The following is a 135665-nucleotide window of genomic DNA, read 5'->3' as shown; positions in this document are numbered from 1 at the left end:
CTGCCTTTGTGAGTCAGATTGTACAAGGGCTGGCCCAAGCTCTGGGGGCAAAATGGAAGTTAATATAATCCCCAGAGCTCAGGACAGGTGAGAGAATGAATCGGACCCTAAAAGAAACCTTGACAAAGTTGGCAATGGAGACTGGCGGGGACTGGGTGACCCTCCTTCCCTTCGCGCTCTTTCGGGGGCGTAACACCCCTTATAAGCTGAATCTTACCCCTTTTGAGGTTCTGTATGGAAGACCCCCTCCTGTGTGCCCTAGTTTTGAAGGAAAATGCCTGCCACCCCCTACTTTGGGACAATTCCAACAAACTCTGATGGCATTAAGTAAAGTGCATAACCATGTTTGGAAATTGATTCGAGAGATACAGGAGGGCCAAAATAAGGGAGCCTCCCCTCACATAATATTGGCCCAGGTGATTGGGTTCAGGTAAAATGGTACCAATCTAAAGTATTAGAACCTAGATGGAAAGGCCCTTATGTTGTTCTCCTTACCACTCCTACCGCTGTCAAGGTCGACGGAATTGGACCCTGGGTTCACTGCAGTCACGTGTGGCAAGCCACACCGGAAGAACAGGAAAAAGCACGAGCAGAATGGAAGGCGAGTCCTCACCCGTCAAATCCTTTGAAACTGAAACTCGCCCGCCGGGAGGCCTCCTAATTCTCCTGCTGATGGCAGCTCTCATCGACCCAGGAGCGACCAGTCGCAACCCTCATCAACCTACTAAGATCACCTGGAGACTCAGCGATGGGCAGACTCATGAGCTGCTCAACGAGACCTCAGGAATCCACCCTCCAGACACCTGGTGGCCCGATCTATATTTTGACCTCACCGGACTCTATGGGGAAGATACGCTTTGGGATAAGTACTTTAGAGAGGGGATAAAATCGGGGGGCCTAGGGTTCTATGCTTGCCCGGGTGACATAAGAAATAACTGGAAAACCTGTGGTGGCATGGAAAGCTACTATTGTAGGAGCTGGAGTTGTGTGACCTCTTGTGATGGACCCCAGCGGTGGGATGTCGGAAACAGAGATCTAGTTAAGTTCACCTTCAGTGACCCCAGACACCTGGGGCCTCAGGTACGAGTACAGTTTAACCAGGAACGGGCAGAAGAGGAGAACCGCTGGACCTCGGGACTGACTTGGGGCTTTCAGCTTCACGTAAATTGGCCCGGCCCCTACCCAGGCGAGCTTTTAATCATTAGACAGGTTATTGAGCCAGTGCAGGTACATAGTGTAGGTCCCAGTCTGGTCAAGACATCACAGGGGCGTCAGGCGATCCCCAGGCCAGCCACCCCTAGACCAAGCTCGCCGGAGACATTTAGCAGCTCCCCTACTTCGAGCCCCGGGGGGAACCCAGTGGTAACCCCAGGCCCCCTGGCTATTACCACTAGCTCAACGAGTCAGGACTCCCTATGGGCTTTAGTAAATGCAGCTTTTACAGCTTTAAACTATACCAGCCCTAATGCAACCCGATCCTGCTGGCTCTGTTATAATCTTCACCCCCCCTTCTACGAGGCCATAGGCCTCAATGTCTCTTACAACCTGTCTTCAGGCCAGAACCCACCCCAGTGCCGACGGGAAGAGCGTAAGGTTGGCCTCACAATGAGTGAGGTTTGGGGACAGGGATTCTGTTTGGGCACAGTGCCACGTGACAACACTCCCCTCTGTGCTCAGACTATTGGTAACCTACGCTTACGCGGCACAAGCTGGATTGTGCCAGAGGTTGGGGGTTGGTGGATTTGTTCACACACTGGGCTAACCCCATGTTTAAATGTGAAGGTTTTTAACCAGAATCAACAATTCTGTGTCCTGGTTGCTGTAATGCCAAAAATCTTATACCACTCTGAAGAGGTTATGCACTCACATTGGGACCGGGAATTGCTAAGACAAAAGAGAGAGCCAATCAGTGCGATTACCATGGCAGCCTTGTTCAGTCTTGGGCTGGCAGGAGCAGGGACAGGAATAGCTTCACTGTCTCTGCAAGGCCAAGGGTTTTCCTCCCTACGAGCCGCCATAGATGAAGATATAACTCGCATAGAAAAATCAATCAACCACTTAGAGAAGTCTCTGACTTCCTTGTCTGAGGTGGTCTTGCAGAATAGGAGAGGATTAGACTTGATTTTTCTCCAACAGGGTGGGGTCTGCGCGGCTCTGAGAGAAGAATGTTGTTTCTATGCAGACCATACAGGAGTGGTAAGAGAATCTATGGCAAAAGTGAGAGAAGGGCTGGCGCAACGTAAGAGGGAACGAGAGGCCCAACAGGGATGGTTTGAGTCTTGGTTTCAACGCTCCCCCTGGCTGACCACCTTAGTTTCCACCCTCCTGGGCCCACTTATAGTGCTATTATTAATACTCACGTTTGGCCCTTGTATTTTAAATAGGCTAGTGTCATTTATTAAAGAACGTCTAAACACCATTCAGATTATGGTATTGAGGCAGCAATATCAGATGGTAGCCCAGGATGGAGAGGAAGATTCCTCTACAGAAACAACAAGACAGGGGGTGGTATGTGAGGCTGCCAGGACTAACGCCATGACAGGCGGCCCGGACTGGGAGTAGGCCTAAGTCTCAGTTCCCCGAAATGGTAAGATTCCCTACCCCCATCAGGCCACCTGGAACCAGCCAATCAACATGCACCCAGTAAGAGAAAGGGAACCTATCAGGGGAAGAGCTGAAAAGCCCCCTGAAAAGCCCGCGAACACCCAAGTTTGAAAAAAGCCCACAAAAGTTTGGGCCAATAAGATTGCTTTGCAACCATGTAACCAATCCACTTAAGCCAGCTACCAGTGGCGTGTGCTCACCCTATAAATTTGTGTAACCGCTTGGGCTCGGGGCTCTCTGACCCCGCACCACTGCGTTGGATGCGGCAGGAGCCCTCACTTGAGTCAGCAATAAACTTCCCTTTTTGCGAGTTGCATTGTCTTGAAGGCCTTCTCTCTTCCCGCTCGGGGATTTAGACATCAGGCATCTAATCCCTTGAATCTATTTGTCACTTCCACTGTATAATCATAAGGGATTTGATTTAGGTCATACCTGAATGGTCTAGTGGTTTTCCCTACTAGTTAGAGGCCCATTACACTCAGGAACTCAAGGTGAATGATCATTTGTCTTCAAGGGAGAGGAGGCTTGACAAAACTCCATTTGTTAGTTTATCCTGAATGTGCCTGGAAATTCAGATGATACTAGAGGAGCCACTTGCCTGTATCCGGAGGAATCTTAGAACTTCTCATCCCGGAGCATGACGCCTCTGTTAAATGCCAGGAGCCTGGGAAATGGAGGCCCCATCTTCCTCGATGGTTCCCCTTTCTAAAGAGGTGGCTCCAAATATTAGGGGGAAAAAAACCCTTGGCTGTGAGAACTCTTTGTGACCCCATGGACTGTAGCCCTACAGGCAAGAATACTGGAGTGCATTGCCATTTCCTCCTCCAGGAGATCTTCCCAACCCAAGGCTCCAACGCACATCTACTGCGTCATATGTGGGTTCTTTACCACTGAGCCACCAGTGGGCCGGGGCGCCTCGCTAGTTTCCTGCGAAGAAAACCACCGCACTGAGATCAAACCGCCCCTGCTTCCGCCCGTGCATCAGGGTCCAGGCCCCCAGGCCCTCCCGCTGTCCCAGAACCCAGGGTCTGAGGGTAGAGGAGGCAGAGCCTGGCCTCGGGGTTTCCTGGTTCGCCCACAGGCAGGCTGGGTCGGGCCAGTCTCGGGAGACCCTCTCCCACTCCCTGCAGCAGCTGGTCGATGGACTGGGAGAGAATACTGGAGTAGGTTTGCCATTTCCTTCTTCAGGGGCATCTTCCCCACCCAGGGATCGAACCCACGTTTCTTGTGTATCTGGCATTGGCAGGCAGATTTTTTTTTAACCGCTGAGCCACTAGGGAAGTACTTCAGAAGCTTTACCATGTATCTCAAAGGGACAGAGAAAAAATTTACCACCTGGGGTTTGCTAAGGGAAATGCTCTAAGAGATCGCAGGAGACCCACTGCAGGAAGTTGCAAATACCCAACTGTTCTGAGAGGGTTACAGTGAATCCCGAGAGAAAGATGACACAGTGTGAGCAAACAGCCTGGGCCTACTGACTCCCAGATGGTGGCCTTTCCCAGGCCCAGCCTGTCATGACGCATTTATGCATGCCCTCAGGAGTACAACTTCTTCCCTAGTGCAGGGCTTGGCGAGCTAGCTTCCTGTCTCTTTGTCACGAGAAATAAATGCCTCTGAATTACCCGAATGCACGCCAAAGGAAGGAACCACTGAGCTCGGTGACATGAAGATACACTCAGCACAGCTTGGAGGTCGTGCACAGGCCTCCTAGGGGCACTGTGGTGGGGCCTGCAGGCTGACTCCCCTCTGCAAGCCTGCGCACACACACACATTCCTCCACGTCCACGACAGAAGAGGCGTATGAGAGTTGTGAGACACACATCAGAGGCTCGTGGGAATGGATGGGAGTGTGAGGACTCAAGTGCACACAGGCTCCAGGGAGCAGGCGCGGGAGAGGGAGGCCCCACACACAGGACCACAATCACGCATGTGGATGAGTGTGACCAGGCAGCCTCTACCTGGCTGGGAGACAGCCCCGTCCTTCCCCATCCTAGCACCACCCCTGCAGGTTTGATGGTGTGCTGGTGCTTGGGGCAGTCTGAGCGTGGGTTGGGAAAGAGTTTCCAGATGCAGTATTTTAGAAGAGAGTTTATTGAGAGCAAAAGGAAGAGGTAGTGAGGGGCGCTGAGAAGACAGCAGGCTGACTTCCTGACAGACAGGGAGATTCGACGCTTTTGTGGGGTTTTGGCCAATCTTTATAGGCTTGGGATAAAGAAAGTTCTTACGGACAGGGATGGCACTAAGTCATTGCTCCGGGCTCTTTTGGTGCCCACTTGGCCTAATGTGGAGGTGGGAAGCGGCTGATTAGGGACAGGATGGGTCATGACAGACAAGATGGCCCGTGACAGTGGTTGCCATGGAGATGATCTGATCCTGCCCAGTCACCCCTGCCTGGGGTTCTACCCTGATGGCGCTCGGAACAGGAGCCGGTGCTCACCTTGCATCCCCGGCAGACTCACGTTTGGAGCCCAGTTGCACACAGGAGCAGTGGACCCACGCGCGGGGAGCAGCAAACCTTCCGGGACACGCCTGCTGTGAGGGCCCAGTCTGAAGGGCAGAGAGCTGGCGACAGGGCTGGGGGCGGAGATGGTCCCTACTGGAGGGTCAGCGTGCGCCGAGTGAGTTTCAGTGACAGTGGATTAAGAATGGTTTGGGGAAGGGAAGAACTATTTATTTGGAGTGTTGGCCATTGTTTGGATGGTTTGTTTTACCCAGAGGGGCAGAGATGATCACCTAGCTGTGTGACCGTCTTGGGTGAGTCCTAATTCTTTCTTCCTCCTGGTGTTTCTTCAAGTCTTTCCTCTCGAGGGGACAAGCATTTCTAAGACTACCTGAGAAGTTTGCTATGTATTGAATTGCAGCTACACAAATCCCAGTAAAATACAAACCAAATTAAATTCCAGAAAAAAAAAGTCCAGGTTTCCCAGGTGGCGTTAGTGGTAAAAAAAGAAAGAAAGAAAGAAAGAATAAACGTGGGCCAGTGCAGGAGACATAAGAGACACAGGTTTGATCCTTGGGTGGGGAAGATCCCCTGGAGGAGGGCATGGCAATCCACTCCAGTATTCTTGCCGGGAGAATCTCACGGACGGTGGAGCCTGGAGATCTACAGTCCACAGGATCGCAAAGGGTGTGTGACAAGCGACTAACCACGCATGCAAGGTAAATTCCTGTTAAATTCAGAAAAACAAACACGGAGAAATCTCACGGCTTAATATTACGAAAGCTTCTGGGCGATCCCACAGGTCTGTCTCTAACTCCCACAGTGTTTGGTCGGAACACACCCAGGATGCCCCTCCTTCAGCCTCCGATCCCCCTCCAACCCTTTAGTCAGTCGTAACCTCCAGGATCACCCACTCAACATCCTTGGACTCTGGGACCAGCAAACACCATTTTCTGAGCTGAGCTGCTTATTGCCGGCCAGCGGTGAGCTTCCAGATTCGGTATAATTTCTCCACCCAGATGGAGGCGGCGTCACCTGCCTGGTCAAGGTGCATCTGCGGGCCTCCTACCCTACCTCTGAGGGCTTCTCTTTCCACCCCCGACGAGGAGGTGGCTCTGGAGGGGGTGGGCCACAGTTCCTCAGATTGACGAAGGAGAAGCAGGAGGTCCCCGAGCCTCTTGAAAATGCAGATCCAGCACTGTGGCTGCGCCCTCTTCCAGGACGTGCAGAAGTGGTCTGGGGATGAGGGGGTCAGACCCCGGATGCCATGGGGCCAACCTGCTCACGGAGAAGTACCTGAGCCAGGCCTTCGTGGGTCCCCAGGCCCCAGGTTTTCCCCATGCCGACTCCACCTCCCTGACTTCCTGGAGCCATGTCCTGCACAAGCAGGTGAAACTCAGATGATGATGGTTGCCCACCTGACCAACCTCCGCAGGCTGGCTGGGCCCCAGGCTGGGCTAGACGAGTTTCTCTTCCAAAGGTTCAGCCTCAAGCTGAAACAATCAAAGGGAAACCACAATGCTTTTTGCAGAAAAAAAAGTTTCTGTGAAGTGTTATAAAGAGCCTAGAACTTTACCAGGCAAACCAGGGTGAGCCCGTAGCATGTGTAAGTCCCACAGTCATGCCTGTAGTCTGATGCCCCCAGGACGCTCTTATCAGTCAGGATGTTTTCAAATTCCCTTCTCTGACTGAAAAATCTTTGGGGCTAATTTCAAAACTGGATTAAATAATCAATGTGACCTTTGGTTTAAAAAAAAAAATATTGTCCACAAAGATATAAATATAACAAGTCCTCACTCTGAGCCCTGCTTGGCGCCTTTTATATAATCAAATGCACACTCTGTGTTGCACAAACCCTCCTGTGGTGTTCTATCCTATGTTGTTGGGACACACACAGCTCTCAGTGAGAAAATAATCATTTTCCCCTGCTAAATGTGCAATGTCTGAAGAATAGCTTGTGGTTTCTATATTCTTTGTGAAAGTAGCATTTTGAAGATGTACACTCTTTTAGCTCGCAAGATTGTAGCAGGGTTGTAGCTGTACCTGAATATGCGCCCTGGGATCCATGAGTTGGAGATGGCGGAGAATTCACTCTCAGGAAATGATCCTTGGTTCAAAGCAGAGAGTTGTTCTTTCCATTCCTGGGAGCACTTTGGGACAAGGGGGCCTGTAAAGAGACCGCCCCCCCCCCCCACCCCGAGCCAGAATTAGGAATGAGCTGCTTCTCAGTGGGCAAAGGGCCCACTAGGGTTCATTCTATCATGCAGTTTTCTCTGCATCATCTTCATGGCTGTGGTCACTCAGAGGGGGGCCACCAGTGGCCTGGATGCTCCACACGGCAAGCACCGAGCTCTGAGGGGTGGGATGACATGGACCACAGAGACATGAACAGGGAAGAGGGGCATCATTAAGAATGGTACACATACGTGAGAGCAGATACGAGCAATGGAACATCTCTGTTACCAAGACAGAGCTCATGAGCGAGAAAATGGGGGAATCTTGACGTTGTCAGACAGGTGAGTAGGGTGGTGGTCCCTGTGTCTAGAGAGCTTTGATGCGGGAGAGAGAGGAGTTTCAGACCCTTCTGAGCTCTGCTGATAACCCAGGCCTGGGTGACTTTGAGGGTGGAGAAATCAACCCAACAACTACAAGGCAGTCAGATACACTCACCAAGAAGGGATGTCTCCACGAGCTGCCTGCAGAAGCAGCTAGAGTCATCTGGTCCACAGCTGTATATCACCTCACCCAAAACTGTCTTGAGTGGGCGGAGGGAGACATCCCAAAGTCAGGGGGCTGCTGAGCCCTCCAGGTGAAGGGTGAAAGTGTCACTTTCTACATGTACAGTGATTCACATGCACTGCGTCCATGCCATGTAGTGGAGGAGGGAAGGCTCCATAAGAGATACTGGCAAGGACTCCAGGGAGGTCGGAAAGGACGAGGTTACCGTGAAAGTCTCCAGTGGACTTGGGACTTAAGAGAAGTTCCCTAGGATGTCTGGATGCTTGCACTTCAATTCCTGGCTGATTCCTCCTTCACAAAGACTAACCTCCAGAACTTTGCTGTGTGATTATGTAGGACAAGGAAAGAAGTACATTGCCCACATACCTAACATGTTTCCCTGATTTAAATTTACTAGTGCTGTTTCACACTGTTCATGGGGTTCTCAAGGCAAGAATACTGAAGTGGTTTGCCATTCCCTTCTGCAGTGGACCACGTTTTGTCAGAACTCTCCACCGGGACCTGTCCATCTTGGGTGGCCCTACACGGCATGGCTCATAGTTTGAGTTAGACAAGGCTGTGGTCCATGTGATCAGGTTGGTTAGTTTTCTGTGATTGTGGCTTTTAGTCTGTCCTCTGACGGTGAAGGAGTAGAGGCTTATGGAAACTTCCTGATGGGAGGCACTGACTATGGGGGAAACTGGGTCTTGTTCTGGTGGGCGGGGCCATGCTCAGTAAATCTTTAAACTGCTTTCTGTTGATGGGTGGGGCTGTGTTCTCTCCCTGTTGTTTGACCTGAGACCAAACTATGGTGGAGGTAATGAAGATAATGGCAACTTCCTTCAAAAGGGCCCATGCATGCGCTGCTGCACTCAGCCCCGCGACCCTGCAGCAGGCCACTGCTGACCCACGCCTCTGCCGGAGACTCCCAGACACTCGCAGACAAGCCTGGGTCAGCCTCTTGGGTCACTGCTCCTTTCTCCTGGCACCTGGTGCACACAACGTTTTGTTTGTGCCCTCCAAGAGTCTGTTTTCCCAACCTGTGTAAGTTCTGTAATCAAATCCCACTGCCCTCCAAAGTCAAATTCCCTGGGGGTTCTGACATCTTTCTGATACTGAAAGATTAATTCCCCAGGTCGGCAGGTGCCCAATATGCTATTGGAGAATAAGGGAGAAATAACTCTAGAAAGAATGAAGAGACACCAGCCAATGTGAAAACAATACCCAGTTGTGGATGTGACTGGTGATGGAAGTAAAGTCTGATGCTGTAATGAACAATATTGCATAGGAACCTGGAATGTTAAGTCCATGAATCAATGCAAATTGGAAGTGGTCAAACAGGAGATGGCAAGAGTGGACATCGACATTTTAGGAATCCGTGAGCTAAAACAGAGTGAAATAGGCGAATTTAATTCAGGTGGCCATTATATCTACTACTGTGGGCAAGAATCCCTTAGAAGAAATGGAGTAGCCCTCATAGTCAAAAGAGTCTGAAATGCAGTACTTGGGTGGAATCTCAAAAATGACAGAATGATCTCTGTTCCTTTCCAGGGCAAACCATTCAACATCACAATAATCCAAGTCTATGCCCCAGCCAGTAACACTGAAGAAGCTGAAGTTGGCCGGTTCTGTGAAAACATGCAAGACCTTCTAGAACTGACCCCAAGAAAGATGTCCTTTTCATCACAGGGGACTGGAATGCAGAAGCAGGAAGTCAAGAGATGCCTGGAGTAACAGGCAAGTTCGGCCTTGGAGCACAGAATGGAGCAGGCCAAAGGCGAACAGAGTTTTGTCGAGAGGACGCACTGCTCATAGTAAACACCCTCTTCCAACAACACAGGAGAAGACTCTACACAGGGACGTCACCAGATTGTCAACAGTGAAATCAGATTGATTATATTCTTTGCAGCCAAAGATGGATAAGCTCTATACAGTCAGCAAAAACAAGACCAGGAGCTGACTGTGGCTCAGATCATGAACTCCTCATTACAAAATTCCAGCTTAAATTGAAGAAAGCAGGGAAAGCCACTGGACCATTCATGTATGACGTAAATCAAATCCCTAATGATTATACAGTGGAAGTGAGAAATAGATTCCAGGGACTAGGTCTGACAGACAGCGTGCCTGAAGAACTATGGATGGAGGTTCCTGACATTGTACAGGAGGCAGTGATCAAGACCATCCCCAGAAAACAAGTGCAAAAAGGCAAAATGGTTGTAAGACCTCTGAGGAGGTCTTACGAATAGCTGAGAAAAGAAGAGAAGCTAAAGGTAAAGGAGAAAAGCAAAGATATACCCATCTGAATGCAGAGTTTCAAAGAATAGCAAGGAGAGATGGAGATGGATAAGAAAGCCTTCCTCAGTGACCAATGCAAAGAAATAGAGGAAAACAGTAGAATGGGAAACACTAGAGATCTCTTCAAGAAAATTAAGAGATACCAAGGGAACATTTCATGCAAAGATGGGCACAATAAAGAACAGAAACGTTATGGACCTAACAGAAGAATAATATATTAAAAAGAGGTGGCAAGAATACACAGAATTATACAAAAAAGATCTTCATGACGCAGATAACCACAATGGTGTGATCACTCACCTAGAGCCAGACATCCTGGAATGTGAAGTCAAGTGGGCCTCAGGAAGTGTCACTACAAACAAAGCTAGTGGAGGTGATAGAATTCCAGTTGCACTATTTCAAATCCTAAAAGATGATGCTGTGAAAGTGCTGTACTCAATTTGAGAGCAAATTTGGAAAACTCAGCAGTGGCCACAGGACTTTAAAAGGTCAGTTTTCATTCCAGTCCCGAAGAAAGGCAATGCCAAAGAATGCTCAAACTACACACAAATGCACAACTGCACTCATCTCACACGCTAGTAAAGTAATGCTCAAAATTCTCCAAGCCAGGTTTCAGCAATACGTGAACTGTGAACTTCCCGATGTTCAAGCTGGATTTAAAAAGGCAGAGGAACCAGAGATCAAATTGCCAACATCCATTGGATCTCAAAAAAGAAAGTGAGTTCCAGAAAAACATCTACTTCTGCTTTATTGACTACACCAAAGCCTTTGACTGTGTGGATCACAACAAACTGAGGAAAATTCTTAAAGAGATGGGAATACCAGACCACCTGACCTAACTCTTGAGAGACCTGTATTCAGGTCAAGAAGCAACAGTTAGAACCCGACATGGAACAACAGACTGGTTCCAAATTGGGAAAGGAGCATGTCAAGGCTGTATATTGTCACCCTGCTTATTTAATTTATATGCAGAATACATCATGCAAAATGCCAGGCTGGATGCAGCAGAAGCTGGAATCAAGATTGCCAGGAGAAATATCAACCTTAGATATGCAGATGACATCATCCTTATGGAAGAAAGTGAAGAGAAATTAAAGAGCCTCTTGATGAAAATGAAAGAGAAGAATGAAAAAGCTGGCTTGAGACTCAACATTCAGAAAACTAAGATCATGGCGTCCAGTCCCATCACTTCATGGCAAATAGATGGAGAAACAATGGAAACAGTGAGAGAGTTTATTTTTGGGGGCTCCAAAATCACTGCAGATGGTGACTGCAGCCATGAAATTAAAAGATGCTTGCTCCTTGGAAGAAAAGTTACGACCATCCTTGACAGCATAAAGCAGAGACATTACTTTGCCAACTAAGGTCTGTGTAGCCAAAGCTATGGCTTTTCCAGTCATGTATGGATGTGAGAGTTGGACTGTAAAGTTGAGTGCTGAAGAATTGATGCTTTGGAACTGTGGTGTTGTGAGAAGACTGTTGAGAGGTCCTTGGACTGCAAGGAGATCAAACCAGCCAATTCTAAAGGAAATACGTCCTGAATATTTATTGGAAGGACTGATGGTGAAGCTGAAACTCTGATATTTGGCCACCTGATGCAAATAACTGACCCATTGGAAAAGACCCTGATGTTGGGAAATATTGAAAGCAGCAAGGAGATGGTGACGACAGAGGATGAGATGGTTGGGTGGCATCACCAGCTTGATGGACATGAGTTTGAGCAAGCTCCGGCAATTGGTGATGGACAGGGAAGCCTGGCATGCTGCTGCCCGTTGAGTCACAGAGTGGGACATGACTGAGCAATTGAACTGAGTGCTGTTTCAGTTTAGGCTAATAACTGTTTAGGCTGAATAATTTTCAATGTTCACTGCATTCCTAATACTCTTCTGGGTGTTCAGTCGTTTTGTAAGATTTAAATGTTTTTGATGACACTTGGCTAGATAAAAGGCAGAACTCTGTTCCTTAGCGCTTAGAATTCGATAAGGGCATCAGGTGGGGCACCCAACAGGCTGTACAGAGACATGGTAAGCAACCTGCACTGTAGGAGCACCCTGTATATAGCAAGTGGTGTGTGGCTAGCTAGCATTCCCAGGCTTCCCATGGATGACCTCGCTGGAATAACTTCGAGGAGCAAGGGTACAAAAGCTGTCTCAGTTGCCTGGTATTTTGACCCTGGGACATAAGGGATGGTGTATAGCAGTCCAGAGTGTGAATGTCTGATATGGACAGTGATTGGGTGTGGACTTAACTAGCTGCTTCAAAAGAGGAAATGACCAGCATCAAGCCAGGGAGTTAAAGTGAATGAAGATAGTGTTTTCATAAAATTACATTTCAAGATAACTAGTAATGACCTGTTGTGTCACACAGGGAACTCTACTCAGCACTCTGTAAAAGGAATCTTTAAAAGACTGGATGTATGTCCATGTACAGCTGACTCACTTTGCTGTACACCTGAGACTCAATGTTGTAAATCAAGAAGACTGTGATAACAATTCAAAAGTAATCAAACACTGCGGTGCCGTCATAGAAGCAAACTTTTAGACCACGGAAGCAGAACAGAGTGCCCAGAGCTGGAAGCCAATATATTTGAAGAAATAATCAACAAGAGTGCCAAGACATTTCAACGGGAGGACAGTCTCTCCAACAAATTGTAGGAAAGTGGATATCTGCATTTACATGAATGAGGTTGGACTCTTACACCATGGCCAAAGATGAGTTCAAAATGATCAATGACCTAACAGTAAGAGTAAACTCATAAAACACTTAGGGGAAAATACATAGGGGGAAAGCTTCATGATACTGGATTTGAAATTTTTTTTTTTTTTTTTTTTGGTGTTGGCATGAAAAGCATAGGAAACAAAAGGAAAAATAAAGATACAAAATTCTGTGCAAAGACACAACTAACAGTGAAAAGGCAACCCACTGAATGGAAGAAAATCATTTACAAATTGTATATTTGATAAGTATCTAGAACTGCTACAACTCAAGAATGAGAAAAATAACCTAAAACAAACAAAACACTTAAAGTGGTAAACACAGACACCTTTTAAATTTAAAGCTGTACTGAGTCTGTTGCTGTGCACGGTCTTTTCCCAACTGCAGCGAGTGGGGGTTACTCTTCATGTGTACAGGCTTCTCATTGTAGTGGCTTCTCCTGTTGCAAAACAGAGGCTCTAGGCATGCAGGCTTCAGTGATTGCAGATCACAGACTCTGTTGCCCTGTGGCACATGGAATCTTCCCGGACCAGGAATTTAATCCATGTCCCTTGCATTGGCAGGCAAATTCTTAACCACTGAACCACCAGGAAAGTCCAAACACATTTTAAAAAAATGAATACACACGAATGGCCAAGAAGTATGTGATCGTAAACAAAACCACAATCAGACACTACTTCACATCCATTGGGACACCCACTATGAAACATGAAATGGAAAATAAAATTACGTTGAAGTGGTTGTGGAGATACTGGAACTCTGTGAACCTTTGATGGAAACATAAAATGGTACATCCAATAGAGGAAACAGTTCAAAATATCAAAAACAGAATGAACATAGAACAAGAACAATGAACAAGTGATTCCAATTCTGGCTGTACACCCAAAAGAATTGAAAGCAGTATCACAAGGAGATATCTGTGCAGTCATTCTCACTGCTGCAGTCTTCACAACAGCCAAAACTGCACTTTTTACAGCAGCCAAAATAATGGGAAAAGAAGGGTCCATAGAAGTGCCCAAGTGTCCATCAATGGATGAATGCGCTAACGTGGTACACGCATACTATTGAGTATTATTCAGCCTTAAAAAAGGGACTTCTGAAATATGAAGTGACAGGTGAAATGTGAAATTATGCTAAGTGAAGTGTTCAGAAATACACAACGTGTATGATTTTTCTTACATGAGGCAGTTGGGGCAGTCAAATTCAAGGACACAGAGAGTAGAATAGTGGTTGCCAGGGGATGGAGGAGGAGAGGAGCAGTTGTTATTTAATGGGTAGAGTTGCACTTTTGCAAGAGGAAGAAGAGCTCTGGACATCAGTTGCATGACAGTAAGAATGTACTTGACAATACTTAACCGCACACTAAAATTCTTAAGATGGCAAGTTTTATGTATGTGTGTTTTAACACAAGAAAGAAAAGAAACCCCAAAGTACATAATACGTACTTCGCATCGCCCAATCAGAACTGACTTTTGGCTGAACTTTCCCCATTTGCTTCCTTCCTAAGATCTTCTGGTGTGAATTTTTTGGAGCCGAATGAAGTTTGGCTAGTTTTGGTATATAGGCTTTCCACCCTTCACTGCACTCAGAAGGCATTTCTCCAGGGTAAATTCAACCATGTTTAAGGAGACCGGAGTCGCGTGCAGTGATGTTCCCACGTCCGCTGTTCTCAAAAGGCCTCCTATCAACGTGAACTCGCCAGTTTTGATGGAGCCTGGAGTTTTAACCACAGAACGTTCCCACATTAACGGGACTAGAAAGGCCCTTTCCAGTGGGACTCCTCCCGTGTCTAATGAGTGTGGGGCTGACACTGAGTGACTTTCTGTGTCAATGCACTCGCCACCTACTCGCCGCCTCCCCGCCCGCTTTCCCCGCGGCCGGCGACCTCGGCCAGCGGGGGCGGCTAGGGGCGCAGCGCCGTCGGCTGTGGGCTCCGGGGTGGGGGCTCACAGTCGGCCAGCGCAGCGGGCTAACATCTCTCCTCGCGCGACCACTCTCTTCGGCCCCCACGCAGACTCAATGCCCTAGGAGCGGCGGAAAGAGCACGAAAGCCGGCCAGCTCACGGAGGCCAGAGGCCCCGCTCCTAAACGCGCGCGGACGAAGCCGTAAGCCTGCCGGACCCGGTTGACTCGGTGATAGGCGGCGGCTGGGCCAATGAGCGGCGAGAGGTGGGGCGAGTGGCTGCGTGCGCATCCCGGGGGCGGAACTTCCGGAGTCCTCGCCGGTCTGCCCTCCCCAACATCCTGGCCTGGAGAGTTCCGTGGACGGAAGAGCCTGACGGGCTGCAGTGCGGGGTTAAGCTTCCCTCGTCGGGCACCCGAGTGGTGGGGCGAAAAGCGGGAGGAGAGGCTCAGGGGTGAGGTCGGCCCAGGGGGGTTCTCCGCCTCCCGGGCCCCCACCTGGCCCGACTCCCACTTCCGAGTCTGAGGTCCGGACCGAGGGACGCCCGCTCGGGTCCCTGACGGGCAGCCGTGGAGTCCAGGACTGAGGCCGGCCTTGTGAGCGGCCGCCTTTCAGCCACTGAGCCGGGGTGAGGGGGAGAGTGCCCTCCGGGGCGACGGTGCACGGCTTGCAGATGCTACCGAGTCGGCAGCCTTGGGGAAACCTGGGGTCACTTTTCCTGGGACAGAAGGAAACGAGGTGTCTCACCTGAAATGGCAGCCTGAGCAGGCGGGCGCCGTGGAAGATTGTGCAGGGAATGGGGATTGGAGAACCCTGCCTAGAGTTAGAAGATAAAAATTGGGAGAAAAGGATGCGAATGGAGGCCGGGAGACTGCTGAGGAGCCACCGCGATAGACTCCGGTAGAATTCTGGGAGAGGCTGGACTGGAGAGGTAGCGGGAGATGGGGTGAGACCCTGGGTAGCTGTCGTCAGTAGCGAGTACAGGATTTTCTGATGTGCCATGTGTGACTGTGCGCAGAAGCAGGGAGTGAAGGGCCAACTCAGGGATTTTTTTTTTTTTTTTTTTTTTTTTTTGCCTGAAAATATGTAGATGGGGAAGTCAGCGAGAGAGCAGGTTCCAGGGGGAAGATCATTGTTGTGTTTGGACATGTTGCTCCTGACACATGTCAAGATGGAGATGTCAGCAAATGGAGAGGGCATATGTGGAGGTGAACATAATGTCGAAGCAGAGGGAGGAGGTGGGGCTGGAGATATCAAAGGAGGGGAGGGTGTGGACTGGGCCAGGAGGGATCGGGTGGAGGAGGAGGTGCTCATGGACCCTGTACAGGTGAGTGGAGGGGTTCCACCTCTCACCCGTCCTAATTATCGCCTGGCTGGTTTTATCATCCTGGTATATACACCCCCAGGGAACGGCAGTATCCCAGGATTTCTGTCCCTTTTTTCTGTCTTGTATCTGTAGACCATGTGCTCTCACCAGGTCCAGAACCCTATATTTAGTCCTGGGTAATATGGAATGGTTCCGTTTCTGACAGCTGATGGGGGAAGCTGTGGCAGGGAGTCCTGGACACAGGTTGCAAAATGTCCAGACAGCTGCAGCTGGTACTGAGGTGGGATGTGCAGGGAACTGTTGGTTTTGTCATATCTGGTGGGAATGGGGTGCTGGAGCTGGGGTGCACAGGTATCAGGCCTTGGCTGATAGCATGAGGTTGGTGGTGGTTCATAAACCACACTCTTCAAATTTTGGCAGGATTTTCCAGTTTTAGCACATCAGATGACCTGTGTTGAATCTCTCTGTACTTGTGCTGGGCCTTCCTTTTTCTGTCTTTCACTTGGAGCAGCAGAGAGAACCCTGGGTACCTGATAGTGGGGACATTATTGCATCAATGGCAGGAGACACTTAAAACTACCTGGGCTTGGTGCGACATCCTGGGAAAGGGTGTCATGTCAGAGCTGGGAACCTGTTCTGTGTTCACCATTGACTGATGCTACGACCCCTGGCCATACCTTGCTTCTTCCTTTTCTTCTGCATTTTCCTTTCTGTTGCCACAGTCTAAGCACACCTATGGGGGCCTTCATTTGTCACATGTTCCATTTCATTGAACCCTTTGCAGTGTTCTACATTTGACCTATACATGAGATGTCTTGAGGTCTGCACATATTCATATAGTTCTTGGAATGTAGCATGACTTTTGTTGTCAGGTATTTCTAGGTTCGGGAACAACCTTTGCCACAGTGCCCACTGCCACTAGTAGCCATGCCTGTGCTTACTTGGAGGCCTGCCTTTCCTCTCTGCTATGGTCTGAAGGTTAGTTTTGCCCCCAAATCCATATGTTGAAAACTTTGTGCCCAAGGTGACAGTATTGGGAGATAGGGACTTTAGGGTGACCAGGTCATGCAGGCAGAGCCCTTGTGAATGAGATTCATGCTGTCATAAAAGCTCCTTCCACCATGTGAGGACAATGAGAAGTCTGCACCCTAGAAAAATGCAGACTGATCTGCAGATTCCATTTTCTACAAGTGTGAGAAATAAATTTCTCTTCCTTATAAGCCAGCCAGCCTGTGATATTTTATCATAGCATCTCAAATCAATGCAAACAGTAACTCTTCCTTCAGTCTTTACCTGTTGACAGGACTGTCTCATCATGGGAGCTCCCCAGGTCCATCTCTGCACAGCAGACCTTCCTCTCTCTGGCTTTGGTCTTGGGTGTGTGTGACACACATATTTCTGATGGGGCTGTCCTTTCCATCAAAGTCAACATGCACTTTACCAGCATCTATCTGGTTACAGGTTGTTGGCATGGAGCCCAGGGTGAGGAGCCCTCTTCTGAGCAAGGTGTTTCTGTAGGGATGTCAGAGGTCAGGACTGCAAAGCCAGATCCATCCTCCAGGAAGGCCCAGCCCAGTGACATGTGTGGACCACTCTCCAGAGACCTTTTGCTCCTGCCTGAGCATGACGGAATGTACCCTGATGAAGGACTGTACATTTGTGGAGCAGACCTTTTCCAGCACCAGGAGGAGATTAGAGACAAACTTTGCAGAAGGGCTGAGGGGCGGCCTTCATTTCTGACCAACAGCAGTGTTCACACAGGAGAGAGGACCTTGACCTGCAGTGGAGATGGGAAGCCCTTCCCAGGCAGCACAGGCCTTCTGCAGCAGCTGGGCCCTCGTGGTGAGGGGCAGCCACATGGGGACACTGAATGCCAGGAGGCCTTTGGTCATGAACAGAGTGGTTACAGGTGCGCTCAGTGTGGGAAAGCCTTCAGCCGAAAACAGATTCTTGGTGAGCATCAGAATATACACACGAATACAGCTTTATGAGCACAGCAAATGCGGGAAATGCTTCAAGTACAAAGTCTACTTTATAAAGTATCAGAGAATTCACAATGAAGAAAGCCCTTATGAGTGCAGATAATGTGGGAAATGCTTTAGATACAACTATAGACTGTGAGACATGAGAGACTTCACACCAGAGAAAGGCCTTATGAGTGCAGCAAATGTGGGAAACCTTTCATGTACAGGTCTACATTCATCAGACATCAGAGAGATCACAATGTAAGAAGGCCTTATAAATGTGGTGAATGTGGGAAATTCTTTAAGTCAACACTCATTGAACATGAGAGAATTCATACTGGAGAAAGGCCAAGTGCAGTGAATGTGGAAAATTATTTAGGGACACATCTGTCCTTATTAAACATCAGTGTTCACGGCACAGAAAGGCTTTATGAGTGCAGGAAATGTGGGAAATTCTTTTGGTATATCTCCACACTCACTAGATATCAAAGAACTCATACTGTAGAAAAGCCTTATGAACTTTCTGTTCTTTATAAGCCAGTCTGTGAATGTGAGGAATTCTTTAAGTACAAGTCCAAGCTTATTAAACATTGGCAAAATCACATTGGAGAAAGGCCTTATGAGTGTAGAGAGTGTGGGAAAGTCTTCAGCCACAAGAATGTACTTTTTTAGCATCAGAAAACCTGTGGGAAAGTGTTTAGCCACAAGAATGTACTTTTTCAGCATCAGAAAACCAATACTGCAGAAAGGCCTTATGCATGCAGAAAATGTCAAAAGGCCTTCGTTAGGAAGTCCCACCTCCTACATCACCAGAAAATCCACAGTGAGGACAATATGAGTGCCCTTAACGTGGAGAACTCTTTAGGAGCAACCCCAACGTCATTGTGATCCCCACAGTCGAAGGCTTTGGCATAGTCAATAAAGCAGAAATAGATGTTTTTCTGGAACTCTTGCTTTTTCAATGATCCAACGGATGTTGGCAATTTGATCTCTGGTTCCTCTGCCTTTTCTAAAATCAGCTTGAACATCTGGACATTCACGGTTCATATACTGTTGAAGCCTGGCTTGGAGAATTTTGAGCATTACTTTAGTAGCAGGTGAGCTGAGTGCAATTGTGTGGTAGTTTGAGCATTCTTTGGCATTGCCTTTCTTTAGGGTTGGAATGAAAATTGACCTTTTCCAGTCCTGTGGCCACCGCTGAGTTTTCCAAATTTGCTGGCATGTTGAATGCAGCACTTTCACAGCATCATCTTTTAGGATTTGAAATAGCTCAACTGGAATTCCATCACCTCCACTAACTTTGTTCATAGTGACACTTCCTGAAGCCCACTTGACTTCACATATGAGGATGTCTGGCTCTAGGTGAGTGATCATACCACTGTGATTATCTGGGTTGTGAAGATCTTTTGTATAGGTTTTCTATGTATTCTTGCCACCTCTTCTTAATATCTTCTGCTTCTGTTAGGTTCATACCATTTCTGTCCTTTATTGAGCCCACCTTTACATGAAATATTCCCTTGGTATCTCTAATTAAATTAATTAAATTAATGACTAATTTAATTAATATTAGCCTCTAATTAATTGTTGGGGTCCTTTAATGGACCGGAAGCTAGTGGTATGGAGTCGACATTAAGAAAGTAAAAGAGAGAAAGAGAGAGAGAGACAAAAAAGACCCGGGGACCTAAGCTCTGATGGAGCAAAGGTGCTTTAATGATTTTTCTATGAATATATATAGGCTACAGTACAAGAAACTTCTTTCAGGAATGATAGAGATCAGAAAACCAAATATACAGCAACCGTTACCAAGGGAACAAGGGGTAATGTTAGTCACAAGGTCAGGACACAATCCACATCTCAAGAAAGGGGAAGGAGACTAAGCTGTTTTGTCCTAAGGAGAATGTTTACTAAAGGAGACCCAAGCCTGCCTCACACAATGACCTCAGTCCCTGGGAGCAGCGTGCTGTTCCGCTTGAAGAGGGACAAAGGACTCATGAGAGACAGCACGTAGGAATCCCCCTGTCAAACATTCCCTGACAATTAATATCTCTGATTCCCTTGGTATCTCTTGAGAAATCTATATTCAGGTCAGGAAGCAACAGTTAGAACTGGACATGGAACAACAGACTGGTTCCAAATAGGGAAAGGAGTATGTCAAGGCTGTATGTTGTCACCCTGCTTGCTTAACTTATATGCAGAGTACATCATAAAAAATGCTGGACTGGATGAAGCACAGGCTGGAATCAAGATTGCCGGGTGAAGTTATCAGTGACCTCAGATACACAGATGACACCACCCTTATGGCAGAAAGCGAAGAAGAACTAAAGAGCCTCTTGATGAAAGTGAAAGAGGAGAGTGAAAACGTTGGCTTAAAGCTCAGCATTCAGAAAACTAAGATCATGGCATCTGGTCCCATCACTTCATGGCAAATAGATGGGGAAACAGTTGCTGAGTTTATTTTGGGGGGCTTCAAAATCACTGCAGATGGTGACTTCAGCCATGAAATTACAAGATGCTTGCTCCTTGGAAGAAAAGTTATGATCAACCTAGACAGCGTATTAAAAACCAGAGATATTACTTTGCCAACAAAGGTCCATCTAGTCAAAGCTATGGTTTTTCCAGTAGTAATGTATGGATGTTGGACTATAAAGAGAGGTGGACTATAAAGAAGGCTGAGCGCCAAAGAATTGATGCTTTAGAACTGTGGTGTTGGAGAAGACTCCTGAGAGTCCCTTGGACAGCAAGGAGATCAAACCAGTCCATCCTAAAGGAAATCAGTCGTGAATATTCATTGGAAGGACTGATGTTGAAGCTGAAACTCCAATACTTAGGCCACCTGATGTGAAGAAGTAACTCATTTGTAAAGACACTGATGCTGGGAAAGATTGAAGGCAGGAGGAGAATGGGATGACAGAGGATGAGATGGTTGGATGGCATCGCTAACTCAATGGACATCAGTTTGAGTAAACTCGGAGTTGGTGATGGACAGGGAGGCCTGACATGCTGCAGTCCATGGGGTCACAAAGAGTCGGACATGACTGAGCGATTGAACTGAACTGAACCACCTCGTTGAGAAAGAATTCACAGTGGTGAAAACCCTATGAATTCAGAGAATATGGTAAATTCTTTAGGTATTACTCCAAACTCCTAGTGGTAAAGAACTTGCCTGCCAATGTAGGAGACACAAAAGATGCTGGTTTGATCCCTGGGTGTGGAAAATCCCCTGCAGGAGGGCATGGCAACCCATTCCGGTATTCTTGCATGGAGAATCCCATGGACAAAAGAGCCTGGAAGGCTAATAGGGCTGCACAGATTTGGACACAATTGAAGCAACTTAGCACACAAGAACGCCAAACTCCGTACACTGGAGAAGCACTCTGAGTTGATTCGGAGCAGACATTTGGAGTACAGGAAACATGGGAAATTTGGGGGTACATATCTCAGATATCAAGAGTTCACAGCAAAGGAAGGCCTGAGAGCAATGAATGTGGATAAGTCTTTAGGTGAAACAGCCCTGTTGCACATCAGAGATTTCACAATGGAGAAAGACTTTATTTGTGCAACAATTTAAATTAAGTTCAGCCAAAACTTCCACCTCATTCAGCATCAAAAAGTTCACAGCAGAGTGTTGCAAATGGGGAAAGACTTGAGCAAAATATCTGCTCTAATTTTGACTGTGGTAAAATATATGTAACAAAGTTAACCCTCTGCCTTTTAAATTGTACAGTTTAGTATGTGTAAAAATTCACATATTGCACAACTCTTCTCCAGAATTCTTGTCATCTGGCAAAAATAAAACTCTACACCCATTAAACAACATCTCTTCCTACTCCTTCCCTACCAGATATGTCTCTTTGATTACTCTGGATACTTTATGCAATTATACTCATACATTTTTCATCCCTTTGCAACTGGCTTGTTTAGTTTGGCATAATGTCCCCATGTTGAAGCTTTGAGAAGGAAGCAGAATTGACCCACCTAAGACATAGGGAAGGGTGCCAATGGAGTCAGTACTGCTAATACTTTGCCAGATATTTGTAGACGAAGAAATCCAGATTTTATTGACACATTTACTGAGGTACTGACACATATTAAACCATTCACAGGAAGTGTAAAATGTATTTTCACACGAGTGCATAAGGGAACCATCACCAACATCATAATAATGAACATGTCCATTACTTATAAAATTTCCACTGACCCCTTTGTATTCTCTCTCAGCCCTAGCCAACCTGCCATCTCCAGGGAGCTATTACAGTGTGAATTTTTTTTTTTAGCCACACCATGCAGCTTGTAGGATCTTAGTTCCCCTACCAGGGACTGAACCCAGGACCTCAGGAGTTAAAACTGCAGAGTCCTAACCATTGGACTGCCAGGGGATTCCCAATACAGTTTGTATTTCCTAGAATGTTATTGTTATTCATGGATGGCTGCTTTCAGTAAATGCATTTTTTTTGTATATATCTAAAATGTATTTTTAGTATTATATTTAATATTATTTTGTGTGTGCAAAAGCATGGCATCATATAGGAATAAGCAAGGCCCTGTAATATACTAGAGCTGCATTTTCTGACAGTCACTCTAAGAAAAAGTTGTTTAAAGTGGGTAAGTGAAAAATAAAGTGGGTAAATGAAGTTTAAATTAAGGAAATGTAAATTGTTTCATAGGAAATTAATATCTTAAAAAATTTTGAACCAAGCTTCCATTGGCATATCTTTATATATTTTTCTTATTTGGCTTTTTTCTTGTAGTGTCTTTCAGCTGTGTGTTTGTGTCATAAAAGTTCTTATCCATTTATCATTAATCATTTTGGTGTGGTGAAATATACATAAAATTTGTCATCTATCATCTTTGCTTAGTGATGGATCCTGGCAGGAAATGGCATTTGATAATTTGCTCTCCTTTAGAGCTGGGCTTCAGCTTTTGAAAGAAACTCAGACTAATAAACATTTCAATAAAAGTGTTGTTTGCTAGGCTGGACCACAATCCCTCATGATCAAGGCAGGAAAGAAAGATACCCCCTCTCCAACTCTCCCTCATGCCCTGTCTGGGGTCTTTTGCATGTTGAAGGTGATGAAACAGTCTCTAACGCTTTAGTCTACGTGTATTTTACAGGCAGCAAGATAGGTGACAGCTATAAGTGGACATAGAGTGTCATATGATGTGTCCATTTCGGTGTGTAGATTAGAACTAGATGTGGTTAGTGTGTGCACGCCAAGTCGCTTCAGTCGTGTCCGACTCCTGGCGGCCCCATGGACTGCAGCCCGCCAGGCTCTTCTGTCCATGGGATTCTCCAGGCAAGAAGACTGGAGTGGGTTGCTGTGCCCTCCTCCAGGGGACCTTCCTGACCCAAGGATGGAGCCTGCTTCTGTCTCCTGCATTGACTGGCGGGTTCTTTGCCACTATTACAAATATATTACCATCTCAAAGTACAGGTCCCTAAGCTTTGTGGGCTTTTTCAAGACTCCTCTACAAATTTAGGAGCATCCCATTTAAGAGCAAGCGAAGGCCCTCCCATGGCTGGAGCAGGGAACTCCTTTTCCTGGTGTCCCGAGGTGCTTCTTGGCTTTTACGGGTCCGGTAGGAAGTGACTTACTCTCCAAGAGCTGGTGGGTAGTGTCGGCAGAGGAAGCTACACTACCCAGAAGTCCCTGGTGCACGGCCACAGCTGCACCGCCTTGTAGGTAGAGTAGTTTCCACTAGCTTAGTTACCTGTGCTTTCTCAAAGTTGGTAGTTCCAGATGGTGGCTAGGGGTAAGGGAGGCGGGGAAGGGCTCTGGGAAGTGAGATTCTGAAGCTGTAAACCCAGTGGGGTTTTGCTGCCTCTTAAAGGGCTTATACCCAGAGTTCCTTGGAATGTAATCTAGGGCATGTCACAGAAATGCTTAGAGACCTATTATTTCAGACTTCATGAGTTGTAGCAAACTTCCAACGACTGCACCTAGAAAGGGACCCACCATACTGTAATGCTACTCAGCTCCGTCTCATAGTTGCCAGCTGTCTTGTTGGTTGTCAAAAACATGAACACTCTGCTTTACATGAGTTTCAGTAGGGTCACTCAAACACAATATGAAAAGCCCCCAGACAGGGCTTAGGGTGGGAAATGTGGGAAAGGGATGTTTGTGTTCACCAGAGTAGCTTAAAAGGGTTACGAGGTGCCCCTGGTTCTTTCCTGCCTGAATAGTCAGTGATTAGGAATGTGGAACGTCTCTAACAGAAGCAGAACTTGTCTTGTGCCAGCTTCTGCCAGGACAGTACATGCCCCTCAGAATCTGACCATGTGTGCCAAGGGGCCAGCTTACCCCTGATACAAAGGTTTGTGATTCCATAATCTCTTCTCCTTGCTGGGAAATGGTTTATCATTTCACTTGTAAATTCTCGCAACAGTATATACACAGGGAGTTGAGGTCTGTCTTTGGAAAAATATTTGTTAAATGGATGTTATTAAATGTTATTAATAATAATTTTATAGTTTTTCAAGGAAAGTGGCAGAAATGGTTCTAGAGAAATTTATTTGTGACAGTGGGTGAAAAGAAATCAATGAAGTTTGAGTAAGAGTCACTGACTGCTTCTCAGCCTTTTGGCTAAGATCAAGTGTGAGTAAGAGTCACTGAGTCTGAGAAGTCAGAAAATGAAGCCGAGACCTCAAGGCTTGCTGAAACCTTAGACACACTCAGAGTTTGGTTAAAAAATGTGATTATTTTCATATTTGAAAACATGATGCATTAACAGTTTGGAGGGAAAGGTAAAGACAATATTTAAAAAAGAGTTGCTGATAGGTAAAAATGAATAAAGAAATTGTGCTGTTTGTACTTACTAACCTATAAATGTTCAGTTCGTACTAAAAAGGATTCAGGTACAAGAGTAGCTGCGTGACATACGTTGGGAACAAGACTGCCAGCTCTTCTGTGTAGAGACCACATGTTCTGTGTCTGGTACTGATTCTGTCAGAACACCCTAAATATTCTGACTTCAGCTTTTTTTTTTTTTTTTAACATTACAAAAAGTTAGCAGTTAGAGCTATTTTTCTCTCACTGTAATTGCCAATTAAATAATTTAGGGGCAACATTAGCTCATAAACATGTCCCCATAAACAACCTTCTCATAATGCCTTATCGTTTCTTCTGAGAGTCTGGCTAAGGAAGAACAAAAGAGGGGACTGAGAATGTGTTTATTTTTCATAGGTGGAAGACAAAGACTTCCTTTAGCCAAATTCCAAAATCTTGAACAAGAAAACACATTAGAGATAACTTCAGATAATCTGTGAAAACTAGTCAGCAACAGCCTCACACCAGTAAACTCAAGCTTACAGAAATTAGCAAATAATTGACAGTGCCAACCTTCTAGAATTCAGCCAACAGTGTTCAGGCCCCTGGGTAGCAACCAATCAGTAGATGCCTCACTACAGCAACCCCACTTCCCAAAGTTCCCAAGTCAACTGCACTGAGGCCAGTAACACTCCTGGGAACTCATCAGTCCTCAAATGTGCCCATTTTTGAGAGTGCCAACTCCTGAATGCCAGACTTCCCATTTTGAGGTGACTGCCTGACAACTAGAGCTCTTCCTTGCAGGCAGGAAAACAGGTAGTTCTGCCCCCCTTTCTCTGTGTTAGATACCAAGTTCAAGTCACTGCTAGTTCACAACTTTGCAAACATTTCAAAGGCTCAACCTTTTAACTCAGTTATGAGTTTGGACTTCTGACAAACTGATGCACGTGGGAGACTGAAGAAACCAGTCTTCTGTTATCGCTCACTTGCTATTACCTATTTCTTGTATAAACAATATAAAAATGCAAGTATACATTTTTTGGTGATAGATTTCGTGAAGAGTGGATAGTTCTTAAATGTGGTAAAAGTCCTCTTCAAGGTCTTTGAATGATATGCAACTATTCATTCAATATTGAAAATGATGGACAACATTATAGTTAAACATGAGAGCTGTATGATTTCCTCAACTAGTATTAAAGCAAGTGAAAAAGTAATTGGGAAGAAAAATTCAGATTAACAAGGCTAAAAAAGAAATAGAAGTTGTAAGGAGCTTCCACACTGATTATCATCATCAGTCCTCCAGCTCGCACTACTGTTGAGCCTGTATCTCATTAACCAACATTCAGTGGGGAAGGGAACGTAAACTGGATGCACCCGCTGTGGAAGCTGTTATGTCTACTGTGGAAGTCCCGCCAAGCTCGGGTCTGCGACAGCTGCCACCGCAGACCGCAGCCTCCCACAGGTGCAGTGCCAGACACCCCCGAGCCGTGCCTCAGGACAACCTGAGCCCTTGAAGATGTGGTCTGTCACAGTGGGTCTGAGCTCTGCTTTGTGTTGAGTTCCTCGGCTCTTCATTCTCAGTCTGACACCTGGAATTTGTTGTTAGTTCCTAGTTGTCTGAGATACTTGGAGGATCAGGCCATTCCTCTTCAAGCCTTTTTCACTGTCCTTTTAGATACTGGTTCTTGTTTTCTGTGCTGTCGCAAAGTTAGTTTTGTTGAGTTGAATCATGGCGGGAACAGCAGCACGGCCCTGTAAACCTGTTCAGACCAGCTTCACAGGCCAGTGGGTTCGCAGTTCTCATGGTACTGGAGGCTGCATGACGAACTGCCCCGTGGGTCACCAACAAACCAAATGAGGACCCCTTCCAGCTCGAAACTGTTGTACAGTAGTGTGAGCTGGGCAGTATTAGAGAGAACACTCTCTCCAGTATCCACGTGCCGGGGAATCACTGTGGGTCTGTGGGGTGAGGAGGCCAGACATCAGGTTAGGAAACTGAGGTCCACAAGAATTACATTCCTCGTGACCAGTGCCTGGCCTCGGGGTTGTCTAAGCTTGAACCTTCTCTCCCCTGAAAAATCCCTCTATCTCCTATTCCTGTTACAAGCCTAATTCTGTGCCTGTCGTACTGAATAAGATAACTGTACAAAGGATGACTTAAGCCCTCAATGGCCACTCAGGGGAACACCTGATTTGAACAAAAAGGTTCATTTGAGAGACCCCTTTGAAAATGAAGGAATTCTTTAAATTAGAATCCTCAGGCCCAATGGATAGCCTTTTTTATTAGTACGCAGAGGCCTCCAATTTCAATTCTGAAATAAGTTACATCGCTAAAGATTCCTTGGCCAAACCTACTGAGCAAGCAGACAAGCTTCAGCAGAAACGAGGGAGACTCAATGTCCTGTAAACCCGCCATCTCCATGACCTCCAGCTGCCTCCCACACTCAGCTCTCCCCTCCCACACTCAGCTCTCTCCCCTCCCACACTCAGCTCTCTCCCCTCCCACACTCAGCTCTCTCCCCTCCCACACTCAGCTCTCCCCTCCCACTCAGCTCTCTCCCCTCCCACACTCAGCTCTCTCCTCCCACACTCAGCTCTCTCCCCTCCCACACTCAGCTCTCCCCTCCCACACTCAGCTCTCTCCCCTCCCACACTCAGCTCTCTCCCCTCCCACACTCAGCTCTCTCCCCTCCCACACTCAGCTCTCTCCCCTCCCACATTCAGCTCTCGGTACTGCCCCTTATCCTTCTGATCTCTCTTAGCCCCTCTCCCCTTGCTCTTTTTCTTGCTGACTCCCTACTGGTAAGCAAAAGTCAGATTGACACTGTTTGCAGTGGCAAATTAAGGATTTGTTGTGGGGCAAAACTCTAGGATGGTGGACAAAAAAAGAAGATAACAAATTAACAAAATCAGGAGTGAAGACATTACTGACCCTACAGAAATTAAAAGTCTCATAAGGGAATATTATAAACAATCCTAATCCTCTCAAATGAGACAATTTAGTTAAAATGGACAAATTCCTAGAAAGATACGAATTATCGATCCTGACACAAAGAATTTATATAGAACTATACTAAGTAGTTTCTGCTGATACACAGCATGATCCAGTGGGATATGTCCCAGGAAATACAAGGTTGGTTTAACATTTGAATATCAATTAATGAAATATACCACATAAATAAGACACAAGAAAAAAAGCACCCACAGCCATATGATGATCACAATAAATGGAAAGAACTGGAACAGTCAGTCTAGAAATACATTCACACTAATATAGTCAAGTGAGCTTTAAAAAGTGAGCAAAGGCTAAGGAATGGAGAAAGGATAGTCTTTTAAACAAATGGGGTTTTTAAAAATGATCCAGACACAAATCTTCCACTTTTCACCAATATTTTTGGAAAATGGATAATAAACCTAAAAACAAAACTACAGAACATCTAGAAGATAACACAGGAGATAATGAAGACCTTAGGGTATGGCGAGTTTTTAGCTACAACACCAAAAACGCAATCCATTAAAGAAAAACTGAGTTATCTTGGACTTGACTAAAATTTAAAATTTCTGCTCTGAAAGCAGAAGACACTGTTAAAAGAATATGAAAAGATGCTTGTCATAAGTCACTACAAAATTGCAGTTAGAGCAACAACATGCTATCACTACACAACTATTTGGCAAAAATCCAAAACACTGACACCACCAAATGCTGACAAAGACATGGAGTTAGAATTCTTATTTATTGCTACTGGGAATGCAAAAGGATTTTTTGCAGCCATTCTGGAAGACAGCATCTTACTCCTACTGGACTTCCCTGGTGGTCTAGTGGTTAAGAATTTGCATGCCAGTGTGGCGGGCATGGGTTCAGTACTGGGTCCGGGAAGAATCCCACATGCCACTGAACACCTAAGCCCGTGCACCACAACTACTGAGCCTGTGCGCTGCAGCTACTGAAGCCCGCAAGCCTAGGGCCCATGCTCTGGAACAGGAGAAGCCTCCAAAGTGTGAAACTGCACACACAAAAAGAGTAGCCTCTACTTGCCACAAGTAGAGAAAGCCTGTGCATGGCAATGAGGACACAGCACAGCCAAAAAATGAACAAGTTAAAACAAGAAAACATATTCTTACTACTACCCAGCAAATCATACTCCTTGGCTTGAACCCAAATGAACTGAATACTTACATCCACTTACACACAATGGATGATGCGTTTATTCATAAATGCCAAAACTTGGAAGCAATCAAGATGTTCTTCAGTGACTGGATAAGCAAACTTTGGTACATCCATATTGTAATATAATTCAATGATAACTAATACACAGATCTTCACAGCTGCTTTATTTGTAACAGCCAAACCAGAAACAACCCAAACATCCACTAACAGGAGAATGGATAAAAGAACAACTGTGGTATATCCATACAATGGAATAGTACTCAACAAGACAAATGAGTAACTGATACGTGCAATAATATGGCTTAATGTAAAAAAAGTTGTTTGGTGAAAAGTGCCAGAGTCCCCACTCTCCAGAAAGTATATAATTCTGTTTATATGAAATTCCAGAATATGCTTGCTACTACTTGTGAATTGTGGGAAAGGGGGGTTAGAAAGGATGAGGAGGAAAGGATTATAAAGGGACCCAAGGAATCTCTTGGCTGTGTTGGATATCTCCATTATCTTGATGTGTGGTCTCGTCAGTATATACACATGCTGAATCATAAAACGTTTTACACTTTACATACATGCCATTTATTTCATGCCATCATACCTCAACAAAGATGTTAAGAACTAAATAATACCCATAAATATCCATATTTACCATTCTTCTTGGAAAGTCCCATCTGCCAACTGTTTTGGTTCTACCATATGCCTCTCCACACAATTTAGGAGCCTAAGCCCTGCCTCAGGATCAGCAAAAACTGCAGAGCAATGAAGTCTACGTCCACCTCACTCACTAGGAATGCTGACTGGTCAGAGAAGCCCAAGCCCTGAATCTTTCTTCTGTCACTGCTGGGGTTCCTGCCTGTGCAGTGATGGCCAGAACATCAACAGCCCAGGGAGATACAGGAATCCACAGACCTTTATTTACTGAGACAGTGTGTCAGCCACAGGAGACTCAGAGGTGTGAAGGTCCTGAGAATTTCTGTATACTTTCATGCCATACAGCCAAAATCGCAGGGACATATAGAGATGCCGCCTTAAGAACAGACACCCATCCTCTCACGAGCCTCAGTCATCCCCACTCCATTATCTCAGTGTCTCTGCACCAACGATGATTCCCACCTTTGCTGGTGTGAGTCCTATAATCTTAAACAAGGACACAGTGCATTGACTGCATTCATAAGGCCTTTCTCCAGTGTGAAGTTTCTGGGTGTTAAACAAGTTTAAGAGACGCAGCTAAAGGGTCACCAAAACTGTTGCATTCATGACGTCCTTCTCCAAGGTGAGCCTTCTGGTGCCGAACAAGATGGGAGCTTCTGCTATAGGCCTTCCCACATTCACTGCACACGTAAGGCTTTTCTCCAGTGTGAACTCTCTGGTGCAGAATGAGGCTAGAGTTGCGGCTAAAGAATTTCCCACATTCACTGCACTCATAAGGTCTCACTCCAGTGTGAACTTTCTTGTGTTGAACAAGGTGGGAGCTACTAATGTAAGTTTTTCCACATTCACTACAAACATAAGGCCTTGCTCCACTGTGAACTCTCTGGTGTAGAATGAGGCTGGAATTGTGGCTAAAGCATTTCCCACATTCACTGCATTCATAAGGCTTCGCTCCAGTGTGAATTCTCTGGTGCACAATCAGGTTGGAGCTATGGCTAAAGAATTTTCCACAGTCATTGCACTCATAAGGCCTTTCTCCAGTGTGGATTTTCCGGTGCTGCACAAGTGTATCTTTACGGCTAAAGGCCTTTCCACACTCACTGCACTCATAAGGCCGTGCACCAGTGTGAATTATCTGGTGCTGAACAAGTGTGTCTTTGCAGCCAAAAGCCTTCCCACATTTGCCACACACATAAGACTTTGCTCCTGTGTGGACTCTCCTATGTTTAATGAGGCTGGAGTTATGGCTAAAGAATTTTCCACATTCAATGCACTCATAAGGCCTCGCCCCGGTGTGAATTCTCCAGTGCTCAATAAGGTGAGAGCTTTGGCTAAAGAATTTTCCACATTCACTGCACTCATAAGGCCTCTCCCCTGTGTGAAATCTCTGGTGCTGCACAAGTGTGTCTTTACGACTGAAGGCCTTCCCACATTCACTGCACTTATAAGGCCTTTCTCCGGTGTGAATTCTCTGGTGCTGAACGAGGTGAGAACTTCTGCTGTAGGCTTTTCCACATTCAGTGCAGTCATAAGACCTTTCTCCAGTGTGAACTCTCTGGTGCTGCACAAGTGTGTCTTTGCGGCTGAAGGCCTTTCCACATTCACTGCATGTATATTGTCTTTTGCCAGTGTGAAATTTCTGGTGAGTTTTTAGGTGAGACAAGTGAATGAAGGCCTTGCCACACTCTGTACACACATGTGATGTTTCCCCACCATGAAGTTTTCTGTGATGAATAAGAGTGGATTTCTCCTTGGACAGATTTCCACAAGGTAGGAACTTAAAGGATCGCACCTCAACCGCCTGAGTTATCTGGTTGTCGAGGAGAGCGAAGGTGTTCATGAAGGCTTTCTCATCATCAGTGCAATTGAAAAACATCAGTTCATCACTGTCTCCCTGGTGTCGCCTGAGACTGGACTTGTGTGCAAATGATTCCACAAACTCAGCTCTCCTGCATGGACTCAGTCCACTGTGAGTGCTCTGATGCTGGAAAAGGCTAGAGCTATCCAGCACGTCCATCCCTTTCCCCCTGCAAGTAAGAGGTCTCCCTAACTCATAGGTGGCACAGCTCTTCACACATAAGGCCTCGTCACCATCCCCTGGGATGGGATTGTTCCCACTACGTGGTTTCTGGTGCTGATGAAAGTTCTCACTCAACAGGAATCCTCGCCCACAGGGGTCACGTGTGTCCAGGCTCTGTGCGGGGCACGACCCCTGGTGCTCAGCCAGGTGGGAAACGTCTTCCAAGAGCGGGTCACTTCTCTCACACGGATGGTCTTTCTGGATAAGTGGACAGGACCCAGGAGTCCTGACCTCTGACACTCCTTCTACACAAACGCTCTGCTCAGAAGGGGCCTCCTCGTTGTCTGCTTCACACCAACAACCTGAAAGCAAAGAATGCTAGTGAAGGACATGTTGACTTTGGTGGGAAGCAGCAAGTCCATCAACTCTGAGTGTGTGACACACCAGTGAGTGAGTCCTTGGGCTTCTGCAGGATGAGGGGGCCAGGATCAGGGCAGGGAAGGGCCCATTGTCAGTCCCACACCTCGGAAGGTATGGAGGACTTCTAATGATGGGCAAAGACACAATGATAGTGGACAGTACTGGAAGCAGAGGCGAGGTCTCCAACTCACTCCTCTACAAAGGGTTTCAGCAGGGTCTTGGCTTTTGGTGTCAGGTGAGCCTGGTGCAGAAGGCTGTGTCCACGCCCAGGAAAATCTGACTGCAAGTAAATAGCTGGCTCTTCTGGACTACGTACAGATATGTGCACAACTTACGACATGTTAAAGCAGCCTAGGTTACAAAGCATTTCGGAGTAAGCTGAGGAGAATGAGTGACAGAGGCCAGAGAGGTGGGAAAACAGCCAAGGAAAGGAAGACAGAGGAGAAACGCCAAGTACAATGAATGGTGAGGAAAGGGAGAAGCAAGGTACTGCTAAGGGCCTTGGCAAGAAAACACTGGTGAACAGGCTGACAGTACAAAGTGAACCCTGCTCCCAGATGGTTCTCTCAGTTCCTATGGGGCAGTGCTAGGCTCTCTCTGGCCTCTCAGTGTGGCTGGAGTCAGGTCCACCCACAGGCACCCAGCACTTTCTGCCTCTCTGCCACTGGGCAACTACATGGGATCTGGAAGGTGGAAGTTGTGGGGAAAGAAAAAAAAGCGGGGGGTGGAGGGGGCAGAAAATAACAACATTCTGGATCAGCCCTACTCCAATTAATAAAAAAAAAAAAAAAAGGCAGGGCAAATGAAAGGTCCAGATAGACCATCCCACAGAGAAGAAGAGAAGATGGTAAAAAACAAAAACAAACCCAAAGGAGGACTCACCAGAACACCCCTATGCCCTCCACAAGCAGGGACTATGTCAGTACATGTAACTCCTGGCACAGTCTGTCCCCAAGAACTGTCAGCCAGAGCCCTGAACTCCTAATCTGATCCAAAAAGGCTCTGGGCAGCAGGTGTCAGATTGCTCAGGGAGGGGACACCACCACAGCCCTGGGCATCTACAGCCCCTACCCTAGGAACCAAGATGGGAGGGAGAAGAGCCCCTGATTTGAGAGGACAGGAAGAGCTGCCCCCAGGGCAGCAGGGAAAAACCAAACCCAAGGACACTGCAGCAGGCGTGTGAGCCTGGGGCAAGCAGCCTCTCCCATGTCCCAGGAAGACCTATCACCTGGTGCTCTTGCCCTTGCATGAGCCACTTCCCTTGATGGAGGCTACACTGACTGACGTGTTTCTAAGAACAGAACAGGAAAAAATGATGGGATCACTGTTTCCAAATCGGGTTAGAAAAAGACCAGCTACCGTCCTGGACATTCTCCACTCAGAGAGAAGGTTCCTTCCCCGCTGTGAGATGCGCTACAGAAAGGCTACGGTGACAAGGAAGCCAGGGGGTGTCTGACCAACAGCCAGCGAGGAACTAACACTTACAGTCTAACAAGTCACAAGAAATGACCTTTTGGAAACACAAAACAAGAGTGAGTTTGTGAATGAGATCCTCCCAAGAATGGCCTTCAGATGAGAACAGTTTGGCTGGGAGCTTGACTGAAGCCTGACGACAGACCCTGAGCCAAAAGCACCAGGTAAGCTGTGACGAGTTCCTGACATGCTGAAACTTACACAGTGCCTTTTTATTATTTTATGTCACTCACTTTTGGAATAGTTTGACATGTACCACTAGATAACTGAAACGGGGACTTACCCAAGGCGGCCACGTGTGCGAAGTTCTCCAGCATCACACTGCGGTACAGGAGTCTCTGAGGTTCCTCCAGCAGCTCCCACTCCTCCCGGGAGAAGTACACGAACACATCCTCGAAGGTCACACCGCCCTGCCACGATGGGGACAGCTGAGCCCACAGACAACAGGACTCCCCAGGCCCCCCGCTCACCTCCCACCCCCTGGCTCTGGTGTTCCCCAGCCTCCCAACTCGGAGGTGATACTCGGCCATGACACCACTCCTGGGTGCCCTCTCCTGTCCCTCTGACCACCGTGTGCAGTCCAGAGCAAAATCAGGCAAGTGGGCAGACAGAGACTGTGTGTAAGTCACGGGTCCAGCAGGAAGGGCAGCAAATCTCTCCCGCTGGCATCCTCCTGACCATGCCTCCCAGACACAACTTTAAGGCATCAGCCCATGTTCTTCCCCATGTACATCACTCTGAACCACACCTTCCTCATATCTGGGGTCCTCCCCCCCATTAAGACTGAAAACTTTCCAGTCCACACTTCCAAGGCACATCCCACCCCTGAAGCCACTCTGCACACAGAATCCAGGAAGAACACCTTTGTGTCTGACAGGCTCCACTGCCACCCCAGTGCCTCAGCAAGACACCCAGTCCTCAGTGCCCAGTTGGGACTTTCTTTGCTACCATCAACACTTCTGTAGATCACTGCAGTAGCCTCCTCCCTCATGCACACACTCAATTCTCAACCAGGCAGCAGCCAGAAGGAGCCTGTTAAGTTCTGGTTCAGCGCATTTTTCTTCTGCTCCAAATCTTCCATGTCTTTTGTGCATGCTACATGTTCAGTCACTTAGTCGAGTCTGTTTCTTTGGGACCCTAAAGACTGCAGCCCGCCTGGTCCCTCTGTCCTGGGTTTCCCAGGCAGGACTACCGGAATGGGTTGCCAATGCCTCCTTCAGGGGCTCTTCCTGACCCAGGGATTAAACCCATGTCTCCTGCATCTTCTACACTGCAGGCGGACTCTTTACCACTGAAGTATCCGGGAAGCCCATGTCTTTCATCACCTTCAAAACAGAAACCCAGCTCCTCAGCCTGCCATTTGCCCGACTCCTGACCCTTTTCACAACAGACAGAACTAAGACCGTGGCTCCTTAAGGACTCCCAACTCAATCTTACCTCTAAGTATTTGCATAAGATATTCCTGAGTCTAATACACCTGTTCAGTCTTCCTCCTACTGGCTGCCCAAAGCAGGAACCTCTTCATATAACTCTTGGCTTAGATTCATGGTGCTGGGCTAGAAAGGACCCCTCCTTTAAGGCCCCTAGACTCAAGCGCAGAGGGAGGGACAGGTGAAGAGTCACAGAACATCAATACGTCTCATCAGAAAACCTCCACTGCCCCTACTTTAAAAACATACAAAATTCACACACTTCTCTAACGTCCACAGCCACCACTCTAGTCACCCACAATCAACACACTTGGACTACTGCAGTCGACTCACTCCTGGTCTCACATCCCACCCTCAGGCTCCCCCAACCTTTCCATTGTACTACCAGAAGGAGCCTGTCAACATCGACGTCAGATCACTTCCCTTTTCTGTTAGAAACCTTCCGTGGTTCCCACCACCATCAGTACAGAGGTCCAGCTCCCCAGGCTGCCATTCCAGTCCAACTCCTGACTGCTTGCTCTCTGTTCTCAGCACACACAACCCCAGACACCTGCCGTTTCCAGAACGTGCTTAATTCCTCTTCACCTCCAAGTGTTGGTACCTAGGGCTCCTAAGCCCTGGAAACCATTTCGCACCTCATCTCAACACTGGGAACGGGATCCTCCCCACGTATTCACCGTCAATGACCGCTCTTCACCGCCTTCTTACTCAAGAGAAGGGAGCGACGAAGGCCAAGTTCGGAAAGCCTGAGAACACAACACCCCCCACACCTGAGTCGGCGAGGGCTTGAGGGACCCTCCACTCACCTGAGCCCGGTCCATAAGCGCCGCAGCCGCCATGGGGTCCTGTGAGCAGAACCTGGTCGAGAAACTGGCGGTTGGAGCTGCTCCGCGGGAGCAGCGGAACCCGCACACCCCCTGGGTGCGGTGGGCCCTGGACGACGGCCGAGCTCCGAGCCTTGGTTTCCTCCCGGTCAAAACGGCGTACGGGCTCCGGGTGCCGCCTCCGGAAGCGAACGAGGACGGAGAGCGAGCGCGAAGGCCTGGGAAAGAGTGCGGCCCCAGTCCACTTTTCCGCGCTAGGCGGCCCGTCCCACGCCGGCGACCATGGATCGTAATAACGACGCGGACTGAGGCCCCGACCGTATTACCGTCCTTTCCTATTCGCTTCCCAAGAGTCGCACGGAAAGCGGAACCTACGCCGACTCGCAGGCCTCTCAGCCCCGCTTAACAGTACCGGCGCCAGCAAAATACGTCACGACCGTGTGACCAGAAGTCCCGCCTCTATCTGAAAGGGCCTACGGAAACGCGCATATTGTGGGTTGCCATTGGCGCAGAGCGAATGCACCGCAGAACAGACTTCTGGGTAAAGGAATCTGTGGCCGACATCCAACCAGGCAAAGCGCCGATTTCAGGTTGTCCCCGACAGCTGCGAGGAAGCAGGTGGAGAGAGAGAGAGGTCCGAAAAAAATGACGTCCTGAAGTACCAGAAGGTGTTAGTTGCTCAGTCGTGTCCAACTCTCTGACCCATGGCTTGTAGCCCCCCCAGGCTCCTCTGTCCATGGAATTCTCCAGGCAAGAATACTGGAGTGGGCTGACATTCCGTCCTCTAGGGAATCTTCCTGACCCAGGGATTGAACCTGAGTCTCCTGCATTGCCACCTGAGCCATCCAGGAAGTGCCAGACCTTCTCATAAAGGAGAGGCGCCCAGATTTCTGTGATGACTTGTAGGAAAGCAGCGTCTCCCGACGTCTCCAGCAGGTGGAGCATTCTTTCATCCTGGAAGAACTGCTTCACCTCTTGGGAGTTTGGGGGACTAAGATTTAAATTGAATCATGGAAAGGAATTCTCTGGGGGCCCAGTGGGTTAGGACTCTACCCTTCCCCAACAGGGGCCCGGGTTTGATCCCTAGTCGGGAACTACGAACTCCAAGCTACTAGCGCAGCCAAAAGGAAAAAAAAAAAAAGCAAAATTGAAGATCAATATCCCTCTCTTGTGCAGTCTTCATGTAGTAGCATAAATGTTCCTGCTATTCATTGATATCCAAAACGGGCTCAGCATCCCTTCTGAACTTGCTCAAAACGCACATTCCGGGATCCAACCTACACTTTCTGACACAGAAACCCCAGGGGTGGGAACTGGAAGTCGTGACCACCTCCCTGCCTCAACTACAGCAATTGAAATGGTAAAATACCTTCCAAATGGGAAGTGAAATGAAAAGTGCTTAGCACAAGACCTGGTGCTGAACACACACAAGCTGTCACTGTTACTATTCATCATGACCACAATTTCTTACACATACAGCTAGAGGAAGATGTTGGAGGCTCCTCTTGGCAGAATCACTGATCATGTTTTCAAAATATAAATACAATCAGTCTTGACTCACCAAGTAGAATTATAGGTAATGGCAAACATTTTGCATAGATCACAGCTGTATACCTGTAGATTCATTCTATTTTTTAAAACAATAAATGCAGGCAATTGTCATAAACTACTAGGTCTATTGTCAAACAGATGCATTTCTACAGACCATATAATTCAAAACATAGAAGTATCAAGAGTAATTTCTATTAGACTTAAATGGGCAGTGGTGTTAACATAGTTTTATATCATGGTTCACTGTGTAAGATGACAAAAGAATCATTCATGCCTAATTCAGAAGAACAAACTCAGGCTCCTCCTGCCTTTCATCATAACCCTCAACAGGCAGACCTGGTACTAATGTATGATCATGAGGTGGCCCAGCCTGATACCTAGTGGCTCAAGGTCATGGAATATGGTACTCTTCAAGATATCATCTTTCCATCACCTGGAACCACAGCTCCCACAGGAGTAGTAATTCCTGGGGAGGTGTGACAACTGGAACTATTGAGGCCCACAGAGGTACCCCAGGAAGGGGTATAAACGAGAAGATAAATTGGAGAAACATTTTTCATAATCACTCCAGTCCCTTTCCGTTGGCCAAAATTTATTTGCATGCTTCCAAGTTAAGTCAGGGAAGGTGGTGGGACATGCCTATCCTCCTGGGTGTCCAGAAGGAGAAAAGAGTAGTGGGGAACAAGTAGCCAGTTTTCTAGCACAAAATATTGATTAGATCACCAGATGCCCAGTTTTATCATTCATCTTCTACATTCTACACTTTTATATCCTCATTCATGTGACCAGATCATAATTTATTTAAGCATGTTCCCATTGGTGGTTGGGTTGGTTGTTTCAACCTCTTGGCTGTTATCAATAAACTTGTAAACTTTCATGTATATATATCTTGGAGGAAAATGTCCTCATTTTAAATGGATATATGCTTGGAATTGGATTTGCTTATTTATGATATATACATACATACATATGTTGAAATTTAATCTTGACACTCAAGAGTTAAAGCACTGTGTAAGAATTAATTAATTGGCTTGTGGAATCTGCAACAAAAACCACTGAATGTACCATCACCATTTGTAAACTGCACTGTGAGCGGCTGCCCAGTGTGTCTGAGCATGACTGGGACACGCTGGGACTCTTTGTGACCCCACGGGTTGTAGCCCTCCAGGCTCCTCTGTCCAAGGAATTCCCTAGGCAAGAATACTGGAGTCGGGGGGCCACTCCCTGCTCTGAGGAATCTTCCCCACTCGGGGATCAAATCCACGTCTCTTGCATTTCCTGCCCTGGCAGGTGGATTTTTACCAGTGCGGCACCTGGGAAGCACGTCACACCCTTTATATCAATAAAATTTGTAATCAACTTACATAATCTATATGCGCTTTTTTCTTAAGAGCAGAGTTAAATGTTTATCACCACATTCTATGTGTATACATATGATTATCTGCATTTGGAAATGCCCATGTAAATGTGTGTGTATGTGAGCGAGTGAGCTGTTGTGTGTGTCTCTGGATGGTTCCACCGATTCATGTACAACCATCTGTACATCGACATCTGTCAGCGTGGCTGTACAAAGGTGTCTGCCTTTGCTTCTCTCCACGTGGCCCTCTCTCGGTGCATCCGTCCCTGCTGTCCTTGCGTAGCCTATGTGTGCGTCCAGTGTTTCCCTGGACGTCTCCACACTCCTGCACACCAGTGTCCGCGTCTGCATGTTCGTATCTCGCTGCCGGTGGATGCCTCTGTGTGTTGTCCACGCACGTCCCTGTGAGCACTGTTCATGGTATGCATGGGACTTGTGAGCACACGTATCTGGGTGTCCTGTGTGTTTTCATGAGTGTGTGTGCCTGTGGTCAATATAAATACATCCTCTCTATTCTGTGCCCTGTGGGTATCTGTGTGTACATCTGCACAGCATTTTGTGTCCCGCGTATGTGTCCAAGTTGCACGTCTGCAGATTCATTTTTGTGGAGCCCTGTGTGTGATGGCGTTGGAGTCTCCCGCCAGCCTCTGTAAATCCCACGACCTCTCTGAGTGTGCCCTGCATGTGCCTGCCTCTGCGTGCCCACGACAAGGCGTCCGTGCTGGACCCACGGCTCCTGCTCTGCACCAGCTTCGTCACTCTAAGGGTCTGTGAGTGCCACATGGGCTCCAAACAGCTAGGCGCTCCTGTAACAGGATCCCCGCAGGAATACATGTGCCCTCGGCTTGTCCCAACTCAGAATTCACCTTCTCTGGGAGACCCCACTGACAAGCCCCTCAGGTGGGCCACCTCCGTGCCCAGACCCTACCCTCAGAACTGCCTATGCTAAACTTTCAATCTCTCACGTGCCTCAGGATCACCGCGTGCCCCGCTCCCCATCACTGTGCAGGAGGTTCCCTCTGCCTAGAGTTCGGCATGTGGGCTGATTTCCATCTGTATCTCAGGTACAAATCACATGCCATGGAAGGGCTGTGACTGGAAGGGGGACAGCAGGGTTCAGGGGACCCTGGGGAACAGGCAGCTGATCTGACACTCACCTCTGAACTCTCGGTTTTTCCTGTTGAACACTGTTCCACTAAAACAAAGACTGCCAGCTATTTCTCCAGCAAAGAGGGGCTTACACAGGATCAACTTAGAAGTGATTTGGAGCCTGCAACAATGGTGCGCCACCAAGCAAGGACCTGCACAGCAAGAGAACACTTTTGCAGAGGGGGAAAAGTGAATCAGGAGAGAGTACAGGGCTTTTCCTTGACTGCGTCTTTCCCTGGAAGAAGAGGAGCCTTCCTCCTTCCTGTTGGGCTCTGCTGTCAGTGGCAGGGTGTGAGAACTCCCGCCTCCTGGTCTCCTGACTCTATTTAACCAAGGTTTCTATTTCACACACACAAACACTCAACCCCAAGCCTAAGTGACATGACCAAGGCCATGTGGTCGGGGATGGGCATGGTGCAGACAAGTTGCAACCCCAATCAATCTCATCCTCAAGCTCCAGAGGAAATAAAAACAGGTTATTAAAGAGACAGAAGCACTTCCATGTTTTTTATAGTTCACAATAGCGAAGATGTGGAAACAACCAAAATGTCCATCAATGGATACACTGTCGGAATGTTTAACAGGAGGACTCCTATGTGCTGCTTCTCACAAACCCTGTTCCTCGTCGGTGGGACAGCACGCCGCCCCCAGGGCTGAGGTCACGGTGTGAGGCAGGCTTGGTCTCCCTCAGTAAACACTCTCTTTACGACAAAGCTGCGTACTCTCGATCCTCTTGCTTGAGATGTGGGTTGCCACCTGACCTTGTGATCACTATTAATCCCTTGGTAAAAGTTGCTGCACATTTGGTTTTTGATCTTTATCATTATAGAAAGAAATTTCTTGCACAACAGCCTATATATGCTCACAGAAAGATTACTAAAGCACCTTTGCTCCACCAGAGCTTAGGTGTCTTTTTTGCCGCCCCCCCCACCCCACCCCTCACCCAACCCCTGTTAATTCTCTGTAGTGTAGAAACCCATCGTGCTCACTCTCCTGCCCAGGCTTCCAAGTCCCCCCCGAGAGGGCGCCCTGTGCCTCCGTGAGCAATGCAAGCCCTGTGTCAAGGGCTTTATTGGTTCTCTGCGTAAACCAGGGACTATCAGCCTCTTTCTCTCTTTCACTTTCTTATTGTCAACTCTGGACCACTAGGTTCCAGTCCATTAAAGGACCCCAACAATAAATGAATAAAAACATATATACACTAACAATAGAATACTACTCAGCCTTTAGAAAAAAGGAAATCCTGCCGTTTTCAACAATACAGGTGGACCTTGAGAACGTTATGCTAAGTGATATACAGCAAATATTGTATAATATCCCTTATGCATGGAAAAAGCAAAACAAAACCAAAAACTGAGCTGGAAAACATTACAGTGATGGTTACCAAAGGCTGGGGGTGCGGTGAGGGGATGGGAGAGATGATGTTCAGGGGTATACACTTACAACTCGTAGACAAATAATTCCGAGAGGTCTAACATAAAGTACAGGGATTACAGACAATAAAACTATATTATAAACACTAAACTTGCCAAGAGATACCTTATTTGCTCCCACCACTAAAAGAGACGATAATTCTGTGGCACAACGGAGGCTAACTGGTGCTACGACGGCAATCACACTACAGTGTAAATGTATCTGATAAATATGCTGTACATCTTAAACATGCTGTACATCTTATAGGTCAATTATATCTCAATAATTAATGCATAAATAAATAAAAATGAAGCCTTAAACAGTTTTAAGTAGTTAAGTAAAATGGATCCATTCATAAATGTGTCCTTATGTCTTTAGATTATAATTTTAGTCAACATTTTTGTATCCTAATTTAAGCTTTAAAGGCTTCATAAATCAAGGCATCATCTAAGATGATGTTTCGTAACAAGTAACATTTGCAGAGATGTTCTCAAGCTTCCAGCTTTCCTGGTGTGGCATGGCACACAGTGCATATTAATTCAGGTGTTTAATCTCTCAGACAAATTGGGAGTTTGTTTTGCCACTCAAAAACAACAACAATAACAAAAAAAAAAACAGACAATAAACTGTCATTGGTTTCTCAGGAAAACCAGAAAAAAAAGTCATAAATACATTTCTTGGCCTGTTATATCTACTTATATTTTTCTTTCTCCTTTGTTTTTGTTTTTTAAATATTCCTGTGGTTGCTTTTTCAGTGCACAGTAAGGGCAGAGCTCTGGTTGAAGCTTTTTGAAACTGCACAGGAGCCACTGGTTCTCTCTCCCTTATAAATTCTCAGATGCAATGTCCTAGGATGGATCCATTTCCTATATGACTCTTCCAAAGACAGTAAGTGATGACTGATCTCAGAAGATTTTCTCACAGCATACGAACAGTTGTTTCTCTTTGGTATAATTCCTCAGAGTATGCTTCCTCTGCTCAGAAGATTTTCCCCAGGAGTTACATTCAAAAGGTCTTTTCCCAGTATGAGTTCTCTGATAGTGCCTGAGACAAGTTCACATGTAAAAGGCTGTGGCCCATTTCTTACGCTCACAGGGTTTCTCCCCAGTGTGAACACTCTGAGGCTTGGTAAGGAATAAATGAAGGCAGAGGGACTGTCCACATTCACTGGATTCACAGCGTTTCTCCCTCATGTGAGCCTTCCCATATGGAATCAGGGAGGAGCTATAACGAAAGGCTCTCTGACATTCTTATACTCAAATGGTTTTTCTCCAGCATGGATCCTATTAGGCCAGACAAATAAGGGTGAGTGAAGGCCTTTCCACATTCACTGTACTCTGGGATCAACTCTTGTGAGAACCCTCACACGATGAGTGAAAAGTTGTCACAAAAGGTGTACCCACATACTTTGCACTCAAAGTATGACTATCTTTGGAGTGGGAAATGTAACTTGGAACAAAAGCAGAGCAGACACAAGACACTTTCCCACATTCTCTGCATTCATAAGGCTTCTCAGTGTGAACGTGCTGTTGCTGCATGAGCCTGACCACTCCTGTGGTTCTGCTGAGCACAAATCCTCACGTGCTGACTCGGGCCCACCCTCGGGAGAAAGGCACATCAATGTTTGTTAAAGCCATCCCACATTTCTTCCACTTGCAGAGATTCCTGCCTGCGTAGATCATGGAAGCTTTCCCTGGTGCATGTGAGTTCTGTTTATGAAAAGCATCTACAGGAGTAATTGTTCCGGTAATTGCTGGAGCAGAGACTGTCACCTGTTCTCACACCGCTGTGTTCACAGCTCATCCTCCTGAAGACTCTCCTTGTGGGAAACTGTCCCTGGGCTCCACAGCCCTTCTTGCATTTCTGATTTCTAGTTTGCTCTAACCCAGAGTCCCAGAGTCAACTGACCCTGGAGCAACGTTCCCTCCAACAAGGGCCACTGAGAGGCAGAAAGCTTTATGGCCTCAGTTGCTTTCCGGCCCAACGGGAATCCAGTACCCAAAAGGACCCCATGGCGATGCCAGCAGAGAACAAGCTCCTGACTTGCCCGCTTGGCTTCTCCCCATGGCGAGGGGCTGGGTGCTGGCCGGGAAGTTCTCTCCACCCTCCCTGCAAGTGAAGCCTGTCTCTGATGTATAGGATCCGTAGTACTTTACAAATGAAGCCTGCGTTTTCTCTTCTGAAGACTCCATTCTACCACTTCTGCATCTGGTCGAGGTTTACACTACACCAGAAATCTCTCCCCATGATTCACCTGCTGGGAGTTCCCTGCGGCTCAGCCAGGGGCCAAACTATCTTTCAAGACTGGGCCACACATGTCACAGGGGTGAGCCGTGTGGGTGGAGGGCTCAGCCTGGGCAGTTCTCATCTGCAGCCGGCTCACAGGAACCCTCTGCTCAGAAGGTGCAGCCACACCCGCCACTCCGGGCCAACAACCTGAAGGAAGACAGATGCGGCTGAAGCGCACGTTCAGCTGGTGGCCTCCGGTAACAAATGTGTGTCTGATAACTGGCAACGGGTCTGTGGGACTGCGGGCCTCACATGGGGCCCAGAATCAGGAGGAGGGGCCTCTGACACTTACAGAGGAAGGGAACCTTGGAGGAGGGGATGCCACGATGGGGCACAGTGTGACCAGGGGCTCTCTGAACCACACCATGCAGATGGTCTCCAAGCAAGGCTCTTGGTTCCTTGTGCCGGTTGAGTGCTGTGAAAAAGGGTCTAGCCAGGGTCAGAAAAACCTGGCCTGACAGAATATCTAACCTGGCCCAGAACAGACTATCTGGCCTGATAGTGTTCAAGGAAAACTAAGGATATGTGCACATCTCGTGACACGTTAAAAGAAACCCAATGCCGTGGAGTGCTGCATGGAGGAGCAAGAAGTCAGAAAAGATGTGCGACTAGAAAGGAGGGTGGGATGAACAGGTACTAAGGGCAGAGGAGAAGTGACGAGTGAGCAAAGCATCAAAGTTGGGGAAGGAGACACTACAGATGCGGCGCAAATTGCTGCTATAAAGTGAAGCCAGCCCTGATGCCCATGCCCTCCACTCACCAGGCCTGGGCCTCCTCCAGGTCTTCTCTGCTCTGACCGGAGCAGCGTCTACCTCCTCAGGCACCCCAGGCTCCCCTCCGGCTGCAGCTGGGTAGCCCCATGAGACCTGGAAACTGCAAGTCCTAATGGAAAGAACAGCTGATGAGGGGCCAGTAGTGACCCCGGGAGACCCCCTTCACAGAGAAGATGGCGGAAGGGGGCAGAACCTGGGGCACAGAGAGGCCAGGGATCTGGCATGTCGGGGGTAGACTGCAAGACTTCCCACCCCCAAGTACTTCATCTCAAAGTTCCCGGCAGCAGAGGTTGGGGCGGCTTTGGGAAAGGAGGAAGGTGTCCCTCGCCCAGCCCTGGGACTCACAGTTTTACCGCAGGGAACAAGGAAAAAGCTGCGCCATGACAGAACTGTGAGACATCGAGAACCGCCCATGAGAAGAAACAACATCCAGCTCAGGAAACTGAGAATCACGTCCCTTTTAACGCCTTCCAGCTGAGTGCTGGCTGGGTTTAAACACTATTTTATAATCAACAGAATATAATTTTGTTCATTAGAAAATGATGTAACACTGTGGGATGGCACTTCCGAGGGTAAAAATATCAGTTTGGCTCCTGGATGCTGTCTCTTGCCCGTCATCTCAGAAATCAGCTGCCTTGCTGTGACCTGCCTAAGGAGAACACAACATGGGAGAAACTGACGGAGGGCTTCGTCCAACAGCCTCCTGATCACGTGCGTGACCTTGAAAGGAGATTCACCACCAGCTGAGCTTTCAGATCAAATGGACACCCTGGGCAGCTTGCCAGCAAGGTCATGAAGGACCCTAAGCTAGGGGTACCTAAGTAGAATATGCCTGATTCTTTACCCAAAGCAACTGTGAGATAAATGTTTGTCTATTCAACGCACTAAGCTTTGGGGTAATTTGCCAGGATAACTAAAAGAGGGACTTACCCAGCGATGACACAAGTGCGAAGTTCTCCAGCATCACATCGCGGTACAGGAGTCTCTGAGCTTCCTCTAGCAGCTCCCACTCCTCCCGGGAGAAGTACACGAACACATCCTCGAAGGTCACACCGCCCTGCCACGATGGGGGCAGATAAGCTGGCAGGCAGCATCTCTCCCCAGAGCACCCCAGGTCCCTCTTCTTCCCAGTGTCCCAACTCAGAGGAGACGCCTGATTTTGCACCACACTGGTAGTTGCTCTCTCCTCTTTTCCCTCTGATTACTGTGTGCAGCCCAAAGCAAAACCAGGCAGGTGGGCAGAAAAAAATACTTCCTAAGCTAAGTACAGTATGAGGGGCCTCGAACTCTCTCCTGCCAGCTTGTTTTCCTGGTGTCATCCAAACTGGATCTCCCAGGCACAATCACGCTCGCGCTCACCTTCTCCCACCAGTCCCCAGGACTTGGGTCTTAAAGCTATCAGTTCACAATCCTCCCGGGGATCCCTGCCTCTTCCCTCACTTCCACAGCCTCCTCTGGGCAGCCAGAGGAAACCTATGTAACGAAACGTGTTAAATCACCTCCACCTTATCCCCAAACTTTCAGAAGGGAGGTCTAGGTCCTGTGGCTGTCATTCCAGGCCTGACCTCAGCGAGGCCTCTGTTCCCCTAAGTCACAATGTAGAGCTTGATCACTCCCAACTCAGGCTCACCCGAGAGTCGGCACATGGCGCCGAAATGTACTCCCGAGGTTGTCAGTTTAGGAATCTATTCATATGCCTGAATTCGGCACCCTACCCCAAGAGTGACTCCCTCCAGAGACCTGCGACCAAGAACAGAGAGAAGGGAAGGCAGAGCCCAGGACAAACAGCAGCAGCTATCGCCAGGGGCGCGGACGCACGGCGCGGCCCCGGGTGACCCTCCACTCACCTGCGCTGGGTTCATCGGTGCGGCCGCACCTGCCACGGCCACGGACACAGCGGGAGGAGTGGGGCCCCGCGAGCGGGAGACCAGGGCAGGCTCCCCTCGGGCTGCGCCTCACACTCCGAACCTCGCTATAAAATGATGTCAAACAACAACAAAATGACGTCAAATGCCCGAAAGGCCCAGGCCGCCGTCCCGGGGCCCTTGGCGACGGAGCGCGGGTGGAGGCCTGCAGAAACGTGCAGTCTCGACGGAGACCGGCAAACGCGAGGCGCGAAGGCTCCTGTCCCACAGACGGAGACACAGTGTCACGGCGAACGAGCCGGGCTGGGGCGTCACGGCTCCGACGAGGTGCGGAGATAGGCCCGCTACCTCGCGGGCCTTACCCGCCAGGCCCTGGAGACACGGTCCCGGAGCTGTGCTCCGGTCCACGTAACCGCCTTTCAACCATCAACCGCTCCCGGAAGGAGGCTCTACAGCAACGAGACAGGAAGTCCCGCCCCGAAGCCGCCGGAAACGCCCCTTCACGGGCTGTGATTGGCCTAGGGGTGGGGGCGGAAGTGCCGGTGGCATCCGCTTCTGTGCACCATAGTTAACGCCCAGCCTGTGCCCACGCGCGTGCGCTATTTCCCTTCTCTTTGTCCACAGCCCCTCGGCGCCAAGAGAAGAGACTGGGAGATAACTTAGCTTCACTTTTCCTAGTACAGGGCGGGGCTTCCTCTTAAAGGAGACTGCCCAATTGCCATAGGCCTGGGGGCAATGCCCCGCCTTCTCTGATCAACGCAGGGCTAGAGGAACTCGGGCTGAGGCTGAGCTCACAAGCTATGGATAATTCTTAAAGCGATGCGAATGCCAGACCACCATACCTGCCTGCTGCAAAACCTGTGTGCAGGTCAAGAAGCTACAGAGAATGGACACGGACCAACAGACTGGTTCAAAATTGGGAAGGGAGTATGTCAAGGCTGTTATATTGTCACCTTGCTTATTTAGCTTATATGCAGAGCACGTCATACGAAATGACAGGCTGATGAAGAATAACCTGGAATCAAGATTGCCGGGAGAAATTATCAGTAACCTCACACAGACAGACAACACCATCTTATGGCAGAAAGCCAAGAGGAACTGAAGAGCATTTTGATTAAAGTGAAAGAGGAGAGTGAAAAAGCTGGCTTGAAACTCAACATTCAGAAAACGAAGATCATGGCACCCTTCCCATCACCTCATGGCAAATAGACGAGGAAACGATGGAAACAATGACAGACTTTATTTTCTTGGACTCCAAAATCACTGCAGATGGTGACTGCAGCCATGAAATTAAGACATTTGCTCCTTGGGGTTAAAAAAACAAAAACAAAAAAACTATGACCAACCTACACAAGTATTAAAAAGCAGAGACATTTGCCAACAAAGGTCCATATAGTCAAGGCTATAGTTTATCCAGCAGTCACGTATGAATGTGAGAGTTGGACCATAAAGAAGGCTGAGCACTGAAGAATTGATGCTTTTGAGCTGTGGTGTTGGAGGACTCTTGAGAATCCCTTGGACTGCAAGGGGAGCAAACCAGTGAATCCTAAAGGAAATCAATACTGAATATTCATTGGAGGGACTGATGCTGAGGCTGAAGTTCCAATACTCTGGCCATCTGGAGCGAAGAGCCAACTCATTAGAAAAGACCCTGATGCTGGGAAAGACTGAAGGCAAGAGAAGGGCACGACAGAGGATGAGATGGTTGGGTGCCATCACCGACTCGATGGACATGGTTTGAGTAAGCTCCGGGAGATGGTGAATGACAGGGAAGCCTGGGGTGCTCCAGACCATGGGGTCACAAAGAGCTGGACACGACTGATTGACTGAACATTACTACTGTCATTAGTATTAACATGGGGCTTGCCTGGTGGCTAGAACGGTAAAGAATCTACTTGCAATGCAGAAGAGCCAGGTTCGATCCCTGGATTGGGAAGATCTCCTGGAGAAGGGGGCTTCCCTGGTAGCTCAGAGGGTAATGAATCTGCCTGCAATGAGAGTCTGAGACACAGGTTCGACCCCTGGGTCAGAAAGATCCCCTGGCGAAGGGAATGGCAACCCCACTCCAGTATACTTGCCTGGGGAGTTCCATGGACAGAGGCGCCTGACCAGCTGCAGTCCATGGGATTGCAGACACAATGCTTTAATGTACAAGGCTGTGAAAAGCTAAGTCGTGGATACCTCTTTGCAAGAATGTTGGCATTATTTATGAAAACACGATTCCTTGAGTTGGCAAGTAGCCTCTCAGGTACTGATTAAATGCTTTACATAAAAACCATACATTTGTATGTACTACTTTGCATAGTTCTTTTTTTTCTATTCATATTTAGTTATCTCTTAAAGAGCAGGTAGACTTCTTAAACTACAGATAGGCACAATGCCCAGAGTTGCAATATTACAAGTAAGAGTCTGATCTTGGGAACATCAGGACTAAGTGCCCTCAGGTCCAAGTGGAGTGGAGCTGATAGTTTCACGTTTATGACATGATGACATATCAAGCTCCCAATAACTGGGGCCTCCTTCTTGCCCGCCTGTCCTCTTCTTCTGACCCTAAGGACTGGCAGACTTGGGTACAAATATGTGATGATGAGATGGCCCAGCTGGAAGTTCAGAGGCTTTTCAGGTCATCAGGACCTGTCCTCATCAAGACATCATTACCATCAACCCACCTCCTGAACCCACAGCACCCAAGGGAGCACTAAGTCTTGGGGAGGTTTGAGATTGAGAACAACTGAGGAGATTCCCAGAACGGTGCATAAATGCAACAATTAAGACACGCATCCACAACCACTTCTGCCTGTATTCATCTGGCCACAACTTATTCACATGGTCCCAGAGTTAACTGTTAAGGAAAGCTGGGACATGCTGACCTTCCAGGCATCCAGAAAGAGACAATGGAGTTTGTTAGTCATCTAGTCGGTTTATGTCACAATCCATCAGTTTGGTTACCATATTATTTCTCCAATGCATTCTACACAGTCATCCTTTTATTATTCCAACAACTCAAAACCCTACCTAATTACTGAGCCTATTAGAATTTCTAGGTGTTGTTCTTGTAGCATGTTCAAATAGTGTTCCTTAATACCAGGAAACTGTTAACACAAAATAAATCACCTCCAGTCACATACAACATATAGTGGGTCCAAGACATGGTGGATAGATATACTGAAAATGTTCCTCAAAAAGAGAATGAGATAGTAGATAACTCACCCACACATGACACAACACTGTAAAGCAACTACACTCCAGTTTATAAAAACAGAAAGTAACCCACACAAAATAGACCCTAGAACTGCATTTAAGGCCAGAGGAAAATGATCCCAGGTGAAAGGTCTGCAGTGACAGAAGGACCGAAGATCCAAGGAAAGGGCACCTGTGAATAAAGGCAGTTAATTATCGATGTAAAACATGAACAGTATCTCGTTGAGGAGAACAGTGGAATTACCACGTGATCCTCAACAGTATCCATCACATCATGCAAAAGGTTGATATTAACTTATACTTTGCTGTGTTAAAGACATGCACTATAATTTTTAAGCTTAAACACTAATAAAACAGAAGTATATACATTACCAACTAACAGTGAAGTTTAGAATGTAAATAATCTACAGAAATTTTTAAAAGAATGTGTAGAGACAGAACTGAAGCAAAGATAACCACAATAGGAAGATGCATTTTAAATTAAATATGCCAGCTATCACATGAAATGTATATTGAATAAATGTTTGAATTAGACGTCAGTAGTTTTTAGTAGGCTGAAAACTATCCAGCAATATTCAGTTTATAAGTCTCAGTTTTGAAGATATGCTACAGAGATAAAGCAAATAAAATTTTGGAAAATAAATATATTAGAGTTATTTAAAAACAACAAAATACAAAAGTGTCCATTTGCATCTGAAAAATAGATTTAAGAAAGAAAATAGCAGGAAGACATATTTTTAAATTTGTATACAATCTTAAACATCAACTTATGTAAAATAATCTTACTCTAAGAATAAAAAGTTACATCTATAAATTAATTGAAACATCTTAATACTATCTCAGTAATTTTTATAAGGCAGGAATAACATTGGTCAAGTTTCTACCAGATTCATACACCAAGATGAATAAATCTGTCCTGATAGATACATATAGAACTGCATATGCTAAATAGAGGAGTTTGCTTTTTAGCACAAAATAAATATATATAAAACAGACAATAAACAGGACTATAAAAAAAACTTTAATTTGCATAGGATGAAATAAAACAGAATGAAATAAAACAGGACACAGATTAGTAACAGAAGATGTGAATGAAAACATCTAAAGATGTGCTTGAAATTGTTACAAAATAACTATGCCTGAAGGAAGGAAAGATCATAAAAATGTGCTTTTTGAAAATAATCACATCCTCAATGCCAACTGGATAGGGCTTTTATTAAGCAGTATAAAGGGCAGAATTCCAATGGCTAGGACAGACATGATCTGGCTTTACCTTGAGCATATGGGTTTGCACTCGCCACCTGCCTTCTCTGCACCTCAGTTTTCTAATCATTAAATTGAAGAGGGTCTCTATGGTCCTCTAAAGTGCTCAAGTCCTATTATTCAAGGCATAATTTTGCTGATTTTAAATCATTATAAGATATGCAACTTGAAACTCTAGTGCACAATGTATCAAAGCTAATGACAACGCTACATAGTCTCATGAACTGTAGTTAATGAATTCCATTAAACGGAATCTCCAGGCCAAAATGGTTTCACCAGAGAAGTCTGCCAAATATTTAGAGAAGAAAGAAAACCAACTCTCAAAATCTCAACCAGGCTGGGCAGGGGGTGGGTGGGGAGGGAGAAACACTCAAAGTTCATTTTGGGAGGCCAGTATTATTCAGACAGCAGTGTCAAAAAAATAAACCATGTATAGGCCAATATGCTCATGATTTTACACATAAAATTTCTTGACAAAATACTGGCAAAAGGAATGTGTGTATGTCTGTGTGTTCCACAGTCTATAACTACAGGGTTTACTGCAGAAATGCAAGGCTTGGTCAACATTCAAATCCAGGCAGACAATCCATCATATAAACAGGCTATAGAGGAAAAGTCGTATGATCCTATCAGCTGAAAGAGAAAAGGTATTTGACAAAATTCAACACCAATTCATAATGAAAGCTCTTTGCAAATGAGGAGGGAAACCTACCAAACTTGATTTTAAAACATCTATATAAAAACCCATACTGTCATCTTACTTAATGGTCACGCAACACTGAATCCTTTCCCGTTAACATTAAAAACAAGACATGGGCGTCCTCTTTCATCATTTCTATTCAACATTGTACTGCAAATTCTAGCTAGCAGGATAAAGAAAGGAAAAGGAAATAAAAAGGACACATCTAAGGAAGAAGAAATAAGATGTTCACTATTCCCAGGTAAGTGTTATTTGCTCAGTTGTGTTCACCTCCTTGTGACCCCAGGGACTGCAGCCCACCAGGTTCCTCTCTCCAGGGATTTCCCAGCTAAGAGTACCGGAGTGGGTTGCCACTTTCATGCTCCAGGGATCTTCCCAACCCAGTGACTGAACCTGGGCCCCCCACACTGCAGGCAAATTCTTCACCATCTGAGCTGAGCTGCAGATAGATAACTTATTGCTTATGAAGAAAATCCTGAGGAATCTGCCAACAAAGAAACTTGCTAGAACTAATAAATGAGTCCAGCAAGGGCATAGGATACAAAGTCAACATATAAAAATTTAATATATTTCTCAATAACAGTAATGACAATGATAAAACTGAAGTTAAAAACTCAATAAAAACCTAACAAAATATGCTCAAGATCTGTAATAAGCTGAAAATTATAAAACACTTATGAACTAAATCAGAGATCCAAATAAATGCAGAAACATACCATGTTCATGGAGTGGAAGACTCAACATAATAAAGATGCCGAATTTCACAAAAATGATCCATAGATTAATGGAATTTCTATAAAAATCCCACAAGATGTTTTTAATATATAGACCAGTACATGTTAAAACTTATACACAAAACCAAAGGAAAAACTGACATGGGAAGCTAAATCAATTTTAAAAACTATAAAGAAAAAAACGATAAAGAAGATGGAAGTACTTTATCCAATTTTAAGACTTAGTAGCTACAGTATTCAACATAACGTATTAGCAGAGGTTTAAATACACAGATCAGTAGGATCACATAAAGAACTCAGAAATAGTCCAAAAATTAACATGCCCAACAGATTTTTTTTTTTTTTTTTTTACTAATTTCAGTTCAATAGAGGCAGGATAATCTTTTCAACTACTCAAATGGTGCCAAGAACAACTGAACATCCTTAGGCAAGAAAAACCACAACATAAACTGCACACGGTTAATACAAAAAGGAACTCAACTTGTATCAGAGATTTAAGAACCTAGAGCTTGCTGAAGACTTCTTAGACAAGACATGAAAAGCATGAAGAGTGGCCTTCACAATAATGCCAGAGTAACACAACAGAAATGACATGGCCTACAATGGCCATACAAGACATGGAGTCATTTGAAAAGCCCTGAGAAAGGTTCACAGTGAGTACATGATTATTTTTATGTCTTTCTGTACAGTGTATTTCTTAACGTGAGGTAATACTATCACATGTTGCTTAAAAAAATAAAAGGAAGGACTCTCAACATACCCTGACAAATGATATCAGTCATCAGTCCTTATGCTGGGACCAAGCCAAAGGCGACAACTGTGGACTCACCTGCACTGTACTGACACAAGCTCATTTCAAGCGGAAAATTTCCAGTCACTTTACCTGATAGTGAACCTTCACACAAACTTTTGTAAGATTAAAAATGAGATTCCTTCTCTGAATGTATTGCTGTCATTTAGCTTAAATTAGCTGTGTGTTTTGTTCTGTTTTGGCTGCCATTCAACCTCCAGAAACGCACTGACGTGTTCGTGAAGCCTCTCTAAGGAGGAATCAGAGGGAAGAACTGGGACATGTGGGAAGGATGCAGTTACACTGTCCTACTCACCCTACAGACAAATAAAAAGATAAAGAGATTAAGTATGAGTGTCAGCTGGTTAAAGACACATGACACATTATGTTTCAAAAACATCAATCGAGCAGGACGGTGGCCATGGAAGTCGGAATCCGCTAAGGAGTGTGTAACAACTCACCTGGCGAAAGAAAAAAAAATCATTTCAGTAAAATGGGTTCACTCACACATACATCTTTATCCCCTTAAATAAGAAAGTGTAAGTCAAGCCTTCATACTCCTCATAGACACAGGCTGCCCAAGGGCAGAGACAATGCTGTAGAACAAAGGTGTGTGTGCAGGCTGCTCAGTCGTGTCCGACTCTTTGCAGCCCCATGGGCTGTAGCCCGCCAGGCTCCTCTGTCCATGGGATTCTCCAGGCCAGAACACTGGAGTGGGGTGCCAGTTCCTGCTCCACAGGATCTTCCCGACCCAGGGATCGACCCGGGTCTCCTGCATTGCAGGCGGATGCTTTACTGTCTGAGCTACCAGGCAAGCAAAGGTGGCTATTAGTAAATCTTTCCAGACACACTCTCAGCTGTTTAACTCTCCTGACAGTGGACAGCAGTGCATGTGTATACAAGATAAATAAAAGGAACGAGGCCCTCTGATCTCTGCGACAACACTCCTCTTAACTCAGATAAACTAAGGGATGACAAAATGCCTCAGGCTCCTCATGGATATCTGAAAGCTGTGTTTGCATTTCTTCTTCTCTTCCGTCTCTTCCTCTTTTGTTTAAATATCCCTGAGATAATTTTGCTAGTGTAAACTGAGGAGGAAGATGTGCCTGAAGGTTATGCTAAGTGCAAAATAAAGATTGGCTCACTCTCCTGCATGAATTTTCAGATACAGAATAAGCTTCCAGGCTGACTCCATTTCTAACATGATTCTTTAGATGACAATTGATATCTTGCAAATAGGTTTTCTCACAGGGAAGAAAAATGAGGGGATTTCTTTTTGGTATGAATGATCAGATTCTGAGTAAGATGTTTCAATGGCAAAAGATTCTCCTCAGGGGTTACGTGCAGAAATCTTTCCCTAGAAAGAGTTCTTAGAGGTTCGACTCTAATGTGGCATGACATAAGTGTGCGGAGTCGTCCCCCATCTGGCAGGGTTTCCCCCAGTATGAACCCTCTGGTGCTGAGTAAGGGACGAGCTGCAACCGAAGGCCGTTCCACACTCACTTCACTCACATGGCTTCTCTCCACTGTGGATGATGGAGTGTCGAACGAGGCTTGTGCTCCACCAGAAGGTCTTCCCACACTCCACGCATTTGTAGGGCTTCTCTCCACTGTGAATCCGCTGGTGGCTGTTGAAGTATGATCTGCGGCTGAAGGCTTTCCCACACTCCGTGCACTTGTAGGGCTTCTCTTCGCTGTGGATGGTGAAGTGCCGGCTGAGGCCTGACCGGCTGCTAAAGGCCTTCCCACATTCCTTGCACGCATACGGTTTCTCTCCAGTGTGGGCCCTTCTATGGAAGATGAAAGTGGAGCAGTAGATGAAGGCCTTTCCACACTCAGTGCACACATAGGGCTTCTCCCCGGTGTGGATCCGCTGGTGCGTCGTGAGCTGTGCCCCGCGGTGGAAGGCCTTCCCGCACTCGAGGCACTTGTAGGGCTTCTCCCCGGTGTGGATGATGGAGTGCTGGATGAGTCTAGTACTGTTAGAGAAGCCCCGCCCACACTCACGGCACTCATAGGGCTTCTCCCCGGTGTGGATCCGCTGGTGTGCTGTGAGCTGTGACCTGCGGCGGAAGGCCTTCCCACACTCGCTGCACTCGTAGGGCCTCTCCCTGGTGTGGGTCAGGAGGTGCTGTAGGAGGTGTGTGCTCTGGCTGAAGGCTCTCCCATACTCTGCGCATCCATAGGGCTTCACTCCAGAGTGAAGCTGCTCGTGTCGAACAAGGAAGCCATGTGTGTTGAAAGCTTTTCCACAATCCCCACACTTATAGGGAAAGTTTTCTTCATGAGTCAGGGGTCCTGTCACCAGTCCACGTGACTCCCGTTCATAGAGCATGTCTCTTGGAGGGACTCGCTGCTGTGCAGTCCTCGAGGGCAGATGGTCATCTGTCCCTAAACCATGATCAGGGTTCACTTTCCTAGGGAGCTCCTTCCCCTGATGGCCTATGCCTGATCTCAGGGGACCTTCCTGCATCTCCAATGGCACATCCCCATCCTTGGTTTGCACCAGCTGGGAGTGTTCTGAGTCCCACTGAGTCAGCTGTTTCTGGGGAGAGATTTCGTCAGATGAGGCTGGGTGGGAAGGGGCAGGCTGTGGGGCCTCAGGGTTTTTGTTGTCACCTGGAGGGAAGACAATACACAAAAAGGCTCGTAAGTGATGGCAGAGTAGATGAAACAATATCACCATGTCAGTGGGAATAAGATGAAGACAGGGGCCATCTTTTCGGGTCTCTGAAACCCAAGTTTGCAATTTCTTTCTCCTGTTTGAATTCTTGAAAATTTTAAAGGGAAAGCCCAGGGGGGAGAGTATGGACAGGGGACAGAATGTCTGGAGACAAGGAGGGCAGAGAGGAATGGTGACGCTGCGTGTGGTGAGTCTGCTGCAAACCACAACACCTCACGGTGCTACGCACAGGGGAGCCAGTGGAGAGGTACCGAGTGCCCCCAGGTGGGCGGCAGGGATGGGCTGTGGAGGCTTCCTGGTGAGGGCAGACCTCCGGGTGTGGCAGACGCTGCAGCACACAGCAGATGACGAGGTTCTCCCAGCCTTAGGAAAGAGAACGAACAAAGGCACAGAGTCTTCCAGAAGCAGGGAGCTGTCCTGCATGAGGGCACAAGGCTGGAAAGAGGAGGGCTCTGAGACAGGATTAGTGTCCTTACGAGAAGAGAGAGGAGACAGCTTGCTCCTTTTCGCTGCCACATGAGGACAGGAGGAGAGAGCTGCCATCTGCACACAGGGGAGCGGGCCCTCCGCAGCCGGGACCTGCCAACAGCTTGATCCAGGTCTTCCCAGATTCCTGAACTGACAGAACAAAGTCTGCTGCTTGAGCTACCTGGGCTGTGGCCTTCTCGTTATAGCAGCCCACGCTGAGACAGAAGGGCATGAGCAAGGTGCTCAGGCTGGAGTCTGGGGATGTAAAGTGCATTGTGTTCAAAAAGAAACGAATAAGCAGAGAAATAATTCCATTCCTACATCAACTAGTCAAGGTCATTCATGAATCAGTGATGACAATGGGCCCACAGAGCCGTGAAGTGAGACCTGTACCTGAGCTCCACCGAACAGAAGTTAGGGTCATGTGAGTACCATGGTCTCTGACCACAGAAACCTAGGCCTGAATTCCAGAAGAACTCAACGTGAGCTTTATGGCAAGGCACTCAAATGTCACAGGCCTTCATTTTCCTCTTTTGAAAATTAAAGCTGAAACGAGAACCTGTCTTGTAGGACTGCTGTGAAGATGAAGTGGCATACCACCTATACCATGTGCAGTGGAGGGCCAGACACAGGGCAAATAAAAATCAGTCAGTCAGATTTACCCTTTTATTCTGGATTCGTCCAACATGCGCACGAGGGGCCGAACCAGGAAGCAGGCAAACTGAAGGCGTGAGAACAAGAATGCGTGGTTACCCGTGGAGAGATTTTTAGGAATAAGAGCATGAACCTCTCTGCAGGGCAACAGTGGAGACTCAGGCAGAGAACAGACGTGTGGACACGCGGGGGAGGAGGGGGGCGAGCAGACCGGAACACAGACACCACCGTGTGGGGGACAGCCAGGCAGTGCGAGGCGAGGGTGGAAGCCACACACGGGACACTCGGGCGACAGGCGAGGCCTGAAGGGTGAAGCGGCGCAAGGACCAGGCTCTCCTGCTGACGGGAAGACGTGCCGAGGCCTCGGGGCCGGGGAGTGGCTGCGAGGGTCAGTGTGGGAGACAGGACAGGCAGACCAGGGGGCAGAGAGCAGAGGCAGGGAGGCCAGCCAGGCGCGTGCTGGCATCGCCCAGGCAGAAGCCGCGAGCCTGGGCTGGCAGTGTGGGGACGGGCCTCGCGTAGCTGGCGGAGCTGACGGACTGAGACGCGCGCACGGAACGGGCAGGGTTTGGTGCCGCCTGGACGGAGGCGCTGGTGGAGAAGGGCGTGCCGAGGGGCTGTCTGAGGGGTGCCCGCCTCCTGACCTGCTCGCGAGGCGGGAGGAGTGGGCAAGGTCTGCGCTCTCTCTCGGGTGTGTTGGCTGTGAGGTGCCTTGAGGTTTAGGCAAAGAGGACAGAAGACGAGAGGGTGCACCTGTCCGCCCGATGCCGGGAACGTCGGTGGCAGAGGAGGTGGCGAAGGCTCCGCTGTCCAGCAGGAGACGTGAGGCACTGCCCTGACCCGCAAGCACCAGCCCCGGGACACCAGCGGCGCACGTCTGCTGGGCGCTCTCGACGGTCAGGTCCAGTGAGGAGCAAGTCCACACACAGCCTATCACATCCCCTAACCACCCAACAGGCAGGCACCACGAGGACTGCAAGTTTCCAGGACCGGACAGAGCGTAACAAACCACGCTCAGCAAAGCATTTCTTTCCTCTGCGTGGACACACTCAGCCTCCCTTCCCAGCCCCGGCACCAGATGACAAGCTCAAGGCGCAAGTCAGTGGGGCGTGAGGGAAACACCGTGCTGGGAGCTGCTGTGACACTTTTCCTTCTCCGTCTCCCCGCTGCCAGCTGGAGGATGCCAGGAACCCTGGAGGGCCCACACGAATGACAGGAGGCACCCCGGTCCCGAAAAACTGCCTGCTCACAGCTCCCACAGACCCACGTGGTCCCTGGCTCAAGAAGAACACTTTTCCATACACTGTGCCACAGAGATTCTGGAGTACGCCTGTTCGAGCAGCTAGATTTACCTTGGCCAAACGCACAGACAAAGATCACGGAACGTCCTTGGGCCACAAGGCTGTGTGCTGCGTCACACCTAGTCCTTAAGCTCACGCTCGTGGAGCTGAGAGCCCGAACTGAGCTGACACACCCCGCACCTCCCAGCAGCATCACAGGGCAGGGCAAGCATGGGCCCAAAGGCTGCAGGGATGCCCCGCGCCCACGACAGGAACATTCTCACCGAGCAGACGGGCCGTGGCCTCCACGAGGTGTGCATGTTGCCATGACCGCCCTGGCCAGCTGTGGGTACTCACACGAGCAGGAGCCAGGGGTGGGCCCTCTCTCTGACGTCTGTGACTCAGGGCCAGGCTCCGCCGGGGGGATCAGCTCTTGCTCAGGCAAAGGACATCCTGTTCAGAGAGAAAAAAGAGAATGTGGGGATGTGTGGGAAGAAGCAGCCTCTCAACCGAGACCAGGACTGCAGGGTTTGGAAGAGAACCCAACATGTGGCTGCTCCCCTCCAGGCAAACAGAACCCTGCATCACATGGGAAAACATGTGAGGACACCACCCTCAGTCCCCAAAGACGGCAGATGTGACCGCCGGCTGCACAGACAGGCCCCCTCCCCGATCTCCATCCCCAGATCCCCACGCCGCTCAGACTATTTCCTGAGGACTTCACCTAATTCAGTGGAGTCAGGGGCCTCCGCCTGCCTCCCTGAACACCAACAACACGCAGGGTGTCCTGTTACCAGCACAGAACAGGTCAGACAAAGCCTGTGGGGAGAAGTCCAAGTACCCGCGGCCTTAAATGCTTCCCGGGTGCTGGTGACCAAACTGGCAGGCTATGGACCCTGGTCTCCATCGTCACACAGACAGCAGCTAAGGTCCACAGGTGGCCCACGTCACCTGCTCCTGCCCTCGGAAAGCAGCTTGCGATGTCTCCGAGAGGACTGGCCTCAGCACCAGGACCAAGGATGTGGAGAACCAGAGACCTGGGTTGGCACCCCCACCTGGGAGCCAGCATCACCTCTGAGCTTCTCCTTAGACAACATGATACATTTCCTTTCGGGCACAGACTGCTCCAAACACACATCAACAAAGGAGGGGGTGAGGGACGCAGATAAGTCGCTGCCGGAGGTACGGGGCCCACACAGAAAGTGCACCCGCAGCGCAGATCCTAAACCGCGGCCCAGGACTCACCAGTCATCACTAGGCAGATGTTCCCCCCATCTGCTTATGTGCTCAGGGACAGGGCAACGCAAATTAAGGAGCCTGCCCTTTGCTGTCAGGAGTCACGCCCCCTGTGGCCCCAGGGGCTCTGCATGTGCTGCCCTGTCCAACTGGAAGGCTGTTCTGTCCCACTTTCCTCTGACTAGCTTACTCGTCATTCTTTGGTTCTCACCTCAAATGTCACCTCCTGAGAAGATTTCACTAAACTGCGGCTTCTGAGTCTAGGAGCTTCATCAGTCTGCCATGTTGCCATGGCATTTTCTTAGCTCTAATGGTAAGGCAAAACTCATATTTAGTGAACTTCCTGTTTCCAGTTCTGCCTTTAAGGAGCTTCCGAGTCCCCACTCCATCTGAACAACAAGTGGAAAGCTGAACAGACAGAAAAATCGAGTCGTCTTGGGTCAATAACAGAGGCTAGGGAGCAGGGTAAGCTGCTGTCCCCAAGATTGGAGACACAGGGAATAGAGTGAGTCACGGGAGCAGAGACCAGTGAGCAGAGCTGCCACGAGAACCAGCGCCAGGTGAGGAAACCTGAACTATAATCAAAGAACTGCGGCAGGTTCAGAGCAGACAACTCTGAGAAAAAAAGTAAAGTGGGACTCAGTAATAGGCAGGCCCTCACAATATCATGAGATCTATCTCCACATCATGTGCAGCTGTCGAGAAAAACTGGCATGAGTCATGCTAAAAGTCAAAGGACACAATTTGAAGAGCTAGAGCAAGCATCAGAACCTGACCGGCCAGGGATGCTGGAATTATCAGATAAGGAATTTTAAATGACATTGATGAATATGCTTAGGGCTTTAATGAACGAAGTAGACAGCATCCAAAAACAGACGGGCAATGTAAGCAGATAGAAGGAAACTCTTAATTTAGAAGCAAAAAGAAATGTCACAGATCAAACACCACTGATGAATGCCTTTGATGAACTCATTAGCAGAGTGGATGTGAGAATCGATGCTACCCAACCTCAAGACTTACAATAAAATTGCAGTACTGAAGACAGTGTGATATTGGTGAAAGATAAACGGAACAGAATTGAAAGCACAGGAGCAGACTCACATAATACACTCAACGGATTGCTGACAAGGTGCAAACGCAACACGACAGAGCAAAGCTCGTCTCCGCCACGAACGGCGGAGCAACAGGACATCCACACGTCACAAATGCCATTGAGACAGAGGCCTTACACCCTCCACAAAATTCACTCAGAGTGAACCACAGATCCAAATGGAATAAACGCCCACAAAACTCCTAGAAGATATTACAGGACAAAACCTAGTGACTACAGGTACGTGACACCTCCCTAGATATAATACCAAACTCACAACCCAGGAAGGAAATGATTGATAAGCTGGACTTCATAAAAATTATAAACTTGTGCTCTGCCAAAAGATAGGAGAGGACAAGCCACACACAGACAGGAGAAAATATTTGCAAAAGACATATCTGATAAAGCACAGTTGTACAAAAATACAAATATTTCTTAAAATTAGACAGTAGGAAAACAACCCCATTTTAAAATAAGCCAAATACCTTAACAGAAAGCTTCCCAAAAACAAGAACAAAGACCTTAAAAGACATCTCACCAAAAACAATATACAGATGGAAAACAAGCATATGAAAAGATGCTCCACAGATTGTCATCAGTTCAGTTAAGTCACTCCATCGTGTCTGACTCTTTGCAACCCCATGGACTGCAAAACGCCTCCCTGTCCATCACCAACTTCCACAGTTTGGTAAAACTCATGTGCATCAAGTCAGTGATGCCATCCAACCAACTCATCCTTTGAGGTCTATTTCTACTTCTGCCTTCAATCTCTCCCTGCATCAGGGTCTTTTCCAATGAGTTAGGACTTCACATCCGGTGACCAAAGTATTGGAGCTTCAGCTACAGCATCAGTCCTTCCAAAGAATATTCAGGACTGACTTCCATTAGACTGTCATCAGGGAAATGCGAATTAAACCTAGACACCAGTGCACGCCTATGAGAAGGGGCCAAACAGGAACACTGACACCACCAAATGCTGGGGAGGAGGCTGCACTCCAGGAACCCTCGTTCCACGCTGGCGGGAATGTAAATGATGCCACCATCCTGAAGTCTGGTGGGTTCTCAGAAAACTACACACGCCCTCACCACAGGACCCATCAATCACAGTCCTCACTCTTCACCCCAAGGTCCTGAAAACTCACACCTGCATAGAAACCTGCACGCCTGCACACGGACATTCACAGCAGCTTTTCTCATAACTGCCTACATTTGGAAGCAACCTAGATGAGCTTCCCTTGTGGCTCAGCTGGTAAGGAATCCGCCTGCCATGTGGGAGACCTGGGTTCAATCCCTGGGTTGGGAAGATCCCCTGGAGAAGGGAATGGCTGCCCACTCCAGTATTCTGGCCTGGAGAGTTCCATGGACAGTCCATGGGGTCAGAAAGAGCCGGACAGGACTGAGCGACTCTCACTTCAGATTTCTTCAGCGGGTAAGTGGATGAACTATGGCACATCCAGACAGTATCATTCAGCATCAAAGAGAGCCATGAAAGGCCGTGAAGAAGCAGACGCTCATTACTGAGTGAGAGAAGCCAATCTGAAAAGCCTAAGTACTATCAGATGACAACTATATGACATTCTGGAAAACACAAATGGAGACAGTCAAAAAGATCAGTGGCTGGTGAGGGTTGGGGGTGAACAGATAGGACTTCTGGGGCCACAAAAGTAATGTGGACGATACTATAATGGATACATGTCATCTGTCCAAACTCATGAAATGTACAATACCGAGAGTAAACCCTAACACACACTATGGACTTTACGTCATCATGTGTTCATGTAAACACATCAGCTGTAACGAATGCGCCATGTACGGAGAACACAGATAATGAAGGAGGCTATGATCCCTTGGAGAAGGAAATGGCAACCCGCTCCAGGATTCTTCCTGGAGAATCCCATGGACAGAGGAGCTTGGCGGGCTACAGTCCATGGGGTCACAAGAGTCGGACACGACTGAATGACTAAACAACACCCAATGCGCCTGTGCAGGGAGCAGATTGTGGGAAATCTCTGTACTTCCTCTCAATTTTGTGAACCTAAACTGATTTTAAAAAAATAGTCTTAAAAAGACATTTTTTACAGGTATGACCATATTCCAGGGACTATGCCAAGCAATTTAATTTAAATGTATTAAAAAAAGAATTGAATTAAGCTTATGTACTAATTTAGAAAAGAAATGACATACGTATCTAAAATATTGAGCCTGCTCATTCAAGAACAAGGTAAGTGCACGGATCTGAGTCTTTTTAGGTCCTAAGCAAAGGACTATTCTGACTGTCCTTGTGGACCTTGCATGAAAAATTCTATTGCAGGATCTCCTTACAGCACCCACATGAGGTACATAGAGCAATAAGCACCATTTTACAGGTAATGAAACAGGGGCTCAGGCAGATGAAATGATCTGCTGCAGCCAGGACTCGGTGAATGGCTGAGCCAAGGTGAAAACCAAGGTCTGCTCACCTCTGGCACCTGGCCTATTTACATACAAAGCCACCCAACACTGTTTCAGAGAACGCTGAGTCCACGTGTAGGCGATGACCATGACAAGGAGGATGATGTCGTCACTAACAGCAGCGACAGCAGCAGGGGTCCACAAAGGCTAAACCTGCTCTCACTCACCCTCAGGACTGCCGGCCACGTGAGGAGGACGCTGCATGCCTTCAGGACACTGCCTATGCGATGACGGACACACAGCAGGGTTCAGTCACTGGCCCGGGACACAGCGCTCACGGGCAGGGCAGCAGAGCAGGGGTCAGCCGCCAGGGGCCGAGCACCAGACCCGGTCTCCCGAGTGCTCCCGTCAGAGGGAGACGGCACACAGCGGGGGTGAGGCCAGCAGCCTCAGACAAGTGGCTGTGGTGGGGAGAGGGCGACACGGGCGGGGGCGTCAGAGCTCAGGAGACGGGGCCGGAGGGAGGGGCAGACCTGGGGACACCAGAATTCAGTATTTCACGAACCACTAAAAAGAAAACCCTGCAGTGGGAATCCCACACTGTGATTGGATCAAATAGAGACCTTTGTACAAACATCAAGTATCACTTACTGTTGTCAAGATTTCACAGAAGAAAGGACTCGTGCCACCAAAAAATGCAAAGGAGAGCTTTTCGTGATCAAGATGTGCCTTTAGAGTGGACAAGCTTTCTGAGTCACTCATGCCAACAGCCCTACTTTCCTTACCATCTGAGGACAGCGTGTGGGAGAATGACATGAGGCGAGCATGAACAGACACACAAGACAGACATCCGGAAGCAAACAGAGGTGAGGGGGATGCGGGTGGCAGAGAGAAAGCACTTGGAGACTACTTCCTTCTGCAGAGTAGCTGCAGCAGCAAAAGAAAGAGAGCGCTGTGAAAAGAAAGCCACACGGCGGACCCAGAGAGGCAGAACGGGAGCCCCAGAAGCCAGGGCAGAACACGCTTCTCTAAGTCACTGCGTCGGTCCCTTGGGGAGCCCAGCGGGAATTCTGGCCTCCGGATTCTGTGAGACGCCCCCGTTCCGTCCCAACACACCCTTTTCCTTTGGCTGAGACCAAAGGCAAACTAGTCTTCTCGTCTAACCCTCCCTCAGTGAGACCTACGGGGCCCAGGCAGGAAGAGGTGAGAACAGAAAACAACTGAAGCTCTGGGGGAGGAGGCTGGCGGGCCGCAAAGACCTTCTCAGCCCGCCAGGCCTGGAGTCAGAGGGAGAAGACAGCAGAGTGGGGGCCTCACCCAGAGACACCAGGAGCCTGCAGGTCTCCAGCATCACCTCCCAGTACAGTGTCCTCTGGACGGGGCCCAGATGCCCCCACTCCTCCTGGGTGAAGGTCACAGCCACGTCCTCGTAAGTAACAGGCACCTGGAAAGTCAACAGAGGCAGCGGAGTTGGTCTTGGGGCTCTTGGTGGGATCAGAGCCCATTCCTTTCCATGGCGAAGACGCAGAGACCGGACACCTCCCGCGGGCTGAGCTCGGGGCGGGACACAAGGAGGCGGCCACCACCTGGGGGTGACCACAGCCACGGAGGAGACGGAAGCTTCACGTGTGCGAGCCAACAGAGAACGACACGAGGTCAGCACCGTCTGCAGGGGCAGTGGGGCACAGAAGTGTAAGGGCGCGACGATCTCAGAAAAATGAGAAAGAAAAAGGCTGAAAATATGACTGATATCCCAACACCAATAATAACCACAGCGACAGCACCCCGCACCCACTGGTCCCCACTGTGTGCCTGCCTCGGGCTGAGCGCGTTGCACGTTTTGTTAAAGTGACTAAAAAGTCCCCAGCCTGAAGCCCCATTCCTGAGGTCAGAATCCAAAGTCCTCAATCAACACTTGCCTGTGGAACAACTTCGCACATCATCGCACACCTCACAGGAGCATCACCCGAAGCGGTGATAGCTGCATGGAAGTGGACAGGCCTGTACGGGCTCCGTGCTTTCTGAATCCTGGAGACTCCCAGGGAGAATCCACAGGAACCACCCCTCATCTCTATGAGACCTGTCAGCATGTGTCCCGGAGCAAATGCCTCAGGACCAGGGAGCAGGAATTGCTGAGGACGGTGCAGGCTGTAGTCAGGCCTCGGATGGGCTGTCTGTCTGTCCTGGCTGAGCAGGATGGAGCCTCCAGCAAATGAGCTGGCCCTCCCTGACACGCCTGCTGCAAATGCTCTCAAAGGGTGTCGGGGGAGGAAGACAGACAATCGAAGATGGCTCCGTAAGGTGGTCTTTACCTCTGCAGAAGGGCGCACTACAAAGGTCTGGGAGCAAGCACACGGAGCGGGAAATCCACTGTTTTTATTCCTAAAAGGAGGGTTCCCTCCTCCAGCTGCTCACAGGCTGAGAGTCACACAGTTATAATCTTCCTGGAGGCCACCTAAGTTTTTGATTGGATCATTTATAGTAACTGTTTAACCCACCCCTTTAGTTCTTTACTAATGTCCAGAATAAAGCCCTTGAAATTAGCCTGCTAAAACATCCTTGTGAGGAAGGAGAATCAGAAAGTGAAAAGAACAAAGGGCTGGCAACTAGCTGCCATTTTAGAAATCTTATAAGCCGGTTATATACCTTTCTGTTCAACAAACTGAAAGTGGTCAAACAGGAGACGACAAGAGTGAACATAGACATTTTAAGAATCAGAGAACTAAAATGGACTGCAATGGGCGAATTTAATTCAGATTACCATTAGATCTACTACTCTAGGAAACAACCCCTTTACACGAAATGGAGCAGCCCTCATAGTCAACAGGAGTCCGAAATTCAGAACTTGGGTGCATCTCAAAGACAAGAGAACCATCTCTGTTCGTTTCCCAGGCAAACCACTCAATGTCACAGTTATGCAAGCCTGTGCCCCGGCCACCAACGCTGAAGGAGCTGAAGTTGAACGGTCTATGAAGCCCTACAAGACCTTCGAGAACTAACACACAAAAATGTCCTTTTCATCACGGGGACTGGAACAAAGGTAGGGAGCCAAGACATACCTTGAGTAACAGGCAAGTTTGGTCTTGGAGTACAGAATGGAGCAGGGCAAAGGCTAACAGAGTTTTGCCAAGAGAATGCACTGGTCACAGCAAACACCCTCTTCCAAAAACACACAGGAAGAGACTCTACAGATGGACATCACCAGATGTTCAATACAGAAATCACACTGATCATACTCTTTGCAGCCCAAGATAGAGAAGCTCTATACAGTCAACAAAAACAAGACCTGGAGCTGATTGTGGCTCAGATCATTAACTCCTTATTGCCAAACTCAGACTTAAATTTAAAGAAGTAGGGAAAACGACTAAACCATACAGGTATGACGTAATTCAAATCCCTTATGATTATAAAGTGGAAGTGACAAACAGACTCAAAGATTAGATCTGATAAACAGAGTGCCTGAAGAACGATGGAAGGAGGTTTGCGACATTGTACAGGAGGCAGTGATCAACACCAACCCCAAGAAAAACAAATGCAAAGAGGTGAAATGGTTGTCTCACCCGCATGGGGTCCATCCACGCCGCCGCCATCGCCGGGCCTTGTGGAGAGCGTGGGGCTCAGCGGCGGCTCCAGGATTCACCGCCCGCCGCCCGGAGGCTGCCTAGGGCGGGGAGACCCCGGCGGACCGTCGCTCTCCGAGCCTCAGTAGCCCAGGCGTAGAGGCCCAGGCTATCGCGTCAGAGCTGTGGAAACGGATCGGGGCCCCGGTGCGCGCTCAGGAGCCACCCCCGTGACGGAGGACCCGGGGCGGATGTCAGGCTCGCACACTGACCGACGCAGGGGTGAGAAGAACAGCTTCCTCACCAGCCTTTCCAGCTCCGGCCGGGGACAAGCGGCCACGCCGGCTTTTCAGTCCCTACAGCCCCAGGCACGCACTGGACACCGACTGATGACGCAGTCATTAAAGCGCCCGGAAGTTCCGGCCCGGTCCGCGGCTGTCATTGGTCCAGCTTCGGCGCAAACACGCGGCCTCAGACTTCTGGGTAACGTAGTTTTTCACCCGTCCAAACCAGAAAGGAAGGTGACAATCGGGTCCTGACCCTGGAATTCTGTCATCTGCTGCTTTCTGTTCACCCCCAGGATCACCTTCAGGCTCCCTGTGTAGAGCCTTCTAGGCCCTTAGAGGAAGTTGTAATGCTTTGTGCGTGTTCTAGAAATATACCCGGGAACTGTTTAATCTACCACAATAAGATACACAGAAATGGTAATGACTGATACGAAGGGCCAAATTTATGCTCCACAGAGCCCTAAAAGCTTGAGATGGGGAACATCGCAAAGGGCCCAGCGGGGAAGATCGGGACGGGTCAGGGGACAGAAGCAAACAATGCGCGGTCCAGAGCTTTTGTTTTCGACAGGAGAGGGGAGGCAAGGCGGGATAAACGGCTTGGTATTGGCTAGTCTGAATCCTCTCAGGCCTTGGAGCATGGAGGCCGTCCTTATTTGCCTGGCACAGGCTGTTAGAGGATGAGAAGTATAGTCTATTGACGTCTAAGAGTCAGAAAGAAAAGCGGTTTCTATTAGGGGCTTTGGCTTGTTTAATCTACAGATGAAAGGAATAGCCCCTAAGAGTAGTCTGTTACCTCTAAGAAGTGGCTAGCCCTGAAAGGAGCAGTCTTGGAATCCTCTGGTGGTTTAATGGTTAGGGCTCTGTGCTCTCACTGCAGAGGGTCCAGGTTTGATCCCTGGTCAGCGAACTAACATCCAGCAAGCTGCAGGGGCCCAGCAGTCAATCAATCAATCAATCGAGAGGTAGAGACCAAAAAAACAGGCAGAGGGGAAACAAAAACAACAAATACATGCTTAAAACATGGATCTCCAAATTAAAAAATCACAGTAGACAGAAATTTCCTTCAAGCCATCTATCTGGTTACAAGGACAGAAGCATAGTGAGGTGGTCTGACTAGAGGCTTATGCTCGACACCCACTTATAATCTAGCTTAGACCATCCAATTGTCAGGTATGTAACATACCTGAGAACAGATTACAGATCTTTAACCCTCAAATCTCAAGGATGATGTCACTGACCATTCCAGAGGCTGCAGGCACCCCACAACTGAGATAGGAAAGGTGGTATGGGTCAGAGTCTGAGTACCAAGGGGAGCAGTATGTACAACCAGAGACCACACTCGAATGGGTCTCCAGTATCACGTCTCTCTAGAGGGCCCTCCCAGCTGAAGCAAACACTCCCATATCATCTCAGTAAAACTCACAGACAGGTCCATGAACTTGACTAAGCCTGCAACAACACACTCTTTAATCTCCAGTTATGCACATTTAATAATGCAGGAATTATGACATCATATTCGTTAATCTTCTCTTTCTTGAAGTCAAAGGCTACAAGTTTCAACAGTAGGAACAAACAGTAAAGGAGAAACTGTTGACATATGTGCACTGGAAATACACGGCGTTAACCTGGTTGTTAACATATCTGTAGAAATAGAGGCAAATACAGAGAATATTTGCAAGCCAAGTCACCTGGCAATATATCTAAATAGATACAAGATTTATTGACAGACATGATTCTTTCTCGTCAGATATTCTCTATGTCTTCATTAAATCCTGAACACATGTATTAATTTCTGCTGTGATGTTAACTTGTTACAATGATTTGTGTATTTAAACCTTCACCTCAAAGCTATGACTTATTGTTGTCATAGGAAACTGTATTTGCTTACTATTTGTTAAAGGAATTTGAACTTCTATCCCATTTTGCTATCATTTAAGTCACTGTGAGAATGAGTTAACATGCTGTGCTATCCTTTGAACGTCACAATTTGCCCTTGGTTAACATTTAGGGACTTAGATTTTGGGATGCTTGCTATCATGCCCAGAAAGGATGAATGGCTCAGTGTAGGTATTGTCTATGTATTGTCTGCTATGCTTCTGAAGGTCAAAAATCTTGTTATGTTCCAAGCAGAGTGCCCAATAAAAATACTGGGCTCTGAGATTCTAATGAGCTCCACTAGGAGCCATTTCACACATGCTGTTGAAATTCACTGACGGAACTTAAACTAAGCGCTCAGAACTCCTAAGGCTTCCCTGGTGGCTCAGACGCTAAAGTATCTGCCTGCAATGTGGGAGACCTGGTTTCGATCATGGGTCGGGAAGATGTCCTGGAGGACGAAATGGCAACCCATTTCAGTACTCTTGCCTGGAAAATTCCATGGGTGGAGGAGCCTGGTAGGCTGCAATCCATGGCATCACAGAGTCGGACAGGACTGAGCAACTTCTCTAGAACTCCTAAGGCTTGTCCCTGGCTTCCTCTGGACTCCAGTCCTTGTACCTTTCCCCTTCTCTGAGATCGCTTTGTAATCTTTCGCTGTGACAGAACACAGATGGTAAGCATGATGATACGCAGAGTTCTTTGCTGTTTTCCTAGTAAATCATAACCTGGATAATCTTGAGGACTTTCAAAATAGTCATTCATCATGACTCTTATTTAAAGTCTGACCAGTCTGTTCATATAAGCGCATGTAATTTCTCTTTGTGGTCAACATATGTCATACACGGTGCCCATTATATACACAGCTTTGTGTAAACACTCTGTGAGGGAGGGAGGCAATCAATATAAAAATACACTGCAGTGTGTGGGCTTTCACCAACACACACATACTGAGGGAAACAATAAGTTTAATGTGTCTAATGAGGGAAACAAAAAGTTAAAGGAACAGAACTGGACAGTGGCTGGAGGTGAGGATGATGAAAGAAAAGTGGCTGTAAGGTGGCTTGGTCACCCAGACACAAGACACCGGGATTCACTGAGATGTTTTCCAGGCACCTCAAACACAGTGTCCAAAACCAAATCAACCTTGTCCTTCTTCGATCTCCCTGCTAGTTCAAACTCCACAGATTATCTATATCTTTGACAAAGTTATGAGATGATGCCAGCACTGAAGACTGAATGTGGTTTCACACTCAAACTGAAAGGGGGGCCAAAATGTACTGCAAAATGAGAAACGGGGGTCAGAGAACAATGCATATTACTTGATCCATTTCAGTAAAAATGAGTAGTGACAAGGAAAACAAGGATTCACACTATATGGAGCAACCTGCGAAAGTGATACGGGCATGGACTCTGTACGCCAGCCTAAACGCCTCTAATCCCTAACCTCATACTTTGGACAACGGTACAACTTTGGGCAAATGCCTTAACCTTTCTATTTCTCAGTTTTCTGCTCTGTAAAATGAGGGTAATCAACTTGCTAGAAAAGTTAGGAGTTGACATGTTTAAACATTCAAGACAGAGGCGGACGTCCAGTAATGCCATGTGTTTGCTCGCTCTTACAGCTTCTATGGGTGCATCCTCATGGTGGTGACTCTGGCCATGTCACACTGCACAAACTCAGTGTGCATGAACACACAGAATGCGTGGACTTATCAACAAGGGTAACAGACATGAGACATTCACCCTGGAGACACAGCTTTGGGAGAGATCTGTGGCTCAGAGTGTAAAACGCCTTCAGTGGGGACTAACCCACTCACGAAACATACCAAAGTGAGAAAACAGTGGCCTTGGAGGGGCCCCAGGAAGCACACCGCTTAGGACTGATGCACGGGCTGAAGACAGGGTCTCTGAAGAAGGGCAAGACCTGAGAAAGCAGGGAAGGACGTCTAAGTTAGAGAGGTGGGCAGCAGTCCAGACGGGGCTGGGAGGTAGGGGAAGAGGACAAAAGGAAACTCTAAGGCCTGCCTAAGCCAGGTGACCACGACAGAGATCATCCTGGAGTTGTCACTGCAGTGAAAGGGACATGAGCGGGCGAGGACGGGCAGTGGACTGAACAGTCACACAGTGTGTCTGTGAGAGAAGAGAGAAGGGCACAGCCCAAAGGAAAAGTGAGGCATAAAGTGCCTAGGGGAGAGGAACACGGGTACAGATTATGAACACACAAGGGAATTAAGAGGGAGAAGTTAAAGATCAAAAACAGAGGCATAAAAGAAACACAGAGGTCCTACCCACGCTGGAAAATATGGGGGAATGTGTTCAACCACAAAGAGGAACAGTGACTGTGGAAGAGGAGTAGCCCGTACTCTTCAGGTTGTAACAAGTCTTACTGAGCAATGAAGTCTTACACACAAATCTTCTCTGGGGAACAGAAGTCTGAACAAGCTGAAGGTCGCCCAGTTTTAATTTCTTGAGAACTATGTATGGATAACAACAAAGACTGCAGGTCTTCCATTCCTCCAGGTAATTCAGGATTTCTATTCCAATAATTAAGATAAACTACCAGAGACCAATGCCTTTGGACTACAAGTTTTGCTGTGTTCTGAGTCCTTTTTGGCATCATAAACTAGGCAAAGAAATAGAAGATGTATAGAAGAACAAAACAGAAAATCAAACAACTGAAAAATTCAAAAACCAAAATGAAAATTCACTGGGTGAGCTCCATAGTAGATTATACATGAGAGGGAAGGAGTCAGTGAGCTCAAAGAGAGCTCAATGGGAATTAATCAATATGAGCAACAGAGAAAAACACCCTGGGGAAACAAAAAGGTACAAGTCAGAGGGTCCTATGGAACAAGAACAGGAGACCACCACTCATGTTACTGGAGCCCCTGAAAGAGAGGGGCTGGAAAAACTATTTGAAGCATAACTAAAAATTACGCAAATTTTCGAAATGGCACACACCACAAAAGTTTTAAAGTGAAGCAAACACCAGACAGGATAAGCCCCCCAAACGTTATGGCAGGTTGCATCCTGACCAAACTTCCCAACTCTCTATACAGAGAAACAGCACTGAGAGCACTTGGCGAAACGGGTGCAGCACAGACAGAAACAATGAGCCCGACGGCAGCAGATCCCTCATCGGAAACAACGGGAGACAGCAAACGCCTGGCCTTTCAAGTGCTGAACGAAAAGAACTGCTGACCCTGAATCCCATACCCCACAAGAACATCCTTTGGGAAGGAAGGAGACATGAAGACATTCTTAGAAGAAGGAAAACAAAAACATTTGTTACTAGAAAACCTACCACAAAAGACAGGCTATAGGTGTTCCTGGGGTAAAAAATTTTAAGAAAGTGTTAACGGAACACCCCTCCGATTTTAAGAAGGAAGAAAGAACAATGTAATGAGTAAAAGGAAACAGACTGTGCTTCTGATGAGTTTTGCAAAAGTGTTTGACAGCTGAAGCCAAAAAAAAAAATCATCCGATATGGTGCTCAACATACAAAAAGGAAATACTGAAGACAGTCATATTAAAGAATGGGGAATGTAAACGTACCCAATGGAAGGAAGTGTCTACACGTCAAAGTGCTAAAATGTTGATACTGTACACTCTGATAAGTTATGTACGTACAATACCAAAAGTAACCACTAAAAAACATGACATATACTCAAAAACGTTACAGATACATCAAGTGGAATTCCTAACATTAAAGTAACTCAAAAGAAGGCAAAACAAACAAAAAGTAGCCCCAAAACCAAACAACAGGGCAAAAAAACCAGGTAACAAAAACATCATAAAATGGTAATTGTAAGCCCTAAAAATATCAATAATTATTTTAAACTTAAATGACCTAAACATACCAAGTTTTAAAAAGAAATCAGTAAAATGGACATTAAAAAATGAGGCTGCTGCTGCTGCTGCTAAGTCGCTTCAGTCATGTCCGACTCTGTGCGACCCCATAGACAGCAGCCCACCAGGCTCCCCCGTCCCTGGGAGTCTCCAGGCAAGAACACTGCAGTGGGCTGCCATTGCCTTCTCCAGTGCATGAAATTGAAAAGTGAAAGTGAAGTCAGTCAGTCGTGTCTGACTCTTAGCAACCCCATGAACTGCAGCCCACCAGGCTCCTCTGTCCATGGGATTTTCCAGGCAAGAGTACTGGAGTGGGGTGCCATCGCCTTCTCCAAAAAAATGAGGCAAGTAAATGCTATTCACAATATTCACATATTACATTACTTGAAATGTAAGAATGTAGATAAGGTTGAAAATGTAATTATTATGGAAAAATATAACCATGCAAACATTAACCAAAAAACTCAATAGTGAGTACATTAATATCAGATAATGTATACTTCAAAGCAAAAAAATTTCACATGAGCAAAAAGAAAACACAGAATAAAGATAAAAGGGTCAATACACCAAGATGACATAGCAATCCTAAATGCGTCCGTACCAAGTAACAGAGCTTTGAAATACATGAAGTGAAAGCTGAAAGAACTTAAAGGAGGAAGAGACAATTCTAGAATTAAACTGCAGGACAACACCCCCATCCTCAGTTATTGACAGAAATTCAAGGCGGGAAAACAACAGACAAAGAAAACCGGAAAAACATTATCAATGAAGGGGACTGGCACACAGATATACAAGCTCCACCCAATGACAGTAGGATACACATTCTTCTCAAGCAGCCTTACTGAACATTCAAGATAGACTATATCTTGGATCATAAAACAAACCGCAACAAATTTAAATAGCCAAATCAAATATAAAACAAATGAAATAAAAAACAAGAAGAAAGCACAAAATACTCCAAACACTGCAAAATTAAGCAACATACTTCTAAATAATCGATGGGTCACACAGACAGTGTTGAATAAAGAAATAATTAGAACTGAATGAAATGTAATTAGAACATAATAAACTACAACAGTACCATGAGGGAAATTTATAGAATTTAATGCTTATATTAAAAAAGTGAAAAAAAAACTTCTCAAATCAATAACCTAAGCACCCACCTCAAGCAACTGCAGAGGAAAACAGTACCAAAGCAAATAGAAGAAATGATGTAATAAGGATCAGAGAGGAAAAAAAATCAGTGAAATTTGGAAAAGACAGAGGGGAAAAATGATATAAAGTGCTGGTTTTTTTAAATGATTTTAAAAACTGATAAATGTCTAAGAAGACTGACAAACATAAAAGAGAATTAACACATTTCTAACATCAGGAATAAAATATGGGTTATAAATACAGAGTCTACTGCCATCAGAATGATAATAAAGGAACACTTTAAACAAATAAGAACATTTAGATGAAATGGGACAATTTCTAGAAAAAGATAAACTGTAAAAACTTATCTGATATGAAATAGAAACTGAAGAGTTCTATACATATTAAATAAAATAAATAAGTAAGTAAGAAGCATTCAAAAGAGAACTCTTCAAGACTAAATGGTTCACTGGAGAATGCTATCAATCATTAAAAGAACACACCAAACCGATTCTATACTATACACTGTCTTCTGAATAACAGAACACCTCAACGCATGTTAGGAGGCCAGAATCACCTAGACCCCAAAATCAGACATTGACAATGGACAAAGAAAGAAAAAAAAAACACAACTATTTAATACGTACCACTGTCACTCACGAAATGAAAGGAAAACTTTTTCAACAAAATACCAGCATACTAAATACAGTAATATATATATAAATAACTGTACTCCATGACCAAGTAGGGCTTATTCCAAGGATACAAGCCTGGCTCAACATTCAAAACTCAAATAAACGTAATATATAACAACAGGCTACAAAAGAAAAAAGCACAAGATTCTATCAGTTGATTAAAAAAAAAATTTGACAAATTCAACACTCATTCACAGCAACAAAAAATTCTCAGCCAATTAGGAATATGGGAAACTTTCTAAACTTGATAAAGAAAGCTCTATGAAGAAAACCTTACAACTAACACCACAGTTTATGATGAAAATCTGGATGTTTTCCCCCTACTATCAGGAACCAGCCAAGGACATGTTTTCTCACTACTAGTATTCAAAATCATATTGGAAGTTCTAGCTAGTGCAATAAGATGAGAAAAGGAAATGACAGGTATATAGATGGGAAGAAAGAAATAAAACTTCTCTATTTGCAGAGGATATTTCTATGTAGAAAATCCCAAACATTCTATCAAAAGAAAGAGCAAGATTGTAGGATATGAAAAATATATATATTTCTGTATACTAATAAAGACTTTATGGAAGAGGAAAATTCAAAAATCAATGCAATCTATAATTACTAAAACAAACAAACAAAAAACCCACGTCTATATATAAATCTTATGAAAATTGTAGAGGACCTATTATTGAGACTTATTAAATAATGATGAAATAAATCAAGAGATAGGAAATAAATATACAGAGATAATACATTCATAAACTGGAACACCCAAAACAGCAAAGATGCTGACTCTAAACATCTTAATCTGCCAATTTAACTCAATTTCTTTCAAAAGTCAGTAACTTTTCTAGTAAAAATTTACACAAAACTTTACATGGAAATTCAAAATAATGAGGATGCTAAATCAGTTTTAAATAAGACTGAAGTTTTAAATAAGAAGACTGAACTGGGTAAAGAGGAATCACTTTACCCAATTAAAAAGAGGAATCACTTTACCCAATTAAAAGACTTACCATATAATTAAAGAAATCAGTAAACCAGGATTAGTACAGGAGCAGAAAACATCTGAGTGTTAGGTCGTTAAAACCATATGAAAAACAGATTTGTCTTTAAAAAATCAAAGCCTAAATAGTCTTAAACGGTGCAAAAGAACATGACCGTTCATATGTGAATTCTTACCTCCTTAAATATAAAGGTATTTAGTGGCTCAAACCAAAATTTAAGCTCCTTAAGAACAGAGACAATGTTTGAGAACAAAGATGTTCGATGAAAGGTTCCAGACCTGTCTAACTCACCTTACACTGGATAGCAATGAGTGTATACACAAGACACATAGTATAGGTTCTTTACATGGAAACAAAACGCGCTTCCTACAAGTTAACTAAGGAATCTATGACAAAGTGCCACAGTTTGGCAAGGAAGTCTGAAAGAAACTTTTCTGCAGTTCATTTTCTAAGTCTCTCCCTTCTGGTTTTTAAAAACATTCCTGAGATAATACTGAAATGTAAACTAAGAAGAAAGATAGAGCTGAAGGTTTCCCAAAGTGCATAATAACCACTGGGTGTCTCTCCTTGATGAATTCTCAGGTGCAGAATAAGGCTCTAGGTTGGGGCAATTTCCAATGTAACTCTTTAGATGACAATTAATATCCTGCAATAGTTTTTCTCACAGGGAAGAAAACTGTGCGGCTTCTCTTTGGTATGAATGATCAGATTCTGAGAAAGTTGTTTCTTCTGGCAAAAGATTTTCCTCAGTGGTTACGTTCAAAAAGTCTTTCCCCAGGAGGAGTTCTTGAAGGTTGACTGAGGTTTGCCCACCTGTAAAGGGTCTTCCCACTTCTGTCACACTGACGGGGTTTCTGCCAGTATGAACCCGCTGGTGCTGAGTGAGGGACGAGCTGCGACTGAAGGCCTTTCCACACTCACTGCACTCATAGGGCTTCTCTCCAGTGTGGATGATGGAGTGTCGAATGAGGTTTGTGCTCCAGCAGAAGGTTTTCCCGCACTCCATGCATTCATAGGGCTTCTCTCCACTGTGAATCCGCTGGTGTCTGGTGAGGCCAGACCTGCGGTTGAAGGCCTTCCCACACTCCGTGCACTCATAGGGCTTCTCTCCAGTGTGGATGCTGAAGTGCCGAATGAGGTCTGCCCGATTGCTAAAGGCTTTCCCACATTCTTTGCACTCAAAAGGTTTCTCGCCAGTGTGGGCTCTTTTATGTAAGATAAAAGTAGAACAGTGGGTGAAGGCCTTTCCACACTCGGTGCACACATAGGGCTTCTCCCCAGTGTGGATCCGCTGGTGCCTCTTGAGGTATGACCTGTGGTTGAAGGCCTTGCCACACTCGAGGCACTCGAAGGGCTTCTCCCCGGTGTGGATGACATAGTGGTGAATGAGGGCGGCGCTCTCACAGAAGGCTTTCCCACATTCGCTGCACTCGTACGGCTTCTCCCCAGTGTGGGTCTGCTGGTGCCACATGAGGTAGGACCTGTGTTTGAACACCTTGCCGCACTCGAAGCACTCATATGGATTCTCGCCACTGTGGATGATGTAGTGGCGAATGAAACCCGGCCTATCTCGGAAGGCTTTTCCGCATTCTTTGCACACAAAGGGTTTTTCTCCAGTGTGGCTCCTGTTATGCAAAACGAAAGTGGAGCGGTGGGTGAAGGCCTTTCCACACTCACTGCATTTATAAGGCTTCTCCCCACTGTGAATCCGCTGGTGTTGCGTCAGGTGTGACTTACGGTTGAAGGCCTTGCCACACTCCATGCACTTATAGGGCTTCTCCCCGGTGTGGACCATGTGGTGTTGAAGGAGATAAGTGCTCTTACTAAACGTTTTCCCACACTCTGTGCATTCATAGGGCTTCACTCCTGAGTGAATCCTCTCATGTCGCGCAAGGAGGCGTTTCTTATTAAAAACTTTCCCGCACTCACTGCATTTGAAGAGACTTTCCTCGTCCTGAATCAGGGGATCTTTATCTGATCCACAGGCGTCACGGTCATGGACAGCACCCCCTGGAGGGACTGGCTCCTCTATGATCCCTGAACACACACCACCAGCTGTCCCTAAGCTGCCATGTTCACAGCTTGGTTTCCCAGGGAGCTTCCCCTTCTGGGCTTCTACCTCTGGTCTCAAGCGTCCTTCATGCCTTTCCAGTGGCTCTTCTGGATCGTTGATTTGGCCCGACTGGGACTCCTCTGAAACTCTTTGTGTTAGCTGTTCCTGGACTGAGGCTCCCTCAAACAGGGATGGCTCAGAAGTGGTAGATTCTCTGGTCTTGGGTTTTCCTTTGTCACCTAAAAGAAATTCAATATACAAAAAACCTGTTAATAATGCCAGCATGGAAGATCACTATTTTAATGTAAAAAATGAAGATGAACATAGTGCCTCTGTGTCTGCCATGTTTCCCTACCTCTGAATCACAGGATAACAATTTATTTCTTTCCTGATCTTAGATTGTTAAAACCTTGAAAGAGAGAGCCAGAGGAGTGACTGTGTGAGGGGATGGGGTGCTGGAAAAAGACACAGTCAATTCCAGACTGGATAGTTATGCAAATAAATAACTCATGTGGGTCCAGATAGTTTATGCTGAAGAGATGACTCAGTTCAAGGCCTGAAAGACAAATTATGTGATCAGAAGGCTGAGGTTTGAACCATAAGATAACAACTAGGAAACAGATAGAGGAAAGGCAGGACACCAAGTCACACAAGCACTGATTCAATCAGCTGTGTTTATGTAATGAGAGTCAGTGGAATTCTTATGTTGGCAATACTCCATGCATATATTGCCACACATCAATGCCAAGAGGCTAATGAGTCTGACGATGTGGTAGCTAATGTTTGGAAGCCCTCTGAAATCTGTTAAAAAAAAAAAATCTATCGCAAACTGATTGGACAAAGACTTTGCAACAACTAACTTAAAAAAGCTCGAGGAGCTAAAGAAAGATACAGAGAAAGTCAAGAAAACTAGGTAAAAACAAAATGGAACTATCAATACAGAGAAAGAAAACCTAAAAAGAAACGAAAAAGAGGGAATTCCCTGGACGTTCAGTAGTTAAGACTCCAAGCTCTGTCAGGGACCCAGGTTCAGTCCCTGGTCAGGGAATTAAGATCTCACAAGCCACACACTGCAGTCAAAAAATAAAACAAGACAGTGAAAGACATGAGAAAGAAATTCAGGAGCAAAGCCTTCATTAACTGAAGTGAGAACCTCACTAGAATGATTCAAATAAAAATCTGCATAGGAAGAAGAAATAATCTGCCAAGTTGAAGATAGAATAATGTTAAGTATTGAGTCTAATAAACAGAAAAAAGAAAAGATTGAAAAATAGTGAGTAGAGCCTAAGGGACCTGTGATATACTTAATGAACCAACATACTCACTGAGACATTCCCAGAAAGACATGAGAGATAGGATCAAAGAGAATATCTGAGGAGCTGAAAACATCCCAAAATGGATGAAACATCCAAGAAGCTCAATGAATTCCAAGAAAAATAAACTCAGACACACACCGAGGAAACTGTAATCAATCTTTTGTAAGCCAAAGAGAAAGTATAGCAAGTACGAAGCAACTTGTTATATACCAGCAGTTCTCAATAAGATTATCAGATTTCTCATCAGAAACTTGGGAGGTCAGAAAGCAGTGGCTCAATATATTCAAGTGTAAAACAAACAAAAAGTGTCAAGTAAGAATCCTGTATCTGGCAAAACTGTCCTTCAAGAGAGTGAGGAAGAAATTAAGACATCCCAATATACAAAAGTTGAAGGAGTTTGTTACCACTGGATCTGCTCTCTAAGAAATTCTTCAGGGAGGCTTCCAGGTGAAACGTAAGAACACCAGACAGTAATTCAAAGCCATATGAAGAAATAAAGAGTTTATAATATACATGGGCAGTTATAAAAGATAGTATTATTTTGTAACTCCACATTGTGTATTTACATGATTTAGAAGATTGTTTTATAAACTGGTTAATCTAAAGGCTTGTATCATTGTAACTTTAAACAAGTCCATGTGTAGTTTCCTAGAAATCTAAGACACTAATGCATTTAAGTTTCTAGGCATACAACATATAAAGATGTCATTTTGTGACACAAACACTTAAAAGAGGTAATGACAGAGCTGTACAGGATTTTTGTCATTACTGAAGTTAGGCTGGTATAAAATCATGTGAACATTAAAACTTTAACACATTCATCAAATATAATCCCATGATAACCACAAATAGCTAGAGAACATAAGCAGAAGGAAAAGAGAAAGGAATTTAAATGTTTCACTACAAAATATCAACTAAACAACAGACTATAAAGCAAGAATGAGAAAGAAACTATAATACATGTAGAAATTAAATATCAAAATGACAGAAGTCCTCCATATCAGCAATCACTTTAAACGTAAATGATTAAACTCTTCAAGTAAAAGGCAGAGATTAGCAGGATTGATAACACATGATCCAAAAATATGCCTTCCACCAGAGACTCACATAAGATACAAAGACACAGACTGAAAGTCAAAAGCTGGAAAAGATTCTGTGCAAATACTAACAAAAAGAGAGCAGAGGTGGCTACATTAAAATCAGACAAGACAGACTTTAAATGAAAGAGAGATTACAGGCAACAATGAAAGATATTATATAAGTAAAAGATATAATACAGCAAGAAGACATTAAAATTGTAAACAACTACATAATGAGAGATCAAAATATATGAACCAAAGAATCAAAGAATGGAAGAGAGTAAGAGACAACACTACAAAAAAAGATGGAGACTTTAACATCCCACTCTCAATAATGGAGAGAAAAACCAGACAAAGGATAAGTAAAGAAACAGAGGACTTAACATAATCAACCAACTAGATCTAACAGCTACATACAGAACATTCCACCCAACAATAACATACACATTCTTCTCAAGTATACATGGGACATTTTCCAGAACAGACCACAGTTAAATCACAAATTCTCATCTCAATAGCTTTAAAAATATATCAAACAAAGTATGATTTGTTTCTAATGAAAATGAAAAAACATACCAAAATTTACAGGGTGCAGTGAATGTGGTTGTTAACAGGGAGGTTTGTAGCTATCAACACTTTCAGTGAAAAACAAAAAGATTTCCAGTCAACAGTCTAACTTAACAACTTTAGCAGGAAAAGAAAGAGAAATAAACCCAAACCTAGCAAAAGGAAGGGCGTATGAAAGATTAAAGATAAATAGTACACAGAATTAAAAAATAGGAAAGTATCGATGAAACAAAAAGTTATTCTGGAAAAGATCAACAAAATTGACAAACCTTTAGCTAGATGAACTAAGGAAAAAGGAAAAGAAAAAAAACCTCAAAATACTAAAATCTGAAATCAAAATGGGGACATATACTGTTGATCCGACAGAAATAAAAAAAACATAAGTGAATACTGTGAAGAACTATATACCAACAAATTGGAATATCTAGATGAAATGAACATACTTCTAGAAACACGAAACCTGTAAAGACTAAATCATGGAGAAAGAGAAAATTTGAATAGGTTTATAAGCAGAAAGAGACTGAATTAGTAATCAAAATCTCCCAACAAAGAAAAATCTTGGAGACTTGACGGCTTCACTGGTCAGTCTAACCATTTTTTTAAGAAGCATTAAGACCAATTCTCAAAGTCTTCCAAAAAACTAAAGGAAGAAAACACTTTTAAACTCACTCTGAGACCAGTGTTACCGTAATACCAAAGAGCAGTACGCTATAAGAAAACTACAAAGCGGGGGCTTCCCTGGTGGCCCCGTGGTTAAGAACCTGCCGTGCAATGCAGGGGCTGTGGGCTCCCTGGTCGAGAAACCAAGACCCCACACGCCACAGAGCAGCTGAGCCCACATGCCACAAGGCTGTGCCTCAACAAAAGACCCCACATGACTCAAGAAGACCCCTCATCCCTAAGACCTGACACACCAAATAAATAATTAAATATTAGAAGAAAGAAAGAAAGAAACATCCCTTAGAACAGGATGCAAAAATCCTGAACAAAATAGCAGCAAAACAAATTCAGTAGCATATCAAAAGGATCATATACCATGACCCATTGCAGTTTACTCCAATAATGGACAGAAAACAGAAAGGAAGATAAAAAGCCCTGTTGATCATCTCAATTGATACTGTAAAAGCCTTTGACAGAATTCATGATTAAAATAAAAAAATCCACAAACTAGGAATAGAAAGAAAGTACCTGAACATATGACAGACTTTTATTTTCTTGAGCTCCCAAACCACTGCAGATGGTGAGTGCAGCCATGAAATTAAAAGACGCTTGCTCCTTGGAAGAAAAGCTGTGACCAACCTAGACAGCATATTAAAAAGCAGAGACATTACTTTGCCAACAAAGATCTGTCTAGTCAGAGCTATGACTTTTCCAGTAATCATGTATGGATGTAACAGTTGGACAATAGAGAAAGCTGAGTGCTGAAAAATTGATGCTTTTGAACTTTGGTGTTGGTGAAGACTCTCGAGAGTCCCTTGGACTGCAAGGAGATCAAACCAGTCAATCGTAAAGGAAATCAGTCCTAAATATTCACTGGAAGGACTGATGTTGAAGCTGAAACTCCAGTACTTTGGCCACCTGATGCGAAGAACTGACTCACTGGAAAAGACCCTGATGCTGGGAAAGATTGAAGGCAGGAGGAGAAGGGGACAACGGAGGATGAGATGGTTGGATGGCATCATCGACTTCATGGACATGAGTTTGAGCAAGCCCTGGGAGTTAGTAATGGACAGGGAAGCCTGGTGTGTGAAGTCCATGGGGTCGCAGAGTCAGACAATACTGAGAGACTGAACCGAACTGAACCTGAACATAATAAAAGCCATACATGATAAACCAGAGCAAACATCATGCTCAATAATGAAAGTCTAAAAGTTTTTCTTCTAAGATCAGGAACAAGGTAAAGACCTCCAGTTTCAACACTTCTATTCAACATAATACTGGAATTTCTAGACAGAGAAATTGGCAAGAAAGAGAAATTGAAAGGATACAACTTGGAAAGGAAGAGGTAAAATTATCTTTGCCTGTCGATGATAGTTTATTACCTGTAAAAGCCACAAAGATGCCACAAAATAACTCAGAATGTATGAGTTCAGCAAAGTAGCAGGACACAAAATCAATACATGAGAAGCCAGCTGCATTTATACACATGAATAATGAACAACCTGAAAATGAGTATACAAAACAGTTCCATTTACAACAGCATGGAAAAGAATAAAATACTTAGGAATTAATCAACAAGGTGAAATACTTGCACAATGAAAACCATAAAACCCTGCTTAAAGAGTTAAAGATGATGTGAATAAATGGGAACATGCACCATGTTTCCAGATTGGAAATGCAATATTGTTACGATATCAATATTACCCCAAGGAACCTACGATTCAATGCCACTCCTATCAAAACCCCCAACTTTTCCTTTTTTTGGCTGTGCTGTATCTTCACCAACAATGTTCTTTGCAGAAATAAAAAAATCCACCCTAAAATCCATAATGAACCTGAAGGCATTTTGAATAGCCAAAGCAGTCTTGAAAAAGAAGAACGAAGTTGGAGAACACAAAACCCCTGATCTCAAAACAGCACAAAATTAAAACGACCAATACGGTGCGGTGCTGGCATGAAACCCACCAAACAGACCAAGGGATAGAATCCTGAGTTCAGAGATAAACCCTCACATATACCAGGAAATGATTTCTGACAGGGGTGGCAAAACCACTCACGGGGGAAAGGACAGGACTAACAACTGAAGCCCCGGTGCCCTCGGCAGCACAGACGCAGGCACGCGGGACAAACATCACTGAGAGGCTTCACCCAGCAGGAAGGGGTGGGGGCAAGGAGAGGTGGGAAAGAGGAGGCCGAGGAGGGCTGGAAAGGAGCTGGGAGAGGAAGACAGAAACCACACTGTTCATCATGACCAACGGACATGGCAGGACCAGCAGCTCACTTCCCCCGAGCCACCAGCAGCGGTGCAGACCCTGTGCTGAGCAGTTTTATGCTTTAAGCGTCATGTGATCACACGGCCACCAACTCCAGGACAGAGCGACTATCGTGACTGGCGCCTTCAGGAGCAGCCCCCTCGCCAACCTCCTGCTCCTCTCCTGGGATGGAGGGCTCAGTCACAGCTCCCCGCCCACCACCCCAGTGTGGCCAAGTGCCCAGTGCCTTCCAGCGGAGGGAGCAGAGGGCTGGTGTTTGTGGGGGTCAGAGTGGCATCACCCCCCGCTTCTCTGCTAGCTGCAGGGGTCAGGGCCACCTGAAGTCACATACTGACGACAGAACGAACCCGGGGCCCCGAACGGCCGTGAGCTGCAGAGCCCCCCGGGACCCCCAGGGACCGGGCGTGAGTCAGAAACAGCGGCTCCACTGCTTGAGCACCGAGAGGAGAGGCCGGAGTCCCCCCACACTGCAGCCAGGCTGTGACTCAGCCGCACTCACGTGCAGACACAGGAGATCCGAGCTTCACCGGGGTCACGGAGTTGGTGGTCGGCACCCAGGCCTGAAGCCCAGGACACATCTGAGCGCGTACGCAGCTGTCCTCGGGAAGGACAGAGGGACCTGGGGTCAAAGGGCTCTGTGGCTTCCAGACCACCAGAGGCCCGAACAAGACGCTTCCCGGGGAACCAGGGCCAGCGGCCTCTGTGGGCCTCTGCCCACAGCGTGGCTCCTACCTGGACAGGTGCTTCCGGAGAGGTCTCTCTTCACCGTCCACAGCTCCTGCCCGTGCTCCAGCTGGTAGATCAGCTCAGGTCTGGGGACAGGACACCCTGGGCGTGGAGAAAGGAGGAAGACACGGGGGCTTCTGTGAAAACTGGGAAGACCGCTCAGCCTCGTGTGGGACTTCAGGGTGTGGACCTCAGAATGAAGCTGCTCCCATGCATACAAAATGTGGCACTGTGACCCAGAAACCAAAGACATGCCACACTGCCATGGAGCTTTTATCCCTAATACTAAATCAGAAGCTAATACACAGCTGACAGTCACAGTCAAAGGACTGTGTTCAAACAACTTAAATGCACTACATCACTTCAAAATTGAAATAGATTTATGATGTCATGTAAACAACTGACATATTTAAAATAATGACTCTTTTCGTTCAAAACAAGGTTATGTGTCTTCATTGATTAGTTCTGTTTTTAGAACACAAGCAAAGTTTTGTATTGTTCTTCCTACAGACCACAGATGAGTCTATCCCAGGGTTGCTCACAGCATTCCCAGCAAGTACACATTATGATCAGCACTTTTTTTTTCAGCCATGCAGGAGCCTAATTCACTGACCTGGGATCAAACCATCACCCTCTGAATTGGGAGGGCAGAGACTTAATCACTGGACCACCATTTTAAAAAAATTAAAGGTCATTTACAATGGCATGCTTGTTTCAGGTGTCCAGCAAGTGACTCACATACACAAATACCCACATTGCTTTTCAGATTCTTCTCCATTATAGGTTATTGTAAAATAGTGACTATAGTTCCCTGTGCTATATTAGAACCTTGTTGTTTATCTGTTATATACAGAGGTGTGTATCTGTTGATCCCAAACTCCTAGTTTATCCCTCACCACACCTGCTTTCCTCTTTCGTAACCATAAGTTTGTTTTCTGAGTCTGTACCATTTAATAGCACCATTTTATAGATAAAAACCATACAGAAACCAACAATCAGGCAGATAACGTGATCTGCCAAAGAGCCCACAACTGGCGAACGGCTGGGCCGCCACGCAGCCCAGGGCTAACCGTCTCGCCCTGTGTGCTGTCCCACCACAAAGCCACACAGTCCTGCTCCGGAAGGTGTGAGCCCAGGTCTGAGATGACGCCGACCCTGACGGGCAACAACAGGAGTGGCGAGGTTCACAAAGGTCACCTGCACAAGACCTGGTCACTCGGGGGGCTGTGCTGACCCTTCCCAGAAAGTCACCCGCTTACCCACTGCAGCCCTGGGAAGAAGACTCCACCTTGCTCCAGTTTACCAAGGAGCACCCCGAGGCCCAGACAGGGCCTGTAATTGCCCAGGGCCACACAGTTTCTAAGGCGCAGAGTGGGGACTGAACACCAGAGTCTGGCTCTGACCCTGGTCCCCCCAACGCCTCACTGAGGAGGAAACAGCAGACACCATGAGTGGGGCCAGCATCCTGAGACCAAGTGCAGGGCAGCTGTGAGGAGGGATGGGGACACCGAGGTGCACCCGCTGGGCGCAGGGCTGGGGAGGGGCAGACCCAGCAGACGTCGGCATTTCGTGAACTGTGAGAAAACGGTAAAACTGAGACTCCCGCGCAGCGATATGGTGACATCTACTGCCACCAATATTTCACTAAAAAAGGATTTTTACTTCAAAGAACGCCACAGAGGACAGCTTCATGAAGTGAAGGTGCACGCTCCTTACTGTGAAGTTCCACTGTAGCAGGCTCGCCACAGAAGCCGAGTTCCCCTGACTCTGCTGAGGGCCAGGCGAGCCCGAGGGTCACACGGGGGAGCAGAACAGCGCCCGGATCGGGCCTGCTGTGCGGTCAGCCAGTGACCAGGGCGAGCTGTGACTAGGATTCACAGCAACACCGGGGCTACAGGTGACGCACTTTCTGTTTCTCACATCCCTTCAAGAAGGGATTCCTGTACAGCCCTGGTGAATGGGAAACAGAAACCCAGAGGCTGACAAGTTGAGGACAAGTCAACCCGAAAATGCAGCCACAGGGTGGAACGGTGAGGGTTAAGGGCCAGCGAGCTCGCGCCGCAGCTCACGGACGATCCCCCTATTGAAGAGAGGAAATTAGCAACAGGTGGGGAAAAGATGGGTTTAGTACTGAACCAGATTTTCCCTAAAAAATCAGGAGGCAGAGAAAGAACAAAGGATGGACTTCCTCGAGGTAGTTCCCAGGGCCCCTGATGAAGTGTCCACGAGCCTTCGGAAACCAGGCTTCTCAACCTCTGGACAACTGACATTCAGATTCAGAAAGCTCTTTGCTGAGGAGAAGGGGAGGGACTGTGTCTCTCCTTGCAGTGTAAGGATGTGGGAGGAGCTCCGGGTCTTCACTCAGTAGCTGCCTGTAGCAACTCCATCCCAGTGGTGACAACCCATATTTCCAGATGGGGCCAAGTGTCCCCTGGGGAATGAGAACCGCTGGCTTAGAGGACATAAATCAGGTGACGCGGGAGAGCTAGTGTGATGGGGAGGGGCCACTAAGAGAGTCTGTGGTCAGGAAACAGTTGGTGAAGAGGCCAGGTGGCCAAGTGCAGAGAAGAGGTGGCCCCGTGAAAAGCCGAAATGCCTAAGAACATTCACCAGGCAGAGACAACAGCACCTCAGAGGCCTGGGGCAAGCATGTCAAGGATGTCAGGTATGCACGGAAACAGCAAGACGCCAGTGAGACTGGAGCAGTGAGCGCGGGGAGAGCCTGGGGAGGCGGGCGGGGGGATCGGGGCTCGATGGTGGGCGTTTTTATTTGTTTAATTTTGCTATAAAATATCTAAATATGTCAAGCGTTTCCTGATTTTCTTTAACCTCCTCTCAATAACACAGAACACAATCCCAGGTCTCTAAGAACAGGCCTGTCTCACCGAAGCCCTGGGTTTACAGCCCTTCCTCCCCTCAGACTGAGCAGCCTGAGGGGACCATCCCCGAGCTGCTGTTTCTCCACCGTGGCTCTCCAGCCCATGCGAACTGGGTCATCCTCGGCTGAGCGGGGCTGTCGTGTCCACCCTCTGGTGCTGAGGGGCATCTCTGGACTCATCACCAGACCCCGGGACTTCCCACCCCCACGTGTGACGGGCAGATGTGGCTGCAGACGCTGCCCGATGCCTCCTGGGCACAAAACCGCCACATGCTGAGAAGTGCTCCTCTCCCAGCTTCTCCTTCTCGGACCAGCAGATGATCCCGGCCGAGACTGAGCGAACACGAGACACCGTGAAGGCGCAGGAGGACAGAGAAGCCCCCTGACTGAGACCCTGCGGTTAGACAGGACCCGCTGGCACCGAAGGCAAAGGCCTCCCGGGGCCCCGGCTGCCTCACCCTCTTCCTGGAGAACAGCTTGTCACCCACATCCTGTGCACGCGGGTGTAGGGGATGCCTGGGAACCGGCCCCATTCAGTCGGCTCCCTCTCTGGAATGTGAAAACAGGAACCTCAGACAGAGGCCGGTCCGTGCTGGGCCCTGGGCTGAGAGGCCAGGAGGTCACTTCCACCTCACGGACACCCCCACCCCCACCCCGAGCCCTGCAGCAGAGAAAGAGCAACAATATAATCATATGGAAAAAGAAGGCATCTGGGAGCTTTGGGGAGCAGGGACTGGGGTGGTCGGTCACTCCTGTTAAACTTGATGGGGTGCAAAAGCCATTCTGAAAAGACAGAGATGTGGGCAAAGCCAGAGAAAGAAGCCAGGACAGGAGACCCAGAAACCAGGGTATGATCCTGGTTCTCGTATTTCAGCCCCATGTGGCCCGGCTGGAAAAGCTGCCTTTGGGTTCTGCAGAACATTCACTTCCTTCCACCACTTTCTAAGAGCCAAAGGGGAACTTTATTCAAAGAGACACAGAGACAGCAGGCAAGAGGAGTTGAATCTCAGACACGAGTGCTGCTGTGAGGAAGCAGGAGGGAGGGAGGATTCCTGAGTTCTTCCTGAGAAGCCAAGACGGAGCCAGGGTCTGGGATGAAGGCGGTGGCCGGTGCCCGCACAGCAGAGTGGGAGGCCTTACCCAGAGACACCAGGAGGCCGCAGTTCTCCAGCATCACCTCCTGGTACAGGGTCCTCTGGGCCGGGTCCAGATGGCCCCACTCCTCCTGGGTGAAGGTCACGGCCACGTCATCGAACGTCACAGACAGCTGGAAGTCAGATACAGATAGCAGCATCAGCTTTGGGATGACTGGGTGTGATCAGAGCTTGTCTCTGCATCGCTGGTAAAGGTGCAGCAAGGTGGAGGCCCTCATCACCAGGCACCTCCTCTGCACTGGGCTGAAGGGGAGGTGGGCAATGCTGTGGACGTAACACAATACAGCCCTACTTCAGAGACACTGGGAGTGTGGTTCCCGAGCACTCCACAAAAGCAAGTCACATGATGTTTTTGGCTTCCCACTGCCAATAAAAGTTACGTTTAGGACTTCCCTGGTGTCCAGTGGTTAAGAATCCACCTACCAATGCAGGGGACACGGGTTTAATCCCTGGTCCAGGAAGATGTCACATGCTTCAGGGCAAGCAGACCCGTGTGCCACAACTACTGAAGCCCGTGAGCCCTAGAGCCGCTGCTCTGCAACAAGAGAAGCCACCACAGTAAGTCCATGCACAACAATAGAGTAGCTGCCCTGCTCGCTGCAACGAGAGAAAGCCTGTACAGCAACAAAGACCCAGCACAACCAAACATAAAAATAAGTTTTACAATGTTTACACCTTCCTGTGATCTACTAAGGGTGCAACAGCACTATGTCTAAGACAATAATTTGGATACCTTAATTAAAAAGTACTTGATTGTTAAAAAATGCTAACCATCATCTTGAGCTGTAACCTTGTTGCGGGTGGAACATCTCAACTACTGTAAGAACTACCAAAATGTGACAAAGACACTAGGAAAGCAAACGATGAAAAACTTGCTGGATGCAAGGTTGCCTCAAGCCTTCAATCTGCAATACAAACAAACAAACAAACAAAAAGCACAGAATCTACAAAGCACAATAAAGAAAACTGTGATCACGGTGTAACACAGAAGCGTCCTATGCAGAGCCCTTGGAAAATTACAAAAGTCGATGAAAACGACACGAGAACTGAGAGATGCAGGCAGAAAGGATGCTACAATGTCAGGGGAGTGAGTATATAGTGATAATAATAATACAAATAATGTTAAGAACAGCAGTAGAGGTTACCCATGTGGCTCAGTGTTAAAGAACCCACCTGCCAATGCAGGAGACTCAGGTTCAATCCATGGGTCAGGAAGATCCCTGGAGAAGGAAAAGGCAACCCACTCCAGTACCTCTGGTGGGAAATCCCATGGACAGAGGAGCCTGGCAGGCTGCAGTTCCATGGGGTCACGAAGTGTGAGACAGAACTGAGCAACTGAACAACAACCTGAGTTTCACTGGTCCTGCTAGTTGCCTGCCCCATGCTGAGAGCATTATGTCATGTCTAAAAGCAACTAAAAGGACTTCAATAGTTGTGCAGTGGCTAATATTCCACACTCCCAATGCAGAGGTCCCAGGATCAATCCCTGGTCAAGGAACTAGATCCCACATGCCACAACTAAGAGTTCACAGGCCGCAGCTAAGAACCTGCATAGCCAAACAAATAAACATTAAGAAAAAAAAGCAACTAAGTCCCTAGCTCTCAAGTCATCATTTCACCAGTGACCCCTGACTAAAAACACTCCACAGAGTCTGCCTTGTTAATCTTACTCCCACCACCATATACTGGACATATTCTGTACATTCTCCTGAAATGTCCAGCAGATGCAGGACCATCCCTGTATGATCAGAACCACTAAGTAAACGTAAACAATTCAGGCACCCTACTCAGACGAACAGCTCTACTACTGCAGACCCATCATTTAAATGCTCCAAGACATTGGCTCATAATTTTTTCACCTTACACATTCACTTACACATTCAGTGCTCACATCTTTGTATATCAAAGGCTTTTTTTTTTTTGGCGGTGCTGCTCAACTTGTGGGACCCTAGCTCCCTGACCAGGGATCAAACCCAGGCCCTTGGCAATGAGAGCGCAGAATCCTAACCATTGGACCACTAGGGAATTCCATTAGTTTTCTTGAGTTAATACTTCAATCAAAGATGTGGAAATTCCTAATGAATCGACTGGTTCATACATAGGAATCCTGCAGTATTACTCATTTCTGGTGTTGGATAAACTCTTATCACTAGGGACATTTGCAGCAGGTAGGTAAAGAGAAAAAAAATCAACTGGGCCCTCAACAATGACTACCAAATCATATGTTTAATTAATTAAAACTTTCTAAGGAAGGGGACAGGGGACTTCCCTGCTGCTCCAGTGGCTAAGACTCAGTGCTCCCAATTTGAGTTCCATCCCTGGTTAAGGAACTAGATCCCACATGCTGGTGTACCCAAATGAAAAAAAAAATAACTCAAAACTCTCTGACATATAATCCAACAGCATCCTCCATGACTGTTTAAGCATGCACCTATGGATGGGCTTTCTCTGGTTGGTCTAAGTTAGAAGTGGGGAAAAGAATTAGGGAAAGGGTTAATTATTAAGTCCTGGCCATTTGCGGCCGACGATACAAATGTCACTGTTTCTCTTCCTGGAAGCTTTCTCTAGCGATAGGAATTTGACTTCAGGCAAGTCTGACTTAGACCGGGCAGGACTCCTGTGTTATTGATTGTAGATGACGGGCTGGGTTCCTAGGCAGGTTATTTGCCAAAGTTTCAAATTTATACATCTATTTTCCATTTGTATATTCAGGCTTGCGTGTTGTAGGACTAGAGATAAAGTGAGTGACGAGCCGGCTCCACTGGTCTCACACAAACACAACTGCAGAGAAACTCAATGCCTCTCCTCAATTCCACCCAGCCCAGGAGCTCTCTCCGAATCGGCAATGCCAGAAACACCGTCCACTCACCCGCGCCGGGTCCATCCACGCCGCCGCCATCATGGCCCCTGAGGAGATAGCGGGACCCGGAGAGGCGGCGACAGAGGCGAGTCCCGCGGGTTCAGCCGACCGCCGCTCGTTCCTTGCTCTGCGCGAGATGGCCGATCACGGGGAGGCTCACAGCCGGCTCGAACGCGCGGAAGGGAACCCAAGCCACCTTTCTGCTCATTTGCAAAGACGGCACTGGAAGAGGCCACAGAACAGCTTTACCGCTCCCGACAGCTGGCGTGGACCGAACCGTCGCACGCGAACGACGTCTGCCACCGGCGGGCCCGGAAGTCCCACCTCTCCGCAGGAAATGTCCCCTCCTGCAGTCCCCGACTGCAGCGCCGGCTGCAGGCGCCTGGTGTGCCGCCTTCTGGGTAATGTAGTTTTTTCTGTGCAGACAGCGGCAGTGGAGCGCGTTCCAGAGCTGCTCCCAGTTCAGTTCAGTCGCTCGGTCGTGTCCCCCTCTTTGCGATCCCATAGACTGCAGCACGCCAGGCTTCCCTCTCCATCTCCAGCTCCCAGAGCTTGCTCAGACTTATGTCCATCGAGTCGGCGAACCCCATGAACAGTACGAAAAGGCAAAAAGAGCCGCTCTACCTCGATGTAAAGTGTTTAGGAGACCCGAAGCCCCGAATCAGACCCGCTTCACAGCGGGCACAGCTCGGGGGGGAGAGAGGGAGCCATAACGGTGCAGGTGAAAAACCATGAATCATTGGGTTTGGAGCATTTTTTCTTTTTTGGCTGGGCACAGGGTTCAGAGTCCTAACTACTGGACCGCTAAGGAATTCCCTTGGAGCATTTAAATGATAAATCTGCAATGATGGGCCTGTTCCTCCGAGAGAGGAGTGGTTGAATTGTTTGTATTTCCTTAGTGGTTCTAGTCATATAGAGATGTGGTCCTGCATCTGCTGGGACATTTCACACTGAGAAGAATATTGAATATGGTGGTGGGAGGAAGAGGGCAAACTCTATACGGAGTGTTTTTTAGTCAGAAGACACAGAGGTGAAAAAGATGCCTGCAACAGTGGAGGACTTCCCTGGTGGTCGAGTAGCTTAGAGTTGGCGATCCCAATGCAGGGGACCTGGAGTTCCATCCCTGGTCAGGGAACTAGATCCCACATGCTGTAACTAAATGGTTGCATGCCCAAAGGAGGAGATCAGAGATCCCGAGTGCCCTAACTAAGACCCGGCACAGACAAATCAATAATTATTTAGAGGGGGAAAAAAAAAAAAAAGCACCTGCAGTGAGCAAAGAACATGTTTGAGCTCCCCACTGGGTAGTCTGGATATTTACTCTTGCTTTCGAATTGTGGTGCTGAAGAGGACTCTTGAGAGTCCCCTGGACTGCAAGATCAAACCAGTCAAACTTAAAGAAAATCAACTGTAAATATTCATCGGAAGGACTGATGCCAAAGCTCCAATACTTTGGCCATCTGATGTGAAGAGCTAACTCACTGAAAAAGACCTGAATGCTGGGAAAGATTGAGAGGGCAGGAGGAGAAGGGGGTGACAGAGGATGAGATGGTTGGATGGCATCACTGACTCAATGGACATGAATCTGAGCAAACCCTGGGAGATGGTGGAGGACAGGGAGGCCTGGTGTGCTGCAGTCCATGGAGTCACAAAGAGTCAGACATGACTTAGCAACTGAACAACAATCAGTTTATGGTAGATGAAAGGAGGAGGTGTCACCAGAAAGATGAGGCGGGGAGGCTGGAAGAGCACTTCTGCAATTGCTGCAAGCAGAGGTTAGATTTCAAAAGAGTTTGGAGATTGGTTTTTCCTGACACAATCAGAATGTGACACCACCATGCAAGTGCTAGTGAATTCATTTGAGAATTGGCTGCAGCAACACATTTTATCTTAAAGATGGCAGTATGTTGGATGTCAGCATAAAGAGAGTGGAGTATGTGATCACTGGGTTAATTAGTCCTGTTTTACAAAGGACATTCTCCTGAAAACCTGGGGAAGAGTAAAGTGACTCTAGGGGCCCCTGAGATAGGGGGTATGTAATGCACCCTTAGGCTGCAAGGAGATCCAACCAGTTCATCCTAAAGGAGATCAGTCCTGGGTGTTCATTGGAAGGACTGATGTTGAAGCTGAAACTCCAATACTTTGGCCACCTATTGCAAAGAGCTGACTCATTTGAAAAGACCCTGATGCTGGGCAAGATTGAGGGCAGGAGGAGAAGGGGACAACAGAGGATGAGATGGTTGGATGGCCGACACAATGGACATGGGTTTGGGTGGACTCCGGGAGCTGGTGATGGACAGGGAGGCCTGGCGTGCTGCGGTTCATGGGGTCGCAAAGAGTTGGACATGACTGAGTGACTGAACTGAACTGAATGCACCATCAGGGTGGTTATCTGCGTAAACTAATAACTAGTTTTCAGGAATAGTGGTTAAGTCACAATACCTTCCTGTGACCCAGGAAGGGCATCAGTTAGGGCTGCTCTCGTGGGAGACAGTTTCTACGAGAAATAGATTCTACCCAGTCACACACCAACACATGCAAAGACCTGTGTGGGACTTCCCTGGTGGCCCAGTGGTTAAGAATCCACCTTGCAGTGCAGGGGACGCAGTTTCCATCCCTGATCGGGGAACCAAGGTCCCACAAGCAGCAGAGCAACTGAGCCCACCAGCCAAAACTAGAGTCTATATGCTGCAATGAAAGATGCAACAAAGATCCTGCAACTAAGACCCGACGCAGCCAAACAGATGTTGTAAAAACAGACCTGGTACAAAATGATTCAAGTTTTATTAAGTATGATAATAAAATGATGCATCTTAAAAGAGAAGAAACAAAAGACAAGTGAGATACCAGAGCCAACGGTGCTCGATGGGCAATCCCAAAGGGATAGGGGTGGACAGGGCTCAGGAAGCCATATGAACAGATGGGGGCAGCACCCTCTGAGAGTGGGCCCGGATCCATGGGTGCTCCAAGACCTGGACCAAGGGCAGCCTCTCCAAGGGTTGGAATCTGAGAAGCTTGGAGATCAGGTCGCGAGCCCCCAAAGACATTGATGGAGGAAACCTTAAATCTACCTGATGAGACCAGAGAAGGAGAAGTATGTTAATTTTCTTGGTCCATTCAAGGCACCGTCGTAGATCTTAGTAGACCACCATTGTGTGCGCCCCCAGACTCCGCAGGCCCACCCATCTCCCCACCCCCCGCCAACCAGTTCCCGCACGAATGCCCAGGGTGTGGCCGTCCCACCTTGAGGATGCGTCTGTAGGTCTCACTAGTGGAGGCACTCTCAAAGGGTGGATTTCCTACCAGCAGCTCGTAGCAGAGCACCCCAATGCACCACAGGTCCACCTTCTCATCGTATGCTCTCCCCTCGATCATTTCTGGGGGCAAGTAGTCCAGCGTCCCACACGTGGTCCTTCTCCTAGAGGGGTGCGGAGAGAGGGGCGCCAAGCAGAAGCTCAGGACAAGAGAAGCTGTCCGTCCCCAGCTTCCAGGCCCAGGCAGCCCCCTCCCAGACACAGGAATCGGGAAACACTGAGTTTTAATATGCATCAAGGTTCTGAGAACACCAGTACTGGGACCCATCAATTCCATATTCTAAGATTCCTTCTACAATTATTTATATTTAGCTCATGATCCAGGAAGTTTTCACAAGGAAGATTTGGAGCAAACTGATGGTGCAACAAGAAAGACCAAGTAAATTAGTTATGCTTTATTTTTTTCTCAAATTTTAAACTTTTAATTTTGTATTGGGGTATAGCCAATTAAAGAATCTGCCTGCAATGCAGGAGACCTGGGTTTACTTCCTGGGGCGGGAAGATCCCCTGGAGAAGGAAATACCAACCTTCACTTCAGTATTCTTGCCTGGAGAATGCCATGGACAAAGGAGCCTGGTGGGCTACAGTCCATGGGGTTGCACAGAGTCGGACACAGCTGAGTGATTTTCACTCATACAGCTGATTAACAATGTTGTGGTAGTTTCAGGTGAATATCGAAGGGACTCAACCATAGGTATACACGTATGTGTGTGCACGTGTGTGTGTGTTAACTCACTTCAGTCATGTCCAGCTCTTTGCAATTCCACGGACTGTAGCCTGACAGGCTCCTCTGTCCATGGGATTCTCCAGGCAAGAATACTGGAGTGGGTGGCCATGCCCTCCTCCAGAGGATCTTCACAACCCAGGGATGAAACCCACATCTCTTGCATTGGTGGGCAGGTTCTTTACCGCTAGCACCACCTGTGAAGCCCTATATACATGTATAATTATTCTTTGTTGATAGAGTAAAATTTGTGGCATTATGGCACAATAGTTCTTGATGTATTTACATGGAAACTTACTGATAGACTTATATGTTAAGAGGATTTAAAACAAAAGGTATAGTTGAACCACATTCTTTCAGTCAACAAATATATATTAGAATATGCATTTCAAAAGGCAGTATTTAAACGCAAACCCAGTTTGTATCTGGGTCTTACAAGTGAGATGATTTAAACTAGATCATTCTCAACTGGCACCCACTGGACCTACCTCAGAGAAGGGGTGTGCACAGACCAGCCAAAGTCTGCAATCTTCACTTCACCCATAAGCCCCAGCAGCAGGTTCTCTGGCTTAATATCCCTGTGAATCACCTTCTTTTCATGGCAGTAGATCAGAGCATCTGCCAACTCCTCTATTATCTGTGTGAGCAATGAAAAAGTAGTCTGGAACTGAAGCTGGCCACAAGATGATGATTCCTGCTTGATTCCCCATCTGGAGACCTCCCAAAATCTCTTGCTTCCTATTTCTAAGTTCCACTCATTTATTCAGTGAACTCCCTCAGAGCATTTCATGTTTCTTTCCATAAGGTAGTGCAGTTAGATTCTGTTGCTTACAACCAAAGAATCCAAACTTATACACAGTACTTATTAATATTATGGGGGTAATTATTAGGGTATCCACCTAGAGGAGGAAATGGCAACTCACTCCAGGATTCTTGCTGGGAAATCCCTTGGACAGAGGAGTCTAGTGGGGGCTACAGTCCATGGGGTCGCAAAGAACCGGACACGACTGAGCATTAGGGTATCCAAATATGAAGTTGTAGCATGTAAGAGTCACTATATATAATTTAGTGTCACTGTATATAAACAGTCACTATATATAATTTATAGAATGAAATAAAGAAAGAAGCCACGTGGACATTCGTGAAAGCCTCAAGCAATGACCCCCACACCGTCCCATAGTAAACTCGTGAACCTGAGCCCTCCTGCCTCACCGTGGCTGTACGCTGATCATCAAACGTGTGGCTCCTTTGCAGCGCCTTGTAGAGCTCGCCCTTTGGGGCATATTCTAAAATCAGGTACACTCGGCGGGCATCATGGAAGTAGTTGTACAGGCGCAGGATATTGGGGTGTCTGGAGGACAGAAGGAGTTAAGTGTCAAGACTGCTCCCTAAAAAAACAAAAACACAGCTCCCTGAGGCCTAACTCATGACACTATTCTAAGTGACTGGTCACACGGAGGGGCAAATGGTGCTGGGACCAGTATAGGAACCGCTCGTCTGTAAATCTGTGAGGGGAGAACGAGGCAGGTGTCAGGATTCGAGTGTCTGATGCAGGGAGCTTTACATGGTATAACTGGAATGAATTGCAGAGGGGAAAAAAAAAATCTTTAAGATGAAAGCAAAGGGCTTATTTGGAGGTAGTACCGGGGGAAACGCTGAGTTTAGATGCCAGAAATGGAACAGCAAAACAGGAAAAAGAAAAAAATAAGAATCGGCACAGGAAACTCATAGAGACTATCCTTACTGGAGATGCGCCTGGATTTCAACTTCCCTGCGCAGCTGATGTTCCAGGCCTTCCTTCTCTATCTGGGACTTGAACAGGACTTTCAGGGCCACGATGAAATGGTTTTTCTTCAGGCGAGCCAGGTACACATTCCCAAATTTTCCCTTGCCGAGAGGACGCCCGATTTCAAAATCATCAATTGTGAAACGCCGCCTGACAGGAAAGAAAGCAGAGCGCCTCAGTTTCGGAGGTGGGTGGAGAGTCAGGGGTCCCTCGTGCTTGCCTTCCGCTTTTACTGTTTCCCTCTCCGGGCCCCTTTTCCTTCTTAAGGGCTCAGCCAGGGTGTTGGGTCCTTAACTGTCGGTCCCCTAAGGCAACACTTCACACGTGAGGCTTGCTCTTCAACCCTCGGTCCCACTTCCCTTCCAGTGCCTGATTAAAAAAACAAAAGAAAACAAACGAACAAAAAAACAAAGGCGCTCACGCGGTTGGGGCTCTGGCTACCGTTTGACCTGCTGCAGCCACTGAAAAAAGAAAAGAGATGTCCACACTTTGTTCTGTGCAACCCCTCACCCCCAACAGCCGACACTAGGCCTGTCTTCTAAACACCCGCTTTCTCTGTTCCTGGTACGCAATCCTTTCACCTGCGGGCTGCATCCCGCCCGCCTTCCTCACAGTTCCTGGACGGCTCATGACCAGGGATGGTGTGGAGGAGGACGCCCCGCGGAGCTGGGTGTCCAGGCAGGAGGTAACACTCGGGTTGAGGCTCCTGCAGTCGCCACCTGCTCCCTCACAGACTCGGGGAAGCAGCTGCGCAGCAACCCACGAGGACCAGCTCTCAGGGACCGAAACAGGACCGCCTTTTGGTGGCCCGGGCTAGGCTCTTTATACTAAGTGCTCTGGCCCCATTGGCTGAGCAGGTAGTTCCTGGTTGACTCCCATTGGTTGAAATTTCTGACGCTTAGGCAGCGTGCTCAATGGAAGAGGCAAGATGAGCGTTTCCGGTCCTGTGATTGGGGGCGGGACTTAGGGCGGGATTGGGCCAATGAGAGGGCCGGGCATAGAGACAAGAAGGCGGGAATCGCCCCAGAAAGACCCGAGTGGAGGGAAAGGGAGCAGGCAGCGACCGGTGTGCAGTCTGTGCTGTTCAGCTCAGTTCCGTCGCTCAGTCGGGTCCGACTCTTTGCGACCCCACGGACCGCAGCACGCCAGGCCTCCCTGTCCATCGCGAACTCCCGAGGCTTGCTCAAACTCATGTCCATTGAGTCGGTGATGCCATCCAGCCATCTCATCCTCTGTCGGCCCCTTCTCCTCCGGCCCTCAGTCTTTCCCAGCGTCAGGGTCTTTTCCAATGAGCCAGCTCTTCTCATCAGGTGGCCTAAGTATTGGAGCTTCAGCTTCAACATCAGTCCTTCCAATGAATATTCAGGACTGATCTCCTTTCAGATGGACTGGTTGGATCTCCCTGCAGTCCAAGCGACTCTCAAGAGTTTTCTCCAACCCCACAGTTCAAAAGCATCAATTCTTTGGCGCTCAGCTTTCTTTATAGTCCAACTCTCACATCCATACATGACTATGGGAAAAACCATAGCTTAGACTAGACGGACCCTTGTTGGCAAAGTAATGTCTCTGATTTTTAATATACTGTCTAGGTTGATCACAGCTTTTCTTCCAAGGAGCAAATGTCTTTTAATTTCATGACTGTGCTCACCATCTGCAGTGATTTTGGACCTCTAGAAAATACATTCTGTCATATATTCAGGTACTTTCTTTCTATTCCTAGTTTGTGGATTTTTTAAAAATCATTAATTCTGTCAAAGGCTTTTATGATATCAGTTAAGATGATCATGTGGGCTTTTATCTTTCATTCTGTTATCCATCCATTACAGGAGTAAACTGCATTTGGTCATGGTATATGATCCTTTTGATATGCTACTGAATTTGTTTTGCTAATATTTTGTGAAGGGTTTTTTCATCCTATTCCTAAGATATTTCTTTGTAGGTTTTCTTTCTTCTTTTTTTTTTTTTTTTTTGGCTGCAGTCACTATCTGCAGTGATTTTGAAGCCCAAAAAATAGTCTCTCACTGTTTCCTTTGTTTCCCCATCTATTAGCCATGAAGTGATGGGACCAGATGCCATGATCTTAGCTTTATGAATGTGAGTTTTAAGCCAACCTTTTCACTCTCCTCTTTCACTTTCATCAAGAGGCTCTTTAGTTCTTCTTTGCCTTCTGCCATAAGAGTGGTGTCATCTGCGTATCTGAGGTTATTGATATTTCTCCCAGCAATCTTGATTCCAGCTTGTGCTTCATCTAGCCTGGCATTTTGCATGATGTACTCTACATATAAGTTAAATAAGCAGGGTGACAATATACAGCCTTCACATACTCCTTTCCCAGTCTGGAACCAGTCCATTGTTCCATGTCCATTTCTAACTGTTACTTCTTGACCTGCATACAGATTTCTCAGGAGGCAGGTCAGGTGGTCTGGTATTCCCATCTCTTTAAGAATTTAAAGAATATTCCATGGACTGCATAGTATCTGATACTGACTTCCCTTGTGGTTCAGCTGGTAAAGACTCTACCTCCAATGTGGGAGACCTGGGTTCGATCCCTGGGTTAGGAAGATCCCCTGGAGAAGGGAAAGACTACCCACTCCAGTATTCTGGCCTGGAGAATTTCAAGGACTGTATAGTATCTGAATGACTGAACATGGATATAAATCTCCGACTGAGTGAGTTAAAGTCAGTGACATAAGGCAGGTGTGTATGCTAAGTCCTTTCAGTCATGTCCGACTCTTTGCAACCCCATGGACTGTAGCCCACCAGGCTCCTCTGTCCATAGGATTCTCCAGGCAAGAATACTGAAGCGTGTAACCATTCCCTTCTCCAGGGGATCGTCCCTAACCCAGGGATCAAACCTGCATCCCTTACATCTCCTGCAATGGCAGGCTGTTTCTTTACCACCTGGGAAGCCAAACGGCCAGTGTGACTGACTATAAATCAAATGCAGGAAGCTGCCAGGGCGCTGCACAGAAGAGCCAGCTCTGGCTCCATGTTGGATCTGTTTCTTCGACTTTAACCTTTGCTTTTAGTTATTTTGGCTTGTTTGCTTTTGTGATTATTACCATACATAATAGCCTGCCTCAGGGAACCCGCCCCTCAGCCTGACTGTTAAACTGAAGTACCTTTATTCAGCTCACAGAGAGATAATCTGACCCAGCCCACCTGTGAATGGTTGCACTAAAGAAGGAATTAACACATCTTGTACTATTTTGCAAGATAAAGGGCCGTTTTACTTTACTTCCTCACCTCTCCCTCTCTGTTTTAGAGAACCTGGCATCCAGACCAAGATAAGATGATTATTTTGAGACATTAGTCTGCCATCGTCTCTGTCAGCCGGCTTTCTAAATAAGGTTGTATTCCTTGCCTCAACACCTGTCTCTGATTTTATTGGCCTGTCGTGTGGTGAGCAGAGTGAGCTTAGACTTGGTAACAGGGACGTGTTATGCTGTTGGCACACACGTGCCAACTCAAGGACCACGTGCAACTCAAGCTGCCCCAGCTTGAGGGCTCTGTCCCATTTAGGCCACTCCACAGGGTCCTCCTCAACCACTCACATGCACGAGGGTCACCATGGTGGAGCTCCCTGACATCTGCTTCTGTCCCCAGATATCCTATGTGTGCCCTCCCTCGATACAGCTGCCTCCTGCAGCCCAGGACTGCCCAGGCCATTTGGCGTGGGGGCGAGGACCCACAGCTGCCCTTACTGCTCCCCTCTCACGTACTTACTGCAGTACATGACCCGTAAACGAGGGCTGGGGTGGGGCTGACATTCAGCACTGTCACAAATCCACACACAGGACTTCCTTGGTGGGCCTTGCTTCCACTGCAGGGGCCACAGGAAAGACCCCTTGTTGGTGGCATGTGGTGTGGTTCGATCAAAAAAAAAGAAGAAACTTGATGGGCCTGAAAGAGCTCCTGAGGTGCTAGCCTGCTGTATTCCCCCCTCACCTGGCAGAGAATTAAAGCCATCTTTCTATATCTTCTAAACTGGGTCTCCATATTTTTCATCTAGCATTGGTGGTCAGACGAAGTCATGACCTTGGTGATAACAAAGAGGCCTGAGGAGAAATTCAGGCAAGACTGCTGCAGGAGGGAGAAAACAAGTTAACAGGTTCCCTGACTCACTCCCTGAAGGGTGGGGGGCGAGTTGGTCTCTTAAACCAGGTGAGGGTAGGGGTGGGCCCAGGGGTGGGGATGGAGACGTGGCTTAGGTTGTCTACCACCCCCTGGGGGGTGCTGTGTGCAGCGAGCATGCCAGTACACTGTTTTTGCTCCCAGTACCCTCCTTTTGTTCCCAGCTCCTCAGAAATGGCAGTTGAGTTTTTGGTCTTTTTGTATCTTATTGCTCATAACCTGCACATAAGAGCAATTATTTTTAGTCCTTGATAGTTTCTTTGTATTTTGTTGCTGGAGATGCTTTGTCCAGCTGAAAGTACCGCAGCAAGGGTCCTAGCCTGTCTTATCAGCATTTGCTATTCATCTGTATCCTTGCTTCTGCATCTAGGGAAGGACTCTACCAACCCGGGATGGTGTAGTACTATAGTATATTGGAAGAAAAATCTGCATATAAGTGACCCTATGCAGTTCAAACTCCTGTTGTTCAAGGGTCAACTCTCTTTGTTGGACTCAGTAATTGGTTTGCACTTTGGGTCTCAAATAGTAAAATCAACCCACATATTTGTTTGACATATACAGAAATTTAAAAACAATTGCAACTGAACTCTTTTAGACAAGAAATAGGGTAAATTGTTGGGGAAATATAATTTTAAAAAAGTCTCCTCCCCATTCAGAAAAGCCTCACTGCAAAGACGTAACGAAATAAAATAGTTTAATGTTGTATAAGCATTAGACCAGAATGTGATGCCCATGACAGATAGTTGTTAAGAGACTTCAAAGAAGAAAACTCACTCCTTCATATAGCCAAACAGACACAACCCATTACATACGTTTTCAAATAAACAATTAGTCCTATAAAGTAAGGACAGCACCATTTGTAACACATAGTTCATGCTACACTAACCCAGTAATGGGGGTGATTACTTGCTGTTGCACTGGCTTTCTATAGGGGAAAACTAAGTTCGAATATGACGGGAGGTACTTTTGCTACTTGGAGCAAATTGGGCTCCTGCCCTCACCCCTGCCCCGCCAGAAACTGGAATGTCTGAGTGACAGTCGCTCAGTCCTGTCTGACTCTTTGCAACCCCCATGGATCTTAGCCCGCCAGGCTCCTCTGTCCATGGAACCCTCTAAGCAAGAATAGTGGAGTTGCCATTCCCTTCTCCAGGGGGATCTTTCTGACCCAGGGGTCGAACTCGGGTCTCCTGCATTGCAGGCAGATTCTTTATCATCTGAGGCACTGTGACAGAAAGATGCTATCTCCTTTGATGATGTCATTTCATAGAATTGGACCCCTAGGTCTTTGAGAAAGACATTCCTGGGTTGGGAGAGTATTGGGGTGTGTGAGTAAAAGGCTAGTGTGGCTTAGCCTTAATTTGCAGGGATTGGAGTGGTACGAGATAAACTTGCAGGGAAAGCTGGAGACATGCTGTGTAGAACCTTGTCAGCCATTGTATGGAGGTTCTCTTATGCTCCTGAACATGTTCTAAAATGCACCTGGTGGGGAACTCCCTAGCGGTCCAGTGGTTAGGACGATGCTTTCACGGTTGGGGTCTGGGTTCCATCCCTGGCCAGGGAAACAATATCCCAAGTGGCATGGCCAAAAAAAAAGAAGACCTGATCTTCACCAGCAGCAAGATCACCTCTGCGTCCTGACGGTCTTGCCTCGTAGGAGTGATTTCTCTGCTTATGTCTGTGGGTCCCACTGTATCAGTAAGACCAGAAGGTTTATGCTAACAGTGAGGTGGGTTGTGTCTGCCTGGAACTACACTATGCTCTGCCTTCCTCGGATCCTGTGTCTCCGTGGTCAGTCTGGTGGGCGCTTCGAGCCTCGATAAAGGCATCTGTGGACCAGGAAGCTGGTGGGACCTTCCCTTGGTTCTGATGAGCACAGTCACACAGCTCTGCGGAACTGCAATTTCCTTCTCCAGGGGATCTTCTCGACCCAGGGATCAAACCCGGGTCTCCCACATTGTAGGCAGATGCTTTACCGTCTGAGCTACCAGGGAAACCCAGAAGCAAAACTAAAAGTGAATTGGAATCAGGGAGAAGTGGGAGCCATTTCAGAACCTTTAAAAAGTCAAGTGGAGACTGATATCTTTGAAACACTCAAGTGGGGACAGTAAGACAGTCAGGAAGTCAGGTCTAGAGCCCCAAGAAGTCAGGACTGGGAAAATAAATTATAATTTGTTAACAAAAGTCTGTATAGTCAAAGATATGGTTTTTCCAATAGTCATGTACGGATATGAGAGTTGGACTATAAAGAAGGCTGAGCACCAAAGAATTGATGCTTTCGAACTGTGGTGTTGGAGAAGACTCTTTAAGAATCCCATGGACTGCAAGGAGATCCAACCAGTCAATTCTGAAGGAAATCAACTTTGAATATTCATTGGAAGGACTGATGCTGAAGATCCAATACTTTGGCCACCTGATGTGAAGAACTGACTCACTGGAAAAGACCCTGATGCTGGGAAAGATTGAAGGCAGAAGGATAAGGGGATGAGAGGATGAGATGGTTGGATGGCATCACTGACTCAATGGACATGAATTTAAGCAGGCTCCGGGGGATGCTGAAGGACAGGGAAGCCTGGCAAGCTGTGGTCCACGGGGTCGAAATGAGTCAGACACGACTGAGCGACTAAACAACGAAGATAAGTGAAGCCAAGGATGCAGATGAAGCACAGGGAGAGACCACAAAGAAAGAAAGAAAAGGGACTGCAAAGTATTGGGGAATTTCAAAACTGCATGGGTGGCTAGAAGTGGATGAGTCAGCAAGGAAGAAAAAGAAAAAGAAGAAAGGAGGGAGAAAACCAGGAGAGTGATGGCACAGAACTACAGAAAAGGAGTGTATTTCAAGAACGAAGTGGTCAGTGGGATGTTCAGCCTCAAGACCGGAGCTTACGTTATATACACATGGGCGTCACTGCTCATCTTGGCCAGGGTGAGGAAGACAGCGGGACTCTAGGGAGGTTCACAAGGCAGGGAGGTTTGGGAAATGGAGGAAAAAGGAAGGATGAGGCAACGGTGAAGTGCAGCTATCACAGGGAAAGGAAGAGAATCCCAAGGGCACTCCTCAGTTACAGCGAGCGGGAGGAACAAAGTCGTCAGTGTGTGAGACGTGGAGGAGACGGTGGTGCCCGATGCTCAGAGCAATGGATGAGGACAAGTCAGAAAAGGGTGAAGGGACAGAGCAATGAAAAACGCGCCTTAGGCAGGTGAGGTCACAGGCAGGACAAACATCGGGCGCACTCGGCTGTGGGGAAAACGGTGATGACTGCCCAAGGGCAATGAAAGCACTTCGGACGTGTGTGAGGATTTGTCCCTGACAGCAAGCACGTGGAATGACACTCGAATGAGCAACAGTGAGAGATGCTGAGAGACGATGGAGCTACAGAGGCCGTAAGGGAAGAGGGAGGGGAGTGATGAGGGTGCCCGTCAGCTGGAAGCTGGTCAGAACAAATGATGTAGCAGGACCTGGCACTCGGCACACAAGAGGCGTTTCTTCCTTCACATCCCAGAAACTTGGAGAAATGATACACGGAGACGGAGTTGTCATTAATGAGTCTGTGGCCCCCAGGGAGTCTCGCTTCATCATTGTCTGATGTGTGGGGCTGTGTGGGCATCTGAAACCATCTTCCTGGAATGCAAACCCCAGAGGAGATTGAGTGTGGTCTCACTATGGAGCATCTTGGCCCTCGGATACCTGCTTTCTCCTTGGTCACCTGGACAGCCCCTGGTTGGCTGTCCTTGCCTGTGGCTCTCCACATCCGTCCAACCCAAAGATCGCACGTGGCTGGGTGCACTTGCACCCTCACTTCTCGAAGTGGCGGGTGTGCCTTGTCAAATTCTTAATGTTCATCTCATTAATACTTTCAGGCACTGTTTTAAAGTGTAGGATTTGCCATCCTGATACGAGGCCTTTGAAGAGTCACTTATGGCTCCAGTTAAGACGAGGGCCTGCTGTGCTCCATGGGGCCGCGTCGGGCAGCCCCCGAGGACAGTCAGAGGCAGAGATGGAGGGGAAGGGTAGACTGCAGATAACAGTGGTCTTCACTGGGAGAAGCGGGCCTGGTGACGCAGGCAGGCCAAGTAGGTTCAGGATTTGCTAGTTTGGTTCATGCCGGCACAGCTCAGGGTGCAAGGGCTGCCCTCAACTGCCTGGTTATCTGGGAAACGGTCTTGAAGCATGGGGACTTGATAAAGGCAGTAGTTGAGGGCTCTGGCTCTGGAACGGCTGGTTTGTCTACAGAGGGCACACTCCATGGGGAAAATTATCCGGAGATTAGCTAGCTCTAGAAGGAGCAGTCTCCACAGGGTCAGCGGGGTCCCAAATGTTAGAATTTCAGAATAAAAACACATGCTTCAACGTAATATCCAAAATAAGGGGGAGGAGGAGAGTGGCCAGGAAGGTTTTAAAGTCTTCCAGCAGGTAAGCCAGAGGTCACAAGTATGACAGGAGGGCCCATGGCCCTGACACGGCTCTGAGGGAGGCCCGGTAGGTTGCCCGTTTATACTTATTTCAGACCATTAAAAAAATGAGCTGTGTAACACATCTGTGAGCAGACATGACAAGTCTTCAACCCTCAAACCTCAAGCATCTCAGAGGCTGCCGGGCATCCCAGGACCGAGAAGGAAAGGGGGTCTGTGGGTCAGAGCCTGAGCGCCCGTGCTCCCGGAGCCCGGGTTCCTGCCGGCCTCCAGCACCGCGTCTTTGGCGAAGCGCTCCCTGCAGGAACCACCTGCTCCCCCTCGCTGCAGGTGAAACTCCCCCACAGATGGTGAAGGTGACCAGGCCTGACACCAGGTGGTCTTTGATTTCAAGTGAGGCGTGCTGGATGACGCAAACATTCCTCATTTCTCTTTGCTGAAGACAGAGGCACAGAGTATCAACAGTGCAACGGAGAGACGAGCAACTGTTGACTTATGTGCCTCAGAAACCCAGCACTCATCTGGCATTTCCATCTTTATAAAGGTAAACAGCTGCTATATTTGCAAGTCAGGCCACTTGAAGCCATTCATCTATAAAGATACGTTACGTATGTACTAGGTATCTACACATTTACGTACACATATATGGCCTCAAGTGGTGTATACACATACACACACACATCACTTATCAGGAAGAGGCACGGTCCTGTCACCAGACTTCCTCTGCACGTCATCATCACTAAATTAAATCCTGGCTAGTTTGTTCAGTTCTACTTTGGCTTAGTGATATTTAAAATTTTCTTGTTTATAATGATTTTGCCTCAAAATTATGACTCTTTTAGGAAACTGTGCTTAACATTACAGAAGTCTGGATTTATTAATCAGCATCTTAGTTCCATTTAAGTTGCTATGAAGACATAACAGATCAGGCCCAAGACAGTTATTCTCTTGAGCTAGCAGGTTTACTCTGGGCTGTGGTTTGAGACCTTAGATTTTGGAGGATTTCCCACTATTCCCACAAATGAGTGGCTCCATATGCTCAAGCTTTCTGTGTACCGGTGTGGTTTATGCCAAAGATCTGCTGTCCTTCTGGAGGTCTAGAATTTGGTATATATGTTAGAGTCCCCAAGAAACCCTGAGTCTCTAGCTAGCTTCCTCAGTAGAAGTTTCACTCCATGGCTGTCCCTCCTTGACAGAGCTTAAATTGAGCACATCCCCTCTGACTCCCCTGAGCCAGGACAGGTGCAGATTGCCCCTGGTCCCTGTGCTTTTTCTCTTGGCTGAGTTTGTTTTCATCGTTTTGGTGGAATACGCATAGCTGTTGAGTGTTAACAACACATGAGTTCTGGGAGTCTTCCTAGCAAATTGCTGAACCAAGTGTGGTCTTGATCACATGATACAATCATTCATTCCGATTTCCATCTGGCCATAAAAGCTTGTGGAGTTTTTCTTCAAGGTCAGTGTATGTTCTATATGGTGCAATCATACACACAGCTTTGTGTAAACACTGTGAGGGAGCCAAGCATTATGATAAACATTCCCGGCTGTGTGTAGCCATTCACTAAAACACACATCTATTGGGTGTCTACTAGGGGGAAAAAAAAAACCATAACAGAATGGGAGTGGTTGGATGTGGGGATGATGAAAAAATGGCTGCAAGGTGTCCATCTGGCCTGAGCAACAAGGCAGATGGCAGTGGGATGCACAGGGAATCCAGGCACTGGAAACCTCAGCCCTTTTCCATCTTCCTGCGACCACATATCAACCGTATCTTCTGCAGTTAAAACAGACTATGCAGTCATTAAAGAGGGAGTTTGGTGTATCTCACTCATCTTAAAGGGATGGTCAACATTAATGTCAAATAAGAAAAGTAATCTGCAGACAAATGATCAAGGTTTGGTCGACTCTGAAGTGGTGCATCCACCCATCCTATGAAAGACAACACAGGTTAAATGTCAAGGGCATGGATTCTGCAGCCAGCTAACTCCAATCCCAATTCCTACACTTTCTAATCACCAAACCCTGGACAAATTCCTCAACTTGTGCATGCCTTTACTTTCCCATCTGTAAAATGGGGATAACACTACCCACTATATAGTCACTGCAAAGGTTAAAAGAGTTGATACATATAAAACAACGTTTGCTTGCTGTTCTAACGACAGGTTTATCTCCAGGCCATGGTCACATGACACATGAGCACAGTATATATGAACAGTGGGTGCAGAAGGAAGGCCAGTGAGAAACATTCAACCTGAAGACACAGACTGGGGGAACTCTGTAGATCACTGTGGGTAAAATGTCTTGAGAGGGAATTAACTCACTCATGGAACACATCACAAGTGAGAAAACAGAGGCCACACTGGATCCTGGGAAGTGGAACTGTTTAATAGATGGAAAACACAGACCCTATGAAGGGGAAGGGCAGAAAGGCTCAGAAGCCAGCCAAGGACTCCTGAGAAAGAGGGTGGGAAGCACAAAGGTCCAACAATGAGGGTACAAATGGGAACTCTGTGAGGACTGCACAGGCCAGGTGACGTGGAGGAGGTCCGTCTTTAGTTGCCACGGAGCCTGCCACGAGGAGGTGAGGACAGACAGTGGACAGGACGGTCCCACTGGGGGTGTCTGAGAGAGAAAGGACAAGGGCGGAGCTCAGTGGGCATGTGGGGCAGAAAGTGCCCGGGGTGAGACTGAACACATCTGACAGCTGAGGCAAAAATGACAACCACATCCAATACGGCGCTCGCTGCACAGATCATGAGGCTAGCAGGGCATTAAGAGGGAGAAGGTGAAGACCACGAAGGACAGAAGGACGTACAGCACACAGACAGAGATCCTCAACAAGCTGGGGGGTGGAGGGGGAATGCATTCAGTCATGAGGAGGACGAGCGACCCTGGAGGGGCAGTGACCATCCTCCTTTGCAGCTCTAACAAGCCTTAGAGAACCAGGAAATTCTACACACAAGCCTTCCCTGGGGAACACAACTCTGAACAACCCGCAGGTCACCCTTAGTTGTAAAATCTGTTCTCAGAGATACCTGTGGATATGATACAAGTCCTTTCATTCCTCTAGTTAATTTACGATTTCTATCCCAATACAAAGGTAAACCACCATAGAATCATTACTTTACATTACACAGGTTTGTCTGTTTTCTCAGAGTCCTTCCTTGGCATTATAAACTAGGGAAAAATATAGAAGATATATATAAAATAACCAAATGGAAATCAAACAACTGAAAAATTAAAAAAAAAAAAAATGAAAACTCACTGGGTGAGCTCAACAGTAGACTATATGAGAGAAGGGCATCAGTAAGCTCAAAGAGCAATCAATTGAAATTAATCAATATGAGCGACAGAGAGATACAAACTGGGGGAAACAAAAAGATGGGAACTGAGGGCCCTAGGGAACAAAGCCTGAGAATTATCACTTATGTTACTGGAGTCCTTAAGAGAGGAAAAAATGTGAGGTTGAAAAAATATTTGAAGAGTGAATAATTTAGAATGTCCAAATTTGGCAAAGGGCATACACCACATGATTAAAAAAGCTGAGCAAACACCATATTACAGATGCCTTAAAGATAGAGAAGTAACACATTAAAGATAGAGACTGAACACATCTGACAGCTGAGGCAAAAGTGACAACCACATCCAATACGGCGCTCGCTGCACAGATTACGAGGCTAGCAGGGCATTAAGAGGGGGAAGGTGAAGACCACGAAGGAGAAGGACGTACAGCACACAGACAGAGATCCTCAACACGCTGGGGGGTGGAGGGGGAATGCATTCAGTCACGAGGAGGACGAGCGACCCTGGAGGGGCAGTGCCCGTCCTCCTTTGCGGCTGTAACAAGCCTTAGAGAAACGAGAAATTCTACACACAAAGACAGAGAAGTAACGCGGTGACAGGCAGGTTTCGCATATGAAACCATGGTGCACCGAAGATGGAACGTAGAAAAACAGACATCTTTTCTTTTGTCAAAAGAACTGTGGATCCCACATCCTATGTCCCACAAAAACATCTTTCAAGAATGAAGGGGAAAAGACATTTTTAAATGAAGAAGAAAAAAGCATTCATTAACAGCAGACATACTTTAGAAAGAACAGATATAGGAAACTTGCCAAACAGAAGGGAAATGTTAATAGAAGACTTGGGACTTCAAGAACGTAGAAAGAACAATGAAAGGGTAAAATTAGAGATACACAGACTTCACTTCTCAGGAACTTTGTTTAAAAAAAAAAATCTTAAGACAGTTGAGGCAAAAATTACAATATCCAATATGGTGCTCCGCATACAATGAGAAACTATTTAGAACAACTATATTAAGAACAGGGAATGTAAAAGAACCCTAATGAAATCAAGGTTTCCTATACGTCAAAGTGCTGAAATACTGATAACAGTCTGTGATTAAGTTATGTATATGTAATACACTATACACAGTAAAAAAAAAAATTAAGATATATACTCAAAAGCATTACAGATATATCAAGTGGAATTCCAAAAAATATTAAAGTAACCCACAGGAAGGATGGGAAAGCTAAATAAGAAGAACTAGAAAACAAGAGTAACACTATAAAGGGAATACAACAAAAAAAACAGTTAAAATGGTACACTTATGCTCTAATGTATCATTAACGATTTTAAATTTACAAATTAAAAGTGGCAAAATGGATTAAAAAAATATGATCCCAACTACTGCTGTTACAAGAAACTTAAAAAATACAAACTGCAAACACCAGAATTTCTTAATTGTACTTCAAGACTTCATCATTCCTCTCTCTGCAATTGACAAGAACTACTACACAGAAAGTCAGCAAGGATATAGAAAATCTGAAAAACATCCCCAACAAAGACAATTGTGCAGACATTTATAGAAACTCCAGCCAATGACAGCAGAACACACATTCTTTTCAAGAAGTCTTACAGAAAGAACATTCAACAAGACAAACCACACCCAAGGGCAATAAACAAACTTCAACAAATTTAAACAGTCAAACCAAATGTGAAACAAACAAGAAATCAACAACAAAATGATACCAGAAAATGGTTCAAACAGTAGAAAATGAACTAAAAACTTCTAAATAATCCACAGGTGACAGAAGAAGTCTCTAAAGGAATCAAGGGGTATTCAGAACTGAATAAACTGTAATAAAAACTTGTGGGATAAAACTTGAACAGTGCTGTGGTAGAACTTTATAATACTTAATGTTTCATTAAGAAAATAAAAAGTGTCGAATCAATAATCTCAGCATCCCTCAAAAATTAAAAAGTGCAAAATGCAACCAGAGCAAAGCAGAAGATAAGCTATAATAATGACTGGAATAGAAATCAGTAGAAGTAAAAACAGAAAGGAACAGAAAAAAAAGTCAGTAAAGTGCTGGTTCTTCAAAACGATCAGTAAGATTGGTAAATGTCTAAGACGACTGACGATGATTAAAAGGAGTTGACCATTTCCAAAATCAGGAATAAAATGGGATATAAGTACACACCTTGCTGCTGTTTAAAAAAGTAATGAGGGGATACTTCCAACAGTCTAAAATTGAGATGAAACGAAACACTTCTTTGAAGAGGACCAGCTATCCAATTTATCCAATATGAAAAGACACTCTGAATAGTTCCATATTTATCAACTAGTATCCAGAAAATCTCCAGGCCCAAATTGTTCATTGGACTATTATAAAACATTAAAACAACAATTAAAAACAATTACACACTGTCTTCCTAAAAAACAGAACTAGAGAGGCCACTATCACCTTGACACCAAAATCAGACAATAACAGTAGCTAAAAACAAAGAATGGCAACTATGCACCATCAATCAAGAGATTAGAGGAAAACTTCTTCAAAAAAATACAATCAAATTGAATGCTTTTATATTTTAAAAGGTACACTCCATAACCAAGTGGGGTTTATTCCAAGGATGCAAGGCTGGTTCAATATGCAAAACTCAATGTAATACATTGTATCAATTGGCTATCAAAGAAAAATCAGATGATCACATCAACTGATGGGGGGAAAAGCATCCAACAAAACCCAACACTCAAGCATAACAAAAATCTCACCAAATTAAGAACTGAGGGAAACGTTCTAGACTTGACAGGAAAAGTGTATGGAAAAAAACAAACTTGGAACATTGTACCTGATGAGAAAACTGAACATGTTCCCCCTGATGTCAGAACCAGTCAAGGATGTCCTCTCTTCCTACTCCTACTCAGCATCTTGCTGGAAGTCCTACAAGTGCATTAAGAAAAGGAAATGAAAACACAGATAGGAAGAAAGAAAAGTATTTGCAGTTGACCTTTCTATGCACAAAATACCAAGGATTCTATCTAAAGAAACGACTAGAAGTAAGAACTGAGTTCAGCCAAGGCTACAAGACACCAAAATACCACCCCCAGAACAATCAGCTTTCCCTAGACTACTAAAGGAGATGAGGAAATGAAAGTTTAAGAATCAGTGTCACAGAGAACACCCTGGCAGTCCACCGCCCCAGCGGTTAGGACTCTCAGCGGGCCTGGATCTGATCCCTGGGTGGGGAACTAACATCCTACAAGACACAAGGGAAAAAATCAGTGCATTTATAAATCACTTTTAAGAGTTTACAGGGCCTGAATTATTGAAGATTACAAAATGGTAATGAAATACCAAGAATGCTTAATGACATGTCATATCATGCACTGTGTTCATAGTGTCACTTCTGAACAATGCTCTATAGGTTTGAATCAATCTCTACAAATGCTGAAGCAAGATTTTTTTGCAAGCTAAGATTTATATGGGAAGTCCAAGGAACTAGGAAAGCTAAGTCAATTTAAATAATAATAGAGACAATTCATTTATCCAATTTTAAGATTTATGGCAGAGCTAAAATTAAGTAAACGACAGGCTGAATCAATAAAAAAGCCTGAATGTTTGCTGTTTAAAACCACCAAAAGAAGAGTTTGTTTTTTAAAAAAACTAAAGACCGAAGGTCTTAACTGGTGCAATAAAATGTGCCTGTACACCATGTGTGTATCTTTATCTAAACACCTGCCCTCAACTATCTAACTCTCCCGACACTGGATAACAGTGAGTGTGTATACAAAGACCCACAAAGAGTCAAGGCCCTTTGCCACTGAAATAATGTTCCGCTCACCCCAAGTAAACTAAGGAACCCATCTCAAAGTGCCATAAGCTTGACAGAGAAGTCTCAAAGGAACTGTGTTTGCATTTCATTTGCTTATCTAAGTTTCCATCTTCTTTTTACAAAAATTCCTGAGATAACACTACAGTGTAAATAAGGAGAAAAACACAGCTAGTTTTCCTTAATGCACAATAAACACTAGTCTCTCCCTTACGGATGAATTCTCAGATGCAGAATAAGGCTCCACGCTGGGTCAATTTCTAAAATAAGTCTTTACACAACGATGGATGATCTGACAGGTTTTCTCAAAGCGAAGATACTTGAGGAGTTTCTCTTTGGTATGTACGATCAGATGTCACGGTAGATACTTTCTCTTGCAAAAGATTTTCCTCTGTGTTTACATTCAAAAAGTCTTTCCCCAGTAGGAGTTCTCGGAGGGTGACAGAGGTTTGCCCACTTGTGAAGGGTCTTCCCACATTTGTCACACTGACAGATTTTCTCCCAGTATGGATCCTTTGATGCTGAGTGAGGGAGGAACTGCGACTGAAGGCCTTTCCACACTCACTGCACTTATAGGGCTTCTCTCCAGTGTGGATGATGGCATGTCGAATGAGGTTTGTGCTCCAGCAGAAGGACTTCCCGCACTCCATGCATTCATAGGGCTTCTCTCCACTGTGAATCCGCTGGTGTCTGGTGAGGCCAGACCTGCGGTTGAAGGCCTTCCCACACTCCGTGCACTCATAGGGCTTCTCTCCAGTGTGGATGCTGAAGTGCCGAATGAGGTCTTTCCTAGTGCTAAAGGCTTTCCCACATTCTTTGCACTCAAATGGTTTCTCGCCAGTGTGTGCCCTTTTATGCAAGATGAAAGTGGAGCAGTGGGTGAAGGCCCTTCCACACTCAGCGCACACAAAAGGCTTCTCCCCAGTGTGGATCCGCTGGTGCCTCTTGAGGTATGACCTGTGGTTGAAGGCCTTGCCACACTCGAGGCACTCGAAGGGCTTCTCCCCGGTGTGGATGACATAGTGGTGAATGAGGGCGGCGCTCTCACAGAAGGCTTTCCCACATTCGCTGCACTCGTACGGCTTCTCCCCAGTGTGGGTCTGCTGGTGCCACATGAGGTAGGACTTGTGTTTGAACACCTTGCCACACTCGAAGCACTCATATGGATTCTCACCACTGTGGATGATGTGATGCCGAAGGAATCCTGGCCTGTGTCGGAAGACCTGCCCGCATTCTTTGCACACAAAGGATTTTTCCCCAGTGTGTCTCCTCTTATGTAAGACGAAATTGGAGCGGTGGGTGAAGGCCTTTCCACACTCACTGCACTTGTAGGGCTTCTCCCCACTGTGAATCCGCTGGTGCTGGGTCAGGTAGGACTTGCGGTTGAAGGCCTTGCCACACTCCATGCACTCGTAGGGCCTCTCCCCGGTGTGGATCATGTGGTGCTGCAGGAGGTGTGTGCTCTTAATGAAGGTTTTCCCACACTCGGTACATTCATAGGGCTTCACTCCAGAGTGAATCTTTTCATGTCCAGCAAGAAGGTGTTTCTTGTTAAAAACTTTCCCACATTCATTGCATTTGAAGAGACTTTCCTCTTCCTGAATCATGCGATCTTTACTTGATCCACAGAAGTCACGGTCATGGACAGCACCCCCTACAGGGACTGGCTCCTCTTCGACCCTTGAACACACACCACCAGCTGTCCCTAAGCTGCCATGTTCAGGACTTATTTTTTCATGAAGCTTCTCCCTCTGGGGGTGGATCCCTGGTACAAAGTGGTCCTCCTGCATTTCCAACAGCCCATCCCGATCCTTCGTTTGTCCCAACTGGGAGTCCCCTGGGCCTCCTTGGGTCAGTTCCTGGAGAGAGGCTCCTTCACACAGTGTTGGTTCACAACTGGTAGGTTCTGCGGTCTTGGGTTTTCCTTTGTCAACTGAAAGAAATACAACAAACAGGGCCTGTTAGTAACCCAACACAGAAGAAATGAAATCAGCATTTCAGTGAGAAAAAAATAAAGATGACAGGAGTGTTCTGGGTCTGTTATGCTTTGCTACCAGTGACTCTCAGGATTGTTCCTTCTTCCTTGGTCATTAGACTGCTGACTCCTTCAAAGAGAGTTTAATGTGAGGAGATAAAGGGTCTGGAGTGGACACGCCACCACAACTTTACAGACGTGGCTGGACAGAGTAATGACCTCTGTGTGCTTTCAGTTTCTGTAAGCAAGGACGTCCCAACTGTTGTAAGAACACCAGGAAAAGGGAAATTCCCTGGAGGTCCAGTGGTTAGGACTCGGTGCATTCACTGCCAGGCCTCGGTTAAACCCCTGGTCAGGGACGTACTTTATATTCTATGAGCTATCTGTAGCTTGTAGATGGGACAGCTAATTATGGGAACCTAGATAGATTATGCTAAAGAGATAACGTGACGTCTGACCACAGCAGAAAGACCACATGTGTAATCAGAATCTTGGGGTTCTGAACCACGAGTTATCAGCGGGTGCTCTGGAAAGGGAAAGAAGGCTGGATACCGAGTTCCACGTTCAACGACTCAGTCAGTCATGCTTCTGTAACGAAAGTCAATAAATCTACATACCCGGGCCCTGGTGAGGTTCATGGGCTGCCAACGCTCTGTGCACATTCTGCCAAACATCAATTCCTGGAGGTGAAGAGTCGCTGAAGACACGGAAGCTTCGTGACTGGAATACCTCCAGCCCTTCTTCTGATCTGTATCCTGAACCAAACATGCTCTATGAGCATAACAGGCTCAAGCGGAGTTTCTCTGAGTCTAGCAAATCAATGAACCCAAGGCTGGACTGGTTCAGAAGACCAAGGCAGGCCCGGCAGTGCTGGAATTCTACGTTCCCAATCTGGGCTTTGGCTAATTGTGTGCAGGAAGAGGCCAGGGGAGTTGCACACCGCAGGAGCCCCACACCAACTCCAGGCACCCAGGCACCGCCACGGGAGACAGTGGGAAGGACGCGACAGCCTGCGGAGACAATGTACAAAAGCCCCGCAGGCCACGGAGATGGTGCTGCTGAGAATGCAGGGGCGCTGGCCTGGGCTACCGTGAGAACGCCCAGGACACAGCTCATAAGGCAGGATGGGAGGCAGGACAGGACAGACACTCTGGGTCTGTTATGTCTCAACAGCATGGTGAGAAGACTAGCAAAATACACATGATCTAGAGAAAGAAAATGTCAATACGTTACTTGAAGACATTAAAGAGGAGCTAAACCAATGAAGAATTTAATGTGGGAGATGGTGAAATTGGAGAGAGACGGTCAAAACTGCAAACTTCCAGTTCTAAGATTAAGTAACCAAGGGATGTAATGTACAACTCTGTGACTATAGTTGACACTGCTGTATGATAGAAAGCATTGTTAAGCGAATATTCCTAAGAGTCCTCATCACAATGAGAAAACTTTTTCCCTTTTATCTTTTCAATGTATTTATTATCTTATCTTTTCAATGTATTGTCACCATGCTTATATTCAGAGTACATCATGTGAAACGCCAGGCTGGATGAAGCACAAGCTGGAATCAGGACTGCTGGGAGAAGTATCAATAACCTCAGATACGCAGATGACACCACCCTTATGGTGGAAAGCGAAGAGGAACTGAAGAGTCTTTTGATGAAGGAGAAAGAGGAGACTGAAATAGCTGAAATAAAACTCAACATTCAAAAAACAAAGATCATGGTATCGGGTCCCATCACTGCGTGGCAGATAGATGGGGAAATGATGGAAACAGTGAGAGACTTTTATTTTCTGAGGCTCCAAAATCACTGCAGATGGAGAGTGCAGCCATGCAATTAAAAGATGTTTGCTCCTTGGAAGAAAAGCTATGACCAACCTAGATAACATATTAAGAAGCAGAGACATGACATTACTGATAAAGGCCCGACTAGTTAAAGCTATGGTTTTTCCAGCAGTCATGTACGGATGTGAGAGTTGGACTATAAAGAAAGCTGAGCGCCGAAGATTGGATGCTTTTGAACTGTGGTGTTGGAGAAGACTCTTGAGAGTCCCCTGGACTTCAAGGAGATCAAACCAGTCAGTCCTAAAGGAAATCAGTCCTGAATATATATTGGAAGGACTGATGCTGAAGCTGAAACTCCAATACATTGGCCATCTGATATGAAGAACTGACTCACTGGAAAAGACCCTGATGTTGGGAAAGATTGAAGGCAGGAGGAGAAGAGGACGACAGAGGATGAGATGGTTGGATGGCATCACCGACTTGATGGACGTGAGTCTGAGCAAGCTCTGAGAGTTGGTGGTGGACAGGGAGGCCAGGGGTGCTGCGGTCCATGGGGTTGCAAAGTCGGACTTGACTGAGCGACTGAACTGATCTGATACAGGAAGATGCATGTTAGCTTAACCAACTGGTAATCACTTCGTAATATATGTAAATCAAACCAGCATGCTCTATGCCTTAAAACTTATACAGTGATGTATTTCAATAGTTTCTCAATAAAACTGGAGAAAAAAATGAATCATATGAAGCTTACAATTCTATCCCAATGAATTTGTATATTCAATACAATTTCCAATAAAATACCAATTGGGTTATTGTGCAACTCAGTAGTTTTACCATGGGATTTACATGAAAAATCAAAGATGCAAGAATAATGAGAATTAAGAAAAAGATATCTACCTTAGCAGGTAATAGGATTCTAGACTTTAAGACACTGTGGTCCTGGTACAGAGAGAAGACAAAACAGGCAATGGAAAAAGAACAGAGAGCCCAGGAAACACACACACATGGAGCTCTGGGGAATGGAAGAGAAGGGAGAGCAGCTCACAGTAAAAGGAAAGAATATAAAGCAAATGGAGCTAGAAAAATGCGTGACACGCTGGGAATGAGAACACTGTATTCCTGTCTCACACTATCCTCGAATTCTACCTCACACCAGAAAGAGTTAAATGTCAGGTGCCAAGCTTGGAACATCTTATAATGAGAGCATCTTTTTGATATTAGGGACGGAGCAGCACCTACAGTTGACAGAAGTATCAGTAATGTACAAAAAATCCCTAAAAACAAGTCAAACAAGTTAACAGAACACCTGGCATTTTCGATGAACTGACATTTCAAAGAAGAAAATATAGCTGTTCTTCAGTATCCACAGAGGAATAACTGGTATCAGACACTTCCTGCTCAATACCCAAATCCAAAGATGCTCAAGTCCTTTACACAAAATGCCAGTTTCTGCACATAACCTACGCACATCCTCCTGTGTACTTGAAATCGTCTCTAGAGCGCTTGTAATATATAATACAAAGTAAATACTATGTAAATAGCTGCCAGCACAAGGCAAACTCAAGTTTTGCTTTTTCGAGCTTTCCGGGATTTTCTTTTCCCCTAGTGTCTTCAATCCGTGCTTGATGAATCTGCAGAGTCAGAACCTGCAGATGAGGAGGACAATTGTACAAATGGGCCAATAATTACATAAGAAGCTAAAGCTTGTGAACAATTAAGGAAATGCAAGGCAAGCTCACCTAAGACACAATTTTGTCCATTTGTTAAGCAAAATCAACGTGCCTAAGAGCATCAAGGACAGAACAGGACATAGTCAGTGGAATCTAGAGAATTATAGATAGGCAGATCTCTTTGAGAAAACCACCGCAATTGTCACCTAAACTTGAGAGTTTGCACAGGCTATAATCCAACAATTTTAGTCCTAGAAATAACAAAAGACAGGCCTAATCGTGTGCAAGATGACCAATACATACAGATATTCAAGACAGCACTGTGAGAGTGACGAAATGTGAAAAATTAAATGCCCTAGAGAATGGATGAATATGAAACAGGAATATTTTTTATTTATTTGCTTCAAGTGGAAGAAACTTGAGCACATTTTTATGTTGAGTAGCCAAAGGATAAATTTACTAAGGGGCTTCCGTGGTGGCTCAGAAGGTAAAGCATCTGCCTGCAACGTGGGAAACCTGGGTTCGATCCCTAGATCAGGAAGGTCCCCTGGAGAAGGAAATGGCTACCCACTCCAGTATTCTTGCCTGGAAAATCCCATGGACAGAGGAGCCTGGCAGGCTACAGTCCATGGGGTTGAAAAGAGTCGGACACGACTGAGCGACTTCACTTTCAAAGTTACTAAACAAGCAGTGAATAAGAAATACTCTCCCTAAAAGGTGTAACCAAGACTCTGGTTCAGGAACTGGCCATGAAGTGTGCCAAGATCTCTTACACCAGGTGAAGGAAAAGTGCAGCCTGGGAGCCTGAGTGCGGAAGGGCTGAGGGCCGAGCAAGAGTTTACTGTGGAGACCTGCTGACACCCCAGGGTCACATGCTGATACATCTGCGCTGGGGAGGCAGTCACTGTCGGCATGGCCGGATGCAGGGCTGCTGGAGGTGGGGGCGAGGGTCTGGGGCGGCATCCAGTCTCCAACCTGCGCGGACGGCAGGACCATGTGCTTGAGCATGGGAGTGAGCACCAGGATGGGTTCTCTGCCAGGCGTGCTCACCTGAGATCCTCAGGTGGAGGTGTGTGGAGAGCAGGGGGCAGAGGCTGGGAGGCCCCTCTGAGGGGCTGCTGATGGCCACACACAGACGCTCAAAGGCCGGCTGGGCCACTGAGTGACCAGGAGTGGGAAGAGCACGCCTCTGCGGCAGCCCCAGCAGCACGCACAACGGCCGCAGCACCCTCAGCTGCCCAGACGTGGGCACACAGGACAAACGTCACTGGGAGGCTTTACCCAGCAGGAGGGGGCGGGTGACAGGGGACGGGGGGGGGCCTCCTGAGTGTCTGAAAGGACAGGGCGAGAAGGGGGAGCAGAGGAGGGCTGGAGAGGCACTGCAAGGGGAAGACGGAGCCACACTGTTCATCATGACCAATGGACATGGCAGGACCAGCAGCTCACTTCCCCCGAGCCACCAGCAGCGGTGCAGACCCTGTGCTGAGCAGTTCTATGCTTTAAGCGTCGTGTGATCACACACCCCCAGCAACCCCAGGACAGAGCGACTATCGTGACTGGCGCCTTCAGGAGCAGCCCCCTCGCCAACCTCCTGCTCCTCTCCTGGGACGGAGGGCTCAGTCACAGCTCCCCGCCCACCGCCCCAGTGTGGCCAAGTGCCCAGTGCCTTCCAGTGGAGGGAGCAGAGGGCTGGTGTTTGTGGGGGTCAGAGTGGCGTCACCCCCCGCTTCTCTGCTAGCTGCAGGGGTCAGGACCACCTGAAGTCACATACTGACGACAGAACGAACCCGGGGCCCCAAACGGCCGTGTGCTGCAGAGCTCCCCGGGACCCACAGGGACCGGGCCTGAGTCAGAAACAGCGGCTCCACTGCTTGAGCACCGAGAGGAGAGGCCGGAGTCCCCCCGACACTGTAGGCAGGCTGTGACTCAGCCGCACTCACGTGCAGACAAAAGAAGGTCCTGAACTTCACCGGGGTCACGGAGTTGGTGGTCGGCACCCAGGCCTGAAGCCCAGGACACATCTGAGCGCGTACACAGCTGTCCTCGGGAAGGACAGGGGGACCTGGGGTCAAAGGGCTCTGTGGCTTCCAGACCACCAGAGGCCCGACCAAGACGCTTCCCGGGGAACCAGGGCCAGCGGCCTCTGTGGGTCTCTGCCCACAGCGTGGCTCCTACCTGGACAGGTGCTTCCGGAGAGGTCTCTCTTCACCGTCCACAGCTCCTGCCCGTGCTCCAGCTGGTAGATCAGCTCAGGTCTGGGGACAGGACACCCTGGGCGTGGAGAAAGGAGGAAGACACGGGGGCTTCTGTGAAAACTGGGAAGACCGCTCAGTCTCGTGTGGGACTTCAGGGTGTGGACCTCAGAATGAAGCTGCTCCCACACACAGAAATCCAGACCTGTGACCTGGAAAGCAAGGTCAGAAGCAGCACTGCTGGGACCCAGACTTCAGACAGCAGTGAGAGTTGTGTAGACAGCTCCTGTTCCCTTTGACCTCCTTCACACAGAGCTCCAAGAGACCTGTTCAGTTGTAGGCAAGAGACCCAGAGAATACAACCCCTCCTTCCAGAGGCTGTTTCCTAATTATTCCAAGTGAGTCTCAATCACGTGAGCATCAAAACCTTCCGGGATGTCTGGTTCACATCCAACTGAAAGCTGACCTCTGCAGACAGGGCCTGGGCAGGAATAGATTAACACCACCCCAGACGCTGGCCTCAAGAAGGGCGGAAAACTCAGCTCTCCACCAAGTGGCAGGTGACCCCCACCAGGCCCCCTGGAGGAGAGCGCCCCGGTCCAGACGGCTGACTGAGGGGGCTCGCCGGTGCCATGTCCTGCAGCAGCCTGGGTCGCCCGTCGGTCGCCTGCCTGTCGGGAGAGCTGCCCGAGACCCTAGGCCAGGAAGAGGCAAAGGGGCAGACAATCGGGTTGCAAGCCACCAACCCGGGAGCCAGTCCCAGCCCTGCACTTCTGACTGGTGAGTTAAAAAAAAAACTTCCTCCAGAGTGAAGACTGAGCTGGTCTGCCACATGCAGCCACACACAGATGCAGGGGCAAGACACGTGGGTTCCACAGGAAGTGGATGGCAGAGGCGCCAGGACTCGCAGACGATCTCCTCTGGCAGATCCAGGGTCCATCACTCATCACTAAGCAACTGTGCGCTCCCGTCTGCTCCAACGCCAGCACAGGGCTCAGCCACCAGGAGTCACCCTCCCGACAACCTCAGGGCCTCTGCTGACCCTCCTCCCTGGGTCTCTGCTCAAATGCTGCCCTTGAGAGGACTCTGCTGAACCTTGGCTGGGTCCAGATGCTTAACCAACCCGCTACATCACTATCAACCTTTAATCTTAATCATAAAGTGAAAACTAATTTGTACAGGCTATAACCATATCACAGGGATTGTGCTAAGCAATTTACAATTACATTATTTAAAATGGCAATAAACTGATAGAATAATTTAAAGAACTCACGTATTTGAAACATCGACTCTTCAGTCAAAATAAGTATGATGACCTCATTGATATGTCTTTTTTAGATCCCAAGCAAAGTTCTGAACTCTGAAGCTGTGACTAGCCAAGTCTGCAAGGGCTGTGAGTCCCTGGCTGCCACCTGGTCTGAGAAGAGACTAATCTTATTAGTTGCTCTCTCTGTGGTCAACATACCAAGTTTCTAGGTTGGTGACCCAGGGGCAACCAGGTAACTGGTACTGCGCCAGGCCCAGGTCCCCCAAAGATGCAACTGCATCAACTGAGCCGACATCACTGAAGTCTGGGGGCAGGTGGGAGAGGCACTCAACCCAGCTTACTCCAGACTGTACAGGCCCTGCCGTGGGTCTGGGCGCTCCTGTGGGACAGACGCCCAGAGGTCACACCGCTGCTGTCTAGAGGCACGAGCCCCAGCCCCTCCCTAGAAAGGGAGGCCGCTGCTCACAGACTCACCACTTGGGACTGCTAAGAGCCTACCAGGAAAACACCCAAGTAAAAGAAAAAGGGTCGGGGATAGAAAGGTGGCCCAAAAAATTTACTTTTGTTTGGAGGGTAAAAAAGGAATGGGGAGGAAGAGGACGGGACTAATTATTATGCCATGCACCAGGGCCATGCCAGGGAGAGGCTGAGCTTAGAGGCCAAGCCCCTCCCCAATAGGAGACAGACTAAAACTAAAAACCAGGGCTTTAAAAGAATAAAAGCCCAAAAGGGAAAACAGGAGGGAGTGGTGGCACACACTTTAAACCTTACATACCAAGCGAATGCCAGGTCTAGCAGACACAATACTGGTTCTAGACTGGTACTGACTCAAACATAGTAACAACAAAAACCGAACCAAAAGACCTAGGTAACAAGGCAAGAGTAAAACATTTAACAAAATAACATACAATACATAACTAAATTAGAACACAGTTTATAGTTGAACCCAACTGGAAATCCAAAATTTTTATACTAAAATTTACATAGTAAATTATTATATATAAGTAACATAACAAAACGTATTTAAAAAGTTTATATTACTGAAACATAACAAGGCACAGATTGGTTTGTCTGACCCTACAACACAAGTTTTTGAATTATCTTCAGAATTTGCTAAAATGTACCAACAGACAAAACCTCATGAACTTAATAGTGTGGCTCAAATCATAGTTATAACCGGGAATCCCCCTAAACCGAAACACCGCACTCTGCCATCTTAAAAGTAACTAAATTCTAAAGAGGAAAATCGGGCATGTCTCACTTTAACTCTATAGCTTTGCCTGAACTTCCTATAGGCCAAGTATCCACTGTTCTAAAAGTACCCTGCATTGGGCATTGATGCTCTGACATAATACATAATTAAAATGAATTTCCGGCACTTATAAATTAATTGACTTGATGAAATGGGACCCCACACACCCAAGTGAAAATAATTATTCAGCCCAATGTTAAACTGAAAAGTAAATTTCAGGGAGCAAACCTTATGTGTAAGACCTAATTCATCAAGGGGTGATGATCCCCACTGCTGCTCCATTTGACAGCCCGACTGTGCCTGTTCCTAAACCTGAAAACGCAGGGCCCCTCGCTGTGGGTTACTGCAGCCTTCATTCTGCGGGCCCACCCAGCCTCGGGGTTCCTACATGGACTGAATTGTGTTCCCCTAAGCTGAACGTGTTACCCCCTAATCCCCAATGTGATCCGACTTGGACTTAGGGCCTTTAAGGAGGTAATGAAGATGAAAAGAGGTCATGGGGTAGGGCCCTGATCTGGTAGGACTGGTACCCTTTGAAGAGGAAGAGAAAGTCCCTCCAAGCCAGAGCAAAGGTCAGGTAAGGACTCCCAAGCAGGTGGTCAGCAAGAGATCCTTATCAGGAACTGAACTGGGAGGTCCAACGTCCAGAAACTGTGACAATAAAGCTGTTTACCCACACAGTAGAGGCAGTCTGAGCTGACGAACAAGATCCACACACCCCAAACCCAACATTATTAGAAGCCAGTAATACTTGTCCTGACAGACTGGGCTGAGGTGTTCTGTTTGGAGTCAGTTTTGACAGGCTCACAGCCTTGGTCTGCCTTCACTCTGAAGGGAAACAGGACTCCTCTCCCGTCTCCCAGGCTGCCAACACCCACACCCTCGGCAGCCGAGACCTCAGCTGCGCCCCTTCTCTGCAGGAGCGCCGGCGACGTTACATCGACCCCAGCCTTTGTAGGCAGACGCTCTCTGACACAGGACAGACAGCAGGCCTCTGGGGCTGGGTTTAGATAGCACTCCCATTTAGTATGACTCTGGTGGCCATGCATTCGTTGATAGATTTTACTTCATCTCCCTGACGCTGATGCTTATAAATCAGCCCACCCTGAAGGGGCTCCCTCCAACAAAGGCTCTAAAATTTGCTCCCAATACTGCTGGAAAGCCAGTCCCACTAGAGCCCTCAGAGACTCCTTCACTAAAAAGGCTTTGCCGACCTCTTCGCACACCTCCTGGAGTTCCTGAAGCACGGACCAGGGCCGTGAGATGCCCAGACTGTGCCCTCAGCCCGCTGCGGCATGCCGTCCAGACCACCACGAGCCACACACAAGGCTCTCCTGACAACAAAGGCCCTCTCAGACCTGGAGCCTCTGACCTCCACACCCAGCTGCCATCACGTTCTGGGTCACGAAAACAGCACAGTCCAAGCTCAGCACAGCCATCGGGGGCCCAGGACAGGATGACACAGACCCTAGGCCCTCCGACACATTCTAACAGGAGGAGGCGGTGGCTCCTCCTGTCCTCAGCTCCTTGCCAAGTGCCGTGGTGTCGGTGCTGGGGGGGGGTCACCCTCGGGACTGAGTGAGCGAACCTGTGGGGTCCCTGACTGCTGTCCATCACTCGTGGTGCCGCTGCTTTCTGCCCTGTGGCCAGCATGTCCCAGTGAAAAGCGGGACCTAAGAAACACTGCGTGGCCTACTCAGGGGGCCATCTTGGTACCAGAGGCCCTAATCAGCAAACGGCTTCACATTCATTATCAACTGCTGGGCCATCGCTTTAAAAGTGCCTCCTTCAGGCTAAAGAACCTCTTGTCCCACAAGTACCACAAGAACAAGTCAAAGTCACACGTCCCTGCATTTATAAAGGTGACCACGCAAGCCTTGCCAGGATGCTCCGGAGGCCCTCTCGGATGACAGGCATTACTGACAGTGACCAAGATACACATCTCACTTCACAAACTACACAATGCTGGGTTCTGGTGAGAGGCAATCAATTGAGCTCCACGGCCCCAATAAGTCCCAAACAGCTGGTTTAACTAGAGAATAACAATATCCTTCAACAACTCCTTTTCAAATTCTAGTCTGACAAATTCCCAAATAAACCTCTGTCTTGCCCCATAGCCTTAATTCAAGGTTCCTTGGCCTACTTACACCACACACCAACTTCAGAAACATCCCACTGCCCTTTGCTACGCTGAAGGGGAACGTGGCTCCCCTCTGTGCACACCAAGGCTGGCTCTACAGCAGGCCACTCACACTGTCCTCCGTGTGGTCATGCACGGAGCCTGCCATCATCCCACGAGGATGGAGGCGAGACCGAGGGGGCACACGCCCCGGGGACACAGCCAGGGACTGTCCCGGAGCCCGGGCAGCTGCTCATCTGAGGTGGGACCCACCTGGCCTGAGCTCCAAAGCCAGACAGACAGACCAAACCTTGAGGAAGAGCCCTATGCCACTCTGAGAACTGCTGTTCTGATACTGGTCTGGGCACCTTCAACGGTTTCTAACGCAGAGGCCCGAACCCTCCCAGTAAGCCACTGTGTCAAACAAACCAGCAAATGCTGAGGTCGGCATCGAGTCGAGTGTGTAGCCACTTGCAAAGGTTACCTTGTCCCACGCCCCATCAGTGAAGTGGACTGCACCTGGGGACACTAAAACTCTCTAGTGGGTATCTACGAACTGCCTCTCCTAGGACAGAAATCAGATCTGCAGCTTTTGGCTTTCTTTTAGGGATTCTATCATACACGATGCCGTGCCTGAGCTGCTGTCTACAATCCTGGTATATTCCTTGACCTGCCAAACGAGAGACCTGGTAGAAGATGCCACTATCTGCGACATTTCAGAAACAAACGGAGATTGTGGCTTCCCTCACAAGGCACTTGTTTCCTATAACCAACCTCCTAATCCTCTGAAGACAGCGGCACCCACTTCCCAAAGGTGCCTCCCCACTACCCACTCCAGCTTCCCACCGGAAGGTGTGGAGAAGAGGGCCACAAGAAAAGCCGAAATGCCCAGGAACACCCACCAGGAAAACAGAAGAGCACCTCAGAGGCCTGAGGCAAATATGTCAGGTATGCACGGCAACAGCAAGACGCCAGTGTGACCAGAGGGGTGAGCGCGGGGAGAGCCTGGGGAGGCGGGCGGGGGGATCGGGGCTCGATGGTGGGCGTTTTTGTTTAACTTTGTTATAAAATATCTAAATATGTCAAGCGTTTCCTGATTTTCTTTAACCTCCTCTCACTAACACAGAACACAATCCCAGGTCTCTAAGAACAGGCCTGTCTCACCGAAGCCCTAGGTTTACAGCCCTTCCTCCCCTCAGACTGAGCAGCCTGAGGGGACCATCCCCGAGCTGCTGTTTCTCCACCGTGGCTCTCCGGCCCATGCAGACTGGGTCATCCTCGGCTGAGCGGGGCTGTCGAGTCCACCCTCTGGTGCTGAGGGGCATCTCTGGACTCATCACCAGACCCCGGGACTTCCCACCCCCACGTGTGACGGGCAGATGTGGCTGCAGACGCTGCCCGATGCCTCCTGGGCACAAAACCGCCACATGCTGAGAAGTGCTCCTCTCCCAGCTTCTCCTTCTCGGACCAGCAGATGATCCCGGCCGAGACTGAGCGAACACGAGACACCGTGAAGGCGCAGGAGGACAGAGAAGCCCCCTGACTGAGACCCTGCGGTTAGACAGGACCCGCTGGCACCGAAGGCAAAGGCCTCCTGGGGCCCCGGCTGCCTCACCCTCTTCCTGGAGAACAGCTTGTCACCCACATCCTGTGCACGCGGGTGTAGGGGATGCCTGGGAACCAGCCCCGTTCGGTCGGCTCCCTCTCTGGAATGTGAAAACAGGAACCTCAGACAGAGGCTGGTCCGTGCTGGGCCCTGGGCTGAGAGGCCAGGAGGTCACTTCCACCTCACGGACACCCCCACCCCCACCCCGAGCCCTGCAGCAGAGAAAGAGCAACAATAGAAACATACGGAGCAACAAGGCATCTGGGGGCCTTGGAGAGCAGGGACTGGGGTGGTCACTCGTCAAACTTGATGGGGTGCAAAAGCCATTCTGAAAAGATAGAGACATGGGCAAAGCCAGAGAAAGAAGCCAGGACAGGAGACCCAGAAGCCAGGGTATGATCCTGGCTCTCGTATTTCAGCCCCATGTGGCCCGGCTGGAAAAGCTGCCTTTGGGCTCTGCAGAACATTCACTTCTTTCCACCACTTTCTAAGAGCCAAAGGGGAACTTTATTCAAAGAGACACAGAGACAGCAGGCAAGAGGAAGTGAATCTCAGACATGAGTGAAGCTGCATGGCGGGTAGGCTTCTGGATCAGCTAGGCATGGCGCTAGAGCGTGCCTGCAGGGCTGAGTGAGAGGTCTTACCCAGAGACATCAGGAGCCCGCACGTCTCCAGCATCACCTCCTGGTACAGCGTCCTCTGGGCCGGGTCTAGATGGCCCCACTCCTCCTGGGTGAAGGTCACAGCCACGTCATCAAAGGTCACACACACCTGTCAAGCAGAGGTAGCAGAGCTCATTTCTACAAGGTTGGTAAAGGTGCAGAGAGATCAAGACCTTAACCATGGAGCACTGCCTGAGGGCTAGATCTAGGCTGGGCTGAAGGGGAGATGAACAATGTTTTGGACATGATACAGCAGTGTATTACGAAGTCTGTAAGAGATGCCTCCTATGCAGGGCCACTGGAAAGTCACACAAGACAATGGAAGTGACGTGTGGGCTGGGAAATGCAGACAGGGCTCTAGGACATCAGAGGAATGAGTACATAATGGTAGTAACAGTATCGATAATGGTGACAGCAGCAGTACCTGCGCCTCCCTGGTCCTGCTAACTGCCTGACCCATGCTGAGGGCGTCACATCCTGGTTAAAGCAATTACAAGTGCCCAGTTCTTTTGTGGGTCTCCCGTGGTTTGCATCCAAACTCTTGAAACCCGAGACTTGCCAGGTGTGTTATCGTGGAGACATCATTCACTTCATCTCTCTGAGCCTCCGTTTCTGGATCAATACAATAACAGTTCCCACTTAACCAGTAACTGTCGTGAGCTTTAGAAAAGTATTCAACATTCCACGGGCTTTGGCATTTTCCTTGATTTTCCCACAGGCTCTGAGTAAATCTCTCATCACCTCCATGCCAGTCAATGACCTGAGGCTAAGGGAGCTCCACCAATCCACCCAACCGTGTGTCCTACAAACCAAAGGCAAGACTTTTAACGCAGGCCAGTGTAATTCAGGGTCTAACAGTGTAACCTGACATTCTTTCACCAAAGTGAACACCTAGTGATGAGGCTGTGAGGCATTTACAGGAAATGTTTGCTGTTAAATCCATTTCATCATGCCTGAAAATATTTCTGTGAACATGGACAGAGGAGCAGAGCCTTCATCACAGACCTCCTGGGATAAACGCCTGAAGGGGTGGATCTACCTGGGTAATGGCAGGGTCTGGACCAACTCCCTAGCCCCTCCTGGGTCCCGAAACTCCCAGGGAGATTCCGCAACGAACCGTTTAGCCTCTTTCTTCCTGGGCCCTGCCAAAACTCACCCCGTGCCAGGACTACGCCAGACCGGGGAGCAGAAGTGGCCAAGGCTAACGCTCGCTTTGGCCATGAGATTGGCCACCATGGCTGACCTGGCTGAAAGTGAGGGTAACATTCGGCAAAGCCCCACAGGATCTCGCCCACTCGAGACACGTCTCAGCATCTGGGAGGAACCATGGCAACCTCGCGGGCCTTCCATAACTTGACTTTGTCGGTGCACTCATCTCGCCCTCCAACGCCCAAGGCCGCCAGGTGGAGTAACACCAGGGGAAAGGGGGGTGGGGCAGGGTGTATCCTCGCAGTACACGGTGGGGTTGGGGGTTTACCAAATATGATGGGGGCTCCTCAGGTGGTTCAGCGATTACATAAAGAAAAAGAAGCCGCCGCCCATGGAGAGGGGAGCCTGGCGGGCTACAGTCCATGGGGTCGCAAGAGTCGGACACGACTGAGCGACTGAATAACAACCTGGAGGAGGCAGCAGTCATTTCTCTACAACTTCTGGGCACCTGTCAGAGCCCAGCAGCTTTCAAGACCGGGAATACATAAGTGACAAAGCGGCTCCACAAACCAGAGCAGACGGCCGCGGGGACACATCCGGCGTGCCTGCCGGAACCGCCTCAGTGCTCGAAAATGAGCGGTACCGTCACTGGCGTCCACGCACCTGGGTCCGGTGGGTCGGCACCGCCATGACGGGAGCTGCGGTCCAGGCCGCCCGGGGCGGCCCGCTGCCCCTCGCCTCCGCCCGTCTGGGCTGGGCGACCTCGGCTGACCGCCGCCCTCCGCGAACAAGCCGCCCCAGAGCCGGGCGCCGCCCTCGTGAACGCGGAGACCAGGGGCGCTGCTGAGGCCCGCACAGGCCGCGGGCCGGCGGGTGACCAGGGCACGCCACAGCCTAGGGACTCACGACCCGTTCAAAGGCACGAAGGGGATCCGCACCCCTCTGCTCAGGCCCCACGAAAGGCCTGGGGAGCCGCGCTGGCCCAGGTCTCCGCCCGTCGAATCCTGCCGGGAGCTAACCCTGTAGGCAAATGGCGTCCGCAGAGAGAAACCGGAAGTCCCGCCCACGCCTCAGGAAACGTCCCTACGTCATTGGCCAGCGCCCGCCTCAGGCGCACAGCCTCTGGGTAAGGTAGTCTCCGCTAGATCCGCGAAGGCGAGGAGCGGGGTAACCAGCGGGCTATTCCTCCACAGAAAAAGCTGAGGCCGGCCTAGACGTGCTTCTTCATACTGGATTCAAGTCGGGTGGACGAGGGGCCGGGGGCGAGAGGGTCTGTGCAGTGACCCAGGGAAACTGAGGCTAGCAGTGCTGGGACATTCGCCCCCGGTGGGGCCAAATGCAAAGGGTATGGGGCTGTGACCTGGGCTTGCAGCTGGCCGAGTGGTTTTCCTTACCCCGCTGCTCCTTCCTGGATCCTCTCTCTCTCTCTCTCTCCTTTTTTTTTTTGTTACTCAGCGAGGCTTCTGGGCTCTTAGTTTCCCGACCGGAGATGGAACCCGCATCCCTGCGGTGGAAACTCGGGGTCCTAATTGAGGTAGGAGCTAGATGGGCTTCAGGTTAGACGTTTACAACTAGCCTCCTGTTTGCATTTCCAGACACAAAATGTAGGTGGACTCCAGTCAAGGCATTTAAAATCAGCCCCCTGTTTGCCCTTCAAAATGGAAGTAACAGAAACGGTAACTATAGAGTCTTTGTTTCTTGTACACTGTGTTCAGTTCTGTCCGACTCTGCGACCCCATGGACTGTAGCCCGGCAGGCTTGTGTGTCCGTGGGATTTTCCCAAACAAGAATACTGGAGTGGGTTGCAGGACTGAACCCTTGTCTCTGGCGTCTCCAGCATTGCAGACAGAGTCTTTACCACCTGGGAAGCTCTTGTAAATGCCTTAAGATAATAGTCATGGCAAAGACAAGGGGGTAAAACCCTGTTTGGGTAAAGTATCCTCCTTTTTTGGGACAAAGGAGACACTGCACATGAGCAGAAAGGCTCCTTGGGGTCAAAAGTCAGGGGATAACACCAGGCCATGATGCGTCTCCTTCCAGAAGCCTTCACTTCAAGATCCATCTTGGCTGAGGGGGGTGTGTGTGTGTGTGCACCCAGGGGAGGGTCCTGAGACAGTTTAGCCAGGAGCGGGGTACAAAGTGAGATGATTGGCCAGAGGGAAGACAAAGACCCAGAGGGAAGACAAAGACCCAGAAAGCTGCCCCCTTGTAAAGGATTTAAACTTCCCAAAGTCATGACTCTTAAGTTTGCCCATGCACCTTTCTGCATGTATTTTTCAATAAACTTTTTACTTTACACTTTACTTTCTGCCTCCTTGCCTGAATTCATTCTTGACTAGGCATGCAAGGACTGGGGACTCAAGCCCTAACTGCTGGCCCCTGTGGTCCAGTGGTTAGGACTCCTGATCCGGAAAACGAAGACCTTGCTTCCAGCTACTGTTCACTGCCACTTACTAGTGTGTGCCTCCAAAATCATAACCACTGGACCACCAGCGAATTCCCGAGAGCCTCTTCTCGAAACCTAGCAGGACTGTGTGGAGCCTCCTCCACCACCACACCTCTCTGTGTCCCTACTTCTCGTTTGTGGCAGCAGCTTTAGTTGACTTGGCCTCCCTGATTTCCAAACGGTGGGCTCCAACAGCTAATCATTTTAAGAGGCAACAATTTGAACAAAGAAGAGGCAGTCAAACAGAGAAGGAGAAAATAACTTAAGCAATACGTCAATCTGTAGGACAGGGTCATAAGAGCTTAGCTCTCCTCAAGGAAGACAGTTAACAATATCTGAAACAATTTTTAAGTTGTTTTTTTATAGAAACCAAATTCCCACCAGGTGGAAACTGCTGACCTCAAACGCATAGACCACAGACTGCTTGGAATCAGAAGATTGATGGTCAGATTCCTGAACACCACCCTGCTACCTCAGCACCAAACAATCAGGAAATTCTCCATGAGCTGATCATGCATCCTGGGACCCTCTCCGCTAACACTGTCTTTAAAAACCCTTGCCTGGGGACTTCCCTGGTGGTCCAGGGGTTAGGAATCTGCCTGCCAGTGCAGTGGACATGGGGTCGATCCCCTGGTCCGAGAACTAAGATCCCACATGCTGCAGGGTCACCAACTATTGAAGCCGTCATGCTCTAGAGCCTGTGGTCAGCAACAAGAGAAGCCGCCACAACTCAAGAGTAGCCTGCAGTCTCTGCAACTAGAGAAAGCCTGAGCATAGCAATGAAGAGCCTGTGTGCCGGAAGACCCAGTGCAGCCAAATACTAATTAATTAATTATAAGTAAATGTGTTTTTTAAAAATAAAAACCCTCGCCTGAAGTCATCAAGGTGTTCAGGTCTTTTGAGTGTGAGCTCCCCATTCTCCTTGGTTTTCACCCTGAGATAAACGCTGTGCATTCGCCACAACCCAGTGTCAGGTTGGCTTTGCTGTGGATGGAGTGAGTGAACCTGAGTTTGGCTTGGTAGCATTCTAGGGGAACAGATTTTTTTTAAAGTAGCTTAAAAATTACCCTGACAAGGAAACCAGAAGTCCCATCTTGATGCACTGCATACATGCCCTACTGCACTTCCCTGAGTCTTCCACCCTGAGTCTCCTTCATGTATAGTTGACCTAGATCACCTGAAGAATGGGTTTTCCATCCCCTGAAATGGGGAAGCCACATGTTGAAGAGACCTGGAGGGAAAATGAAGACTCCAGGGTTTTTTTGGTTTTTGTTTTTTTGCTTCCCTGGGTCTTTGTTGCTATGCGGGGTTTTTCTCTAGTTCTGGCGAGTGGGGGCTACTCTCTATTTGTAGTGTGAGAGCTTCTCGTTGCAGTGGCTTCTCTCATTGTGGAGCACAGGCTCTAGGGCACACGGGCTTCAGTCGCTGCAGCCCGTGGACTCGGTAGCTGCAGCTCCCGAGCTCTAGAGTGCAGGCTCAATCATTGTGGCTCCTGGGCTTAGTTGCTTCGCAGCATATGGGATCTTCCCAGATCAGGGATTGAACCCATGTCTCCTGCATTGGCAGGTGAACTCTTTACCACTGAGTAACCAGGGAAGATGAAGACTCCAGTTTTTAACATGATCAATTTGAAACTTTTATGAGACCACAAAGTGTGTGTGTCACTTAGGCATTTCACCTATGATTGAACATTAAGAGAGAGTTCAAGCCTGCATATATAAATTTCAAAGTTGTTACCTTACACTATCATTTCAAGTCATGGTTAGATGAGACTGTCAAGGGAATGAGTGAAGACAGAAGAAGAAAATGATCAGAGTGTGAATACTAGACCTAAGCAATTATGACAGGAAACTAACAAGCTCATGTCAGAGCTTCCAGTGTCCACCAAGAGATAAATTAAGCAATCTGAGAAGTCACCATTGCTGATTTTCCCCCCATAAATGTGGAGCTGAAAGAATAAAGTGCATTTTTCATGATTTGAGGGTACATACAGATTGAGAAATGGAATTAGAGAGTACATAAAATGCCCCTAAAGGATTTAATTTTTTTTTTTTAAGAAGAGAAAAGTGGAAGCAGTGACAGATTTTATTTTCTTGGGCTCCAAAATCACTGTAGATGGTGACTGCCGCCATGAAATTCAAACACACTTGCTCCTTGGGAGGAAAGCGATGACAAACCCAGACAGTGCATTAAAAAATAGAGACAGCACTTTGCTGACAAAGGTCCATATAGTCACAGCTATGGTTTTTCCAGTAGTCATGAACAGATGTGAGAGTTGGACTACAAAGAGAGCTGAGCATGAAATAGTTGATGCTCTTGAACTGTGGTGCTGGAGAAGAGTCTTGAGAGTCCTTTGAACAGCAAGGAGATCAAACCAGTCAATCCAAAAGGAAATCAACCTTGAATATTCATTGGAAGGACTGATGCTGAAGCTGCAGCTCCAATACTTTGGCCACCTGATACAAAGAGCTGACTCAATGGAAAAGATTGTGATGCTGGGAAAGATTGAGGGCAAGAGGAGAAGTGGGTGGCAGAGAATGAAATGGTTAGATAACATCACTGACTCAATGGACATGAGTTTGAACAAACTCTGGGAGATAGGGAAGGACAGGGGGGCGTGGCATGCTGCAGTCCATGGGATTGCAGAGAGTCAAACACAATTTTGCAACTGAACAACATAAGAGATTTATTTCAAGGCATTGGGTTGTGGGGCCTGGCAAGTCCAAAATCCACTGGGTAGAGAAGAGATTGGAAACTGCAGTCGGAACAAATGCTGCAAGCTTGAAGCTGAACTTTTCCTCAGGGAAACCTTACTTTTCCTCTCAAGGCCTTACAGCTGATTAGATAAGGAAGACTCAATCAAAATAAAATCCTTTGCTTAAAAGATTGGATAATCAGTGGACTAAATGATTGCAGATGCTGAGCACATCAACAAAATACCCTCCAGCAACACCTAGATTAGTATTGGATCCAATAACTGAGTAGCATAACCCAGTCCAGTTTACACATAAAACAAGCAATCATATCCCACCCCTTCTCAATTTGGCACTCACATATATTACCTAAAACCATACTTAAATCCCCAAATTTAAATCCCCAAAGAAAACAAACTTCTCCCTAACCAGATCAAATCTGGTCTTCATCCATTGTTTGATAGATGATATCACATGTGATAGATAGCATCGCTGACTCAATGAACATGAATTTGAGAAAACTCTGGGAGAGAGTGGGGGACAGGCGAGCCCGGCGTGCTGCAGTCCATGGGGTCACAAAGAGTCAGACACGACTTAGCAACTGAACAGCAACAACAACCGCAACACTGCATATGATGGATTATATATGATGCATGTAACATGAGCCATATGTATCTATTGATTTAATGTTAAATTCCTGATATTGGAAATTTCCCTCTGGCTGTGTGAGATAATGTTTCTCCACCCCCTCAAAAAAATGCAAACAAATATTTAAGAAGAAAGAGACAGTAAGTGTAATGTTCTGGAATGGTTTAGGCAAATATAAATTGATGGATAATGGGAAAGAAAGAGAGAATGAGAATGCTACAGCAATGTGACAGAATGTTCATGGATAAATCTACGTTAAGGCTCTAGGGAGCCCTTCTCTGCTATTCTTAAAAATGGCCTGGACTTCACTGATAGTTCAATGGCTAAGAATCTGCCTGCCAACTCGGGACACGGGTTCAATCCCTTGTCTGGGAAGATCCCACGTGCTGCCTGCGGGTCACGGCTACTGAACCTGTGCGCTCTGGAGCCTGTACGCCACAATAAGAGAAGCCCATGTCCTGCAATGAAGGCTAGCCCCCGCTACCCGCAACAGGAGAAAGCCACACGCAGCAAGGAAGACCCAGTGTGGTCAAAAATAAAATAAAATAATTTTTGAAAACTTCCTGTAATTTTTAAATCATTACACACACAAATATATCCATATATACATAGGTATATGTATGTATATAACCAGTGTGGGCCTCGAAATCCTTGCCTCTTGGTGTTCTAGCCTTTGTACAACCTCTCTCCTCAATTTGGGGCCACATCTGTAACTTGCTTCTAGACATACAGAATACTCCAAAGGTGGTGGGATGTATGTGATTATGTGTGCAGGGTTAGACCTATCTTTCTGGATTCTCTCTCTCCTCTGCAGGCTTGATGAAGCAAGTGACCGTGTTGGCAGGCTCACAGGATAAGAAACCCAGGCCGTTTGTAGAAGCTGAGGGTGACCTTCACCGACAGACAACAAGAAGCTAAGGCCTTCAGTCCTACAACCCCAAGAAAATAAATTCTAGCCACAACCCGAATGAGTTTTGCAGTGTCTTGCTTCTCAATCCAGTCTCCGCTGAGACTTTGGTCCTCACTGACAACTTGAGCACAATCTTGTAAGACCTGGAAGCAGACAACTCAGCTAAGCTGTTTCTCTTAGCTGATCCTGATCCACTGATCCACTAAAAAACTCCTGATCCACTAAAAAGTGAGGATTGTTTTAAGTGCATTGTTTTAAGCCACATATGTATGGAAACATTCACACAGAAACAGAAAAGTAATACACAATGGAAGTAATATACAGCATAAGAGGATGCCTTCTCTACAAAAAATCTGACTGCATTGGCCCCATGCTCTTAAAGGTCCTCATCGTCTTACTGCTTTCTGTTTTATTCCACCTCAGTTTCCTGCTCCACGCGCTGGCTTGATTCACACTTGCTTTATATCCTATGCCGAGGGGACTTCCAACGCAGGGGAAGCAGGCTCCGTCACTGCTGGGGGATGGAGGAGCCCACATACCGCAGGGCAGCTAAGACCTCACGCCACAGCTAGAGGAGCCTGCAAGGCTCCACACAGCCAAAAAAACAGGAAAGGAAGAAAAAAATCGGACATTTCTTAGAACACATGAACCTGAAATTCATTCTAGCCAGTTCCTTTCACATTGAAAAAATATTTAATTTTAAGCATTGACCTTTTAAGTCAATTAAATAGAGCTCTTCTCTAAATTTAATTTTGATAACCTTATCTAGAGGTAGAGACTTTTATCAAAGGTATAATGTGTATGCAGACATATAAACAGGCGAAAGAGGAAATCTCATGACTTTGACACTTGGGTGTGAATCAGGTATTACAATGTAAACTCACTAGTTTATAAAGAACAGTTGGAATAAGTTAAATCTGCCTGCTCAGATGACTAAAGCTTTCTTATTTGTGGGAAAGACTTTAAAGATCTGTATCTATCCTTGACAAACCCTAGAAGAGGCTTAAAGAGGCGAAGAGGGCTTCGTTGGTGGCTCAGTGGTAAAGAATTCAGCGGCCAATGCAGGAGACACAGGTTCGATCCCTGATCTGGGAAGATCCCATGTGCTGCGAAGCTACTAAGCCCGTGAGCCACAAGTACTGAGCCTGTGCTCTGGCGTCCACATGCCTCCCCACATGCTACTGAGGCCTGCATGCCTAGAGCCTATAGCTCATTGCGGGGACCTAGATAGATTATGCTAAAGAGACAGCA

General features: G+C 47.2%; 5 protein-coding genes and 1 pseudogene across 7 annotated transcripts; 1 reads left to right on the top strand and 5 right to left on the bottom strand.

Moving 5' to 3' along the window:
- The first annotated feature begins 15807 nt into the window (after positions 1-15807).
- On the top strand, positions 15808-19458 carry LOC136161807 (zinc finger protein 548-like; annotated as a pseudogene).
- Positions 19459-29447: 9989 nt separating this feature from the next.
- Positions 29448-46687, bottom strand: ZNF304 (zinc finger protein 304). Its single transcript, XM_065926879.1, has 6 exons — positions 46090-46687; positions 45173-45299; positions 44230-44351; positions 35693-36314; positions 33740-33866; positions 29448-31925 (listed from the first exon to the last, which is right to left on the bottom strand). The coding sequence occupies exons 4-6, from the start codon at positions 35723-35725 to the stop codon at positions 30097-30099; spliced, it is 1989 nt and encodes a 662-aa protein (XP_065782951.1). The 5' UTR covers positions 35726-36314; positions 44230-44351; positions 45173-45299; positions 46090-46687; the 3' UTR covers positions 29448-30096.
- A 6609-nt stretch (positions 46688-53296) lies between these two features.
- Positions 53297-66528, bottom strand: LOC136161805 (zinc finger protein 805-like). The gene is given in 4 exon segments (XM_065926911.1): positions 53297-55414; positions 58238-58333; positions 63915-64041; positions 66158-66528. Coding segments are annotated over 4 exon segments (1488 nt in total). The 5' UTR covers positions 66188-66528; the 3' UTR covers positions 53297-54179.
- Positions 66529-67867: 1339 nt separating this feature from the next.
- Positions 67868-90850, bottom strand: LOC136161792 (zinc finger protein 805-like). Its single transcript, XM_065926888.1, has 4 exons — positions 90571-90850; positions 87688-87814; positions 83676-83771; positions 67868-77287 (listed from the first exon to the last, which is right to left on the bottom strand). The coding sequence occupies exons 1-4, from the start codon at positions 90601-90603 to the stop codon at positions 75657-75659; spliced, it is 1887 nt and encodes a 628-aa protein (XP_065782960.1). The 5' UTR covers positions 90604-90850; the 3' UTR covers positions 67868-75656.
- A 2481-nt stretch (positions 90851-93331) lies between these two features.
- AURKC (aurora kinase C) lies at positions 93332-98667 on the bottom strand. Its single transcript, XM_065926935.1, has 7 exons — positions 96967-98667; positions 96807-96846; positions 96344-96535; positions 95812-95950; positions 95088-95236; positions 93805-93979; positions 93332-93632 (listed from the first exon to the last, which is right to left on the bottom strand). The coding sequence occupies exons 1-7, from the start codon at positions 97013-97015 to the stop codon at positions 93462-93464; spliced, it is 915 nt and encodes a 304-aa protein (XP_065783007.1). The 5' UTR covers positions 97016-98667; the 3' UTR covers positions 93332-93461.
- Positions 98668-107412: 8745 nt separating this feature from the next.
- ZNF264 (zinc finger protein 264) lies at positions 107413-128747 on the bottom strand. Of its 3 annotated transcripts, XM_065926876.1 has the most exons (6): positions 128381-128747; positions 126993-127180; positions 126551-126677; positions 119646-119741; positions 114635-114772; positions 107413-113975 (listed from the first exon to the last, which is right to left on the bottom strand). In XM_065926876.1, exons 2-6 carry the CDS (start codon positions 127026-127028, stop codon positions 112348-112350), a joined length of 2025 nt encoding a protein of 674 aa, XP_065782948.1. In that variant the 5' UTR covers positions 127029-127180; positions 128381-128747; the 3' UTR covers positions 107413-112347. The 3 variants fall into 3 exon arrangements, with proteins under 3 accessions (XP_065782948.1, XP_065782950.1, XP_065782949.1); XM_065926878.1 differs by lacking the exon at positions 114635-114772; XM_065926877.1 differs by lacking the exon at positions 126993-127180.
- Positions 128748-135665: the final 6918 nt, after the last annotated feature.

The sequence above is a fragment of the Muntiacus reevesi genome, chromosome 2 (genome assembly GCF_963930625.1).
Source record: "Muntiacus reevesi chromosome 2, mMunRee1.1, whole genome shotgun sequence".
Taxonomy (NCBI): Eukaryota; Metazoa; Chordata; class Mammalia; order Artiodactyla; family Cervidae; genus Muntiacus; species Muntiacus reevesi.
This window is presented reverse-complemented; position numbering and strand designations above follow the sequence as displayed.

Excerpts from the sequence above, each read along its gene's own strand:
- ZNF304 (XM_065926879.1), bottom strand. The coding sequence starts at position 35,725 with ATGGCGGCTGCGGCGCTTATGGACCGGGCTCAG. Across the intron at positions 33,867-35,692 it reads CGCTTATGGACCGGGCTCAG|GGCGGTGTGACCTTCGAGGA; the intron begins GTGAGTGGAGGG and ends CCATCGTGGCAG. Across the intron at positions 31,926-33,739 it reads CGCACACGTGGCCGCCTTGG|GTTGTTGGTGTGAAGCAGAC; the intron begins GTAAGTCCCCGT and ends CTTTGCTTTCAG.
- LOC136161792 (XM_065926888.1), bottom strand. The coding sequence starts at position 90,603 with ATGATGGCGGCGGCGTGGATGGACCCGGCGCGG. Across the intron at positions 83,772-87,687 it reads CGGCCTCCTGGTGTCTCTGG|GGTGTCCTGTCCCCAGACCT; the intron begins GTAAGGCCTCCC and ends CTCCACGCCCAG. Across the intron at positions 77,288-83,675 it reads CTCCGGAAGCACCTGTCCAG|GTGACAAAGGAAAACCCAAG; the intron begins GTAGGAGCCACG and ends AATTTCTTTTAG.
- AURKC (XM_065926935.1), bottom strand. The coding sequence starts at position 97,015 with ATGAGCCGTCCAGGAACTGTGAGGAAGGCGGGCGGGATGCAGCCCGCA. Across the intron at positions 96,536-96,806 it reads GTAGCCAGAGCCCCAACCGC|GCGGCGTTTCACAATTGATG; the intron begins GTGAGCGCCTTT and ends CTTTCCTGTCAG. Across the intron at positions 93,980-95,087 it reads GTGCACACCCCTTCTCTGAG|GAGAAGGACCACGTGTGGGA; the intron begins GTAGGTCCAGTG and ends GCACCCCTCTAG.
- ZNF264 (XM_065926876.1), bottom strand. The coding sequence starts at position 127,028 with ATGGGTCAGGCAGTTAGCAGGACCAGGGAGGCGCAG. Across the intron at positions 126,678-126,992 it reads GCAGGACCAGGGAGGCGCAG|GTGTGTGTGACCTTTGATGA; the intron begins GTACTGCTGCTG and ends TCTGCTTGACAG. Across the intron at positions 119,742-126,550 it reads CGGGCTCCTGATGTCTCTGG|GGTGTCCTGTCCCCAGACCT; the intron begins GTAAGACCTCTC and ends CTCCACGCCCAG.